At 32.7% G+C, this 144,179-nt stretch overlaps 12 protein-coding genes and 1 long non-coding RNA gene across 32 annotated transcripts; 6 read left to right on the plus strand and 7 right to left on the minus strand.

The window, feature by feature from the left end:
• Positions 1–36,956: 36,956 nt before the first annotated feature.
• LOC112801267 (cysteine synthase) lies at positions 36,957–39,896 on the plus strand. Of its 3 annotated transcripts, none has more exons than XM_025843907.2 (11): positions 36,957–37,014; positions 37,568–37,626; positions 37,727–37,836; positions 37,920–37,977; positions 38,136–38,399; positions 38,480–38,617; positions 38,714–38,765; positions 38,917–38,996; positions 39,150–39,209; positions 39,367–39,447; positions 39,561–39,896. In XM_025843907.2, exons 2-11 carry the CDS (start codon positions 37,585–37,587, stop codon positions 39,651–39,653), a joined length of 978 nt encoding a protein of 325 aa, XP_025699692.1. In that variant the 5' UTR covers positions 36,957–37,014; positions 37,568–37,584; the 3' UTR covers positions 39,654–39,896. The 3 variants fall into 3 exon arrangements, 2 of the variants coding, with proteins under 2 accessions (XP_025699692.1, XP_072093235.1); XR_011882070.1 differs by lacking the exon at positions 36,957–37,014 and adding an exon at positions 37,039–37,179 and having other exon boundaries at positions 39,143–39,209; positions 39,561–39,815; XM_072237134.1 differs by lacking the exon at positions 36,957–37,014 and adding an exon at positions 37,039–37,179.
• A 3,455-nt stretch (positions 39,897–43,351) lies between these two features.
• On the plus strand, positions 43,352–47,931 carry LOC112801269 (uncharacterized). Of its 4 annotated transcripts, none has more exons than XR_003201861.3 (8): positions 43,352–43,455; positions 44,365–44,638; positions 44,975–45,017; positions 45,478–45,508; positions 45,850–46,051; positions 46,378–46,571; positions 47,478–47,566; positions 47,672–47,931. It is a non-coding gene; the product is annotated as an uncharacterized lncRNA (long non-coding RNA). The 4 variants fall into 4 exon arrangements; XR_003201862.2 differs by having other exon boundaries at positions 43,360–43,455; positions 44,292–44,638; positions 47,648–47,931; XR_003201857.3 differs by having other exon boundaries at positions 43,360–43,455; positions 44,292–44,638.
• Positions 47,932–48,114: 183 nt separating this feature from the next.
• Positions 48,115–48,961, minus strand: LOC112801268 (glyoxylase I 4). The gene is made up of 3 exons (XM_025843908.3): positions 48,730–48,961; positions 48,428–48,661; positions 48,115–48,355 (listed from the first exon to the last, which is right to left on the minus strand). Exons 1-3 carry the CDS (start codon positions 48,811–48,813, stop codon positions 48,239–48,241), a joined length of 435 nt encoding a protein of 144 aa, XP_025699693.1. The 5' UTR covers positions 48,814–48,961; the 3' UTR covers positions 48,115–48,238.
• Positions 48,962–51,835: 2,874 nt separating this feature from the next.
• LOC112801270 (uncharacterized) lies at positions 51,836–54,141 on the plus strand. Of its 3 annotated transcripts, none has more exons than XR_011881651.1 (5): positions 51,836–52,171; positions 52,240–52,331; positions 52,425–52,536; positions 53,235–53,313; positions 53,457–54,141. XR_011881651.1 is itself a non-coding variant. In XM_072236521.1 (4 exons), exons 1-3 carry the CDS (start codon positions 51,949–51,951, stop codon positions 52,488–52,490), a joined length of 381 nt encoding a protein of 126 aa, XP_072092622.1. In that variant the 5' UTR covers positions 51,836–51,948; the 3' UTR covers positions 52,491–52,536; positions 53,606–54,141. The 3 variants fall into 3 exon arrangements, 1 of the variants encoding a protein (XP_072092622.1); XR_011881652.1 differs by having other exon boundaries at positions 53,606–54,141; XM_072236521.1 differs by lacking the exon at positions 53,235–53,313 and having other exon boundaries at positions 53,606–54,141.
• Positions 54,142–54,980: 839 nt separating this feature from the next.
• LOC112801271 (uncharacterized) lies at positions 54,981–57,615 on the plus strand. 2 transcript variants are annotated; one of them, XM_072237135.1, is made up of 4 exons: positions 54,981–55,687; positions 56,187–56,746; positions 56,832–56,907; positions 57,026–57,615. In XM_072237135.1, exons 1-4 carry the CDS (start codon positions 55,336–55,338, stop codon positions 57,448–57,450), a joined length of 1,413 nt encoding a protein of 470 aa, XP_072093236.1. In that variant the 5' UTR covers positions 54,981–55,335; the 3' UTR covers positions 57,451–57,615. The 2 variants fall into 2 exon arrangements, with proteins under 2 accessions (XP_072093236.1, XP_025699699.3); XM_025843914.3 differs by having other exon boundaries at positions 55,070–55,687; positions 56,841–56,907.
• A 1,085-nt stretch (positions 57,616–58,700) lies between these two features.
• On the minus strand, positions 58,701–60,724 carry LOC112801272 (uncharacterized). Its single transcript, XM_025843915.3, has one exon. It carries the CDS (start codon positions 59,308–59,310, stop codon positions 58,810–58,812), a length of 501 nt encoding a protein of 166 aa, XP_025699700.1. The 5' UTR covers positions 59,311–60,724; the 3' UTR covers positions 58,701–58,809.
• Positions 60,725–61,091: 367 nt separating this feature from the next.
• On the minus strand, positions 61,092–65,577 carry LOC112801273 (uncharacterized). Of its 6 annotated transcripts, none has more exons than XM_025843916.3 (9): positions 64,984–65,577; positions 63,689–63,780; positions 63,367–63,470; positions 62,950–63,125; positions 62,703–62,805; positions 62,585–62,629; positions 62,394–62,502; positions 61,927–62,218; positions 61,092–61,488 (listed from the first exon to the last, which is right to left on the minus strand). In XM_025843916.3, exons 4-9 carry the CDS (start codon positions 62,995–62,997, stop codon positions 61,288–61,290), a joined length of 798 nt encoding a protein of 265 aa, XP_025699701.1. In that variant the 5' UTR covers positions 62,998–63,125; positions 63,367–63,470; positions 63,689–63,780; positions 64,984–65,577; the 3' UTR covers positions 61,092–61,287. The 6 variants fall into 6 exon arrangements, with proteins under 6 accessions (XP_025699701.1, XP_072093237.1, XP_025699703.1 ...); XM_072237136.1 differs by having other exon boundaries at positions 62,950–63,091; positions 63,689–63,798; positions 64,984–65,516; XM_025843918.3 differs by having other exon boundaries at positions 62,950–63,091; positions 64,984–65,371.
• Positions 65,578–83,344: 17,767 nt separating this feature from the next.
• LOC112799660 (uncharacterized) lies at positions 83,345–84,041 on the minus strand. The gene has a single exon (XM_025841727.3). The coding sequence runs from the start codon at positions 84,010–84,012 to the stop codon at positions 83,500–83,502; it is 513 nt and encodes a 170-aa protein (XP_025697512.1). The 5' UTR covers positions 84,013–84,041; the 3' UTR covers positions 83,345–83,499.
• Positions 84,042–115,735: 31,694 nt separating this feature from the next.
• Positions 115,736–116,550, plus strand: LOC140184895 (uncharacterized). The gene is made up of 4 exons (XM_072238091.1): positions 115,736–115,885; positions 116,060–116,204; positions 116,325–116,413; positions 116,527–116,550. Exons 1-4 carry the CDS (start codon positions 115,736–115,738, stop codon positions 116,548–116,550), a joined length of 408 nt encoding a protein of 135 aa, XP_072094192.1.
• A 1,421-nt stretch (positions 116,551–117,971) lies between these two features.
• On the minus strand, positions 117,972–121,900 carry LOC112801277 (uncharacterized). Of its 5 annotated transcripts, none has more exons than XM_072237140.1 (4): positions 121,668–121,772; positions 121,482–121,534; positions 121,055–121,112; positions 117,972–118,812 (listed from the first exon to the last, which is right to left on the minus strand). In XM_072237140.1, exon 4 carries the CDS (start codon positions 118,561–118,563, stop codon positions 118,048–118,050), a length of 516 nt encoding a protein of 171 aa, XP_072093241.1. In that variant the 5' UTR covers positions 118,564–118,812; positions 121,055–121,112; positions 121,482–121,534; positions 121,668–121,772; the 3' UTR covers positions 117,972–118,047. The 5 variants fall into 5 exon arrangements, with proteins under 5 accessions (XP_072093241.1, XP_025699706.1, XP_029154167.1 ...); XM_025843921.3 differs by having other exon boundaries at positions 121,469–121,534; XM_029298334.2 differs by having other exon boundaries at positions 121,055–121,534; positions 121,668–121,900.
• A 2,002-nt stretch (positions 121,901–123,902) lies between these two features.
• On the plus strand, positions 123,903–124,910 carry LOC112803461 (leucine-rich repeat extensin-like protein 6). Its single transcript, XM_025846956.1, has one exon. It carries the CDS (start codon positions 123,903–123,905, stop codon positions 124,908–124,910), a length of 1,008 nt encoding a protein of 335 aa, XP_025702741.1.
• Positions 124,911–129,659: 4,749 nt separating this feature from the next.
• On the minus strand, positions 129,660–133,186 carry LOC112801278 (uncharacterized). Of its 3 annotated transcripts, none has more exons than XM_025843924.2 (4): positions 132,786–133,186; positions 132,044–132,220; positions 130,323–130,713; positions 129,660–130,234 (listed from the first exon to the last, which is right to left on the minus strand). In XM_025843924.2, the coding sequence occupies exons 2-4, from the start codon at positions 132,210–132,212 to the stop codon at positions 129,895–129,897; spliced, it is 900 nt and encodes a 299-aa protein (XP_025699709.1). In that variant the 5' UTR covers positions 132,213–132,220; positions 132,786–133,186; the 3' UTR covers positions 129,660–129,894. The 3 variants fall into 3 exon arrangements, with proteins under 3 accessions (XP_025699709.1, XP_025699707.1, XP_072093242.1); XM_025843922.2 differs by having other exon boundaries at positions 132,547–133,176; XM_072237141.1 differs by having other exon boundaries at positions 132,044–132,454; positions 132,496–133,133.
• A 4,138-nt stretch (positions 133,187–137,324) lies between these two features.
• LOC140184896 (uncharacterized mitochondrial protein AtMg00860-like) lies at positions 137,325–138,026 on the minus strand. Its single transcript, XM_072238092.1, has 2 exons — positions 137,836–138,026; positions 137,325–137,685 (listed from the first exon to the last, which is right to left on the minus strand). Exons 1-2 carry the CDS (start codon positions 138,024–138,026, stop codon positions 137,325–137,327), a joined length of 552 nt encoding a protein of 183 aa, XP_072094193.1.
• Positions 138,027–144,179: the final 6,153 nt, after the last annotated feature.

Here is a 144,179-nt window from a genome sequence, read left to right on the forward strand (position 1 = left end):
GCGTGATGGAAAGTATTATGTTTTGAACTTCGCTAGAAAGACAATAATGAATATAATAAATTATTATTTTATGGTATATTTTGGATTGAATTAAGTGGATTTTGTCAACTATTTCTACACTTATTCGTGTAAATAGCATATTTTTGAGATTTCTTCCTAATTTGTGCTTAAGAATGAAAACATGCTTCCGAGGCTTTAAAAATGTTAATTCTTAATCCTCTCTTATTACCATTCGATGCCGTGATTTGTTGAGTGATCTCAGATTTATAGGGCAGGAATGACTTAGAGGATGAAAAGGAAGCATGCAAAAGTGGAAGGAATGCAAAGAATTAAAGATTTGAGAAGCTAGTGACGACGCGTACACGTGGCTGACGCGGGCGCGTGACTAAGTACAGCGTCCACCCGACGCGTATGCGTGACTGGCGCGTACGCGTGGCCAGTGCATTATCCAAGCGACGCGCGACAAGCGTCACGTACCTCATTAAAGAGAAAACGCTTGGGGCGATTTTTGAACTGATTTTTTGCCCAGTTTCGAGCCCAATTTGAGGATAAGAGGCTGTGAGTGAAAGAGAATGGCATAAATCACCACACACTTTAGTTTTAGTTTTAGTTTGAATTCTAGAGAGAAAAACTCTCACTACTCTCTAGGTTTTAGTGTTCTCAATTCAATTTCACTTGAATCCTTTGGTTAGATCTGTGTTAATTCCAATTTTAGATTGCTTTAATTTGTAGTTTCCATCCTCTAATTTCATTTAGTATTCTTGTTATTCTAGTTATTTTGGATCTTGAATTTGGATCTTCTTGAGATTAATTTCTATTAATGCATTAAGGAATTTTATGTTCATTGTTATTAATTGCTTTGTTATTGTGAGTTGTCTGTAGTGGATAGCTTTAATTTGAATTGTTTTCTCAATTTTATAATGTTTTTTATTCTTGCTCACCAAGTGTTTGAGAAAATATTACTTATGGCTATGGAGTAGATTTTCACTCTTGGCTTGGGGGTTGAGCAATTGGAGACTTTTGAATTGTCAAAGTCTTTTGTTAATTGATAATTGGAAGTTGCTAGTTAACTTAAATTCTAGCAAAGCTAGTCTTTCACTGGGATTTGACTAGGATGTGTGGATTAGAGTCAATTACACCACTTTGAAGGATTACCATGTGTTCATATCAGGCAGCGGAAGAAAAGAAAATAATCCTTAAAGATCTATTTTGTGCTTAAACTTTATTCCAATAATAAATATATATTAGATCAAATCTAAATACCTGAGTACGCTAGTAAGAATCTTTTTCTCCTTCGATGGTACGAAGACGCTATGCGTATCCACACCGAGACCAACCTTTTGCTGTCAACTCTTTGACCAATGGATATCTGATCTAAATTGAGAACCTCTCTGCAACTCTTTGCACACCATAAAATTCTTCTCCAAGAATTAGGCTCACATATATTTATGTGTATAGAGGTAAAGGAATAAAACTCTTGTTATTCTCTCTTTATTCTAGTTACTTTCCTGTACTCTTGACGTACATATATATAGTATGAGATTTGTTATTGATTTTAAATTTGATTCTCAATTCAAATTTAAATCATATCTTGAAATTCCAAATCTGAATCTTTCAATTTTATGAATCATATCATAACTCAATTTAAAACAAAATCAATAAGGATCTCATCCAAATTTAGAATTCAAATTTAGAAATAGAATAACTAATTACTCTCAAATCTAATTTAATATTCTCAATTATCATACTATTATTATATTTTGGTGTTAGCAAAAAATATAATAATATTCTATTTGAATTAATATAATTATTTATTTGATCAAATCAAAATAATAATTAAATAATTCTACAGCAAAGATTAGAACACTCATTAGTGTGTGACCCCATAGGTTCAATACTAAGCGGGTAGTAAATTAGTCATACTAAATTTACTAATCAAGGTTGGCGTCTAGCAACACTCCTCAACGACCCGATAGTATGAAGTAATATATTTTTACTAAGAACCTCAGAAGAACAAAGTATAATTCCTTCCATCTTTCCAGCTCTTGGTTAACCCTTAGAGTATGGTTTAATTGTCAAACTCTAACTTGTTACCATTATTATAATGAACTGTGAATGACCTAAGAAACTCATTTCTTCATTCATTCAATCTCCTTGGCCAAGGTTTATTCATCTCATTCATTATAATCATAGAGCTCAAACTCTTTACCGAGAGTTGACGGCTTCCTTATTGACTGTTCATTAATTCTACAAGTATTTAAATCATACCCAATATCAATTCAACTAGCACCCTAGGATATTAGGTGTCTGGAATCAAAGTATAATAAATACATTGTTAATTACTATGACAGTCGCAGGTCAAAGGAAACTCTATTACTATGTTCATCTTGAGAATATCCTATTGACAAATATACGGTAATTATAACCATTAGGAATTCTCAAAGTGAGTCAGTTCAATGGCCATATCTCTATATGCACTATCTATATATATAATTTAATAATGAGATCTATTAATCTTCATCCAATGAAGACCATTATATATATATTTGATCTTTCCGGATTATGAATGTCCTTATTAATAATCATATGACCAAGAACAATTTAGATTAAATTATAAAAGATTTATCTCTCAATATTATGACCACTATCACAATGATAAATCTCTAAATTTAATCAAGGACCTTATTATATTAATATTTTAATATAATAACAATAACAAATTATTTGACACATGATTGATTGGATTATGGTCATACTACTTATTCCCAAACACACTTGACTTTTCTTCATTGTTAGAGGTTAATTAAGTGGGAGCAATAGACAATTCTTGTCACCATTGATGATGATAATGAGGATAGAAATTCCAATTCTCACTCCTAACCAAGATTTTTACATTGTTTAATTGTTAATTTAATTGCTTTGATTTCTAGTTGTTCACTTCTCTTGCCTTCAACTCCAAACATTCCCAAAGAATCCCTAACCAATGTTGTGCATACTATGCTAACTCCCAAGGAAAACGACCCGGGATTTCACTCCCAGTTATTGATTTTATTGTTGTGACACACTTTCTAACTTTGACTAGAGGATAGATTGTTAGTTTAGACTATGCTTACAACGAAATTCTTTTAGTAAATTCTATACCGACATTTATCCTCGCGTCAGAATCTAAACAATGTGAACAATATGATGCAAATTTAGCCCAAATACATATAAAAAATAAAAAACACTCTACAAATGACCTAAATAATAAAAAAAACTCACTCAATTATTCTAAAAAATAACAATCTCAAATCTTAATTTATCAAAGCATTTCACTCCAATACCCTCTTCTCTCCCAACCGGCTACCATTCCCACATTCATCAATAATCATCCCACTTCACCGTCGCTGCTTGGCTTGCCACATGCCACCATTGGTGTCGCTCACCCATAGTAAAAATAACCATCTACTTAAGGATAAAAATAATCATTCGCATACCTAATAAATTGAACTTCCAACATATTTTAGTTATATATAACTAAACCCAATCCAATCAAAATAATCATTCACATAACAATTAAAATAATTCTCTGCATACCTACTGAAATGACCATTCTATAATATGCTCAGTTGTGACTATGGCCGTTTAAGTATCCCAAAGTCCAAATATCATCCATGCAATGATAATGAAGGAAGTATGCAAATTCAATCTCTACCGTAAATATATATACACGAAAGAATTTAGGTAAAGGGTCCTACATTTTTCAGAAAATTTTTCACGCCCTTGTCAACGACGACAGATGGGGGGCGTGGCGTAGCAGTGCGGGGGCCGATGAATTCAGCGGTGAGGAGTACGACTGTATAAAGAGAGAGATGGCGGTGGTTGAAAACGACTCCGAGATTGACTTCCAACGCAGGAGAGAGAGACAAGCTTGGCACAACAGACGCGCGACGGGAAGGACTTGTCGTCCGCGATGATGGCTGTCGGGAGAGTGGCACAAAAATAGCGGCAGCAGCATTGGGCTAAGCACCAAAGGGCGAGGCGTGTCGGGTTGATCGGCGGAGGTGGAGGCGGTGTCAGTGGGAGGTTACATCGGTATTGGTATGGCCGACAGGGAGTGCAGCGGCGCGATGTGAGGACTAGAGAAGATGACGACGAGTTTTAGACGTATATTGGAGGTTATGGTGAGATTATGAATAACCGTACGTAATATGAATAAGTTTAAATGCTAATCCTAATTTTTCGAATTTTAAAAATTGAAATTAAATAATAATTAATTATTTAATTTTTAATTTTTAATTTTAATTTTACCTTTCTTTTTTAATCCATTGTTTATATTATTCACAATTAGCATTGTTTTCCTATACTTTCTCGTATTTAGTGTTAATTTTAATGACCCGTGAAGTGTAAATATTTGAAATCAGGATAAAAAAAATATATATTTTAAAAAATATTTAAAAATAGTACGAAATATAACTCTACCAAAAGATAATGATCACGTAAATTAGTCGTGTATGTAGCGGTTTATGTGAAGGAGAAGATCCTTGATAGGTTATAGCCGTCTATAAAAAAATAACTTTCACACGTAAATTTTATGAAAATATTTAAATTTTTATCCAGATTTAAATACAAATCTAAATTAAGAAAATAATTTTAAATATTAAAATCTAAATATTAGAAAAAATAATTTTAAATTTTAAAAAGAGAAAAGAACAAATAGGTTTTTGACCTTGTGATCCGCAGACATTTAAATACTCAATGATTTGAAAATACATTTAAGTCTTTGACCTTTTCAAAATCTAGACATATTGATTCCTGACCTTATGTTCACTTGGGTCTGCCAGACTCAACAAAAAAATCAAACATAACTCCCATTGTACTGACCTTGTTGATACGGATGCACACGTGAGAGAGTTTTTAAAATTGGTCAAATTAGACTCAGGAATATGTCCAGATTTTGAATAAGTCAGAAATTTAAATGTATTTTTAAATCGTCAAAAACTTAAATGTTTACGAACCAAAAAGTTGGGGATCGATTTGTCTTTTCTCTTTTAAAAATATAAAATTTTATATTAAAGGATAAAAAATATGTAATTTTGTTATCCTAGATTATTCAATTGAATGATATTACTTGAAAAAAAATATTTTTTTTTATCTCACATTAAGTTAATTGAACTTTATTTTATAGTTAATATTCGTTAATAAACAATATAGTATATAAACTATATATATATATATATATTTCAACTACTATATTCATACAAATTTATAGTAGTTGGAATATATGTATAACATGATGTATTTGTAGTGTTTATTGATGATATTAACTATAAAATTATTTTTTAACACAATTTAATAATAACATCAAAATAAATCTTAAGAAGAGATTATTATATTATGACATAGATAATATTTATAACAATATAACTTTTTATAATTATGGATAAATAATATTAATAAATCAAGTGAGATTCAATATTATATGAAAGTCTCAAATAAAAAAATATTACGTACATATTTCTATGCATAAATTTATGCAAATCGAATTAAATTCAATTTAGCTTCTTTGGTACTAAATCAAATCAATATGATTCGAATTAGTAGAAATAAAGCCAAATCGAAACGGATAGTTTCGATCTATGAATGAATGAAATTCGATACAATGTAAATCGAATTAGATTGTTTCGATTTAGCTTGGTTACCTGGTAAATCGAATTAATCTGAATTGATTTAGTATTATACAATGTACACAAGTTGATTCGATTAATTTAATTAGTATATAATTTTAATTATTTCATAAATTATATATTATATAAATATAGTTGGTCATTTTATATTGTATAACTATCTGTTATTTTTAACTCTGAAAAAATTCAAGTTTTAGCTTCTATGCCACCATAGAGGGTTATATTTTTTAATAATTTCTTCAACATTAAAAGTCTCGGTAATAATTTTTTAGATGTTAATGAATCCAAAGATGAATTTTAACGAATTTTTAGAAATTGTTTATGGTTCTATTTTAAATTTATAAGTTTGTAAAAATGTAAATTTTCTGAAATTTGAACTAAAATACAAAATTTGAATTTCTATTCTTTTTTGTTTTAATTTTTTTGATATTTTATTTAAATTCAAATGATTCGATTTACTATATTTATGCTGTATAGTACTAAATCGAATTAGATTAATTTAATTTACTAAGTGATCAAGCTAAATTGAAACAACTTAATTCGATTTTTATTGTATCAAATTTCATTCATTTATAAATCGAAGTTACCCATTTTGATTTGACTTTATTCCTACTAATTCGAATTAGTATGATTTATTTTAGTATCAGAGAAACTAAATCAACTTTGGTCAATTCAATTTATATAAATTGGTACATAAAGACATGCACGTAATGTTTTTTGATTTGGAGTTTTCATGTAATATTAAATCCCACTTAGTTTATTAATGTTATTTATCCTATAATTTTTATAAATTTAAGAATTATTTTTTGATATATTTTAATGTTATTATTTTTGTTGTATATAATTAATATTGAATATAATTAATTTTTATCGTTATAATTTAATTATTAATTTACTTATAATCATTTATTTGTTTGTTGTATATGTATTTATTTGTGTGTTATGATCTTTATTAAATGTATATTTTATTATTATACGTTGTTATATATAGTTACATAGCTAAATATATTAATATTAAATATAATATTAAGAATTGGATATATATATATATAGAGGCTATGTCTATGGTAATTAGTGGTGGCTAAAACTACACTTTTAATTTAAAAGTGTAATTCTTCACAAAGAAAAGCATCACCTAATGGAAAAAAGTAAATTAGAAGATTTAAGAGAAGAAATAATTAAGTTATCAAAATTAATAGATAAAAAATTAGTGATTTTAACTGTTAACTGTAATGACACCGAATTCTTAAAATCAATACAAAATAATTTTTCTCAAAATCTTTATTTTACTATAAGTTTTATTGAAGGACTTCAAAAACATGAAAAAACTTATTTTTCACACAGAATTTCTAAAACATGTTACCATGGAAATGATTCTCCACATCTATATCATACTTTTAACCCACAATTAAATTCTATAGTAGATATGCTTGAAGAAATATTAACATCCATAAAATTTCAAAGAAATAAGGAAAAAGAGAATCCAAAGGAAGAAAAATTTCAAAACATAATTAACATAACAGATTTAAAAGTAAAACCACCACTAAAATTATGAATATTGCAGAAAAATTAGAAGAAGTTACAATGCTTTTTAAACAATTAAAAATGGCTCAAGAAATAATATTATGGAACAGGAATTTCAAATAGAAGAAGAATTAGTAAATTTTGAAAATATAGAAAATGAAGAACATATCTTAGATTATTCAAGTGACGAAGAACCAGCAATTCCAATACAAGTTAAAAATGAAGTTGGAACATCTAAGGATAATCAATCTCAATTTAAATGGGAAACAGGTTTTGATAATTATGCTTTTAAAAAAGGGTTTATAAATAAAGATTCAAAATATACAAAAATACCATCAAAATACGTCCCTAAAATCCAGGAAATGGAAGGAGAAAGAATGCTTGACTTAGACTGTAAAAAGAATGAAAAAGAAATTTTCGAAAATTGGTTGAATTCCTTTTTATTAGAAGATTTTACTAATCCAAAGCTTAGTGAATTGTCTGGAAGAGATATTTGGAACTACATAGGGTTTCATACTAAAGGAACTATAAGAGATTATATGACATCAATAGAAAACCAAATAATAGAAGAATTAGCAACAAGAGCAACAGCTTATGATAAGATATTATATATAATGATGATTCTATATAAAGAATTTTTTGGAAAAAATATTATAGATCATAAACAAGAAGTCTATAATAAAGAATATCAAGAAGCAAAAAACCATTTAGCTAATATTCAGATATATGATCTATGTAATGTGGAATCTTATATATGCGAATATAGAATACATTATTACAAATTAAAAGAAGAAGATAAAAATCATTATCTTAGTATATATATAACAAAACTTCCATATCCTGCTAATGAATTTATAATGGGAAGATTTATAAGAGAGATAAATAGAGGGACAATTGAAAATAATTTTGGTGGAGCAACCTCTGCAATAAGAGAGGAAATAAAATAACGTTGTATGCAAGAAGCAACTCAAAAAAGATTTGCGAATATAATTAGAATTTGTTGTCAGGATAATGAAGAGATACCCCAAAAATATGGTCTTAATAAAAATTTTCAAAGAAAAAGAAAACATCAATTTAGAAAAAGAAAATACTATCCAAACTGGAGAAAAAAGAGGTATTTTAGAAAAAGAAATAACGATAAAAGCAAAAAACAAAAAATGACTATTGCCCGAATAAAAAAGAAAATTGTAAGTGTTTGTATTGCCAAGAAGAAGGACACTATGCAAATGAATGCCCGAAAAAGAAGGATAAAAAGGATCTTGCTAAACAAATAGAAATTGCTAAGTCCTGTTTAATGGAACCATTAGAGGAATCTGATGATAACTTAGACTATATTTTTGAGTATGTCTCGAAAACAGACTCAGAGACTGAGTAATAATGCCACATTTATTACTATAAAAATAACAGAAAAGTTTATAAATGCTTTCATAGATTCTGGAGCAACACAATGCTTTGCTAGTTCAAATATAAAACTTGATTGAAAAAAATTAAAGAAACCATTAAGAGTTAGAATAGCTGACAAATCAATACATAAAATTGACCAAAAAGCAGAGATGGTTGAAATTTTTATTCAAAATTATAGGTTCATTGTCCCATCAATATATATGTTAGATTCTGGAATGGATTTTATCATAGGAAATAACTTTTTAAAGTTATATCATCCATTCATTCAAGAATTAACATATATAGTTCTAAAAGCTCCACACGATTCTTCAATAAATCAAAAATCAAAACGTATAAAAATACCAACTACTACTATAGATAAGATCTTAAAATTTAAAATACTTTCTATATTAGAGACATGTTATTTAAATTTATACTTTCAGATAAATATCCCAAAAATAATCTTGAAATAAAGATAGAAGAACTTTTGGATGAAGTTTGTGCTGAAAATCTTTTAGATATTAAAAATACAAATAACGAATTAGTAAGTATTAAATTAAAAGATCCTACAAAAAAGATAAATGTTCCAAATAAAATCCCTTATTCCGCAAGAGATAGAGAAGAGTTTTCATTAGAATGTAGAGATCTTTTGAAAAAAGGAATTATAAGATTAAGTAAAAGTCCTTATGCGGCTCCAGCCTTTTATGTCGAAAACAATAATGAAATTAAAAGAGGAAAACCAAGAATGGTTATTAACTATAAGAAGATGAATGAAGCAACTATTGGTAATGCTCATAAACTTCCAAGAAAAGATTCTATTTTAGAAAAAATCAAAGGAGCAACTTGGTTTTCATCTCTTGATGCAAAATCAGGATATTGGCAACTTCGTTTAGACGAAGAAACAAAGAAATTAACTGCTTTTACTTGCCCAACAAAAGAATCAACAAGTGTGTTGCTCTATGAATGGAATGTATTGCCATTCGGATTAAAACAAGCCCCAGGTATTTATCAAAGATTTATGGAAGAAAATCTAAAAGAGTTAAATGAATTTGTTTTAGTGTACATTGATGATATACTAATTTTTACAAAACAGGATAAAGAAGATCATCTTCAAAAATTATTAATAGTTTTAGAAAGATGTAAAGAAAAAGGATTAGTTCTTAGCAAAAAGAAGGCAAGAATAGCAAAACAAGAAATAGTGTTTCTTGGATTAATTTTATCCACTCAAGGAAAGCTAAAACTTCAGCCAAACGTTCTAGAAAAGGTAAATTTATTTCCTAATAAAATAGAAGATAGAAAACAATTACAAAGATTTTTAGGGTGTATAAATTATATTTCTGATCAAGGATTTTTAAAGAATATAACAGAATACACTAAAAGCTTATTTCAAAAAATAAGTACTAAAAAAGAATGGAAATGGGATGAAAAAGACAGTATGCAAATTCAAAGAATTAAAGAGTTATGTGAAAAGCTTCCAGAACTCTATATTCCAGAAGAAAATGACTACTTAATAGTAGAAACAGATGCTTCAGACATAACCTGGTCAGGATGTCTAAAGGCTAAGAAAGCTATACAAAGTTTGGAACAAGAAAAAGAATCACTAGATTCTAAATATTCCCAAAAGGAATTACTTTGCAGGTATATTTCAGGGACTTTTACTCCAACAGAACAGAGATATACCACTCATGAAAAGGAAACTCTAGCAGCAATTAAATCTCTTAAGAAATGGAAAATTGATTTACTACCCAGAGAATTTACATTAAGGACAGATTCAAGTTACCTAACAGGTTTCATATGATATAATTTAAAAGTTGATTATAATCATGGGCGATTGGTAAGATGGCAATTATTTTTGTTACAATATCCAATAAAAATTGAATATATTAAGGGTGACAAAAATGTTATTGCAGATACATTAACAAGAGAATGGAGTTCGTCTACAACGCATTAGATCAAGAAATTCAAAAGTATGAGTAAGAACTCGAAAAATGCAAGCATTGCCAGCAAATAAGGACACAAATCCAATCCCTCAAGAAGGCCATTGAAGCAATGAAATCAACACAACAAGCAAAACCATCAGAGTTCAGCCAGCTAAGTATGGTGGACAAACCAGGTGAAGAAAAAATTTCAGAAAATAAAACAATTGCTGAAATTATTAAAAAATCCACACAAGACAAAAAATATTATGTGATTTATAATGGCCCCATGAAAGGAGTATATGATGCGTGGGAAAAAGCAGCACCATTTACACATCAATCAAGGATAATTCATAAAGGAGGGTTTTTAACACTGGAAGAAGCAAAGGAATCCTTCAGGGAATATGAAGCTCTTCATTCAGAGCAAATCATAAAAAGAGCATATAAAGCTCCAATTCGAACCCAGAGAACAGGGATAATAAGAAACATTCCTACAAGGGCTGAAATCAAGGAAAAGAAAAGGGTCTGTAGATCAAATCTCAGAGAAACCCTTAACATAGTCCTGAATTGGACTGAAGAAAAAAGGGCAATCTTGGGATATTATCCTATTGCCAAAGAACAGCTAACAAAGCTGGTTATATTTCCAGATGCTTCCCCATCTGACACCTATCAGTTTTTCCAGTATGGATTAATTGATACAAATGGATTAATTGATACAATTTTAATTTTTAATGATTTGAAAATTATTAGTGAGTTTCCTGCAGGATTCATTGATGCAGTAAAGAGATTTAAAAATATGATTGACAACGTAAATCCAACGAATATATCCCTAAAATTTACGAATAGTCAACCTATTTTTAATGAAGAAGAAGAATGCTTGGTTCCAGCACATCAAGTAATCTTCATGTCCGTCTTCCCAGAAAATTTTCAACCAATTGATCAAGTTCAGGATTTAACAATCTACAGTCATGAAGGAAGACTAGCCAGCACACTAGCAAGGGTCTTCGAAAGAACTCAAAAGATAACAAGGGAATCTCGCACAAGAATCAATTATAAAAGCAGAAATACTTTGCTTGTGTTCAGTAAAAAGAATGAAATTGAAGAAAGAGAGATGAGACTCTTAGTAGAATTTGAATCAGCATTCTACAACTTATTTGGACTCTTAGAAAATCTCCTCGAAGGGATAAAGAGGAATCTCTGCTATTTGATAAAAGACAGAGAAGACCACAAGTGCCAGCTATGTGTCTCAGAGTTATCTGAAGAAAGCAATAATGAAACAGAATCAACCCACATGATAAAGGAAGAAGACAACGCATCTGAAGGTCACATGATGAAAGAGGAGGACAACACATCTGAAGCATCTCTCAACATTATTGCATAGTAACGTAAGCGCTTAAGTCATAGAGCACCAACAATGTAGCTGGTGCAAGATAATAAACAATGACGTAAGCAATGACGTCATAAGAAGGGTAAGGATGGAAATTGTCCATCAGACCAAACCATTATAAATAGATTGCTTAGGCAATTGTAGAAGGCATCAGACAATAGAAAGCAGGAGGCTAAGAGTACTCATATGCTAGGAGAGCAAGGAGGAAGCTGCCGAGACGATTCTATAGTCTGAAGAAGAATTCCCTTAGGAAAAACCAATTCTAAACTCCCCTCTGGAGTTAGTATCTATAATCTCCCCTCTGGAGATAAAAATATCTTATGTAAAATATTCTAAATAAAGGAAGTTCTTCTCCAGAAAGGTACGCCTTTATCCTAATCTCTTAGTTATGAATTATTTAGAAAGTTTAGAATTAACGGAAGAATCTGATTATTATAGATTATCTGCTTTATTAGATAATGAAAAACAGGCTGTTCTAAAAACAGAATTAAATCTCAAATCAAATGAAAATTTTAATAAACAAAATCTTTTAAAAGAAGTTTTTAATAGAAAAAATATAATATACTATGGAAAAATTCAACTTGAAGCCCCTATAAAAATAAAATCCGCCAATGGAGAACTTGAAATAGCTTTGATAAATGATGAAGAATTGAGTAAACAGATTGAGAAAATTAAGAATCAACAAAAAAGATCTAAAATTGGATGGATCCATATTAGTACTATACAAGTCTTAATCAAATCTACATATATGAAAGGAATTAATTCACCAATAAGCTTAGCAATCTGTGATAAAAGAATTACTGATGACCCAATAGATCAAATAATTGGAATTGTTCATGGAAACTTGGCAAACGTAAATGTTAAATTCAATGCCCATCTTGGATACGCTATACCTTTATCAACTGAAAATCTTGGAAGATCTATAAGCTTAGCTTATAAATTTCACAGAAAGAATCTAATAGAACAAGATGATGAACCATTTTCAATTACATATGCAATAAATTATGCTTTAACAAATAGCCATCATAGTATAATATTTAAAAATAGAGAAAGAATTTATGTTGATGAATTATTTCAGAAAATTGTAAAAACAGAAATACCAAAATATAAATCTATTGAAAACCCAGTTCTATTATTAAAAGAACCATCAGTAAAATTAGTTTCATCGAATTTTCAAATAAGAGAATCTAAAATTAATAGCCCTTTAAGTTTATCTAAGTTAAAAATCAAAGAAGAAAATTCTGAAATAAAAGAACTAACAAAAAAGGTCGAAAAATTAAATGAAACCCTAAATACTAAATTATGACAGTAAATAAAGAAGAAATATATGTAACTTATCAAGACAAGAAACAAGAGCTATTTGAAAGAAAAAATCGGTTGAATTATTTACAGTTTTCTGAAATAAATCAAAGAGCATTTAAAGCCCTAAAAATAATCTATGACAAGTTGAAAAGAGAAGTTGAAGAGCTAGAGAAATTAATAGAATCTCTAGAAAATAGTGATGAATCAATGATAGAGTTTGCAGAAATTTTAAAATAAATAATGAAGCATAAAAAGATTGAAAAACCAGAAAATAAAATTAAAAGAAATAGGACGAGAAAATTAAAAGGTAAAATAAAGGAGTATAAAAGGGAATTAAACAATCTTCAGATTAAAATTAATGATCTTATAATAAAAAGGATAGAAATAAGAATAAATATAAACAAGTTAGAATTAAACTTAAAAAAGTTATAAATGCCTGAAAAACCATATTATGACCTAAAAGAATTAAAGCTGTTAAAAGAAAAAATGGAGAATGAAATTGAAAAATTAAACAGATATTTAGAAACAGGAGAAGGTGTAGAAATAAAAGAAGTTATTGAGGATTTGAGAAGTTATATTAAAGAAAAAGACAAACAGATAAAAGATTTCATATACAATAATCCATGCAAAAAAGAATATTATAAACTAAAACAAGATTGAAAAGTTATAAATCAAAACTGGTAGAAATGGTCAATACTTTTTATAAAGCACCTATAAAAATTATAAACTTATTCAAAGAAAAATATGAAGAGCTAATAGAAATTTCGAAAAAAAAAATTAAAAGAGAAATCGAAATTAAAAATTTGGTATCAGAGCCAAGTTAACGATTAAGGGTAACACTTTTAGTGATACGCTTTAAAGAAAAATCAGTTACCAGATGTCCACAATTAATTGATAAAAAATCGAAAAAATTATTCTCGCTATAAGTCAGTTACTTTTAGAATAATTTAAAAGAAAAAATAAAAAAGGTCTCTTGTACATTGCGAGAAGGGTAAGTTCACTATCCTAAAGTTCAACTCCATATATCTTTATCTTAAAAAATAACACTAAAATAAGGATAATTTACCATTTTAAAATAATTAAGAGAAATTTTTATTAGATTACAACAATTGAAAAGTTCGTACCTTTATGTCTTGTTTCATTTTATATAGAAATCGTGGGAGCTTAGTACGGTTTCTAAATGAACATAAACCGTGTCTGCTAGCCAGGTTTTATGTTGAAGAGCATTTGAATGTAAATTGTGGCAGGCAGCTATGGTTTACCCTTGGTGAACGCAACACATAAACTGTTTATGAGGAAGATTTTGTGTGCATGAAATTTTGGAAGCCGCCACGGTTTATGCATGAGCGGCTATGTGAAGTAGGGGGCTGAGAGAGAATCCGAGGAGTTTTATGGTTTATGGAGTCAACAAACTTATTTACGTTTTAATACGATTTGAATTGTATTAGTATATTTTTATTTTTTAATCAATTTAATTTTATATAAATAATTAGAATTTTAAATTATAAAATTTGTATTAGTTTGTAATTTAAAATTTAAATAGACATAATTTAAATTAATAATTTATAAAATTGTATGTATTCGTATTATTGTACTCATACGATTTATTTTTACTATTGTATTCATATGATTAATTATATTTATTCGATTTAAAAAAAAACAGTTGCTAATTTTTAACTAATAAATAAATACACTTATATTATTTTTAAATTAAATTTTTTTCAATAAATGTACTCTTATTATTTTAAATTTTTAATTTAAATAAATATGTTCGTATTATTTTAAATAAAATTTAAAATTAATATAAGTAGGTTTATTTAAAATTTAACATTTTAATATTTTAAATAAATATATTCTTATTAAAATTTTTTAAATTTAAATAAACGTAATCATATTGATGGTTTCAGTGGCTAAGAGAAGGGGGTTGAATCTTAGCCCCCTTTTTCTGTGCTAACACTTGCTGACCTTTAGAAGAGACTTTTCTGTTTTTGCTCGTCACTGGACACGAGCAACTTTGTTTTGTCTCGTCCCTTGCCACGAGACTTTTTGTTTTGTCTCATCACTTGGCACGAGATAATTCTGGCTTTTGCTCCTGTGTAGTAGAAAACAGAAATGGAGTAGAAAGAGAAGAAGATTGCACCCAGATATATCCTGGTTCGGCTGCTAAGTGCAGTGCAGCCTACATCCAGTCTCCATCACAAACATGATGGAATTTCACTATAATCAATCTGATTACAACTTGTAAAGTGCTAACCCAACTTACAAGGGGATTCCCACAGAATCATGATACACAACATAGATGAACAAAGGAACTCTAAGACATCTATGGCTTTTTTCTTTTAATTTTGCACTCTCTGCCTTTTTCCGCTCTATGGCTTTTTCATACAAACCTCACTTGTTTGCCTTTTTCCATGAGACTCAAGACATGACAAAATTAAACAGAAAAATTACAAAACAGAATACATTGAAGGAGAAGAGAAATCTGTTAGCTCAGGTAGCTCTGAGAACTCTGTGCCTTGCACTCTCAAATTTTCTCCTTGCTTCAAACAGTGGTTGTTCCCCCTTTTTAAAGAAAAGGAAAGCCTCCACACTTGAAGCCAAAACCGAACCAACTTCTTCCTCCTTCAACAAACACAGAACCGGTTCGGCCACTCAGAGAGAGAAGAGATAACCATGCATTAACCAACATGCAATTACCTCTAGTCCTTTCTTGATCATCACCCTTCATCAATCCGGGCTCTCCATCCTTGGCTTCCTCTCCAAGATGGATTTCTGGCCATTGATGCCTCATGATGATAATGACTTCATCTGCTTCAATCTCTGCCTTCAACCATCACTTCGCCACTCTAGCTACTCCCTGTGGTGGTTGAGCAGAATCAAAGACAAGCCATGCTTCAAGAATCTCCTCTAGCTGGCCGAATCTTCTTCTTCCATTTTTGAGCATGTGAGGCTCAAGATAGTCTCACCAAATCTATCCACATTTGGTGAATATCTTAGCCACAGCTCACTTTTATTTTGGTGTGTTTTCTTGCCATCATTTTGATGGTCTTTAGGCTTGCTTTCTCTCCTCTTGGTAGCTCCTTTTTTGCTTCCATGGCTGCCAATATTTCCTGTGTAATAACCGAAGAGAGAAAGAGATGAGAGAGAAATAAAGAATCTGAAGAAAAGCAATGTAGAGTGGTTAAACACATTAAGAACTTGCTTTTACTTCCCTTAGAGTGGCGTGCATAGTCATAATAGCCATCAAATCAATCTTCTCTCTCTTTCTTATGTTTCCAATGCATTAAATCAAATTTGAATTCCATCCAAAGTGAGGAATGGAATCCGTTGGAGGCAATGAACCAATTTTCTTTGCTTCTTGGGTTCGGTCATGCATGGAAACATTCATCAGAATTGAATTTGGGCTATGTTGCAATAAAGCTTAATCTGACCCAATAAAATTCTGATTCAATCAAATTAATTTGGGCTTTGTAACAATATAATCAAAGCTGGCCCATTTAGATAACATTTGCTTTCCTAATAAAATTGATTTCGGATCAAGCATGGAAAGCACACAAGAAAGCATTTGTTTGGGCTTGCAACAATAATATTTATTCTGGCCCAATTATAACTAGCTTTAATTGCAACAGTTGGGCTTTGTTAATTTTCTTTTGTTTCGGCCCAGCATAAAATATGCACAACAAAATTATTAATTAAGCATATATGAATTAGGATTAAATTAATAATTTTGTATTTAAATATTTTAATAATGTTTGTTCATCATCAAAATTAAATGAGAGTTTTCCAAACTCATCAATCTCCCCCTTGATGACAAACATTATTAAAATTGAAATGGAAAGAAATTTAAAGATTGAGTAAGGAATACTCCCTTTGATTTTGAATTTCTCCCCCTTTCAAAATGTCACATGGCTCCCCCTTAATATATGCTATTTTACCAAGGGAAGCACTAACCTGTAACATTTAAAATCAAGCTTCAAGTAACAATGTTATTTAGCAAATTTTATGATGCTAAATGCTTGATTTATGAGCAGTTTTAATTGATAATCAAAACTCATTTGATATCATAAACTGATTTACTGCTCAAACTTTTCATACAACAAAAAGCTATCCAAATATTTTTCAAACATTTTCCTGTTTAGGATATCAGAGCAAAATAATATGATGAAAAATTATTTGAAAAACAAAAACAAGGCAGTTTTGATATTTTACACAGTTTAAAGGAACTTCCAAAAATAAATTTTCAATCCAACAAGTTTATCAATGATGAAACAAACAGCCAGGCATCAAAATAAATTAATCATTATAAACTAAAAATGCAGTTCAATCAGTAATGATCAATGTAATAACAACATGCATTCTTTGAACAAGGGTGATCATGAATTTTCAAATGAAAATTTCATCCCCTGTTCCCCTGTTTTTCCAGCCCCTGTTTCGTTCCAATTTCAATTTTGGAACCTAAAATTTCCTCCCCCTTTTGTCATCAAAGGGGCACCTGCACAAACCATGATTAATATAACAAAAAGTTCAAGATATAATAGCAAAAGTGTATCACAGTATTGATACAACCGAGTAGAAGTTCAAACATGAACCAAATAATACCAGAATTTACATAAAACATCAGATAGATTGTACTCCTGATTCAGAATCAGCATTCTTGTTACCATCTCCTTCTCTCTTTATGAATGAAACCTTATTCTCAACATCTTCATTTGTTAGATCAACTCTAAAATATTCAAAGATGCAGGTGAGAAACATCCCATATGGGAGATTAGGCCTTTTTGAACTCTTGACAGATTTCCACATGTGCCTTATCATAAGGTATGCAAATGATATTTGAGATGAAGTAACGAGAGCAAACAGGACAAGAAAGTCAGACATTGTTACCCGATGGCGTGGACCACTTTGTGGTATGAGAACATGAGATATGATCTTATAAAGAAGAATTGTCTTATCTGGACCAAGTTCTCTGAGAGTTGATGCCGTACCATCCATTTTGGAGAGACTTTCGCAGGTGTGATTTAAAGCCATCTGGTAGGTGATTCCAACCTGTAAATCCCATTCCTTAGACATGTATGTTCTTGGTCCTTCTTCTTTGTAACCTAGGGCCATCCCTATGGTTCCAGTATCAAGAGTGATATGACTCTTCTTCACATATGAGTGGATTGTGCCATCAATAAGTCTCATGTTGGCGTAGAACTCACGGACTAAACATGGGTAAACTGGCTTCCGGATGTGAAGCAGAGGGGTCCATTGAAGATTATCAAACAGACAGGAGACATTGATCCCTTTGTTGGAGAGTGAGTCTAGGCTGACTAGATAAGTAGCACAGAGATCGCGTTCTTTCAGAACTTCATTGTGAAGTTCATGGGAAGCACATGAGTCGAACCTAGATGGATCATAGTGAGAATGTGGCTTATGAAACCTTTTCTTGAAATCCCATGACTCCAAATTTGCTGGCTCCTTGGTGTCATTCAAAGCAATCCTTTTAAACTTATGAGTGCTCTTTTCGGGTGTGTCCTTTTTGTTCATGATAATGAGAGTGAAAGGGTAGAAGATGAGAGAGTGAATAGAACCGAATTGTATGAGAGAAGATGGATGGAATAAATGTAGAATGAAAGGAGAATATGAGATAGTTAATGCACAAGGTGGGTAATTAATGACCAGGGTGGTTTCCAAAAGTTTGAAAAAATGGTTTCCTTATATCAAGGGATTAGTTGAAAAAGAGGGATTTGATTTGACCTATGCTTCTTCCAAAAGATATGATAAGACAATCAAGAGATTTTGTGGATATATTTTTCAAACAAAATGGGAAACTAACAAAACTGTTATGGTGGGGCCCATAAAATTTTGAATTCTGCGTTGCCTCCCCCTTGACCACAGCTCTTCCATTGTGCCATTTATTTTCATCTCGTCCAATCCTACGAGCAAAAACTGAACAGAGTCAACTATTCACAGATTTTCAATGAAACTTAAATCAAACATTCCCAAACTTTTTCTTAATGTACAGAATCTGTCTTCACAGAGAGGTTTTTTAAAAATATCAGCAATTTGGTCTTCAGATTTTACAAATTGAATATCAATAATACCCCTTTGCACATGTTCTCTAATAAAGTGATATTTTATCTCAATGTGCTTAGTTCTTGAGTGCAGAACAGGGTTTTTTGAAATGTTTATAGCACTCATATTATCACAAAATAAGGGTATACTATTGATTTTTAATTTGTAATCTTCCAATTGTGTTTTTAACCAAATTAATTGTGAGCAACAAGCAGATGAGGAAACATATTCGGCTTCAGCAGTGGATAGAGCCACTGTGGCTTGTTTCTTGCTTGACCACATGTTGAGTGTGCTTCCAAGGAAGCAACACATGCCTGAGGTGCTCCTCCTATCTACTCGATCTCCCGCATAATCTACATCACAAAAACCTACTGCACAAAAGTCATCAGATTTAGGGTACCATAATCCATAATTACAAGTTCCCTTAATGTATCTAATGATGCGTTTAACAGCCGTGAGGTGGGATTCTTTTGGATGAGATTGAAACCTTGAACATACACCCACACTTTGGACTATATCCGGTCTAGAGGAGGTAAGGTACATGAGTGAACCTATCATTCCTCTATACCTTGTTTTGTCCACATCTTGGCCATCATCGTCTTTTTCAAGTTTAGTATTGGGATGCATAGGAGTGCCCATTGATTTGGAATTTTCTAGGCCAAACTTTTTGATAAGTTCTTTTGCATACTTTCCTTGGTGAATAAAAGTACCACTAGGAGTTTGCTTAATTTGGAGGCCAAGAAAGAAAGTAAGCTCTCCCATTAAACTCATCTCAAACTCACTAGTCATGAGTTTTCCAAACTCTTCACACAAGGAAACATTGGCCGAACCAAATACAATGTCATCAACATAAACTTGAACAAGAAGAATATCATCATTAGATGCTTTAATGAATAAGGTAGTGTCGGTGGTTCCCCTTTGAAAATTATTTTCCAACAAGAAGGCACTAAGCCTTTCATACCAAGCTCTTGGAGCTTGTCTAAGACCATAAAGAGCCTTAGTTAATTTAAAAACATGATTTGGAAATTCTTTATGTTCAAAACCGGGGGGTTGAGCCACATACACTTCCCTATCAATAAAACCATTAAGGAAGGCACACTTAACATCCATTTGAAACATTTTGAAACCCTTATGGGCAGCATAGGCAAGAAGCAACCTAATTGCTTCCATTCTAGCTACCGGAGCAAAAGACTCATCAAAATCAATACCCTCTTCTTGATCGTAACCTTGGGCCACTAATCTAGCCTTGTTACGAACAACTTGTCCATCCTCACCAAGTTTATTTTTTAAAAACCCACTTAGTACCCGTTACCTTCTTACCATCCGAATGAGGTACTAGTGTCCAAACTTATTCTTGTCAAATTGAGCAAGCTCCTCTTGCATTGCTTTGACCCATGATGGATCCTCAAGAGCTTGTTTGACATTGTTAGGCTCTATTTGTGACAAGAGAGCAAGATTGCTAGGTTCGGTTTGCCTTTTGGTGGATGATCTTGTTGTTACTCCTTGAGAGGGATCACCAATGATGAAGTCATGAGGATAGCCCCTCATGGACTTCCATTCTCTAGGCTTTCGGACAGGTGTTGAGCTTTGATGAACTTCTGGTGGTCTCACTGTTTCAGTTTCTCGTCCCTGCTCAGGAGACAAATCGGAAGTTTCTCCTTCAATCTGACGAGACAACACTGGACTGGCAGATTCTTCATTCTGGACAGATTTGGGATTTTCTTTGCTTGTTCCAGCTCCTTCTCCATCTGAATCATTATCTATCACAATACTGGGAATTAAGTTAGAATCACAAAAAGTAACATGTATGGATTCCTCTATTGTCCTATGCTCTTTGAGATAAACTCTATAAGCTTTGCTTGTGGTGGAATATTCAACAAACATTCCTTCATAAGATTTTGGATCAAATTTTCCAAGGTTTTCCTTAATGTTAAGTACAAAGCATTTGCATCCAAAAACATGAAAATACTTAAGATTTGGAGGGGTTCCTTTCCATAGCTCATAAGGAGTTTTCTTTAACCCTTTCCTAATGATTGTTCTATTCAAAATATAACATGTTGTGTTCACAGCTTCAGCCCATAAAAATTTAGGAATTTCATTCTCACATAGCATGGCCCTAGTCATTTCTTGAAGGCTTCGATTCCTTCTTTCAACCACCCCATTTTGTTGGGGTGTTCTAGGGCATGGGAAATTATGAGAAATCCCTAAGTCATCACAGAATTTTTCAAAATCTTGATTTTCAAATTCTCTTCCATGATCACTTCTCAAATGGGCAATTTTCAAATCCTTTTCATTTTGAATTTTCTTGCAAAGGGTGGAAAAAGCATAAAACGCATCATTCTTATGAGCAAGGAAAAGTACCCAACCAAATCTAGAGTAATCATCAACCACAACAAGACCATAATGTTTACCTCCCAAACTTTGAGTTCTAGTAGGACCAAAAAGATCAATATGTAACATTTCCAATGGCTTTTTGGTTGAGATTCCATCTTTTAATTTAAAAGAGGATTTTACTTGTTTGCCTAATTGGCAAGCATCACAAGTAAGATCCTTATCAAACTTGATGTTTGGAATTCCTCTAACCAAATTCCTTTTGACTAGCTTAGAAATTTGGTACATGCTAGCATGTCCCAACTTTCTATGCCAAAGCCATTTTTCAGATTCGAAAGATGTAAAGCATGTTACATTTTGTTCCTTTAAATCCTCAAGAGTTAATCCATACACATTGTTGCATCTCTTGGCTTCAAATAAAATGTCCCCAGTTTTCTCACAAACAACCAAACAAACAAACTTCTTAAAAATAACTTCAAAGCCCAAATCACACAATTGACTAACACTAAGTAAGTTATGTTTCAAACCATTTACAAGAAGCACATCATTTATACAAGAAGAAAAGTTTTTACCAACTTTCCCAACAGCCACTATTTTTCCTTTTGCATCATCACCAAAGGTAACAAGTCCTCCATCATATTCATCAAGCTTTATGAAGAAGGTTGTCTTTCCGGTCATATGCCTAGAGCATCCACTATCCATGTACCACATATTTTCCTTTTTCTTAGATGCTAGGCAGACCTGATCTATCTCATTTGCCATGAGACAGGGCTATGATTTAGTCTCAGACTCTTCATCATCATTATCTGAGTCATTTTCCAAATCTTCCCATGTGGCCATCAGTCCCTTCTTCTTCACTCTTTTCGGCTTCTCTTCCTTTTTCAACTTGGGACAATCAGATTTGAAATGACCCATTTCCTTGCAATTGTAACAAGTTACTTTGCTAAGGTCTTTCTTCATCCTCCTTGAGCTGCTGCCTTTGCCTTTGAGCTTTGCCATTTTCCTGAATTTTTTTGCAAACAACACAAACTCATTTTCAGAAGAGTTATCACTGGATTCATCATCCAGAGGGTTAGTCACAGAAGAAAAAGCAATTCCTTTCTTTTTTGAATCTTTTTCAAATAAGAGTTTTCAAAAGCAAGAAGATTTCCTCTCAAATCATCAAGTGTCATGGAATCTAAGTTACTACTCTCAGAAATAATTAAAGCTTTTGTTTTCCACTCTTTTGTGAGACATCTCAACACTCTTCTCACTAGCACAGATTCTGAATGTGTGATTCCAAGAGCATATAAGCCAACAGTGATGATATTGAACCGTTCGAATAGTTCATCAATGGACACTCCTTCCTTCATTGCAAACATCTCATATTCCCTGTTTAACATGTCTATCCGAGTCTTCTTTACAATGGTAGTTCCTTCATGAGTGATTTGCAACTTGTCCCAGATTTCCTTTGCCGTTGTGCATCGTGATACTCGTCGGTATTCCTCAAAGCTGATAGCACAGTTGAGCAGATTGGTTGCCTTGGCATTTAACTCCACCGTCTTCCTATCTTCCTCGGTCCAGCTTGCTTCTGGTTTAAGAGAGATTACTCCTTGAGCATTTGTGGTAGTTGGAAATTTAGGACCTTCCAAAATGATCTTCCAAAGTCTGTAATCCACGGCTTGTACAAATATCTTCATCCTCTCTTTCCAAAAGGTATAATTTTTCCCATTGAAGAGGGGATGTCTGTTGCTTGATTGACCTTCAGCCAGATTGTAGGACAACACACTTGCGCCACTGTTTTCTGCCATGAGGATCTTTACTCCAAGCTGCAAAGCTTGATCTCTTTGAGACCAAGCTCTGATACCAACTGATGGTTTCAGTGGCTAAGAGAAGGGGGGGTGAATCTTAGCCCCCTTTTTCTGTGCTAACACTTGCTGACCTTTAGAAGAGTCTTTTCTGTTTTTGCTCGTCACTGGACACAAGCAACTTTGTTTTGTCTCGTCCCTTGCCACGAGACTTTTTGTTTTGTCTCGTCACTTGGCACGAGATAATTCTGGCTTTTGCTCCTGTGTAGTAGAAAACAGAAATGGAGTAGAAAGAGAAGAAGATTGCACCCAGATATATCCTGGTTCGGCTGCTAAGTGCAGTGCAGCCTACATCCAGTCTCCATCACAAACATGATGGAATTTCACTATAATCAATCTGATTACAACTTGTAAAGTGCTAACCCAACTTACAAGGGGATTCCCACAGAATCATGATACACAACATAGATGAACAAAGGAACTCTAAGACATCTATGGCTTTTTTCTTTTAATTTTGCACTCTCTGCCTTTTTCCGCTCTATGGCTTTTTCATACAAACCTCACTTGTTTGCCTTTTTCCATGAGACTCAAGACATGACAAAATTAAACAGAAAAATTACAAAACAGAATACATTGAAGGAGAAGAGAAATCTGTTAGCTCAGGTAGCTCTGAGAACTCTGTGCCTTGCACTCTCAAATTTTCTCCTTGCTTCAAACAGTGGTTGTTCCCCCTTTTTAAAGAAAAGGAAAGCCTCCACACTTGAAGCCAAAACCGAACCAACTTCTTCCTCCTTCAACAAACACAGAACCGGTTCGGCCACTCAGAGAGAGAAGAGATAACCATGCATTAACCAACATGCAATTACCTCTAGTCCTTTCTTGATCATCACCCTTCATCAATCCGGGCTCTCCATCCTTGGCTTCCTCTCCAAGATGGATTTCTGGCCATTGATGCCTCATGATGATAATGACTTCATCTGCTTCAATCTCTGCCTTCAACCATCACTTCGCCACTCTAGCTACTCCCTGTGGTGGTTGAGCAGAATCAAAGACAAGCCATGCTTCAAGAATCTCCTCTAGCTGGCCGAATCTTCTTCTTCCATTTTTGAGCATGTGAGGCTCAAGATAGTCTCACCAAATCTATCCACATTTGGTGAATATCTTAGCCACAGCTCACTTTTATTTTGGTGTATTTTCTTGCCATCATTTTGATGGTCTTTAGGCTTGCTTTCTCTCCTCTTGGTAGCTCCTTTTTTGCTTCCATGGCTGCCAATATTTCCTGTGTAATAACCGAAGAGAGAAAGAGATGAGAGAGAAATAAAGAATCTGAAGAAAAGCAATGTAGAGTGGTTAAACACATTAAGAACTTGCTTTTACTTCCCTTAGAGTGGCGTGCATAGTCATAATAGCCATCAAATCAATCTTCTCTCTCTTTCTTATGTTTCCAATGCATTAAATCAAATTTGAATTCCATCCAAAGTGAGGAATGGAATCCATTGGAGGCAATGAACCAATTTTCTTTGCTTCTTGGGTTCGGTCATGCATGGAAACATTCATCAGAATTGAATTTGGGCTATGTTGCAATAAAGCTTAATCTGACCCAATAAAATTCTGATTCAATCAAATTAATTTGGGCTTTGTAACAATATAATCAAAGCTGGCCCATTTAGATAACATTTGCTTTCCTGATAAAATTGATTTCGGATCAAGCATGGAAAGCACACAAGAAAGCATTTGTTTGGGCTTGCAACAATAATATTTATTCTGGCCCAATTATAACTAGCTTTAATTGCAACAGTTGGGGGACAAACCCCATTTTGAGGGTTTATCTTGTGCTAATTTCAAAGGGGTTTATCAATGATTTCACACACTTTCTGCATGAAAATACGAGGAATTGCATTCTTCTCCTAGTTTTGCTTCATGAATGAAAACATGCTTATTCTGCACTAAAATAGATACATTTCTATTTTTCTCTTGATGCCATTCGATGCCGTGACTCGTGTGCTAAGTGGATTCAGGATACAGAGTAAGAATGGACAGGAAAAGAGAAGGAAGACGGGTGCAAAGGAAGGAAGCATGAGAATTGAGCTTTGAAGGTTTCCGCATGGGCGCGTGCGCGCACCTGACGCGCCCGCGCGGATGAGAGCAACGTGGAGCCGAGACTAAGAGCCAAGCCACGAGCCGGCTTGAGTAGCGGCTAAGCCAGGATCCTCATGGACGCGCACGCGTACCTTGCGCGTACGCGCCGATGTTTGAATATGATTTTTTTAGAAGTCACGTGACTCAGGCGTGGAGTTGGTTAGAGATCCTAACTTTTGAGGAGTGCTTTGGCGGGAAAAGGCTTAAGAGGACCAAGGGGGCAAGGGTAGAAGACACTTAGTTCATTTTCTAGTTTTTGAGATATTTTTGGGGGAGAGAAGAGAGAGAACTCAAGTTCTTACTAGGGTTCTTCTTCATCAAAATTCTGGATTTTTACCCATTCCTTGGTGAGATCCATTGCAACTTTCATTTCACTTTGTTCATGTAATAGGTTTTCTCTTCCAATTTCAAGTTGTAGTTGTAATTGCTAAAATTCCTTGGATCTAGGATTCAACTCTATGATTTTTGGATTCCATTGATATTTTGAGGTTTTGATCCTCATTGTTGCTCCTTGATACTTGTTGCTAATTCCTTGTGTTGCAATATCTTTAATTCTACTTTTCTCTTCATTTTACTATGACCTTCCTTTTTGCTCATTACATGTTTGATAAAATGTCAATGCTAGCTATGGAGTAGAATTTTTACACTTGGCATAGGGTTTGGTCATTGGAATAAGTTGAATAGTTGTATCAATGGTTGATTTGGAGTTAGGGATTGCTAATTGACTTGGAGTGCACTAAAGCTAGATTCCCATGAGGTGAAGCTAGAACTTGTGACTCAAGTTGATTGTTTCCATTTAACTTTCCTCTATACTTAGGGGATAACTAAATGAAGCAAGGCCTAATTGTTGTCAACATTGCATGGACTATAATGATAAGATTTCCAATGCCAACCCTAAGTCAAGTCCTTTTGATAATTGATTGTTTGTTTCTCATTACTTTGCTAAGACCTTCAAGAATTCCAACAAGGCTTACTAAATCAATAAGATGCACACTTTGGCAATTCCACGGGAGAACGACTCGGGAGACTAGTACTCTCGGATATAGATTGTAGATTTGTTTGATGATGGATTTTTCGTTGGTTTAGAACTGTACTACGATTGATCACTTGATAAATTCTATACCGACAAAAATCCATTTGTCAAAATGGCGCCGTTGATGTTTTAGAGAAGGACAACCCTCCTAAGGATTCAAACAAGTTTCCCAACCGTTACTGCGAACTTGTTTACTCAAGAATGATCGAAAGGAATTATCATCCGGAACCCCTCCTAGTCCTACCGGCTCACCTCCGTCCGTTTGTGATGCCACACATTGACCGGAGGCAATGGAGGTTCCTCTTGAGGCAACCAAAGGAGGCCAATCTCTCATGGGTAGTGGAATTCTACTCCAACTACCACTCTCCCCTTCTCACATCAATATTTGTGCGCCGAAAGCAAGTCTCGGTCACAGTGGAAACCATCCAAGAAGTCCTTGGGATTGAACCATCAACGGATGTATATGACGCCTACGAAGAAGTCTTGGCTACATGCGATGACCGTGCATTCGATTGGAGCGCGATCCTCCGCGTCATTGCTTTACCCGACGCTTACTGGATTCGGGGGACCATAAAGCAAAGACCCAAGGGTTTAGATGTCCGCCACCTCACTCAAGAAGCCACGGCTTGGGCCCAAATTCTAGCTCACTATGTGCTCCCAAGTACACATGGGTCATCCATCACCACCGAGTTGGCCTTATTGATATGGTGCATCTTAACAGAGAAACCAGTCAACATTTCGCATGTCATCCGCCGATCCATGGGGCGCATTCATGCCAAAGGCAATCTTCCATTCCCCGCTTTGGTGACAGAATTGGTTGCAAAAGCCGGCGTCAACCGAGAGGCTAAAGATAGGAGAACCTCAATTCCGGTCGATGGTGATATAATTCCGACCAAGAGATGCCTCAAGCCTCCGGAAGCCGCCAAGGACATCGGACTACCCACACCAACTCACAACACCACCACTTCATCTACATCGCAAAAGTCGGCCGCCCAACGCCTTGAAGACCTTCACAAGAAATTGGACCGTTATGAGAGGCGCAACCAACGCCGTTATGCTCATGTGAAGAGACTTCTAAGCATAGTCACCCCACCTATGGAGGAACCCGATATCTCCACATCTACCGCAACTTCAAGCGGAGAAAGCGATGACATCGGAGATGTGGGACACTCGGAGCTCAACCAACCACTGCGCCTAACCTATAGCACGGAGGACCGTGCTAAGTTTTAAGTGTGGGGAGGTCGACCGACCGATCTCCATAGGTAACATCTGAATAAATCTGAATACATTAGGATAGGTTGCATGATTAGGTCTTAGTTAGCACCATTCGCATGATAAGTCTACTTGGTTGGAACAATGAAATTCTTTCTTAGGAAACCAATACTTTGGGGCAACCATGGGGCATTGCAAATTTTAAATGCTTTAATGCCAAAAATTGCATGAAGAATTATATTTTGGAACATGGTTTTGAGCTAAGAACACAAGCAAGTGAGTTTTGAGCCTAATGGTGTGGTTACATCGTATAAGTATATTCTTTTAATTTGAAAATAATATGAATGTATTTAATTATCATTTAATTTCATCTTTTATTTTTATTTATCCTCAACATTTTAAATTATCATATGATAATACCATTGAGTGGTATAATTTAATTTTTGAATTATACGTAATAACTTCAGTGACAATCGTTAAATATGCCTATTGATCTTTGACTGAGTTTTTGAGATATTAGTACATATATGTGTAAAGTTCACAATGTAATTGTGTTGGATGTCCTATATCATATATTTTGACTTTGGAATAATTCAAATTACATTATAATCATTGAATTATAAATATAGTGGCTGAATGATGTGCAATTGTAACACCCTACCACACAGAGCCTTACGCTTAAGTCGTAAAGCAGAGGTGGCGAGGTATTACGACTTCTAAAAAAATAAAATACATACTTATAGTAGTAGAAAGAAGATAATAGACTAGGAGCCTTGAAAAATGGGTAAAACAAAACCGCAAAATGAAAAGCGCCACGCTCCGGAAGCGGAATAACTTGCGTGTGAGTCAAACTATAACTTTCAAACGTAAGATAATACAAGTATGAATAGAAAGCCAAAGGTACAAAATAACAAGCCAAAGGTACAAAATAACAAGCTCCTCACTCAGTCCGCGAAGTCAAGGCTGGCTGGAGAATATTTACATATATATATATATATATATATATATATATATATATATATATATATATATATATATATATATATATATATCCAAAACCCAAAATGTACATAAACAAAACCCTGTCTCTCCATAAACCTCTAGGAGGATCAAAAAGAATAAGTTATGGAGAGAAAGCTAAGTACGTGTATATACATCACTACACACCAAAATAACCCAGTAACCACTTCGCTTCAGGTGTCCAGACGCCTAATGAGATACCTTTCGACCTGCATCTGAAAAACAACAACATAGTATGGAATGAGAACCGGAGGTTCTCAGTATGGTAAAGGTGCCCGCATAGTTAATATAAAAGGTCCCGGGAGAGCTAGAGGCATTCCTAGAACTCCGACACTCAGAATTATTCTTAAGGAAAATAAACTAAACCAAAAGTTAGGTATTCTAGTTCTGAATCTAACTTTAACTTAATACTTCACTTTCTGACTCTTCCAATCCCCCGAGACATTGGTGGAACAACCCTCTCTCCTCACACCTTCGTCAAGAGGAATTTCTAAGAAAACATACACATACAGTTCAAACAAGGAAAACACAGATACAGAAGCATTTACAGCAAGTAGAACAAGTAGCGGATAGGCAGAATTAAACAGTTAAGCAAACCAAAACAATGCACACTCAAGCAAACAAACAAATGCATATGATGTATGCATGTCCTATGGCTGATGAGTCTCATCTGTCGGTTATACAGCCAACCCGACAAATTCTGGTAGTTAACCATTGGACAGTCCTTCTGTGCGTGCATCCCCAAGCTCAATAATATTCCATGAAGTCAAACTCTAAACTCAAATATAATATTCCATGGAGTCACACTCTAAACTCAATAGTATAGTATTCCATGGAGTTGAACTCCAAGCTCAATAATATAGTATTCCATGGAGTTAAACTCCAAGCTCAATAATATTCAATATTCATATTTATATGCATGCCCATGGGAGAATCCGGGGAGTTAAAGTGCCCGGTCACATCTTGCGACAGAGGGTCAACAAATAGTCTCAAATACACAAGCCACATAATAATCTCTTTCCCTTTTAAAAATGTTACCTTAAATCAAGACTCCAATTCTTAAAGAAACTTTGGCAATATCTCCTCTAAGACTCAAATTTCTGCCACCCTTCAAAGGTCCCAACTATCAAACCAAACACCTCTCAGTCACTCAAATCATTTCCAGTAACAAATTGTTTCATAATCGAACAAATACCAATATTAAATTTTTTTCCAAACCGACCAACTTCAACAGCAAATTATTGACAACAGCTAAACCTCACATTTTATACCATATACACAATCCATCAATTATTCATTCATTTCATTCATATCTTAAGGTCTTCTAGCCTAAGTTTTCACGTGACACTAAACATTAACTACGAGAAACCAAAACCATACCTTCGTACGGAATCAAAATATTTAAAGCTCTGGAGAAGCTTTCTGACCAAGCTATCGAAGAAGAAAACGTCCAGAATCGTCTGTGCCTCCTAAATCTTTCGTTGGCCAAACTCAAAGAGTAGAGGAATTACGTCACCGTCAACTTCTACCGATCAAAAGTGGTGCCAACGTGTAGAAGAAGAGGATACGAATACTTTTATCGGATTAGATTTTTGATTGGAGTTACGGATTGCAAGAAATCGAAGCTAGAAATTTGGTAGGGTTTAGGTTCCTTTTTTTATTCTCTCTCGACTACGCTCTTCCTTTTTTTTTCTTTTATCGTTTTCTTACGATATTCACACAAAATATATATATATATATATATATATATATATATATATGTGTGTGTGTGGCTTAAGGAAGCCTATAAGCCATGTGTGTGTGGGGCTTAAGGAAGCCTATAAGCCACCGCCTTGGCTTTTTTTATTATTATATAAACCTTATGATATATATATATATATATATATATATATATATATATATATATATATATATATATATATATATATATATATATATATATATATAATCCAATATATAATGATAATAATAATATATATGTAACTTAATGCAAAATATAAACCACCTTTCATGCTTTATAATTAATAATAGTAATAATAATACTGGTAATAGTAGTGATAATCAAGTAATAATAATAATAATAATAATAATAATAATAATAATAATAATAATAATAATAATAATAATAATAAACAACGTAATAATAGTAATAATAATAGTAACGTAGTAAATATAATAATAACAGTAAATTTATAATACTAGAGAGTAAAATCATATAAACTTATAATACATATAATACTCATAAAAATTATATCCAATGTTTATAATAATAATAATAATAATAATAATAATAATAATAATAATAATAATAATAATATAGATTTGATTAAATTCAAATTATTATAAAATTAGTTCAATTACTAATAATAAAAATAATTTTCTAAAAATAAGGAATTATAATTTTATAAAATAAATTATAACTTATTTATATTTATATTTTTAAAATTGAGGGTCGCTACATTCTATCCACTTTACAAAAATTTTCGTCCTCGAAAATTGATATAAAATAGAAAAGATTCATACTAATGTAACTTTCCTTCTTAAACATGTCAAAGAAAAATAAAAAGATTTAACATGTTTAGTTTACATATCCAGGATATTCTTATGGCTTAAAAGTCTACGCAAAGCGGAAGATATAAGACAGGCTCGATGCAGAAGGGTTATAAAGCAGGCTGGTATTAGAATGACGGATTTATCGCTTCTAATACTCATTTCATCTAGCTCTTAAATTTTGCCGATTCTAATGGTGTCACCTTACGTAATACAATCGAAACTGGTTCAGCCTCTGACACTAAATCTATCACAACTTACTTTTTCTCTCGACACCTAACTGGTTATCAAAGAGATATTTCTATCAGCCTAAATTCCTAGTCCGTATCCAAGTCCAAAACTACGTCCAGTCTTTCTAGTCCTAAACTTCCATATCCGGTTATTTAACCTAATCGGAAACGAGGTCCTAGCTCTACATAGAACAAATCTGTCCTACACATTCTGTATCATACTTACCTCGATCCTGTCATGGCCAACCCGCATTTGCGGCTCTTCCACGCGGACAATCCCTAGACATGTGTCCTGGTGCTCTATATCGAAAGCACATTCTCAGTCCAGCCCTGTGCGGCTCCTCTAGAGCAGTCTCACTAAAGTCTTCCTGTAGCAGTGTCCACTTCAAGCAGCGATCCTCTGCGAGCTGGCTCTTCTTAGCTAACTCAGTGAAATTTGTTAGCTTTTGTGGATACACGTAATTAAAATATCTCTCCTTAGTCCTTTCTCATATTGAGCACACTTCCATTCCTTATAATCGGCTGGATTTCCTTGACAAGTTTTTGAGAAACGGCACTGGTTGTCGAATTCACGGGTATAGTCAGCAACGGACATATCCTTTTGCTTCAGCTGCATTAACTCCAATTCCTTTGCAATGCGAAACGCATGCAAGAAATATCTCCCATAAAACTCTGTCTTGAATCTATGCCAAGGGACATCCGTTAACTCCACCTGCAAGGTATGACACAATTCTTGCCACTAATTCTGAGCATCTCCCTCCAACATATGAGTCACTATCTCTACTGACTGTACTGCAGGAATGTGCTGAGTGTACAAAAACCTCTCTACTTCTCGAAACCACTGATCAGCCTCCAGGGCATTGGCGTTTCCGTTAAACCGAGGTGGACCATTCTTAAGGAAATCAGTAAGGGTCATTGACCTATAGTATCGACTTACGTTACTCGTACTAGCACTAGAGTTTCCACCTCGACGTCCTTGCTTTGGTTCAACCACGGGATTTCCTCTCCGTATACCTTGTTCGGATCCACGAGACGACATTTGGTCCCTGTTCACACCAAACAAGTGATATTAAGTTGATTAGTCTCAATATCGCAAGTTTAATGCTTCAAGTTCCAAATGCATGCTCATGAACATTTATGCCACATATATCAATCAGATATCCTAATAGCACACACACACCCAGAGTATGCCCAGAAGCATAATCAGTCCATCCCTCAGGCTCTATAGGAACGAACTCCTCTGATACCATATTGTAACACCCTACCACACAGAGCCTTACGCTTAAGTCGTAAAGCAGAGGTGGTGAGGTATTACGACTTCTAAAAAAATAAAATACATACTTATAGTAGTAGAAAGACGATAATAGACTAGGAGCCTTGAAAAATGGGTAAAACAAAACTGCAAAATGAAAAGCGCCACGCTCCGGAAGCGGAATAACTTGCGTGTGAGTCAAACTATAACTATCAAATGTAAGATAATACAAGTATGAATAGAAAGCCAAAGGTACAAAATAACAAGCTCCTCACTCAATCCGCGAAGTCAAGGCTGGCTGGAGAATATATATATATATATATATATATATATATATATATATATATATATATATATATATATGTATATATCCAAAATCCAAAATGTACATAAACAAAACCCTGCCTCTCCATAAACCTCTAGGAGGATCAAAAAGAATAAGTTATGGAGAGAAAGCTAAGTACGTGTATATACATCACTACACACCAAAATAACCCAGTAACCACTTCGCTTCAGGTGTCCAGACGCCTCATGAGATACCTTTCGACCTGCATCTGAAAAATAACAACATAGTATGGAATGAGAACTGAAGGTTCTCAGTATGGTAAAGGTGCCCGCATAGTTAATATAAAAGGTCCTGGGAGAGCCAGAGGCATTCATAGAACTCCGACACTCAGAATTATTCTTAAGGAAAATAAACTAAACCAAAAGTTAGGTAAGCTATCTAAGGTATTCTAGTTCTGAATCTAACTTTAACTTAATACTTCACTTTCTGACTCCTCCAATCCTCCGAGACATTGGTGGAACAACCCTCTCTCCTCACACCTTCGTCAAGAGGAATTTCTAAGAAAACATACACATACAGTTCAAACAAGGAAAACACAGATAGAGAAGCATTTACAGCAAGTAGAACAAGTAGCGGATAGGCAGAATTAAACAGTTAAGCAAACTAAAACAATGCACACTCAAGCAAACAAACAAATGCATATGATGTATGCCTGTCCTATGGATGATGAGTCTCATCTATCGGTTATACAGCTAACCCGACAAGTCCTGGTAGTTAACCATTGGACAGTCCTTTTGTGCGCGCATCCCCAAGCTCAATAATATTCCATGGAGTCAAACTCTAAGCTCAAATATAATATTCCATGAAGTCACACTCCAAGCTCAATAGTATAGTATTCCATGGAGTTGAACTCCAAGCTCAATAATATAGTATTCCATGGAGTTAAACTCCAAGCTCAATAATATTCAATATTCATATTTATATGCATGCCCATGGGGGAATCCGGGGAGTTAAAGTGCCCGGTCACATCTTGCGACAGATGGTCAACAAATAGTCTCAAATACACAAGCCACATAATAATCTCTTTCGCTTTTAAAAATATTACCTCAAATCAAGACTCCAATTCTTAAAGAAACTTTGGCAATATCTCCTCTAAGACTTAAATTTCTGCCACCCTTCAAGGGTCCCAACTATCAAACCAAACACCTCTCAGTCACTCAAACCATTTCCAGTAACAAATTGTTTCATAATCGAACAAATACCAATATTAAATCTTTTTCCAAACCGACCAACGTCAACAGCAAATTATTGACAACAGCTAAACCTCACATTTTATACCATATACACAATCCATCAATTATTCGTTCATTTTATTCCTATCTTAAGGTTTTCTAACCTAAGTTTTCACGTGACATTAAACATTAACTACGAGAAACCAAAACCATACCTTCGTACGGAATCAAAATATTCAAAGCTCTGGAGAAGCTTTCTGACCGAGCTATCGAAGAAGAAAACGTCCAGAATCGTCTGTGCCTCCTAAATCTTTTGTTGGCCAAACTCAAAGAGTAGAGGAGTTACGTCACCGTCAACCAACATATAGAAGAAGAGGATACGAATACTTTTATCGGATTAGATTTTTTATTGGAGTTACGGATTGCAAGAAATCGAAGTCAGAAGTTTAGTAGGGTTTAGGTTCCTCTTTTTATTCTCTCTCAGCTACGCTCTTCCTTTTTTTTCTTTTATCGTTCTCTTTCGATATTCACACAATATGTGTGTGTGTGACTTAAGGAAGCCTATAAGCCATCGCCTTGGCTTTCTTTATTATTATATAAGCCTTATGATATATATATATATATATATATATATATATATATATATATATATATATATATATATATAATCCAATATATAATGATAATAATAATATATATGTAATTTAATGCAAAATATAAACCGCTTTTTATTTTCATGTTTTATAATTAATAATAGTAATAATAATACTAGTAATAGTAATGATAATCAAGTAGTAATAATAATAATAATAATAAACGTAATAATAGTAATAATAATTGTAACGTAGTAAATATAATAACAACAGTAAATTTATAATACTAGGGAGTAAAATTATATAAACTTATAATACATATAATACTCATAAAAATTATATCCGATGTTTATAATAATAATAATAATAATAATAATAATAATAATATAGATTTAATTAAATTCAAATTATTATAAAATTAGTTCAATTATTAATAATAAAAATAATTTTCTAAAAATAAGGAATTCTAATTTTATAAAATAAATTATAACTTATTTATATTTTTAAAATTGAGGGTCGCTACAGCAATAATATTAATAGTGGTTAATTATAATAAGTCATGATAATTTTAATAGTTTTTTTTATCTTAATGCGAAATTATAGTGTCCAGATTAAGTATATAAATAATTAACATATTAGTTTTAATAAATATCTTTGTAAACTACTTTATTTTACATAATTACAATAATTAACTATAAATTTACACATATCATTGATTTATATAGTATCATATTTGTAAATTTATAGTTAGTTATAGTTAGTTACAAATATTCATATTTTTTTTGGTGACTAGTTACAAATATTCATATGAGTACAATAATACCAATACATACAATTTTATAAATTATTAATTTAAATTATGTCTATTTAAATTTTAAATTACAAACTAATACAAATTTTATAATTTAAAATTCTAATTATTTATATAAAATTAAATTGATTAAAAAATAAAAATATACTAATACAATTCAAATTGTATTAAAACGTAAATAAGTTTGCTGACTCCATAAAGCACAAAGCTCATTGGATTCTCTCTCAGCCACCCTACTTCATATAGCCGCTCATCGGCTCATGTATAAACCGTGGCTGCCTCCAAAGTTTTATGCACACAAAATCTTTCTCATAAACCGTGGCTGCCTCCCACAGTTTATGTGTTGCATTCATCTAGGGTAAACCGTGGCTGCCTCCCACGGTTTACATTCAAATGCTCTTCAACATAAAATCTGGCTAGCAGGCATGATTTATGTTCATTTAAAAACCGTACTAAGCTCCCACGATTTCTATATAAAATGAAACACGACATAAATGTATGAACTTTCCAATTGTTGTAATTTGGTAAAGGTTTCTCCTAATTATTTTAAAATGGTAAATTGCCCTTAAAATAATTTTTTTGGCCACAAAATTGATGTGTTTGTTTTTAAATTCACATTGTTAATTTTCTATTTTCCTTTTTTACCTATATTTAAAAAAAATTAACAATTTTATGTATTATATATAATATTTTAAAACATTATTAATCTCAAAGGATAACTGTATGCACATTAAAAAATATATTATTATATAATAATTAATTTTCTTAAATAATATAATATATAATATTTTGAATAAAATGCATGCTTATACATATTTGAAAAAAATATATTATATAACAATATATTTTAACAAAATTAACTATTACAATATTTTTTATTTTTTTAACGAATAATTTAATTATTTTTAATTAATATAAAATAATTAAATTATTTAATATTTTTTAATTAAAAATAATACTATATAATAATAAATCTTAATAAATAAAAGTTATTTTTGTATGTATTTACACATTTTATATTTATTTATTTTAAAACAAAAGGTCACATTTATTAATTTTAAAATATTATATATTAAAATATATTTATGTATGTATGCATTGATAAATTCTATATTTATAAAATTTATCAATACTCTTTTTTTTGTAATATTTTTTATTTTTATTTAATAAAATTTAATAATTCATAAAAAAAGAGACATCCAATATATATAAAAAATTTGTTATTTTATATATATACATTAATGTGTAAGAAGTGCGAGTGTTTCAGATACGTCCTTTGTACTTGGCTTCCCTTGTGTGATGCGTAAGTTTGACACTGACAGATTTTATTTATAAAGATCACATTCTATGTTTCCTCTCTAATCAATTTTCCAAATCACGATACATTGTTAATCAGCCACTTCATTGCGCATTATTACCGATCTGACTCTGTCCCTGGCCACTGCATCCGTATCAGTTGCTACTATTTGTTAAGTTCCTTCTTATCATGTTTTTTTTTTTTTTTTTATCGGAGTTTTATAATGTTGAAATCTGTTATCCTTGCTTTGGTGTTCATGCTAAAAGTCTCTAGATTTCTTTTCATTCTTGTGATCCTCATCGTGATGTTTGGTTCCAATACAAGTGGTGATGACAAAACTTTGAGAATGAGATATATCACTTTTCCATAGCTGAACTTTCGGTTTTGGTGTTTTGCTGATCTGAGTTTTCAATGCAAAAGTTTTCTTTAAATATTATTCTTCTCTGTTATTATCTCCCACGAAAGACAGATACGTATTTGGCTTTTTCTTTGTTAAGAAAAATTTGTGGTTAATGGATTTTGTTGTCGATGTGCTCATAGTTGTATCTTTGATTCTCAGTGTTATAAGCTGATATCATGGCTGTTGAAAAGGCTGGAATCGCCAATGATGTTACACAAGTGAGTTTGATGTCCATTTTCGTTTATGTTTCTAAGTTCTTAAAGGTTTTGCTTTGCCCCACTTGGTAGTTTTTCTCATTAGATTCTAACTTTTGTATAGTTGATTGGCAAAACCCCACTTGTATATCTTAATAAAGTTACCGATGGTTGTGTTGCCCGCATTGCTGCCAAACTAGAATTGATGGAGCCATGTTCTAGTGTCAAAGACAGGTACATACTCATTTCCTTTTCTTTTCTTTGTTTTTTCTAATTGTCACGAGTCTCAGTTCTTAATATATGTGTGTGGCATGCAGGATTGGCTACAGTATGATTGCTGATGCAGAAGAGAAGGGGCTTATATCACCTGGAAAGGTTGGTTTACTCTTGGAAGTGATTTTAGCTACTTTCTGTTAAAACTGAGATGCAGAACTAGGTAGGATGTGGATTGATGGAAGATAGTGTTAGTTATTTAGATGTATGATCTGATTTGTTTCTTATCTGCATGTGGCTCTTCTCATATTTTGATGAAGAGTGTTCTGATTGAACCAACAAGTGGAAATACTGGCATCGGATTAGCTTTCATGGCCGCAGCCAAGGGTTACAAGCTCATAATTACAATGCCTGCTTCCATGAGTCTCGAAAGAAGAATCACTCTGTTGGCTTTCGGGGCTGAGTTGGTTCTGACAGACCCTGCAAAGGGAATGAAAGGAGCCCTTCAGAAGGCTGAAGAGATTGTGGCTAAGACTCCCAATTCCTACATGCTTCAGCAATTTGAAAACCCAGCCAACCCCAAGGTACCAGAAACACATCTATTCTATAATTAGTACAACTGATTCTTGCCAACTTTGTGTGATCAATTTTGTTCTTGTGGCAGATACATTATGAAACCACTGGCCCAGAGATATGGAAAGGCTCGGAAGGAAAAGTCGACATGCTTGTATGCGGGATAGGTACTGGTGGTACCATCACTGGTGCAGGGAAATATCTGAAAGAGCAGAATTCCAACTTAAAGGTTAGCTGCTCTTTAGATACATTTGCAGAAGATAATTTCTGCTATAATCATGGTGTTATTTTCTTATGTTATCATTTTTCTTTTGACTTTTTGTAGTTGATTGGTGTGGAACCAACAGAAAGTCCAGTGCTCTCAGGAGGAAAACCTGGTGAGTTACAACCTCTTCTGTGACAATGACTTTCTTGTTTTTTTTTTTTTTTTCAAAAAGGTTATTTATTTATTAGAAGTCCTCAGGGTTAAGGTTCACAACTTCATTTGTAGTACCCAGTGAGTTGCAATTTGTCATTATTAATGTGTAGGTCCACACAAGATTCAGGGGATTGGTGCAGGCTTTGTCCCCGGTGTATTGGAAGTCAATCTTCTTGATGAAATCATTCAAGTAAGCTTTACTCAAGAGTTGATAAAATGTTGTGATTCATGAATACCTTTTAGAAAGTTACACGAGCATTCAATATGTTCAAATTGGGAATAAGACTAAAAAAACGATGCATTTTATGGTTTGTTAACTCTTGAGATATGTTTAAGTTGGCAGATATCAAGTGAAGAAGCTATAGAAACTGCAAAGCAACTTATGCTTAAAGAAGGCCTGTTTGTAAGTTCCCCAAATCTGTAGAAACTGAGAAGATCGAGCTTGAAAATATCTATTGTACTAGAATCAATCTGAGCGAATTTCGGAAGTTAAAGTGGAAGCAGGTTATAAATTTGTTCTTTTTCTCAATTTTACAGTCTTCCTCTGGATGTTGTTGCAGGTGGGAATATCTTCTGGAGCAGCAGCAGCTGCTGCCATGAAGATAGCAAAAAGGCCAGAATATGCTGGAAAGCTTATTGTGGTGAGTTGATTGTACCCTAAAGTTTTGGTGAAAGTATTTAGAAATCTCTGTTTGAAAGACTGAGATTATGGGACATGTTTGTGGCATTTCTGAATTGGGGTTGTATGGTGCAGGTTATTTTCCCTAGCTTTGGAGAGAGGTACCTGTCCTCTGTTCTATTTGAATCGGTTAAACGGCAAGCTGAAAGCATGACTTTTGAGCCCTGAATTCCATCCACCCTAAGCTCTTAAGTTGCTTCAGATGGAGATTGATCAAATAGACGCAGCTAGTGATCCTAGAAAACTATTTTCTGTGACTCTGCAATAAATTTTGCTTCAAAATACTTGAAAAAGGAAATTTGAATCTTGAACTATTATTTTAAGCTGTCATTTTTCATTTTTCATTAAATAAGTAAAAATAAGAAGGAACAAGCAAAGCTAAGAAGTAAAAAGTAATATTGTATTGATGAAGCATGCATGCATATTGCATAGACAGTAGAACAGCAGCGTCCCTCTCTTATGCGTGCCCGTCTTTCTTGATTTTGTGATCACCAACACCTACCTTTTGTCAGCATTTCTAAATCCCAATCTTCATTTCCTTCATGGAACTCCCACTCCTCCCTCAATTATTGGGACCACAGAGTGGTAGTAGGAGGTCATGTGCTGAAGAGAAGAAGAAGGGCTTTGTGGAGATCACGGATGGTAAGTGAGGTGGTAACTCATCATCACACGTGTCAGAGTCTGCTAAAGACGAATAAGAACAAGTCATCGTCGTCTACCTCCATGCTTGATTGGTGGTGTTGTGATGGGCATTGAGGAATGTTGGTGAAGCAGAGGTGAAAGCGTTTAGAGAAAGAGAAAAGCTTCCACATTTCTGATTTGTAGAGGGAATAAGGCAATAAGCATCTTCCTGGAGTTGCTTTAAAAGTAGTAGTACATTTTAGGCATGTTCAAGACCGGCCCACCCGGACTCCAAGTATATTTTATCTGTTTTGGTTTGTCATTTTTATTCGATAGTCGATACTATTTTTGAATTGGATTTAAGTTATATTTTGGGTCAACTTATCCAGAAATTATTTTTTAAAATAAAATTAGTAATATTATATTATTTTTATATTTTAATTAATATTTTTTTATATTATATAATATTATTTTTATTTTAAAATAATTTATTTTGGTATAAATATGATATAATATTTGTTAAATTTAATTTTTAAAAATATATTTTTTTACTTTAGCATTTAAAATTTAGGGTAATTTACTATAATAAGCTAAGGGGAGAAAATTTACACCAATTAGCCAAAAGCAAAACTGGTTCATGAATCAATCTATGTAGTTCAAATTAATCTAATTCGAACTTCAAATTCTATGTTCTGATTCGAATTACACACACCCACAAATTCGAATCAACCTGATTCGAATTACACACATAGTAATTCGAATCAGGATGATTCCAATTATACACACACATTTCAAAGTAATTCAAATTGAGGTGATTCGAATTATTCAATTTTTGGTGCTAGTAATAATTCGTATTTAAGCTAAATTGATGTAGCAGTGGAAGGGTGAGTAGATCGCTAGGGGAATGAGAGAACTAGTGAATAAGTAATCAAACTCAATGGAAAAATATAGCGCTGAACATGACTATAATCAAACTCAATAAACATTTATAATCAAACTCAGTAGTGAAATATAGTACCAACATGACTATAATCAAACTCAATAAAAATTTATAATCAAACTCAGTAGTGAAATATGGCAACAAACGTGACTATAATCAAACTCAATAAATATGTATAATCAAACTCAGTAGTCAAGCACTGAACCTGAGTTTGTACCGAACCTGACTATAATCAAACTCAATAAACATTTATAATCAAACTCAAAAAATATTTATAATCAAACTCAATAATCAAGCACTGAACCTTACTATAATCAAACTCAATAGACATATATTAATCAAACTCATTAGTCAAATTTAGCACTAAATTTGAGTATAATCAAACTCGATAAACATGATAATCAAACTATGGTTTATGGTTTAAGGTTTATGGTTTAGGATTTTTGGGTTTATGGGTTTAAGGATTTAGGGTTTAGGATTTAGGATTCATGGATTTAGGGGTTAAGGGTTTAGGGTTAGGGTTAGGGTTTATATTTTCAATAAAAACTATTATAATCAAACTTAGTAGTCAAATATAGCATTGAACTTGAATATAATCAAACGCAATAAACATCTATAATCAAACTCAGCTACAAGCACTGAACCTGAGTATAATCAAACCCAATAAACACTTATAATCAAACTCAGTAGTCAAATATAGTACCGAACTTGACTATAATCAAACTCAGCAACGATCATTATTTGGTGATAACTCTATTTTTTTATAAATAATTGTGGTTTATTTGGAGATATTTTTTATCAGTTTCATTATGTATTTACGTATTTTTATTCTTGCTTAGCTATGATTATGGAATATTCGAATTATTTTAGATTGCATGTGTGTAATTCGAATCAGGTTGATTCGAATTAGTGGGTGTGCGCGTGTATGTAATTCGAATAAGACTGATTCGAATTACATTGAGTGTGGAGTTCGATAGAAATGTATCTTGATTGATTCATGAACCACTTTTGCATTTATTAGCTGATTGGTGTAATTTTTTACACTCATTGGCTTATCAGGGTGAATTACCCTAAAATTTACAAATTTGTATATATTAATTTTGCATCGAGTTGACCTGTTATAATTAAGAGTGATAAATAGACTAAAATTCGCTGGATCGGCTTGCGTAACTCGCCAAAAAAGATGGAGTCGGGCTAAAAATTTGAGACAGCCATAATAAAAAAAGTCCACCTAATCCATACCACCTAATCCAGGGGTCTTGTGTTTAAGATGATAATTGAATTTGAAACGTTATTGCAGCCGAGGCCTGGGTCAGATGGCAACTTTGTTTGCCTCACATAAAACTACACGGGTGTAATGCCTAGGATTGGGGGCTGTCCAATCCACTTGACCAAAAAAAAATTTGAAACGTTATTTTTGTGCCTGTATTTGGAATATTTGTTCACTTTACTTTAAGTTATAATTTGGATTATACTTGATTGATTAGAGACTTGGATAATATTTAATTATATGCTATAAAAAATGATTGTTTTTCTTTAGACAATTTTTGTTTATTATTTTGTTTAAAAAAACTTAGTTGATAATTATGTTTATTAGATATTTAGAATTATAAAAACTTTAACGTTTGTGAATTTAAAAATTATAATTTATTTTATGTCTTTAGAAATTAAAAATTTATTTAAATCTCGGTGAAATTAGATATTCTTTACTTCCGTTTACAAGTGTGCTTCATATTCAGAGTTTTTAGTCAAAAGCAATCAGAAACTACCAACTTTAGATGCAAATGTCATCTATTTATACTTTTTTTTTCTTTCTTCTCCAACCCACTCTATATCTTACCAAGTTTATCATTCTTGATATATCTAATCTTCTATTTAATAAAACATGTTCTCTAATAGTATCTTTAATTTGAGTGAGTAACTTGAACTCCAACTCCAATGGTGAGAATATTCGTTTTTTTAAATAAAATATTCTGTTATCTCAAACGTTTTTGTCAAAATAAAAACTAAATTAAAAATAATTATATGGTATAAGAACTCAATTAAAAAAATATAGAAACTTAATTAAAAATTCGATAAAATTATAAATATCTACAGAACAATTAAATCTAAATTTTATTAATCATGGAATATTGTTCGTTTTGTCAAGTAAAAAAATAAACCACTTTTTATAGTTTGTTTTGAATTTTTTTTTTTAAAATCCAAAATTAACTGGATAAAAAACAGGATCCATGATTTTTGGGCCGGTACACAGAATTGGTTAGCATTGGCCCGAAAAGAAAAAGGAGTTAAAAGGTGAGCTAGAGCTGAAATTGGAAGAGAAGGCCAACGATGAAACTAATTAGGGTTGAAAGGTGCCCTGCGTCCTGCGACTTATGGAGCCGTGGCGAGTGAGTAAAGGCAAAGCAGGTATACATCTCCTCTTGATTTGATTGTGATCTGATGATATGTTGTGATAGAATGAGGCAGTGATGATGATTGTTGTGCATTTGAGCATTGAGTGGTGAGTGAGGACGAGCATGGTGGCGAGGCGTTGTTTTTGTTGACGCAGCCATCTTGTTCGTCAGTGTGAATGCCAACCTGAGCCTCCTTTGACTCCTGTGATTAGTTTAAGTATGAGGCTTGACTTCTCAATGCCTATGATTACTTCCCCTCTCCCCGTTTCCCAGCCTACAAGCATCAACAAACAACAAGAACAAGAACAAAATTCACATGCAATAATTTCCTCGCTCTTTCTCTCTTTCTCTCTCTCTTTCCGTTCAACGTTAGTGTTATTGCATGTGCTTCTGCTTCTGCTTCTTCTACTTGGAATCATATCATATATATATATATGGAACTACTTCTTTTTCTTCTTCTTCTTCTTATTATGACGGGGCAGTGATGATGATCTCTTCAATTGGAACAGACATATGAGTTGGGGGGTTGAGAGGTGTGTGTGGTGGCAAGGTGACTCAGTGTAGTGTCTGCCTGCCTGTTGATGCAGCCATGCATGCATGCCTTCCCCCATTTCTTGTCTGACACAAGGCGAATCTGAGCCTCCTCCTTCAATTCCAACACTAGTTCATTCTTCAGTGTTTTTCCTTTTCCTTTTTCCCTTTCATTCTTATTAATCATGGACACCCACCTAAAAACATTTCTATATTTATTTATTTATTTCACACTACTTTTCTCGTGAATGGTTACCCTGTCTTTTTTATTATTCTTCAACCATTACTCTTTGATCAAGTTCTCAACTTTCTTTTCAGATTGCAGTGCAGTTCCAGGATTTTGACTTTTCCGTTTTCCTCTAAATACTTTTTTTGTGTGGCTTGTTTGCAGTTGTGGAATGGGAATAAATATCCGATCCTGAGACTAATTAGTTTTTGAATTTGTTTAGTGCGAGAACCCGTATGGTTGGATTGCACAAAAAGACAATTTTATAGTTAATATTCATCAATATACACCACAAAGACATCATGCTATATATATTTTTTAACTACCATAGTTAGAAAATATGTATAGCATGACGAGTTTATAAAATTTATTAATGAATTTAACTATAAAATAAAGTTCAACTAATTTAATGTTCAAGACCGGCCCACCCAGACTCAAGGTATATTTGGCCTGTTTTTGGTTTGTCATTTTTATTTCATATTATTTTTAAATTAAGTTTAGGTTATGTCTTGAGTTAACTTGTCTGAATCAAATAATTTTTTAAAGTGAAATTAGTAATATTATATTATATTTTTATATTTTAATTAATATTTTTTTATATTACATAGTATTATTTTTATTTTAAAATAATTTATTTTAATATAAATATAATATAATATTTGTTAAATTTAATTTTTGAAAATAAAATGTTATTACTTTAGTATATAATATTTACAAATTTGTATATATTAATTTTGCATTAAGTTGACCTGTTATAACTAGAAATGACAAACAGAACTGAAATTCGTTGGATCCACTGGCGTAACTCACCAAAAAAGGTGAGACTGAGCTAAAAATTTGAGCTATTATCATCTTTGATTTAATGAGCTATTAACCCTCCTCTCCCTCACTCCCAAGAATTTGCTCTACTATCATTTTCATCTTCAACTTCAAAATCAAAATGGTCTTCATGATCTCCATCATTAATACTATCATCAAATTTATCCTCACCTTTAACCTCTACTTTTATTAAATTATTGTCATTGTTCTCATCTTCAAGTTGGCACATAATTCTTATGATTTGAAGTTATCTCAACACCATTACTTTCTCGATATCTATCAACAACATACACCAAGCAATGCTTAACCGTTTGTGTCACTAATAACTTATCCATTCTAATTGTATTTTCATTACTCATCAACTCTCTACGACCTGAATTCAATTGGCAACCTGGTTTACTGTACTATATTTTACCATAACCACCCTAACTTCTTTAACTCAATAACTATTTCTTGCAGATTCCATTCATCGATTCATCGAACTCAAACTGTAAGTCTTCCAACACCATTCCCCCAAATACTATAGACAGTGGCCTGTATCATAACAATTTTCACCGTGATATAGGTTTATGGTTAAATCCAAATTTCTATTACTACATCAAAAGAGAGAAAAAAAAACCCTAGTAAACCAGCATTATTATAACATCAACAATCAACAAAATTCATAATTTACCAAATAATTTGCCAAACTAATTCATATGCCAATTCAATATTTCAATTTAACTACTATCATATTTATTTATAATCAGCTCATAACATAATCAACAATAAAATTCACACCAATAACATTAAAGAATCAACCTTAAAAAAAATTATCACCTATTGTTACAGAGGCAAAGTGTGGACCACGAGCAACAGTTCAGAAAACAAGGAGAAACGGATGAGCGGCGCAGGGAGACGCGAGCAGTGGAGCACACCCGGGTTACACGGACGAGGCAAAGGCCGATGAGCCCGCGAGGGACAACAAGAACGCGACGGAGACCGACTGGGGGAGACGCATTGAACGGGAGCTCATTGAAGAACTTAGGACAAGGTGTGAGTGTGGGACAAAATGTCAAGGGTTATTTTAAAATTTTCGAAATACAGAGATGTCTTTAATTAGGTTTTCAATTTTAATAGTGAGAATATTTATTTTTTAAAAGAATATTCTGTTATCTCAAATTTTTTATTAAGATAGGAATTAAATTGAAAAAAATTTACATAATATAAGAATTCAATTGAAAAAAAAATATAGAGATTTAATTAAAAATTCGATAAAACTATAAAGATCTATGTAGAATAATTAAATCTAAATTTTATTAATAATGTAACATAAAAAACCACTTTTTATGGTTTGCTTTGAATTTTTTTTTTTTTCAGAAAACCCAAAATTAGCTGGATAGAAAACAGGGTCCATGATTTTTGGGCCAGTACACAGAATTAGTTAGTATTGACCCGAAAAGAGAAAAAGGATTAAAAGGTGAGCTGCTGAAGGAAGAGAAGGGGAACGGTGAAGCTAATTAGGGTTGAAAGGTGCCCTGCGAGGCGGTGGCAAGTGAGTAAACGCAACCCAGGTATACATCTCCTTTTGATTTGATTGTGATCTGATGATATGTTGTGATAGAATGAGGCAGTGATGATGATTGTTGAGCATTTAAGCATTGAGTGGTGAGTGAGGACGAGTATGGTGGCGAGGCGTTGTTTTTGTTGACGCAGCCATCTTGTTCGTCGGATTGCCCCTCTTAGTGTGAATGCCAACCTGAGCCTCCTTTGACTCCTATCATTAGTTTAAGTATGAGGCTTGACTTCTCAATGCCTATGATTACTTCCCCTCTTTCCGTTTCCCAACCTACAAGCAGCAACAACAAACAACAACAACAAGAAGAACAAAATTCACACGCAATGATTTCCTCGCTCTTTCTCTCTCTCTCTCTCTTTCCGTTCAACGTTATGTTATTGCATGTGCTTCTGCTTCTGCTTGGAATCATATCATATATATATATATAGTACTACTTTTTCTTCTTCTTCTTCTTATTATGACGGGGCAGTGATGATGATCTCTTCAATTGGAACAGACATATGAGTTGGGGAGTTGAGAGGTGTGTGTGGTGGCAAGGTGACTCAGTGTAGTGTCTGTCTGCCTGTTGATGCAGCCATGCATGCATGCCTTCCCCCATTTCTTGTCTGACAAAAGGCGAATCTGAGCCTCCTCCTTCAATTCCAACACTAGTTCATTCTTCGCTTTTCTTTTACCTTTTTCCCTTTCATTCTTATTAATCATGGACCCCCTCTCAGAAACATTCCTATATTTATTTATTTATTTATTTCACACTACTTGTTTCGTGAATGGTTACCCTGTCTTTCTTATCATTCTTCAACTTTCTTATTACTCAAGTTCTCAACTTTCTTTTCAGATTGCAGTTCCATGATTTTGACTTTTCCGTTTTCCTCTAAATACTGTTTTTGTGGCTTGTTTGCAGTTATGGAATGGGAATAAATATCCGATCCTGAGACTAATTAGTTTTTGAATCTGTTTAGTGCGAGAACCAGTATGGTTGGATTGCTCAAGGTAGAAATGAATCAATGATGTCTTTAACGAGCAGAGATGATTTTATCATATCATTGTGCTGAGTTTCTTATAACTTTTTAGTTTCATTACCCCTCTCCCGCCCAGGTGCTGCGAAGCGAAGCTATTAAGATGTTATGATACCACTCTTCAAGTATTGGAGGACCTGCATTTGTTGTTGTATAAAGTATTCAACAGAAGCCACTAGTCCAAGTGACCAGCAGTCCAGCAGTAACTGCTGCAACCTGTTTGTTATGTTCATTCTCGAGAAAGTTGTACTATATCTATAAATTCTTTGTAAATCACCCGAGACAGTGACGAATTCTTTCAATATTCGATTTATTTTGATAATCACCAATTCACCATCACACTCGTAAAAATTCACTTGCTAATTCGCTTGTCCAGGTTTAAGTAAGGTTTGTAACAATTCTTACTAGAGTGTAAAATTTACATCGATTGAATTACTGTGCAATCCAAAAGTTATGACAAAAGCGATAGAAGAACTCAAGCTAGCAATTGGCAGAGGATGTATTAGGGTGTTGATCAATGCCTTTGATTGGAAACTCGCATGCATAATATAAATTGGTCATGATTACAAGTGTTGTTAAACGATAAGGCACAAACACAATACGTCATATCATAGATTCATAGTTATACATAGAAACATACTAGTAATTAGGAATCTTGTTCCTGGCTTGCAACCTCCAAACCGTTACCATCTGGATCGAAAAAGAAAACTTGCTTGATCTTGCCATTTGGTAGGGATTTCTGAAAGGTCTCGATACCCTTGTCCTGCACATATCAAAACGATAAGTTTCAATAAAATGAAACAAAAGGCATAACATAAATAAGTAAAAAGGAAACCTTGAGGGTGTTGAGAAAGGAATCGAAGTTGGAGACGGAGAAGCAGATATGGTGGCCTCTGGGGAGATTCTTGGGATCAGCGACAGGAGAGCTGGCGCTCCATGGACCCTCGGGGAGGGAGGTGGTTGGGTCGCGCTCGATGAGATGGATGTATATAGAAGATGATGGGAGGCGGAGCCATATAACCTCGAAGTCTCCGAAGTTGGGGGTCTCCACTTGCTCGAACCCAAGTATCTGCACCGTAAAGTTAATTACAGATTGCTAATGACTTGGTAATTGAAGAGACGAAGGAAGCGGCTAACCTGTTGGTAGAAATTGGCGAGGCGCCTAACGTCAGAGGACTCTCGAGAGATATGATTTAGGCTCACTCCTTCAGCTGCCGCCATTTCTTCTTCTGCTGCTTCTGCTTCGGATTATACTTGCTAAAATACGTGTACCGTTTTCTTTCTTAGCTCCCACACAATTACAATTGCTAACAAATGCACCGCATGGACAATTCGCTCGCCTTCTAGATCCAAAAGATTAGGTTAGATTAAAACTTTATTTTAATATAAAAAAATTGTATTTCATAAAAGTAAAAAATATTAAGCCCAAAGACTTTTTAGTAAAAAAATAAAAATTAAGTTAAATAAAAAATAAATATAAAAAAAATAAAAAATATTATTTGTATATTAAAATCAGTTATTATGTATTTTATTTGTATAAAAATATATGTGTAATTTAACTCATTTTTTATGTATATTTTATTTGATAACTAATTTTTATAACTGATTTTAATGTATACTTAGTATGATTGAGTAAAAAAAATATTATTCATTTTTTTGTATGTAAATTTAATTAGAAGCGCTATGAATAGACTTGGTTTGATAAAATTTTTATCAAAGTTGTGAGAATAAAATCGGTGTGATTGAACTTATTTTAATTAAATATAAAATAAAATTATTAAAAATTTAATATATAATTTTAAATATTTTAATTAAATAATTTTTAAACTAATAAAATTCAAAAGTTTTATAATTTTACACAATAACTTATTTATAGTTTATTATTAGAAATTTATAAACAAATTCAAAAACATCAAAATTTATGAACGAAGAAGTTTTGAACTAAATAATATACTTTTTTATTGTTCGAATTTCAAAATTTAAAAAAAAAATTCTAATTAATTTTTAATCAACAACAACTAAGTATTGAACACAAACTCAATATTTCTAATCACATCAACAACAAACCAACAATACATTCAGGATTAGAAGTTAGAAGTATTTGTTGGATCACAGATTCTGTTAAATTTTTGCATGAGGTGGTTCATTTCATTTCATTAATAATGAGCATTATAACATGATATGTAATGAGCATTATAACGGGCAACATAAAATTGTATCTCAAATTTGCAGGAATACATCAGAGAATATTCTGCTACAGTGAAACTTATAACATGAGGTGTAAGAGACTAAGAGCTTATAAATAAGGCAAACAATTAAGTTAATACTTAATTTGATTCTTGAATTTGGACACGAGTTTTAATTTAATTTTTAAAATTTTAATTATCTTTTTTAGTTTTCTTTTATAAATGTGACTCGTATTAGTTCTTAGAATAATTTTTGACACAAAAATATTAATGGTGACTAAACAATCAAATGTCACACTAGAATTTGTAAAATATTGTTTTAGTTTTGACGCTTAAATAACTCAAAAATGACACCAAATCATTTATTTTAGAAAAAAAAGTTTCAATAAATACATTTAAAATTTTTTTTGTGCTATTTGAGTGTCAAAACAAGAACGATGTCATCTTACAGAGTTTAAAGTGGCATCTGGCTGTTTACGTGAGTATTTTATTAATGTTTGTGTCTCAAAAATTATCCCAAAAATTAACATAAGTTACATTCGTAAAGTTTGAAGATTAAATAAAGACAATTAAAAATTTAGAGACTAAATTAAGACTTTGGATACAAATTAAAAAACCAAATTAAGTATTTTTTCATACTAATGTAATACTGATCTTATCACGCATGCATGTGTCAAACAAAGGTTAAATTCTTGTTTAACTCCATCCTATGCGTGAACATTATTTGTATTTGCCAAAGACTGGGGACAACTTAACAAATTCAATCAAGCATATACCACAATTTTCGTGGATTATTTAAGCAGTTAAGTTATGAAACTAATAATCGACATTTGGAGATGGTTGAAGGCCTGAAGCTTTTAGCACAACCTAAAACAGAAACATAGGACTATAGGAGTGAGATGTGAACCATATATAGGTGGAAATTCAGGTGTCGACTTAACGTAAAGTTGATACCTGAGAGCTGTTAAATGATTTGAGTGATTTAACTAAATTTTTATCTAACGGCTCTTAGATATCAACTTCAAAGTCGACTTCACCTGAGTTTTCACCTATATGAAAGGGAACAAAGGCAACTTCATATGATCATATCTACATCCAAGCATTCATTCATAAGTCTATTGGCGGAAGCATGATGGAATAAATATACCACTGCCATCAATAAAATTAATTTAGACAAAATTAACTCAGTAGAAACATTTAATAGAATAATTTAAATTAACCATCAATATTGAATTATTATTTCAGAAAATCAACAATAATATTATTTTAAAAATCTGCTATAATATTGTTTCAAAAAACTAACAACTCAGAATAATAAATTATTTTAGAAAATTCAACAAATATCATTAACCTTCATCCATCAAAATTTAATAAAAAAAAGCACAAATCATATTTAAAAAGTTCCACTTTATTTATCCTTAAAAATATTTTTATCTTTTAAAAGCTATAAATATAAGCACGTAATTTTTTTGATTTACCAAATACAATATAAAAAAATACAAACATCTTTTTTAAAAAAAATTAACAAACCAAACTTTAGTATAGCATCTTACATCTATCAATTACCTTTGTGTATTCATGAAATAGTTTAGTGGAGTAAGTTTAAATATATAATTAAAATTTCAGGGTATATATTATTTGAACGATTATTCCATTTAGAAAAGTACATCACCAATATTTGATGATTTTTTATGCCTTATATAACTAAAAAATATTTAAAAGTTAAAAGCACTGAGTTAGAGAAAAGGAATAATGATTTACTATATATGTGAGTAATAATTAAGGAGAAAAAAATATGCTTTTAATGTTAATAAGTAAATGATAATATAATGATCTTTACCTTCATTCATCTCTAAATTTTCATCCTTAAAGTTCGTGGCATTATACGCATATGTTTATCGGAGTAACGAAGCTTTCCTTAGTGTTCGATTCACGAAGAAAACGGCAATACAAATATTATAACAGAAGAAACAAAATAAAAATATATGAATTGTTTTTTTCCCTTCCACATATAGCTAACAAGGAAGAAACAATGGCATTCCTTCATCATACATTTATACAAGACTTTCTCTGTCTTTTGAATTTGTTCTCCCACGCACCTTTCTCTTTCTTCTGTGTGTGTTGTTTGAATGATCTTTCCTTCTTCCAACACACATTAGAGGAGCTTGTTATGATGGATTCCATGAAACGGGGAACAGAAACAAGAACAGAGGCAAAGCAACAGCAGAAACAAGAATGTGCGACTACTTTCCTGAATGAGGGTATCCTTATGCTTCTCTCTGGCTGGCATGCCCTTCAAATGGCCGTCAACAACCAATGGGGTGGCTCTGACTCCCTCCAGAAATCCCACCACCTTGCTTCTCATCTTTTCTCTTCCTTATCCAAATCCTATGGTATCATTTCTTCATTCATCCATTCAATTTTCGATTTACTATATGCCTTTAATAATTTTTTTCTGCAGCACCCGCTCCTGTTGAAGATTTGGAAAATCTGCTCCATGAATGCATGTTGCTTACATTTAACACAGAGATAGAAGATGGCAGTATTGAAGAGGTATGGATATTTATTTCTTCTATTTGCAGCTTTAATTTCCCTGCTGCATGTTTGTGATTGGAACTGTGTTGTTGTTTTCATTGATGGAAGCAGGTAGCAGAACAGTTGGTGGGTATCCATGAAGAATACTTGTTACGACAGTCATCTCTTCATATCTGAAACAGCATTATACTCAGTCATAGGTGGCTATTCTGTGCTATAAACGGTAAATCCTAAGTCTTATTGCTCAATTAGTCTCTTTTTCTGGTAAACAAGGGAAAAGTTTAATATTTTGCACAAGTTTCTTCATTTATTTCCATGTCTTGGTGTTTGATCTATTGCCATGTTCACTAAAACGGGAAAATTGACTTTCAAGGTGACATATATATTACTTTCGTTCAATTTTGCAAGAGAACAGGTCATATGATTTCTGCACATTGCAGGATATGCTTCTCTGTTGATAGATAGCAATTGTGTCTAGTCATAGGATTCTATCGTGGAATAGATATCAAAGTTCTCGTATGAGAGAGCAGTGTTTAACCTTACTGGAAAAAGAACCATGCAGTATTTAAGGAAATTGAATGGAATTACTAGATAATTTTACTATGTCATGCTGCCCAATTAAGAGGCAATCATAGTTATCTTGGTTTGTGGAATGGAATCCAGATTGTGCAAACTGCCAATCTTTTCTTGCAAAATTGCGTGTGGTTGTTTTTGTTTTAATACTTTAGAGAACTAGAAAGAGAGCAGCTTCAAAGAACTTGTGCAAAGAAGCACAATTGATGCTTTAAGATTGTCAGCGAATTGAAACCTTTACCATTATTTAATTGGTTACAAATTCTCTCTCTCCTTTTTTATTCTTTCATCTCATCCATTTCTCCACCTTTGCCTGTTTCATTTCATCCCTTTCCTTGTCGTGTGAAGTCCAACCAAGCAATACACTCACTTGTGCTTTGCTGTTAACATCCATGGCTTCCAAGACCACCTCCAACATTCCCACCAGGTAAAGCTTTCACCTTATCCATTCTTCATTCTTCAGTTTCAGATATAATATTCAGTCGCAAACCATTCTTCACTTTTTCTCACTTTAGTGAAAACAACAGGAAAGTCTCAAACATACTACTTTTTCTTTTATGCACATGTAAGATTTTGTTACTTGAATGGGAAGAAATGGATGGTCACTCTCATTTGACTATTCTATTGCTGAAGTGTTTCTACAACAAGGAGTGTCTTAAAAGGGGAATGAATCTCACATGGTTGATTTAGACCTTTGATGCTGAATTAGTGAATTGCAGGGACTTAACCCTGCATTCAGTGTTGATCACCTGATAAAGTTGAAGTTGGCGAAGGAAATTTCATTAGTGAGTGAGGCTTTCAAGGAGGCCATAGTCAACATTGAAGTGGAAGAGAAATTCTTAGCAGAACTTGAGGCAAAGAAGCTTAAGGTTTCTTGTCTCAAAAAAGATTCAGAGAACAAGAGGAGGACAAAGTAGCTCAGACACACAATCAATGGATGATCAAATCATGCAACTTCAGTTAAAAAGAAGAGAGATTTGTCGTGCCCTTGAAACCATCCATCATTAGAAAAGTGGAGCTGAAATCTGCTAAAGCAATGATTGCAAACTCAATTCCAGCAATTGTTCAACATGGGAGAGGTTGAAACCAAGCACAAGAAAGGTTCATCAGTTTATAAAGGGGTTAACATTTTATCATACTCTTCTAGAGGTTCCCATCCCGATGACTACTATATTTGATATATGTAAAAGAATATGCAAGAGTGATTACTTTGTTATCTATATCTTTTATGTAAGAAGTTCTTTCCCTGCATAAATTACAGCTACAAAATACTAAAAGTAACACAGATAATCTTCCAAATTCAATGTAAGAATGACTCTACAGTCACTCAAAAAATTCTGGAATCATTTGTTCAAATAAACATATATCATATTGACGTCATAAAACGAAAGAATATATTACATAATATAAGTAAGTTAAATTTAAATTTTTCTTAATTTCTTCTGTTGCTTTTGTGCATTTTCTAATTGTCTACCCTGACACACAAATGAATAGAGAGCATAAGATATGTATTTAATAAAGCAGTACTTGTGTTGTGACTAGTGATTGAGTTTTTTTCTCTTATTGGTAATTTTTGTCCTGTCAATGGTAACAAACTCTGCATGAGTGGCAAACAAATTTTGCATTGAATTTTTAGAAAACTTTTAATCGTGTATTGCGGGTGAGGAAAAAATAGCACTAATATGTTCATATTTTTTATATTTAGATTATTAGTTAAAAGATATAAAATAAATGGAATACCCGTTTTTATCCGTAATAAAACTCTCAAATCCACTTTGTTCGAATTTTTTGAGAATTAGAATTAGAACTCTCATTAGAATTAATTTTTTTTTCTTGCTTTAAAACATAAAAATAAATTGATTTAAACTCTTTTGAGAATTTTAATTCTCATCTTCAAGTCAAAAATAAATCAAACCAAAATATGTCTGATTTGCAAATCCAATCTAATGCAATTTGAACTTAAAGTTAAAAGATCTAAATTAACCTTGACATAATTGAATTTTTTAAATATACTCATTTCTCTTTTTTATCAAGGATAACATAGTAATAAATATTACATATACTTTAACTATTTGTTTTCATTTAATTCTTTATGTTCCAAATTTAAGAATTAGTTCGATTCGTTTTGGAATTTAATTAAATTTCATCCCATTAAGAACTTTCCAAACACACTTACTACTTTTGTTTGCCTTGGGTTTTGCAATTTGTTGAGTTTTGACCTTGGCAGCACCATTTTTCGCATGTTACTGTTAAGATTTGGAAAGAAAACCCTATTTTAATTTTGTACTTTGCACTCTCACTCATCTCATTCTCAACTAACAAGTAACAAACGCTTTTATTAATCAATACTCCAAATTACTCATTTTATCCGTTTACTGAATCATATTCCTTTAATAGAATTCTCAGCTGACTGAAACCATAAACCCTAACGAGCAAGAAAGAGGGTAAGATGAATGAGAATGGAAAAGCAGAAAATGGTTCTTTCAACAATCGGCCGGTGGCGCCAGAAGAATCCGGTGAAGGCTCGCCATATGCGCCAGAGAACTGGCCACAGAAAGGGGACAACTGGGGATGGAGGACGGGGAGGAGGATCACGCCCGCCGGATACTTTCAGGATCGCTACCTGTACTTGCCGGAACGTCTCAACAACCATTCAGGATCCGCTCGCAAGCAGCACATCTTCGCCAGCAAGCTTGCCGTTGAGCGATACCTCAAAGCTAATTTCCCCGAAGCTGATCTCGGTGCCTTCTTCTCTTCCTTCACCTGGAGAATCCCTGCCGTTCCTTATCCTTCAACAAACGGTCTCTTCTTCCTTTTTCCTGCTCTCTTTCTCTCGTTTTTTATATATTGCTTTGCATTTTATTGAGTTCATCCACGAGCACTCTAGTGGATCAAGTTTTGTGATTCTGCAATATTAACATGTGTAAAGGTGAACGGGATTCAGATATTTGCTGAATTATCTTCCTCACATTTAACTGATGATTCTTAATTTGAACGAAGAAAGGACGTAAGATTGCAAAAAACTAAATAATAAAGATGGACTTCTTCATCGTTATTAGGTGGATTATTTTTTCATGTGATGAATGATGTTCTATTTTTGCTACATCATTGGAACATTGTGTGTGATAAACTGATTGGTAATCCGCACAATTATACAAAATCTATTGGATTCCATTTCCTCTTAGTTATGAAATGATGCTTTTCTTCTTTCTTTTCTTTCTCTTACCTTTGGCACTGGCGCCAGTTGAAAAGTTTATACTGTAAATTACTATGTTTTTCTCCTGATGTTCTACACTGTAGGCAATATGTTGCCTATAGCTGCTGTGCCTCTTAAGCAGATCCCAGCTGAACAGTCAGATTCTGATACTGAAGCTGTTAGATGTAAGGCTGGGAATAAGAAGTGTACTAGCCTAATATTGGAAGAAGTAGAAAAATATTTGCCAGCCATGTCGTGCGATATTTGCTGTTCTGAGCCTGGTTTTTGCCGTGATTGTTGCTGCATTCTTTGTAGCAAAATGGTTAGTTCGGCTTATGGTGGATATAGTTTCATCAAGTGCCAAGTAAAGAACGACGAGGGTGTCTGTGGTCATGTTGCTCACATGGAATGTGCTCTTCGAGCACGCTTGGCTGGCACTGTTGGAAGAAGTATTGGGTTAGATTCAGAGTACCATTGCCGAAGGTGTGACGTGAGGACTGATCTAATTTCTTATGTTAATAAGCTTCTCCAAACGTGTGACACTATTGATTCGGACGATGAAATTCGGAGAAAGATTTTGAATCTTGGTGCTTGTATCTTACGTGGTTCACAAAAGGCCGATGCAAAGGAGTTGCTAAGACATATTGAATTAGCCATCTCAAAGGTAATGACTCTTTGGTGAAAGAGATACTAATTATCTTCCTTGTCATCCTTTAACACTTTGTAAAAGCTCGTGACCAATTGAATAGTTGCATCAGCTCAAGTGTGGGACTAATCGTGAAGATACGTGGATGCCTGATGACTCTCTTACTGCTTATTCTACCGGTAAGAATCTTTTCCCATTAATTCATTGTCAAAGCACTGGCTGGCAGCTTCTTTCATTTCCCTGCCACCGTAGCAGTAGTTGTGTCATCTATGTTTTCTTTTGGTAATCTATAAACAGGCTTATCAGATCATGACGGTGATGTAATGGAAGCTACCGTTCATGGAAGCCCATCAAATGTTAGAACAGGGGAGGAATCCTATGATTGTCTATCTCAGTCTTTAAAATTTGAGGCGGAAGTTGATCAAGTTCTCTATGCTCTCAAAAAGTCTCAGGAGTTTGAGTACAAATTAGCAGAAGAGAAACTCCAATCACACAAGACTTATTTACAAAATTTATATCAGCAATTAGACCTCGAAAAGTCTGAATACGAAGGTAAGAATTCATCTAATTCGTATCTCTTGTCCCATGCTATCAGAAAAAGAAAGGAGCAAATTGGAGAGGAAGTGGCTAAATTTGAAGTTCTGAAGAAGATAGCCAATGGTTTTGGTAAGACATCCAAAGATATTTTAAAGGAACACTTTGATGTAGAAATTACAGATTAAACTTGTAAATTTTCTAATTTGAATTTTTCTATTAGTCTTTGTATCATTGAGCCACCAATCTGGCCTTTTTCCGAGTAAAATCAGGTGGCATTTGGATGCTTTGTTAGATTAGATCTGTAATTCAAGTGATGTTGAAATAAAACGATATACTCTTTTCCTCCATAATGTAGCAATATCATTTTCGGTTGAGATTGTTGAAGCCTAAGATTAAAAGATCACATCCTCTCGTATTGCGGGAAACAAATTTTCACAAGCAATACCTTATATTTTTTCTTTTTTTTTTTTCATCAAAACAATAACTAATATAACCGATATACTATGAATTCATTTTTTTAATATTTTGATTATTAATAGTTTATGAGAAATGCTATGAGATCATTAGAATTTATTGTTTTTGACCCTTATTAGTTATTAATTTAATTTTTTAGTCTAGTAATCTAATCACATATTTTATCCCATATTTTTAAATATTGATGGCTAACTCATAACCAATAAATTCTGATGACCCTTTTAGCATTCCTCATAGTTTAATAATGTTATTTGTATATTAAAATTAGCTACCAATGTATTTATGTATAAATATATGTATAGTTTAATTTATTTTTAATATGAATTTATATTTCAATGTGTATTTTATAATAGTAGCTGACTTTGGTGGTTGATTTGGGTATGGAAAAGTATATGGAACCAACTAATAATCAGCCAAAAATGGAATAACATAATTAATTATAATTAATTTTATTAATTTATAATTTAATTTGTTTTTTAAATTATTGTTGACCACGTTTAAAATATGAGGGAAGATACGCTAGTGATAGGAGAGAATCACGGAACAGATCCTTTGATCATTAATTAGTTAGTTCCATATAATTAATTATGTTTTATTAATGCGTAACACATGAAACATAGAAATCATATCCATGTGCCTATTAATAACAACATCTGGTTAAAGTCACCGATGCCTCTGATTTACATTCTTGGCTTATATAGAGTTGGTTCCTAGCATCGTTGTTTTGGTATATATGTAGCATAGTGGAAGTTTATTACTATCCCCAATAATGAACATTGGGTTCTTTTAGCTCTAGCACAACTCCAAAGGAGTAATGCTAATGTGATAACCACAGCAACTAACAAATAGGTGTAGTAGGCAGTGCTAATTTCAATAAAAATATGAAACCACATAATTCCCACGTACCAGCCATCTCCATAAAATCACAATCGTTAACTAATCAACATCACATAAGTAAAAGTAATGGAGAAAGATATGGTTCTTATTTTTACCAGCATGCGAAAATGAAAAAAAAAAAAAACAGGTGTTGATTCTTAAAGCAACAAAAGCAAACTAATAAGTACCAATAATCAGTTTACAAGCACAAATGTTCCAGCATCCACCATGGCTCTATTGTCATCAACACCACGTTGATGTTTGGGCACCGTAACGATGAGCTGTCCATCAAGCAAGATAGCAGTGGCCATCTCCGGACACGTGGATTCTGGTAGTCGAAACCGCCACACGTCAAGGTGGAGGTCGAACTCATCAAAGGACAATTCCGTGAAATCAGTTTGAGAATCCCTGACGACAAGCTTGGTAATCCCAGGGTGCAGGTGGAAGGTGGAAGCTTCAACAGTAGCGATGCCTGCCGGTGCGTCGGCCACGAATCGGAAGCAGTGTGGCCATTCCTCAACGGACACGTCAGCATCGGAGCTGAGTGGGAGCTGGAGCACCTTGCTGAACACGTGAGGGAGCCTCCTGAGCTTCTTGGAATCGGAGGGAGTGAGAGCGAGGAGCAACTCTGCCTCCGAGAGAGGGTTCGTGTTCATGATTTCGTATTGGATGCTGATGCTGCGTTTCCTTGTCATCGTATTCGTCTGATGAAGAAGAAGCTGCTTCTTATTTACCTTTTTTATTTGTTTGTATGTAGATATGGAGAATCTCTGCTTTATTTTGTGTTTTTGCTGCCAAGAATAAGATAAACATTCCCACCATTTTCCATATTGCCCTTCTACTTCTTCTTATTTACTCCCATGCTTTTCTGTTATTTCTAGTTCTCTTCTTTTCTTTCTCCTGTTATATAGATGGGTTCAAATTCACACACACAAAGATGATGCCTTCTTTTTGTTCTAGTTAATTTTTTTTTTCGTGATTTAATTTTAGTTTTTTTGTTTCTGTTTGGGTTCATCTTTTTCCTATTATTAAAAATTTAAAATGTTGGTTTTCATTTTCTTGTCTAGTGTTAAATAATGAGGCCACGTGTCTATAAATACTGAAAAAATAAAAAAAAAGTAATTAAGGAGAAAAGCAAATTCATAGCCAATTAAATTTAAAACAATACAGGCCATGAAATGCACTAGTGGTGAGACATTCTTTTCGATTTATGTTTTTAGAAATTAAAATAGAAAAATACGATTTTGTTGAAGTGATTACTCAGTAGAATAAAACCCAACTTGTCTATATCAACCATTACATATTTATATGGTAGAAGAAATAGATTACACAAACAAGTAAAAAAAATTAATCATGATTTATGAGGACGAACAATGCATGAATGATTATTTAATATTTATGATGAGATTAGTTCATGCATGCGTCGAACCCCCTGCAGGCCTGCACCTTAACTGCATGGCTTTACTAGTTATGTTCAAGTGATGTTTAAAAGTGAAAACGATGGTTTTTGACTTCTTAACCCATGCAAATTCAATAAGACGAAGACAGAGGGGGAAGGTGTCATGATCCTTCCTCCAAAAGATTATTAAGAAGGTAATTTTATCTTTCATTTTCGCTTAGTGTGGTACGCTGATTGTAGGGCATCCCTTCATCAATGGGAAATGGACAGAAGTTACTACCTTCCGTGTCATATCCAGCCTAACTCTGGTGTCCGTGTAACACTCTCTTTACCAACACCAACAATGTCTTTTTACATATAATGATAATGAAACTATATTTTACCAAATTTATTTAAAATTCAATTAAATCTGTTGAGGACATTAAACTTATATCTAGTACAAAGATATTATAACATACTATTATACGAAACAAAAATCTAGTTAAAACTTATCATAGAATTTATCTGTACGAGTATGCCATATAAATTGTTGCTCATATGAGTAAGCAGATTATATTAACATCATAAAAATTCTGAGGATTTATTTTTAACATATAAAAAGTAATAACATTGTGATAATTTGCCAACGAACTATAGCTCAAATAGCATAGTCTCTCCATACTCACTTAGAAGTTGTAAGTTCAAATTTTTCTATCTTTAGTAAAAAAAAAAAAAAACATTCTGATAATTTATTAACACCTACTCCAATAAAGATGTCCAAAACATCTCATAAATATATTTGTTTAACCACACTTTAAAATGTGACTTGCATCAAAATCAAATTCTACAATTCATTATCCAATAGTCTTTTTCATATAAAGAAAATTACACGTGATAACATCCTAGCCAACACGTGAGGGACGTGTTAAATAATTTTCACAATACTGTAATACATTCCAAATGTCAATATTCAACCAAAATATCATCTCTATTTTCATATTAAAAATAATTTCTGTTATGTAATATCATAGAAAACAATAAGTAAATATGCTCAAACTCTGATAATTTGTTATCGAGTCTCCTCAGACAGACACAGCATTGAAGACTTAAATTTTATTTTTATATAAGAAACAGCTATGAAGAGTTAAATTTTATTTTTATATAGAAAACAGTTATGTCCCAAAAGGTGACAAGAACAACCAGCAAAATTAGAGGCTTAGTTCCATGAAAGAGACAATCCATCTTTGTTGTCTTTAGCCCTACGCAATATTCTAGAGGCAAAGGAAAATATCGATCAATCCATCTTTGAAAGGTCTTCATGATTACGCATACGACGCCTACGGCGAGATCTTCTGTGGCTTCGATTATGTGTTCCTGATGGTTTGTCGGGGGAGTTGGGATGGTGAATCTCCTCCTGGGGCGAACCATCATCAAAAAGACTATCAAGAGGGTCTAGCTCTGTCATGGTATCAAGAACAGCTTTTGCCTGCAATATCTGAAAATAATAATTGATCTTAAACCCAAAAGATTCATCCTAATCTGGTTTTGATAATTGCCTAGATGATATGTTGATATAGCAACTATTGTTTACACTAATTTCTGAACTCTATATTTGCAATAGGCACTAATCAAGTTTGAAAGATTACTAAAGCTCAAAGGTTTTTCCATGGACCACATTACTAATGCAAAAAGGAAGTTGGTCTCCATTGGCTTCTTTCTCGAGCTTTTGAAGCAGAGTTAAAGCGAATTCGGCCTCACCAACATATTTATTACTATGCTTGGGGATATGATGCACATTTGATAGTAAAGACCACCATTCCAAAGCTATGGCATCATCTTTATTATTCAACTCTTGTCCTTAATCTTTAGTTGTTAAGTTGTATCTCTAGTATTTAATTAGAGAACAGGGGCAAGGAAGTCTAGTAATACTTACAAAAATACGTCTTGCCTCAAGATTTGGACTTTTGCTGCCATTGACAGTTTTGGAATCTCCTCGTGAATCATTATGTGAACCATTGGGAGAGTCGCCTTCGGTTTTAGCATTAGAATCATTATCGTGTGCCCTGTGACCATGGACTGCATTATCACTATAGAAATTCCGGTATCGCCATCTTAACTTGGCTGTATTGGGGGTTGAATCATCAAAAATCCTCTCTACATAGAAGTGCTTTGACATAATTGGCTTTAGAAGTGGATAAGTATCAGTCGGGTACTTTGTTAGCAATCTGTCATTAAGCAACAAACACAACTTATGAATGGGAAAACGCACAGGATGCCTTTTCTCTACAGAATAGGAATGCAAAACAATAATGTCAACTAAGGAATACCAGAGAATGTAATACAAATAGAAGCTTATAGCAGAAACAAAAATAGTTCATTAAATGAGATGAGAAGACCGACATATTTGCTAACTCCTTCTGTAATATACTGCCATCCATGGAAAGAATCTGATCTATAGAAGAATACCAGGATCTCCAAAACATCCACATCCCTGAGAAAGCTCCTGCTCCTGCAAAGTTTACAAGACATGAAACAAGCAGAAGGTACAAAGGCCTTATTAGATAAAATTACAACGAGATGGTTTCTTGTACCTGCTGAAAGGTAGACTCGAAATGGTTTCCAGAGCTTCCAAGTTGCTGCAATAAAGGAATAGACAAAGTGAGGAAGAATGCATCTTCGAGAAAGAACAAATTCCCATGTGTGACTGACCTGCCCAGGTAGCAGCACCCCCAGCAAATGCAGTAGCGAATTCATTCAGAGCTTTGTATCTATATGATACAAGAAAATTTGCCTCCTCAGCTGTCAATTTTTCCTAGTGGAAACAAGGCATTAATGCAGATATCATCAACAACAAAGAATTCTGAATACCCCCTGCGATCTGCCTAAGAGAAAAAAACCTAATTTAACTAACATTTTTCACAACCAAAGCCAAAACGGGATATAGAGAAAGAGGTACCCTTTTGAGGTGAAGAGCCTGTTCGAGATCTACTAAGGGGTCCGGCATTAGCCACAGATTGGTTGATAACTCTAGGCAAATGGCTAAGTATAGCAGCAGAGCAGCGTCTCAGCAGCAAAGCAGCAGAATAAAAGAGGATCAGCTGGTGCGGAAGTGAACAGAGAACTGTCAATAAGCTGATATTAAAGAAAAATAAAAAATTAGTAACAATTTTGTGATCTAAATTTTTAGAAAAAAATAATTAGTGGTTTGATCAACTTGTTAAGAAAAGTTAAAAAAGAACATTTTGTATTGTCAGAATATTTTAAGCCAGAAAGCCCAATAATATTTGATGTAACATTATTTCCTTTAATTTACGTACAAGGCTCAATCTAAACAAGGACAAAAATAAAAATAAGCAGCTGATGAGTCATTAACCTGCTGGGAAAATAAGTGAATGCAGCAGATGGCTAGGCAGAATAGCAGCGGAGCAGTACCACAGCAGCAGAATGAGAGGTGTGGTGGCAGCAGCGAACAAAGAACTATCAAAATAAGTGAATGCAATTCCGTTTAAACAATTACCGAATTTCCAGAGACACTCACATTAGACACAAAATCAACAACAAAGAAATTTTTTGGGTATCCTTTGACTTAGCATGAATAGCAAACTTTTTGGGTTCAACAAACTTCATCTAGATAGAATAGCAAACTTTGAGTTCAAAAAATCTCCATTAAAACAAAAATAACAATAAAATCTTACATAGCAGGATGATTTGGAGGAACCGCAAGATCACCAAATCTACTAATCTAGTACCAGTCTCGTGTATCTCTTGCCTTTTACTTGTTTCTGAGCTGTAAGTAAACAAAGAACTATCAAAAGATGAAATAAAATAATTGTTAGTTTATATTATGGGTAGAATGATGTATGCTTATCAAAAGCTGAAATGAAAATAAGCTTTACTGTGATCTATGCTTATCAAAAGCATGGCTTGTGTTTTCAATTTCAATCTTATCTGTTTTTAGAATTTTCATGTATTTTATTTTTACTTTTTCTTTCACATAATTTTAAAATTAGAGATCTATGAAAATGAAAACATGGAAAAATTTCACAAACCAAACAAAAACTATAGGTGTTCAATTTCATCCAGTTTTACCAAACAGAAACTATAGGTATTCAACTTCATCCAGCTCTAAACTGCAATATTCCAAAAGAATGTCCAAGGTATGTACAGCACACACTTGGAAATCAAAATTCAGCAATTCAAAAGTAAACTTTAGTACAAGTTACTAACCAACATTGCAATAGAAGCTATTCAAAATTAAAGTTCATGTGCTCAATATAATTACAATTGTAACTTTTAACATTTATCCATCAGTTCATTCAAGAATCAAGATACCAAATATCATCAACATATGTCATAAGTTAATAGCATTTGTAGGGACAAAAAGTATAAGGTAATCAACAACCAGATCATCATAAATTCTAGATGCACAAGCCTTGCAGTGATCATGGCATTAAAATGACATGATTCAACAAAACCATCACACCAAAATTCTAAAAGACATCACTCATTATCCCGCTGACATATTGTAAAAGCAATCTATCAGCAATTTCTAAAAGCAATCCACAATTGTAAACATTTTAATAACTTCACAGCTATTGTATTTGTATCCATGCTCCATTAATGCCAATGACACACAATATACACTCAAGAGCAGGAAACGCAGTTTTCAACAAATAACAAAATTCACAGCATTTAACTTAGAAAAAAAAAAGACGAAACAAAAGAAAAAAACGAAAAAAAAAAAACACAACACAAAAATTCAACCCGAAGCAAAGGACCATCCAGAATCTAATTCAACCGACCCACTAAAATGGACTAATCTCACCAATCCATAACAAGTTAACAACAGACAACTACTATCTACCAACAATTGAACCCTAAAAAACAATGAAATCGTGAAACCACGCATGAATTTGAACAAGAAAACCACAGTTATTATTAATATAAAAAAAATGCTGAAACAATTGAAAAACCGTGAAAAGAGCTTAACCTTTTTTTCCAGGGAGGGAGCTGAACGCGATTGAGGTGAGGGATGCGGCAGAGAGGGTTGAGAGAGGGAGAGGCAGCGATGAGTGAGGGTTTGGGAGAGTGGGGATTGAGAGAGTGCTAGATCACAGAGTGAGGCTTCAATTACGGCGGAGAGGGAGAGAGGCAGAGCCAGCGACGAGTGATGAAGAGTGAGAGGAAGGGGTTGCGTGGGACAGTGAGGGGTCAGAGAAGGAGAGCTAGCGAAGAGTGGTAGTGGGAAGAATGGGTTCGGGTAGTCATCGTAGAGAGGAAGGGGTTACGGCGGGTTACAGTGCTTCTGGGAAAATTTCGTGCAAAGTTTGGCGAGGTTGATTAATTCGTTGTTGAGTATTTTTAAGTGACAATTAAGTATCTAGAAATTTTGATTACAGATTAATTAATTAGTCTTAAAAAATAATTTGATTTTTTAAAATTGCAAACAATATACACCTTATGTATTTTTTGTTACAATATGAATGTCTATTAAGTATCTATTCCACATAATTTTGTCCCTCCAATCAAATGCTTTTTGTACGGTATAAACATTGAATAGAAGACGACGCAAGTTTTTTCAAAATTTAAAAAGTTAATATTACACATGTATAAATAGAGTATAAGTTGAGGCAAGTTTTTGAGTTGCAATATATATATATATATATATATATATATATATATATATATAATAATATTGGTGAACTTTAATATTAAAGTTTTTTATTTATATATTTTTATTTTATATTTAGTGTATTTTTTTATTTATTTTACAACACGTTTTCAGTACGGGACTTTGATCAAATCAGAAAGAATCACGTAACAAATTTTTATTTTGTCGAAACTTTTTTATTTTGAATTTAATGCCCTTGATATATTTGGAAACAACTATTTATCATGGATACTAGATACTCAAATCCATCCTGATTCAATGGATATTGGAGATACCATTAAGACTGAAAATAATGCATCTTAGAAGGATAAAATCAAAGTCATGATCTTCCTTTATCGTCATCTTGACGAAGGATTGAAAAATGAATATTTCACATTAAAAGATCTTGCAGATATATGGAAAGATTTTGAAAAAAGGTATAATCATCAAAAAACGGTGATACTTCTTCAATCCCGATATGAATGGACTCGCGTCTACAGGATTTTAAATCCATAAAATTTAGTAATGTTTCAAATCACCTCACGAATAAAATTATGTGGGGAAAAGATAACTGATAATTACATGTTAGAGAAAACTCTTCGACTTTCCATACCTCGAATGTGCTCTGCAGTATCGAGAAAAATGATTTAAAAAATATTTTGAGTTAATTTCTTGCCTTCTTGTTGCTGACTGAATGCAACAATGAGTTGCTCTTAAAAAATCATGAAGCACGCCCAACTGGCGTCGCCCTATTTCCTGAAACAAATACGGCAAATCATTACCTCAGAATAGGTAAATGACAAAATTTTAGTAACAAGAAAAATTATGGAAGGAAAAAGAATTATGTTCACAAGAAAGTATCTCATCAGAATTGGGATAAAGAAAGAAACACTAGGCAAAATAAATCAACAGAGGATAAATATTTCCATTGTGGTCGTACCCCAAGGCACTTAGTCGATCTTTATCAAGCATCTTTGAAAAATGACGACAAAGGAAATGAGACAAATTTCGTTTCAAATAATACTAAAAATTTTACCACTCATTATGATATATCTAATTTCTTTGAGGATCCGAAAGGAAATATTGATCATTTGATCAATGATGGAGTAGTTTAATATGTGGGATTGTTAAGTATTCATGTAAATAAATAATGTAAGAAACTTATTGTTAAGTTTTATTTTCTATGCATCTGAATTTCAAGTATGATGTATATAAATAATGTTTAACAAAATATTTATGAATTTTAAATTACTAAATATGCCAAGTTCTAAAATAATAATAAAATTTTTAGTATATGATATTATGTACAGTATTTCTGCGCATATACTTCTACTCATTTTATTATTATTATTATTATTATTATTATTATTATTATTATTATTATTATTATTATTATTATTATTATTATTATTATTATTATTATTATTATTATTATTATTATTATTATTATTATTTGTCTTTGAAAAAAATGGCAAAGACATATAAAGAAAATATTTGTCTTGCGGATAGTGCAAGTTCGCATACTATTCTCAAAAGTAATATATATTTTACTCATCTTGTACCAAAAGAAGAATATGTTAATACTATTATTGGCTTAGAGCTATAATTTTGTTTTTTGGAGGAACAAAATTCATAATAAATAATGCATTATTGTCTAGTAAGTCTTTAAGAAACTTATTGAGTTTCAAAGATATTCGTCGAAATGGATATCATATTAAAACAATGAATGAGAAAAATCATGAGTACTTATGTATCACAACTCATGATTTAAATAAAAATGTCATATTAGAGACGTTACCCTCACTCTTATGCGGGTTGTATTATACTAGAATTAGTGCAATTGAATCACATACCATTGTAAACCAGAAGTTTACTAGCCCAAATGAATTCATAACTTGGCATGATCAATCGGGTCATCCGGGAATAACCATGATGCGAAGAATTATTGAAAACTCCCATGGACATTCACTAAAGAATAAGAAGATTCTTAAATTTAGTGAATTTTATTGTGCTGCAAGTTCTCAAGGAAAGCTAATTTTAAGGTCACCACTAGTAAAGATTGGATTTGAGTTCCCTGAATTCCTAGAAAGGATTCAAGGCGATATATGTGGACCTATTTATCCACCATGTGGATCTTTTAGATATATTATAGTCATAATAGACACATCTTCGAGATGGTCACATATGTGCTTATTGTCTTCTCGCAACCTGGAATTTGCGAGATTACTTGCTCAAATTATTTGATTAAAAGCACAGTTTCTAAAAAATCCAATCAAAGCAATTCGTCTTGATAATGCTGATGAATTTACTTCCCAAGCTTTTGATGCTTATTGTATGGCTAACGGAATAAGCGTTGAACATCCAGTAACTCATGTTCACACACAAAATGGGTAAGTAGAATCACTTATTAAACTCCTCCAATTAATTGCTAGACCCTTATTTATAAGAACAAATCTCTCAACCTCGGCTTGGGGGCATGCTATTTTACATGGCGCAACACTTATTCGACCAATAAGTTACCATCAGTTTTCTCCTATGCAATTAGCTTTTGCCTAGCAGTCAAATGTTTCCTATTTAAGAATATTCAGATATGCGATATATATTCCAATTGCACCACCTTCTTGCACCAAAATGGGATCCCAAAGAAGATTGGGGATATATGTTGGATATGATTCTCCCTATATAGTGAGGTATCTTGAAATACAAAATGGAGATGTATTTAAAGTCCGATTTGCAAATTGTCATTTTGATGAATCAAAATTTCTAACATTAGGGGGAGAGAATAAGCTTCCTAAAAAGGAACTTAATTGGAATGCATCATCATTGATGTATTTAGATCCTCGATTAGGCAATGTGAACTAGAAGTTCAAAAGATTATACATTTGCAAAGAATAGCAAATGAATTGCCTGATGCATTTTCTGATACAAAGAGGATAACCAAATCTTATATACCAACGAAAAATTTCCCAATTCGAATTGATGTCCCAGTAGGACAAGTGCCCACTGAAACAAATTCACGCCAGAAGCGTGGTAAACCGGTTGGTTCTAAAGACAAAAATCCTCAAAAAATGAAAGAGGTAAATACTATTCCTATTAAAAAAGATATAGTAAAGACACATGCAGTTGTCTAAAATCCTAATATAATTTTGACGTCAGAAGACGTTCAAGTACCTGAAAATTGTAAAAATGACGAAATCTTGATAAATTATGCTTTACAGGAGTAAAATGGGACCGAAATAAGACAATTTTTAATGAAATATTTGTATATAACGTGGCATTAAATATCATGCATGAAAGTAAGGATCTTGAGACAAGAACAATAAAAAATGGCCAAAATGGGAAGAAGCTGTAAAGGCTGAGTTAGACTCACTTGCAAAACGTGAAGTCTTTGGACCTGTAGTCCATATACCAGAAGATGTAAAATCTGTTGGGATATTTGTGAGAAAATAAAATGAGAAAAATGAAGTTGTACGCTACAAAGCTTGACTTGTGGCACAAGGTTTTTTACAAAGGTCCGGTATAGATTATGAAGAAACATATTTTCCTGCAGTGGATGTAATAACATTGCATTATTTGGTCAGTTTATCCGCATATCATAAACTATATATGCATCTAATGGATGTGGCAACAGCCTACTTATATAGATCATTAGATCGTGATATCAATATGAAAGTCCATGAAGAATTAAAGATATCTAAATTATCCAATGAATATTAATAGGAGGTTATACTCAGTCAAATTGCAAAGATCTTTATATGGTCTAAAGCAATCTGGATGAATGTGGTATAATCGTCTTACTGAGTATCTAGATAAAAACGGATTTAAGAATGATGATATTTGCCCATGTGTTTTCATAAAGAAATCTGCATCTGAATTTATTATAATTGTTGTGTACGTTGATGATTTAAATATCATTGAAACTCCTGAAGAGATTCCAACAATTATAAAAACTCTAAAAGAAGAGTTTGAGATGAAAGATCTTAGAAAGACTAAATTTTGTCACGGCCTGCAGATCGAGCATACAAAAAATGGGATCTTTATTCATCAAACAACATACACAAAAAAGATCTTGAAGAGATTTTATATGGATAAGTCACATCCATTAAGTACCCCAATGATCGTAAGATCTTTGGATGTGGAAAAAGATCAATTCCGTCCTAAGGAAGAAAATGAAGATATCATTGGTTCTGAAGTACCATATCTTAGTGTCATTGAGCGTTAATGTATCTTGCTAATAATACATGACCTGATATATCATTTGCTGTGAATTTATTAGCAAGGTATAATTTTTCTCCAACCAGAAGATATTGGAATGGAATAAAACAAATCTTTCGATATCTTCATGGAACGGTTGATATGGGATTGTTCTATCCATATGGATCTAAATCATAACTAGCTAATTGGCTATGTAGATGCAGGATATTTGTTTGATCCACACAAAGGGAGATCTCAAACAGGATACCTGTTCACATATGGTGGTACTGCTATATCATGAAAGTCCATGAAACAGACGATAGCATCAACTTCCTTTAATCATGCTGAAATACTAGCGATACATGAAGCAAGTCGCAAGTGTTTTTGGCTCAAGAGTTTAATCTAATATACTCTGTCATCATGTGGACTAATTGACATAAGATAGTTCCAACTGTCCTATTTGAAGATAATACAGCATGCATTGCTCAACTTAAGGGTGGTTACATCAAAAGTGATAGAATAAAGTATATTTCTCCCAAGTTCCTCTTCACTGACCTTCAAAATCAAGGAATAATTGATATCCAACAGATCCGCTCAAGCGATAATCTAGCAGACTTATTTACAAAGTCACTTCCAAAATCCTCATTTGAAAAATTGGTACATCAGATTGGGATGCGCGATTTTGAGATATTAAATGACGTCGACAAGAGGGGGAGACTGTACTCTTTTTTTCTTGGTTAGGTTTTTTTTCATTGGATTTTTCTTGACAAGGTTTTTAATGAAGCAGTCCCCGTCACAAAGAATATTGTACTCTTTTTCCTTCATTTAAGTTTTTTTTTTCCACTAGCTTTTTCTTTAGTAAGGTTTTAATGAGGCATATTCCTAATAGACATCCAAGGGGGAATGTTACAATATGGATGTCTATTAAGTATCTACTCAGCATGACTTTGTCCCTCCAATCAAATGGTTTTTGGGCGGTATAAACATTGAATAGAAGACGGTGCAAGTTTTCCAAAATTTGAAAAGTTAATATTACACATGTATAAATAAGGGTATAAGTTGAGGACACAACAATTCTCTTATTCTAATAACTTCATTTTCTGAATGGTTGGTAAAATACCAATCTCTTAGTGGTTTATTATAATCAGCATTAAAATCTTGTCTTATCCATTCTTTATCAATTTCAAATGATTATTCCTTAATAATTACTGATAAAATTTGTGATTCCATTGGATTAAATTATGAAGGTGATTTGTATACAGCAGTGGCTATATGTGGCCTTCTGTTGTCAATTCCTATAATATTATCCATATTTCCTATTGATGAGTTATCTATAGAATTTCTATGACTAATAGTTTTAACATTATCAGGAATTCTTAATGATTGGGATGTTAATTATTACTCTAAAAATGATAAGAAATTATATCATTTAACAAAATCAACTGTTGTTTGGAAAACAAGCTCAGGATCAGTAATAGAATCTGAATATCCTCCTAAGGAAACTACCAAAATACCAATTGGAAAAGACCTAGAAGTTGAAGCAACACCCTATAAAGATAGCAATGCAGAAGGAAATATAGAAAAAAGAGATATTAAGAAACTACATCAACAATTAAACTTTACTAATACCATGTTAGATATAATGAAAAATCAATTAGGAAGAATGAAAAATATGGAAAAGGTCATTAAGATAGAAAAATCCATAGAAAAACCTATATATAAGTTACAAAGTTTAGATAATGTTAGCTTAAAATCTAAAGTAGAAGCAGAAGTTGAAGAACTAAAAGAAAAACTTAGAAGTATTAGTCTAGGAAAATTAACAATTAATACATTGCAAAAGAAAGAAGAATTAGAACTAAATAAAATATCCCATAAAAGAGATTATCCTAAAACAAGAAATTATTATTCTAGACCATCACCAGTAAATGTAGGCTTAGAAGAGCGAACACAATTAGTACAAAATAGTTTCTCAGGATCAGACTTAGTAGAATGGAATATAGATGGATTAAGTGAACATGCCATTTTAGATCAAATGTGTAATATGACTATAGCTGCAACTGCCTATAAGATGAGAAAAGCTTCTGACAAAGAAGCGGCAATTATGATAACCCAAGGATTTACAGGACAATTAAAAGGTTGGTGGGATAATTTTCTCAGCATCCAAGAAAAAGAATTAATTATTAATAGTATTAAACAAGAAGATTAGTCACCAGACGCTGCATCCACATTAATATATACCATTATTAAAAATTTTGTAGGAGATCCAAGTACCTTTAAGGATAGAATAGGAACTCAATTAATGAATTTAAGATGTCCAACCATGTCTGATTATAGATGGTATAAAGATGTCTTTATGTCAAAAGTTATGATAAGAGATGATGCACATGCCCCTTTCTGGAAATAAAGATTCGTGGCAGCTTTACTAAAATTATTCTCTGAAAAAGTATTACAGAAACTACAAACACAGTTTGGGACCCAGGTTCCCTATAACTCATTAACTTTTGGACAATTACATAATATAATAGTACAAACTGGAATAGAAGTATGCACAGATACCAAGATACAACAGAAAATAAAACAAGAGAGTATCACGGAAAAAAGAGAACTTGGTACGTTCTGCTATCAATATGGAATAACTCCTGAAAAAGCACACAGTGGTCAGCATAAAATTAAAAAGAAAAAATTCTATAAAAAACCTAAATATAATATAGACAAACCCCTTTATTATGAACAGAAACATTATAGAAAAGCCTATAAGAATCCTAAAAGAAAGCCCAAATCTTCTAATAAAAAATAACAAGTAACATGTTAGAAATGTAAAAAACAAGGACATTATGCTAATAAGTGTACAACAGAACAAAAGATAAATAAAATAGAAAATAAAGAAATTAAACACGCTCTAACAGCTATACTAATCAACTCAGAATCAGAAGAAGAATCAATCTATGAGGACTCTTCTGAAATTGAAGATTATTTTATATAACAATTAGACCTTATGTCAGAAGAAGAAAGCTCAGAAGAAAATAGTAAAAAAGATGAAAAGAATAATTGTTTAGGAATAGGATTATGTAACTGTAGAAATTGTGAAAAAACTGTAAATGTTTTGACTAAAGAACAAACTTCTACACTAGTCAAAATAATTGACAAGTTAGAAGATACGCCTTTAAGAGACGAGTTCATAAGACAATTAGCTGAATTAGTTAAAAAAGAAGAAGAAAGAAAGCAAGAAATAAGACTAATAGAAATAAAAGAAATTTATAATCGTTTTAAAAACCCATAAGAAGAAGTTTCCCTTAATTCTCTCAAAGAAGAGATAAAAAAGTTAAAAAGAGAAGTTTCAGAATTAAAGCAACAAAATATCAATATGGACTATAGATTACTAAAAATAGAAGGAGAAAATATAATAAAAATCCAAGAACAAACTTTGAAAAATAATGTTAGAAAAACAGAGGAGATTAGTAACATAACAATTCGCGAGAATTATATTAACTTGGATACAGAAAATTACATAAATATACTAACTTTATTAGTAAGTCAAAAGTGGTTCACTACGATAACCTTAATAGTGGGAGAAGAAAAATTTGATTTTATAGCTATGGTAGATTTAGGAGCTGATGTCAATTGTATACAAGAAGGATTAATACCTACAAGATATTATAAAAAAACTACAGAAAGAGTCATAATGGTAGAAAATGATAAAATAACTATAGACTATAAGTTATCTAAAGTAAAAATTTGTAAAAATAAAGTATGCTTTGCCACTACATTCTTTTTGGCAAGAAATATATCTCATCAAGTTATATTAGGAAATCCTTTTACTTTATTATTATATCCCTTTAATGTAGACATCGATGAAATAACTTGTACATGAATTCCTAATCATCCTGTTTATTTTGAATTTCTCACTAGACCAGAGCAACATGAGCTCAATATGTTACAACACCTATCTACACAAGTTAGTGTTATGGAAACAGAAGTAAAACAAATTAATTGTTTAAGCCAAAGAAAAATTTTACAACACCTACCACTCCAAATTAATATTATAGAAAGAAAGACAAGACAAATTAACTATTTGAACCAGGAAGTTACACATAAAAGAATAGAAGAACAATTACAAACTCTAGAAATACAAGATAAAATAAAAGCAATTGAAGAAAAAATTAAGAAAGAATTATGTAGTCTAAACCTCACAGCTTTTCAGTATCGGAAATTGCATGAAATATCTTTACCATATGAAGATGGGTTTAATGAAAAAAATATACCAACAAAGGCAAAACCAATACATATGAACAAAGAGTATCTAGAATATTGTAAAAAAGAAATACAAGAATATCTGGATAAGAGACTAATAAGGCCTTCAAAATCACCCTGGAGCTGTACAGGCTTCTATGTGATGAAAACATCTGAAATAGAAAGAGGTGCTCTAAGATTAGTTATTAATTATAAACCTCTAAACAAGGTATTAAAATGGATTAGGTATCCCTTACCAAATAAAAGTGATTTAATTAAAACATTAAATAAAGCAAATATCTTTTCAAAATTTGATTTAAAATCAGAATATTATCAAATTACAGTAATAGAGGAAGATAGATATAAAACAGCTTTTATAGTACCTTTTGGACATTATGAATGGAATGTAATGTCTCAAGGATTAAAAAATGCTCCAAACGAATTCCAAGAAATAATGAATAATATATTTTACCCGCATATAGAATTTACTATAGTATATCTTGATGACGTATTAGTATACTCAAAAGGAATAAAGCAGCATATATATCATCTAGAAAAATTTATAGATATTATAAAAAAACAAGGATTAGTTTTATCAGAAAAGAAAATAAAAATTTTTACAACTAAAGTAAGGTTTTTAGGATATGAAATTCATCAAGAAACTATAGTACCTATTAAAAGAGCCATTAAATTTGCAGATAAATTTTCAAATGAAATAACTGACAAAAAATAACTACAAAGATTTTTGGGATGTTTAAATTATGTAGCAGAATTCTTACCTGGAATCAGAGTTACATGCGAACCTCTTTATAAGAGATTAAGAAAAAATCCACCTCCATGGACAAAAGAAATGACTTTTATAATAATAAAGATAAAAAATACAATAAAAGAAATACCTTGTATAAGTATACTAGACCCATCAGCTAAATTAATTGTAGAAACAGATGCATCAGAATTAGGATATGCAGGAATTCTTAAACAAATACCTTCTAATAGCTCAAAAGAACAAATAGTAAAATATCATTCAGGAATTTGGAATCAAGCTCAAAAGAATTATCCAACAGTTAAAGAAGAAATACTTGCCATAGTATTATGTGTTTCAAAATTTCAAGAAGATTTATTTAATAAAACCTTTTTAGTAAGAACTGATTGTAAAGCAGCCCCAAATGTTTTAGAAAATGATGTAAAAAATTTTGTTTCAAAACAAATATTTGCAAGATGGCAAGCTATTCTATCATGTTTCGATTTTACTATTGAACATATAAAAGGAGAACTAAATTCACTTCCTGACTTTCTTACTAGAGAATTTTTACAGGGAAAGAATGGATCAAAAATCAGCCTCCACTGAAGATTATGGTCAACTTTTTGACCAAATAAAAGAAACAAAATTACCTATTACTCCTGTACTAGCAAAACCATTATCATTAAAACCTATGACTATGTCACAGGTTGTAAAAACATCATCATCATCATCACCTTCTAAGAGCTCTTTAATTACTACTAATAATAAATTCACATTATTGCAACCATCAGATCTCTATAACACTCAACCCTTGAAAAAACAGTTTTCTTACTATGAAAAACCCAATCCTATTAAAATATTAACCATTGAAAAAGAGTGGTTCAAAAAAGATAGAAAAATCATATACAAGACTATTTTTCCAAATACTTTTCATTACATTCCTATTAACCCACAAAAAATCCAAAAATTCTATGAATTAATATTAGTAGACACCGGATCTATTGAATTAACACACTATAGAGACTCCAATACCAAACAGCTCGTTTATTCAAAAATAAAAATCATGAAAATATTATCTCTACAAGAGTGGGAATTACCCCCATATCAGTCTAAAAGCTTCTCTTTGAAATTTGAACCTCAAAACTATACCTATTATGATTACCAAGAAGCATGGAACCATATTTTATTCCTATCACCAAGTCCCCATTCTTGGTTCATATGGTTCAGGAAGGGGATATCATTACAATTTCCCAAATGGTTCCAATCATGGTTCCAGAATTTTGGACCAATAAAAACCTTCTTCCCGAAAGAAGCCAGCATGGCATATGAATATTTTAAAAACAAATCATCATTTTTGCAAGAGTATAAATTCATTTCATTTATAGCAGCTATGGAAATAAGCTGGATTATGACTTGGAAATATGATTCAGCAGCATATGAAGAATGTTCAAGCATACAATACTTGGTAAGAATAATAAAAATAAAGGGGTGGAACAATATGACATAAATCTTCTGAGTAAAAGAGCTATTGATCAATGGTTAACAACATCACAAAAGTGTCCAACAATAATAGCCTCAAGCACTACCAATGAACAAATAGCTTATAAAAAAGAGACCCAATTCTTAGCACAGAAACGACAAATTATGGCAGCCCTAGCGGCAACAACCTCAGAGGAAGACATCCAAAGCTCTCTACAAGCAATACAAACAGTACTTCTTGGAGAAGACGAAGAAGTCCAGTCCAGCCCAGCTCATTACTATCAAGACTCTCAAGATCCATTTGAAATGTAGTAAGAACTGTATGTGAAATCAATGTAAAAGCCCAATCATAAAGAAAAATGATCTTTGTAAAAAAAAAGGGGGTAAAAAGTAAATAGTAAATGTCGGCAAACAGTAAATGTCGACAAAACAGTAAATGTCGACAAACAGTAAAAGCAAATAGTACTGTCGGCAAATAGTACCCAAATAATAACTATTTGGGGTCTATAAATACCAAATGCCTCACTCCTTCAAGGGCATCAAATACTTGAAAGTTCAAGAAACCTCTCTACTCTTATATCTTCTTACTTCATATATTCTCCAAATACTTGTAATCATCTTCAAGAATTGTATCAACTTTGCAAGCAATAATAGTACAAGTCCATTTCTATAAACATTATTCATCCTTTAAATCTCTTTATTATTATAATATTTTATTTTCTTTATATATAATGTCAATATTTCATAAAAGGCTTAAATCTTCAAAGTTACTTAGAAGAAATATGAAAATTAGAGTATTAGCATTAGCAAGAAGATACATAGAAATAATAGCTGAATCTTCTGAATTAAATCAAGAAATAGAAAAATCAAATAAAAAAATAATCAAGATTAGAATATTGTCAAAAAATATTAAAGCAGTAAGATCCGTAAAAAGCCTAAAAGAAAACATTAAGAATAAAAGGATTCATCATGTTCGAAGATAGCATTATCTTCATAGACAAAACATGATAACTTTACAACAAATGGGTCAACCTTTACCCATACAAACTCCTATACAAGCTCAGCCTATACAAGTGATACAAAATATTAAAGCAGTAAGATTCGTAAAAAGCCTAAAAGAAAACATTAAGAATAAAAGGATTCATCATGTTCGAAGATTGCATTATCTTCATAGACAAAATATGATAACTTTACAACAAATGAGTCAACCTTTACCCATACAAACTCCTATACAAGTGATACAAGTGGTATATATATATATATTACTTATAGTGAGTCAGTGAGATAATGATATTGGGAAATTTTAATATTAGGGCCTTCTATTTATACATTTTTATTTTATATTTAGTGCATCTTTCTTATTTATTTTACAACATTTTTATCAATTCATCGTATATAATTTAAAGATGATATTTATGTATAGTATTAAATATGATATTTATGTATAACATTAATTATGGTGACGTATCTATTTAATAGTTTTTGAAATGAAATTCTATCTGTTTTGGTTAAGGTTCTAAAAATCGGTTCGAGTTGGTCGGTCGAACCGGTTGAACCGTGAACCGTGAAGAAAGACGGTTCGAACAAACAGCAAAACCACAAATTTAAAAAACCGGAGTTGGGCTGTTGAACCGATCGGTCAAACCGAATTGTGACCCGGCCGATTTTTTGAATGCACGTCCAAACGCTGTCATTTCAATCTCTCTCGGTAACTCCATATGCCCAGAATCCCAGATCTAGCCTCCAGTTTGCCCTAACCCCTAACTCCATCCTCCCAATCTCATGGTCCCTCACCTCCGTCCCTCACCTCCATTCAGCACTTCAGCCACCGTCTTGTGCCGGCGCCGTCGCGACAGAGCTCGCTCCCTTTCCCTCCATCGCGCAGCAGCCATTGCAAGCTTCCTCCCCTTCCATCGCGCAGCCATCCTGGGAAATGTCAAAGCATCCGTCGTGCAGCGACGCCGCCGTTGTCCCTAGCTCAGTTGGTCACTCGGTTCAAAAGTGCTCCACCACTGCTTCTTGTCTTGGTCACTCGGTGTCTCTGTCAATCTGTCTCCCTCTTGCATGCTCTATTGAAGGTGTCTTCGAGCTTTCAGGTAATTTTTTGAAGTGTGAACTGAAGGCGTCTTGGTCACTCTGCTCCTTGTCTCTGTCCCTCGTTACAATGATTGTTTGATTGAATAACTGTTGCTTGTCTCTGTCTCCCTAATGAGTATGATTTAATAATTGTTTGAATCTATGAAGCTCTGTGAGCTGAAGTCACTGAAGTCTGATATACTGATAATCTGATATAGTGATACTGAACTATGAAGTGTGAAGGCTATGAAGCTCTGTAAAGTGTGAAGGCCGAGCTTCCACTGCTGTCTCGCCGAGGTTCTACCGCTTTTCAAGCTCTGTTTCCTCGCGCTCCAGCCCCTGTCTTTCTGTTCGAGCTGCTTAGCCCTCTGTTTCGACCTCTCCTCGCGTGTTAGAGCCACCGTTCAACCACCGTTCTGTTTCTGTTCAACCATCTCCATTGCATTTCAAAGCTCCAGCTCCCTCTCCCTATTCTGTTCGAATTTCAGAACATGCTCCAACCTAAGGTAATTTATTTTCCTTTACTTGTTCTTTCTTGTATTAATTATTCAGTTATTATTTTATTTTATTTTTGTTTTTTAATGATTAGTATTTTGTTCAAGTTCTTGTTTTCTTGTTAGTTTGCTGTATTTTAAAGCTTTAGTTATTCTTGTTATTTTGATTTTCAATTCTAATTGATCTTACTAACTTGTTAATTTGATAAATTAATGTTTTAGTGCTGTTCTTAACTTTTAAATTTTAGATTGTTAAGTTGTTATGTTGCTCTTGACCTTTTGATAATTTGTTAATTTTATAAATTGTTAAGTATATAAATTGTTCATGATGTTGATCTTAATTAATTATTTTTGTTACTTCATTAAATGTTTTTCTGGGTTTCTGATGCAATACCTATGATTAAGAATTGAATGGAAGATGAGCAATATTGACTTTCTTTTCGTTTGTTTGTTTGAATATGAATTCAAGATTCTGTAAAACTGACTTTTACTAGGAATCTTACAGCTTGCTCAATATGTTTCAGTTTCTCCCAGGCTGAACAGCCAATATACTGTGCATGACAGATTCAGGTTGTGATATAAATATGGAATAGAAGGAATGATCTCAAATGGTTGATTGGTGCTCACCTCATTAGTGGCCTCAATACACCATCTCTCTAATTCACCCAATCCTGCCTTTACATACTCTCTATTGCTGAATGAACAACACTAATGACGCAACAGAAGACTAGCAGTAATCAAATTAAATACATCAAAATGTTAGTATTCTCTATACAACAATTTGACATGTAATATGAAGATGGTGAATAATTGAATGGTTTGTGATTGATTATTTATTTTTTTCCTTAATTGACTTTTGTGTTTGTATTTGGATGAGATTATAATATTGTGGTTGATGTAATACTTTTAATTTGGATAATATTTTAAAGATTATTAGTCTATAATTATATTTTTGTGTTTATTTATATTTCATTTATTATTTTTTTATAAAACGGTTTTTTCGGTTCAACCACGATCGAACCGGTTGAACCTATGAACTAGTAGCTAGAGCGGTTCGATAACCGATTCGGTTTTCAGAACCTTGGTTTTGGTAGGATTCCTGATAAATAAAGAACAATTGATAAAAATTATATAAAAATCTGAAAGACAATGAATATTTTACTATATAAAACTATATCATTTCTATGTTTACGTGGCAACAACAGAATATATAAATGTAGATAAATACATGAACAATTTTATTTTGTTTCGCATTATCTATTAATAAAAGGATATATATTTTCGCTATTTACTATCATAAAAAAAGTAATTGATGTTTTTTTCTTTCAAAGATTAATTGTCACTTTATTTTTTTTTAAGTTTTGAGTGTGTTAATAAAAAAATAGTGAGAAACACTGCCTAGCTTTGGTTTGTGTTTATATTTGTTTTTATTTTTAGTATTTTTTATTTTTAAATTAATACAACTTTATATAGTTATTTTTATATAAAGTTACTTGTTGAAAATTATTAAATAATTTGATATTTTTAATTAAATTATTATTTAAAATGGATCTCAACTCTTAACTTTATATGAAGACAAACTACATATGATTTTATTTTTATGAAAAAAATATAGAAACAATAAAAGTCTAATAATAAAAATACTTAAAATAAAAATAAAAAATAAAAATACAAACCAAATTCAAAAGGGCTGATTAATTTGTAAAAATATTTTTATTTTTTTTATTTTTAAGAGTAATTTTTTTAACGTTTTACATCTTAAAAAATGCAATTAATTTGTGAAATAAAATTCATTTTCAAACATTGAAAATAATAAAAATATGTTTGATTAGTCTATTTTTAAAACGTATTAATATATATATTCATATTTTGTATAGGATAATATATAAAAATATATAAAAAAAATTTTAAAATTTTTAAATGAAAATATTGTAATAATTTTTGTTATAAAAATTTTATAAATTAATTAAATTTAAATTTTAACTATTTCAATATTAAAAATAATAAAATCAATGATTAATAATTTTACTTGTTTTCAAAATATAACAATTACTCATTAATAGTAATATATAGTTTGTGATTAAATTGTAATAATACATTAGAATCTTTTATTTTCAAAAGTTTTTCTTTAAATAATATTAGTAGTTAAATTTATAGATATTTTCTGGTGATTTACGAGTAAAATTTTCAAACACTTTTACTCTTATGTTAAAACTGATTTGTACAAGTATAATTTAATAGGAGATAAATTTTATTCTTAAATTACTTTTTTTATTATCATAGAAAAAGAAACTATTATAGAGATTTGCTTTTATTAAAATCTATCTAAATTATTTCATATTTTAGTGTCATATTTTTTCTTGGAATTAAAGTAATATGACTACTGTAACATGTTAAAATTTATCAATATATTTTGTCCATTTTTAATTTTAAGTAACTGTATTTATACCTAAAAATAATTTTTTTTTTTTAGTTTCAACACCTACCAAAACTGTTAAAGATAAAATAAATACATAATTAAATACACAATATATAATCTTAACACTTGTAGAATGATAAAAAGAATTTGTTTAAAGACTTGAATTATCCATAAGCAAAATAATAATTATTGATATAATTCCTTTCCACAAAAAGAAAATCGTTTTATTACAATAGAGACAAAAGTGATATTGATTATTCAATAATTAAAGTCGATTTGCTCATCTAATACAACTATTTCTTTTTCCAAAAAACAAATCTTCGTTATGTGACAATAATAATATTTTATAATTTTTATAAAAATAAAGTGTAAAAATAATGCATCATATGAGAAAAAAAAAAGTATTACCGAATGAAAGAATAATTAGTAAAAAAAATGAGATTTTCTTTTAACATGTATAATTTTTTTACCATGAATAAATTATGAAATACATAAACAAGTAAAATAGAAAATGAATGAATAAAATAGTATTTTTTTTAATAAATTGAAAAAGTATTAACGACTATATAATTAATGGTGGACATATAATTATTAGACAAAAAATTACAAGAAAATATTAATAAAAATATTAGATTTAATATTAAAATAAAAATATAAATAATGAATAAAAATTTAAAATTTAAAATCAAAATATTTAAGATTAAAAAAGAAAATAAGGAAAAACTTTTGATAAACAATGACTCAAACATTAACGTGACAATAAATTAAATCAAATAACATATATTTGAGTTAATGAAAAAAAATATTTTTCTAACAACTTAATAATATCCAAACAAATTTTGAATTTCATAACTAGTTTTTATGAGCTTATAACACGTAAAGCGTGACCAAAATTATTTTAAAATGCCACTAATGCGTTATCTTATTTTTTATAAGAAAATATTGTTAAAATATTTTTTATTCTTTATAAATATGATGCTTTAAATATTGGTCATTTTGAATTATTTATCTTAATTGCTGCCCCTGTTTTTTTCCCTCTAAATTTTGCTAAATTAAGAAACTGATATTTTTAAAACTTTTAATGTAATCATTGTGCCTCCAGCGATATACTTCCGCTCTATTTTGGTGAAGAGAATGTCTTTGTAAAATATTAAGTTTTAAAAATTTTCAACAATAGTAGTATTCCTAACGGAAAAGTTTAGGGCCAGCAGTTTTATTGAATTTTGGCCAGCATGTAACCAGCAGGGAAGGTGAGCCATTGGATAAAATCTCATACCAATCTCACACCATCAAATCATCATTGATGGCTAACAATCACAAAAATTGCTGCCCCTAGCATTGCTCATTCCTAATTCCTAAAGGGCATTTTAAAGAGAACAAATTAAATGCTTTATTAACATGTGCTAACTTGGATTATGCATAAAATTATATTTTGATCATGCCAAAATTTTTAGATGGGAGTATTTGATGGAAGCGGAGGATATAATTCAGCATGACACCTAAAAAGTATTAGCAGAGGCAAACCAAAGTCAAACAAATCTCAATTTTAATCATTCCCCACCTTCAAGGAAACGATCATTAGCCACATTGTTTTAGGATCGAAAGGAAGAGAAATTGGAATCATCATCATTACCCCATAGGCAAGTTGTGCTTGAAGATTGGGAGTTAAGGCATAAGCCTGACTAGTTATGATGATGTCAGAAGTTGACCAAATGTATTCAGTATTACAACTTAGTTGAGAATAGCTCTAAAACCGCACCATAAATCGAATAGTTAACTTTCTTCTAATGCAAAAATGTCATCTTCATTTAGATCTTAATCACGAGTAGAACAAGGGATGCATAATTTCCTGTTTGCATGTGATCCATTTCAAAGAAGATTCCGTTTCTTTGAAGGGTTTCAAAGATATGGTTTCTATAATGCTTGTTGGTGTAGTTATGCCTACTGAATCTAGAGCATTAAAACTCACTCTTCTATCATTATGCAAAACAGGTTTTAGTCCCTTTGGAAGATAATGGCTAATTCTATGCTGCCAACTGCCAAGGAAGGAAAACGAAGAGAGTGGAGAAAAATATGGATACCAAAAGAATAAGACGACATAGACAAGACACTTGTTCATCTAAGACAAAGATAAAATGTGACACAAAAGAAGCTATCTATAAAATTTTATTACAAGCAAAGCAGAGAGAGTGAGTGTGCTATGAGCCCTGTTTCCTCTGTTGTCATGAACCATCCACTTGAGATGTGCTGCTTGACCTTACCACCGGCAATGAAGTAGTTGACCTTCTTCTCAGCATCTGCCTCATGCCATCGGCAACGCAAACTGCCGGATTGGCTTTGATCTTACCACAGAATGACATGTGAGCTTTCACAGCTTCTTCCATGGCTGACGGGGAGGGCTTTTTCCCTCTGCTCACTTCATCTCTTACTGCTTCTGAGCACAATCCACACAGCCATTTTCCATCAAATTTGGCTTTAACTTGGTTGATATAATACTGGGTGCAATCCTCTTTCAGGCCACAGCACTCGCACTTGACTGATTCAATCTCCATATCTTTTGTAGCTTCCCCGGAAAGAAGTGTTATAAGGATGAGAATGCAAAACTTTGAGGTAACAGGACTGAGAGAGAGTGTAAGGCTTTTTTTTTTTTTTGGGTTTGATGATGGTTCATAGAAGAGGTTTGACATATGATTTTGCCTGCTATCTGCTATAAATGTAATGGCCACATGATGCATGGTTCACGAGCATATAATTAGCCATGTAAGACATTAATCATGACTATATATGCGAATGTAAATGTTTCAGTGACATTAATTTATATATGTATGTACGAATGTGTGCTCTTTATTATCTCAATTTTACTACACTGATCTTAGTATTACATATGCCAATCAAGTTTGCAATGCAAGAATCACAAAGAAGATGGATTATTATTACATTATTCACGGATGGGTCATTTTTTGTAATATGAAAACATTATTGGTGTTTTTAATGGAAATTGGTGCATTTGGTGTATTTGTAAATTGATGGACGTGTCAGTAGGACAACTTCAACATGTGTAGGGCGTGCTGCCAACACGGGAGGCATGCTGAGTCAGCACGTGGGGGGCATTATGACACGTGTCATACTCTGATTCGTTAGTGATGTAACACGTGGTCTGTGTGTCGAGTGCTTTCTTTATATAAGGCAAAATTCAGTGTCATTTTATTGCGAAGAGGAGAGTTATTTTTAGTGTGTTTTTGGTGTGACTGAGGGTACCGCAAATTTGGTGGTGTATAACAACTGTGAAATTATACGGAATATTCATGAGAGAGTGAGCTTTAATTTGTGTGTGAGAATCTGGTTTTGTTTGTGGCTCCATGCACCATGACATTCATAGAGCTCGGTCTCTGTCAAAGCATGGAGAATGATATGTTCAAGAGAGTGAGCAATATTTTGTACCGAAATTTCGTTATAGTTTTTGGTAGTCTAATATAGTTTGATATTATGCCAGTCATTGACGAAGCAAGTAAACAGAATATGTTCCATATTCATCGACAGACTCAAGTTTGACAGCCAAAAATTGAGCTGTATGTTGAGTTTAAAAATGTAAAAGAATATGGGATTCAACATGATTCAGATATAGAGGATAATAGAGTTGAAGTGTACGAAGGAATGAACAGTGATAGCGAAGAGGACTTCGAAACTACTTTTGAAGCTGACAATGAAGACGAGGATAGTGGTGTGCGAGGTGAGGCAGCAGTGGAGAATATAGTGGTTTCTCCCGCAGTTAGTCAATCGATGAACGTTCCACTTTTTATGCGTAACTTGAATCTTGATGTCATGCATGTACCGAAATTATCCGAATATGCAAACATAGGTATGTGATGAGTACGCTTTTCTTAATTTATATTTTAGATAGATCAATGAGTACAATTTTTGTTTTGTGTAGGTGTTGCTGATCCCGGAATATAGTTCTAGAAAGTTTGTTATCGCAGCAAATAGAAGTTACACTATCTCTAGAGGAGTCGACTACAATGTTTATAAGTCCGAGCCACAGACGTTCTATGCAAAAGGCAAGATGTATGAAAGTGGGTACGACTGGTTTAGCCGAGCCAGCTTGATACGGAAAAAGGTTGTTGGGAGATATAGAGATACAACGGTAAGCACACGTGCACCATGGGAACGATTTCACAAGATCATTTCAAGTTGGACTTAGACACAGTTGCTGAGGCTATAAGGTAGGCCTGGCAGCATGGACCCTACCTGCGGGTACCCAACCCTACCCGCACTTCCCATATATATGTGTTATGTGCATGTTTAAAAATGTTACGTACGAGAGTTGAACCAAGGACCTTTGACATGTGCAAAAAGTTCTTAGCAACTGAACCAAGTTTACTAATTTGTAATATTAACACTTTTATTTCTATAAAACTCATTTCTTATTTAATGAGATATAAATACAACTTTAACAACTCTACTTGAACTCAATCCATTCATATTGCAAACCCTATTTCACCCCCTCAAGAACCCTAATCATCTTTTCTCAAGTCTAAATCTCTCTGCACTTTGACAGCGTCTACCCCCATTCCCATCGCTGACGCTACTCACCTTACCCGCGTTTGCCTCAACTCGCGTCACCGGCAGCGTTGCAGTCTCCCCTCACTCTCCTCGCCAGCTCTGGTGACCCGCGTTGCCAGCTTGTTCGTGTCTTTTGTTTCTCCAATCAACTTGCCCCTGTCGCGTCGCCGACTCTACTACACCCTACCATGTGCTTCGTTCCTCCATTCAGCGCCTGCTCCTCGTGTTGAAACTCTGAAAGTATGTTTATCTGCCTTTAAAACTGAAACTCGATTATTATTTAGTTTGATTTTAATTAGATATTTGATAATGTAATTTGATTTTTATTTGTGTTCATGGCGGCATGATTTTAGACGATCTTGTGATTGGGAATTTTTATTTGGATGGGTTGGAACAAATGCTGAGAATTTTTTTTAAGTTTATATGAAGATGAATGAAGTGAATGAATCAGGGATGACGCATGAAAATGCTCAATAAACAGAGATAAATGAACATATTAGTGTTAAATTCTGTTAAGTTCATATCCAAATTTTAATTTGATTTTAACTTTAATTTGAGTTCATGGCTTTATGGTGTTTAAGTACATATGCAGATTTTAATTTGATTTTAATTTTAGTTCATGGCTTTATGATGTTTCTGTTATATACATATAAATTATTTGTCATAAATTTTTATTTCTCTAAAAAAATTTATTTAAACATTAAGAAATTAGAGAGAGGAGTTTATTGGTAAGTGTTGTTTCTATTTCTGTTACATTAATATATTTGTATATCTATACAAAGTATATTTGAACATGTTACATTTGTATATATTTGTAGGAAATTCACTTCGAAATGTCAAGTACTAACATGGATGTAATGGCATAAGATATGGTTACAGAAGAACACAACAAGAACCTCCGGTGGAAGCAACCGCTAATTTTATTCCAGATGAATCCACTTCAATTGAAAATAGTAACAAATCGAGCTTGAAGAGTGTTTATTGGTAATACTTTAGTCGATTTCAAGAGAAAAAAGAATGAAAGGCAATATGCAACCATTGCAAATCTGTTCTTGGAACCAATCAAAGAAATGGAACTACAAATTTGTAGAATCATGTGCTCCACTATTGTAAAAGGATCAAATTAGCAAACTCTAGGCAATCAACAATTATTGATTCATTGTCCAAACATGCAAGGAGTGGTGCAGATACTTTTGTATTTGATCCATCTTATACAAAAAGGTGTATTGCCAAGGCCATTTATATGCATGAGTACCCTTTATCTTTTGTAGAACATGTTAGAATTAAAGAAGTATATGCATCAATGCAACCAACCTTTAAGGTGCATAGCCGAAACACAATAAAAGAGGACATTTTTAAAATGTATGAGTTGGAAAAGCTTAACATGACTAAGCTAATGGATGGAATAGTCAAGTAGCAGTTACAACCGACATGTGGACTTCCAGCCAAGAAAAAGAATACATGGTTGCGAGAGATATATTTGCTATCCCTATGTCTACTTTTGTTTCTGAGTCTTTTTTTACCACAAGTGGTCGAGTAATTGCTCCTTATCGTGGTAGTTTTCATGAAGATACTGTGGAAGCTCTTATGTGTAACCAAAACTGGTTGTGAGCAGCATATCGTCAAAGAGGTTATTTATGATTTAACTTTTCTATTTGTTTATGGTAAGGTTAAATTTATATATAGATTGATTAATAAATAAATTTATTATCTTTGATTTTTAGGTGAAAAACCTTATTATCAAACTGCAAATAATGATGATGATGATGATGCTGTATCTGAAGTCATAAACTAGTGACAATATTGTTGCAACAAATGAAATGCTCATAAAGATATGGAATTAAATAATTTTATTTATGTTTGTGTTATTTACTTAAGCAAAGACTTTTATGTGTAATTAAATATTTGATGGTTATGTTGTGTATGAGATAGTTGTGTTATTTGTGGGATAAATTGTGTTGTTTGAATGTTTGAGTTGAATTTTTAATTTGTATGCTTTTTAGATTACATAATAATGATGTTTCTTTTCGCCAACCTGCAGGTAGGGTCAGATACCCGGGGGTTGAGTACGGGTAGGATTAGAGTTGGCTATTTCTCAACCCGCGGGTAAGGTAGGATTAGGGTTGGGTTCAAACCCTATCCTACCCTACCTATTTCATCAAGGAGAAATCTATAATTGCGGAAATTCAATCAAGGTTCAACTACACTATCAGTCACCAAAAGGATTAGTTGGCAAAACAGAAGTTTATAGCCAAAATTTTTGGTAGTTGGAAAGATTCTTACCAACTTTACTATGGTGGTTCTCAGTCATAGTTTAGAAGATGCATGACTCAATTGGCTAAATAGAAACACGACCCTGTACAACGGGAGTAAGGAGGCAGACAGTATTAGGATACTTTACCGTGTATTTTGGAATTTCAATCCATGCATTAGGACGTTTAAGCATTGCAAGCCTTTAGTTCAGGTTGACGGGATACACTTTTACGGAAAATATAAAGGTACACTTTTGGTTGCTGTTGCACAAGATGGGAACCAGAATGTTATGCCTATTGCTTTTGCCCTCGTGGAGGGGGAGACGACTGATGCGTGACACTTTTTTCTCAGTAATTTACGAAGATATGTTATTTAAAAAAATAGTGTAGGCATAATCTCAGACCGACATGAGTTAATCCGAGTAGCAGTAAATCATTCTAGAGATAATTGGCAACCTCCAAGAGCATGGTGGATATTTTGTATCAGGCACATCGACAGTAACTTCTTAAGCATATTCAAAGTCCCACACTTGAAAAAAACTTGTTGTCAACATAGGTATTCAAGGACAGTAGAGGAGTACAACATCAACTATAAGAGGTTGCAAGAGCTAAGCGAGGCATATACTCGGTGGAGCAATGCCATTGGACTTAGAAACTAAGTATTGCCATTTTACGATGGACATCGATGGGCCACGTGACGGTTGAGTACATTAATTCAGTGTTGAAGGGTGCCCGAAACCTCCCTGTGTTGGCGCTTGTCCCAGCAACATATTATAGGTTGTGCCATTCTCCTATCCATCCCACATGTAAAACTCTTCAGTAATGAAATTGCACTTCGTAAATAGTGATGCAATGCTCTTCCAGTAGAATGACTCTTGCTAGATTTGGGGCGGGTTGTGCATACTCGAACTGATACATCACTCAGTTCGCAGGGTGCCATTCGGCACAATCGAATGCCAATAACTTAGCAATGCTGTCATACACCTCAATGTGTTCATATAACTCGCCGGGTATGATCAATCTTTTGTACGGCCGCTAGACAAACTGCAACATATTATTAGAAAATTAGAACCCTAATATTAATGTGGGATATTAACATACATAAAGCAAAAATATTTACCTCGTCCATGTAGTCTATTTTTTGCCTAAATGTTGATGTGATCTTCGATAACCACATTGTGGATTGTGTAGAATGACTCCAGGTGAAACACGTAACATTGAAAAAAAGTTAAAAAAATATGTCGTCAATCAAATATGCATCGTCAATAGAATACACAGTTAAAATAGGAATTGTTACCTCCGAGCAACTGGTACGTCAACCGTTCGAAGGTACGGTATCGGTATGGGCGCAATACACGGCATTTGCTTCAATGCCCAAACAAACAAAATATTAAGATGGTCATCCATCTCCTTAGTATCATACCGTGATGCACGACACAGAGTCCTGTAAAGATGCGTGAGACATGCTGACCCCCAAGTGTAAGTATGGATCCGCTTAAAATCGTAGAGCAACGGGTAGATTTTTCGTGTGGGCATATGTCGTCGACTTATCCGTGAATAGAGTCGAATCCAGCAAACAGAAAATCTGGCATCTGACGTATCTCTGAAACGACTCCAAAGTGTTTAGTGGCTATGCATCTTTGATACGGCGAACCCATGCCAACTTTATATAAGATTTGGAGGAACTACTCACAATGGATTTGCGGCCGAAAATCGCGATGCTCTGGCTCTACAAGAATTCGCCACTGCTATCTGTCTAGCCGTTCACAACCTCTCCATTAATGGGTAGGCCAAATATATGAGTGACATCTTCTAGTATTACAGTAGATTCCCCCACCGGTGATACAAAGTTGTGAGTCTCTGACCTCCACCTTTCCACCAGAGCAGATAGTAAAAGGTAAAATTCGTTGATCACCCTAATTCTAGAAACTTAGTAGAATTCCGTTGCGCGTAAGGCGTCTTTTACCATCGAATTCCATGTCTCCAGCAGATCCAGTTTACGAACCAAAAAATTCCTGTTAGATTGGTAAAACAAAAATATATTTATTCATTAAATATATTTAATAGTTTAAATGAATAAAGATTATAACAAATAATTATTTATTATAGTAATTTACATTAATATAAATATTTTTATTACTAATCATAAATAAAAAAGCATTTATTTATTTAAATATTAAAATAAATAAATAAAAATATTTATTAAATTACAGCAAAAAATATTTATTAATAATATTTATTATTAAAGTATCTACTTTCAAAAAATAATAATGTTTATTTATTTATTAATATTTAAATTATTTATTAAATGAACAAAAAAATCATATTATAACAAAAAAATTTAAAAAAATTATATATTCACATTTATATAAAATAAAATAATATTATACTAGACAAATAAAAGTATTATCCGAAAATAGTTTAATATTTATATTATTTATTAAACTTAATAAATAATACTAAATACAAATAAAAATAATAATATTAAAATACCAATGCTATATCATTATATGATACTATCAATAACAAAAATAATATTAATTAAAATTAAAAAATTTAAATAAATAAATTTTTTTATCAACTTACATAAACTGGATGATCCAAATATTTGTTAATATATTCTTCAAGTACTGTATAATTGCGAACCATTTTTAATTGATATAAACTTACAATATTTTTTTATGTACGAAATTACTCTCTTTTTTTTAACACTAGTTCTCTTCCTCTTCCTCTTCTTCTTCTTCTTCTTCCTCCCCAAAATCCCTTTCTTCTTCTAAGTTGCCTTCGCTGAATGAATACCGGGGGAGGGTTGATCTCAATTTAAAGAATTTCAACCCTGCGTTGCTTGTTCTCGAAGGAAGGAGGTGTCCCTTGCATGCAGACACTGCTCCAACATGCCCTTCCCACATTGGATAAGGCTCTGCAACTCCTTGAAAACGTGCGAAAATCTCTACGAAAGCTGCATAAAATCTCTGAGTAGCACGCCCACCCCGTGTTGACATGGAGCCTCCATGTCTACGACGTAGTCTGCGAAAGCTGGTTGGCACCTTTGCTTAGCACGCCCCCCTCCCCCCCGTGTTGCCCAGGAACCTCCACGTTGGCGATGAACTCTGACTTGCTCTGATGGCGCTCTACTAACACCTCTCCTGCGTATTGATCTGACTCACGAATCAGCAAAACACCCCAATTGTCAATATTAGACCAAAACACCATTACGCTTTCCATAAGAAAAATAATTTCCATTCACGAATCACAATTGTATTAATTAAAGCCCCATCATGCCACACTAAGAATATGTTAAGATCATTGAAAAAAAGCCATCAATTATTAGAGCATTGTACAGTTACAATCTCCCCCTACCCCTATCCTTTTCATCATTTCCCAAATGTTGCTAGCACCGAAGATGTATCTAATAATTTCAGGAGGTAATAGATATGTGTGCGTGGCCTTTGACTGTCCACCAAGAAACTCAAAAAGACAGAGCAATCAAAGAAAACATAAACATCTTTAGCTTATTTCAAAACAATGCATACAAAAATATGTTTATCTAGTTTTTACCACGAGTATGTCTTTAGTGGAAAAAGAATAATCTGGTCCTTTGTAGAAATATTCCTTATGAATGGTGGAGATGACTGGCGTACTGAATATGTTAGTAATGTTATATTTGACCTAATATTGAATCTAATTGCAAATCGGTACAACATGGTCTGGTTGGACCAACTCTTTGATGATCGGTTTTTTTTTTTTTGGATTTTGACTTGGCCACATGGCCTACCCACAACCTACCCAAACATAACTCTGATACAAACTCATACCCCCGAAAGACCATCCTCAATTATTACCCACTATCTAATGACATTACCTATACCCTCTATAATTTCATCTTCTACCTTTCCATATGTATAAATTCTGGGAAAACTTGAAAGACATAAAAAAAATTAATAATAAAGGAGATTGATTTCACGAATGATATTATTTCGGAATTTGTTGTATGCAAAATATTACTGGGTCTTTGTTAAATTATTGTAAATAATTACAAAAGACAAGTAATAAGTTTTTCTTTTTTTTTGGGTGAAAGATAATAAAGTTAATTTTTTATAAGTTTAGTAGTTCTTCGTACATATTAGTGTATTTTTTAAAACTGCAGTTACCGAATGACTTGAATTTTCAATTTGAATTTACCTCTAAGTTAATAATATTTTAAGTAAAGGTCTCATGTTACAGAATATTATTAATGAAAAATTTTATTCAACTAAACAAATATTAATTAGTGTAATCGAAGAAGAAGGTTGAAGATAGACTCGAGTATGAGTAGAAAAGTTGTATGTACTTTAGCTTTTAGTAGCAGCCATGAAAATTAGCAAACAAAGCACCTGCATAGGTGAAATAATAGAAATATTGTACCAAAATACAAAATATATTAGAATGAGTAGGTTAAACAATAGGATAAACTACATCCATATTGCAATTCTTATAAAGTTAAATACCAACATAATCTACATAAAGCACATCTGATTAATAACAAAAGGATAGATGTTTGTGAGCTTGCAGCTTCCTAGTGGCATCAGATCTGAAGGATTGTGATCGGTTCAACTGAGAGGACCTCGAAAACCCCAACACTTCTGAGTATGAAGTTGCACAAGCTAGAAATTTTTGTCCACCCTTCAGAAATGACTCCGAAGCTACTAATTCTTTTGCCACTATATCTGGTGTAGATTGCTTCAACCTCAATGTGGCCGTGTGCAAGAAAGAGTGGGTGCCTCTGGCCAGTGAAATGGCTCAGATGAGGGACACTTAGCTGATTGTAGTATAGGAAAAGATCATTAAGAGATCGATAGAATTGATGAAGTCACAAAGAACCGGCGTGACAAGTTCTCGGGGATTGGCACTCCTTGGCCAATCTTGTTTTCATGTCGAAGTAGTCCTCAAAAAATTGACAGGACAAATTCACCAATTTCCTATAGTCATCCAACACTGCCGCATGTATGCTCATGTATGCTGCGCCTGGAATCTCCCCAACACATATTCTACTGCTGGTAGGACCCAGCTACTTAGCCCTCTTTGTCCACCGATCATACCTCTGGAGATCATAGTTATGTTCAAATATACCAACACCCCAACCATGTGTACACATATTCTGCAAACCCATTCACTTGACCCAGTTACATATCACACTAACTGATACTTGGCATTATCAATCAAAATACCAATACACAGGTATATCACATAAAAAAATCTCAAACATATGCCACATCCAACCAATTCTTAAATAACAACACACACCAATATCAAAGCAAATTTTAATGACTTCCAATTCCAATTCGTCTATGTACCTCTCTAAACAGCAACGTCCAACATGAGAAATTTAAAACTGTTGTCAATAGATGCAGAAAATATATACACATCGTACCGTGTGGAACAGGATTAGAAATGGGTCAAAATCTACTCTTTTCTTATTTCATCACTTTATTCATATCAGATAAAGGTTTTAAAGTTGAACACATATTATTAACGAGGACTAAATTTTTTGTAAGATTAATTCTTTTCCACTTTAATTTTAATTTCCACAACTTAATAACAACAATTAACCACATTAAATGCATAACCGAAAAAAAACTAATTCTGTGTATTCGTACCCACATCGCACACCATAAACATTGCAACATCAAATTTGACGTCTATTCAGAGCCACGGTCAAGCACTACAAGAAAAAGCATTTTTTTTACGACGCTAAAAATCGACGATTATTTTTGCCATCGATATTTTTTGACAGCTTGTTGTCGATATTGTTAAAAAAAGATAATTAAAAATAAAATATTAAAATTGATAGCCGTTATCTTTTTTATGATGCATTAACCTTTTTCCTATTATCGTTAGATTGTCAATGAACCAGGGGTGGAAAATACTTTGATTTTAAAATCGACAAACATGGCGTCTATTTTATTATTTAAAATATCGACAATGATTTACCGTCGATAAATTTAAACGGTCTATATCGCTTTCTAAAATCAAATAAATGGTGTAGATTTAATGTATAAAATAGACGCTTAGGGTATTGCTTTTTTTAAATTAAAATCGACAAATATGCCGTCAATTTTTATCACTAAAAACGCATATCCGCGTTCACTTCCCGCTCCAAAGTTCAGAAACACAATTCTCCCAAATTTTCCATTTCATCACCAACCCTCGTTTTACCCCAAATTCATACCATTTTCAATCGTCATTCTTCATTGTTGTTGTCACTCCGTCATGGTTGCTCCGCCGTCGCTCCTCTTGCTCGCACTACCGTCGAGCTCTATTGTTGCTCTGCCGCTATCGCTCCTCATGTTCGCGCCACTATTGCTCCTCTTGCTCGCGCCGCCATCATTCCGCTGCTGCCGTACCGTCATCACTCCTTCTCTCTGTTGTCGCCATCGCTCCTCCTACTTTGGTCCTTGTCCGCTCTCTCTTACGCGTCTTCTCTCTCTCACTCTCTCTCTCAATTGAGCTCACAAAAACCAGATATCTTTTTCTGTTACTGTTACTAAACTCTTTTCAAAGCCAGCTTCAACTATCATTAGTATTTCAGTTTCATTTGAAAATTCCCTATTTCAAGTATTATTATTGTTATGTTGTTGAGTTTGAGTGTAAAGTATCATTCCCTAAATCTAGAAATCCAAAGTATGACCTGATCGTAAACCCACTTCATTTAATTATATCAAGTGTCATAAAGTAGTAAAGTCACAATAATGGTACCTTCTTAAATGATTTTTTAATATTCATTTCAATGATTTTTATGTGTCTTAGCTGATTGTGGCAGCGTTAGTTTGCAATGATAGAAAAAAGAGTAAAGTATCATTTTTGTCCCCAACGTTTGGGATAAATCCTATTTGTGTTCCTAACGTTTAAATCGTCCTATTTGTATCCCTAACATTTGTAAAAGTGATTCAATGTTATCCTGCCGTCAATTACACACCATGAATGCTTTAGTTTGAGTTTTAAAAATCTCTTCTTGACATTAGAATACAAATGTCTGGGATAGAATCGAGGATCCACTCCGAAAAATAGCTCATCAAAAGTTGAAACTAATTCCTACAACATTTACATAATTCACTTTTCTAGGGACATAATTGAATCTAAACACAAATAGTGGGTATAATATTAAAATCGAACTCATCCATGTGAGACCTAATTGAAAATGAATACATTCAAGTGAGAATAATTGAAAAATATAATCTGATTTGTTAGTATAATTGATAGTAGGATAACATTGAATCACTTTTATAAACGTTAGAGATACAAATAGGACGATTTAAATGTTAGGGACACAAATAGGATTTACCCCAAATGTTGGGGACAAAAACGATACTTTACTCTAGAAAAAAAAGTGTATATTGTAATTATTTTTCTAACCCTTGACAATAATATCAATTTCTTTCTTTTAATTATTACTTATATTATGTAAAATCAATCGCTTGGAAGACCATCGCGTATGGATGAATTCTTTGGTTATACCCATATCCGCAAAGAGGATAGGACTCAACGAGTTGATGAATACTCTTGAATGGCAAAGGTAACTTACCTTTTTGCATTGTAATTGCTTTTTTTGTAAATTGAAATGTGCAAAAAGAAATTACTTGATACCTTTCTTCATTGTAATTTTGGATTTATTTTGGTCACATATCCTCTTAGCTTTTGCATGGTTGATACTTAAAGTAGTTTATCAATCATTTTTTCTCATTGTAGGAGACATTTCAAGAGCGCATGTTTTAGGCTGAGCAAGAGCGACATACTGCTACAGAGGCTAGTGTAACTGATCCACTGCCTGTCTCTGAGAAAAGCATATGGATTGGAGACAGTGAGTGAAAAATGAAGAGGTAGAGTATATGGCATGGGTGAGGTAAGAAACTCTTTCTGGTGCGATCCTGAGTTGATGGACCAACCACGACCACCAGCACTGATATTTTTTATCTTAGAGAACAAATCACAATACTCAATAGGGTAGTTGAACAACATGTTGCTAAATATGGAGAGCTTGAAGATTGCTATGAAAAGGGGAAAAAGAGAGTGGCAATAGACTGTTGAATCCTTGTGTAAGGATTTCAACATCAGTAACTCACAGATGGATCAGTTTAGTCATCAACTCAGCAGCTTGACTGAGTATGTGAGGACAATGGGTCCTAGTAGTTTTGGATCACGTGTCCCTCCACCTCCTCTTTTTACTTTTCCAAGCTCCTTGAAAAGTGACCCCCCAGGTAGAAAATTCTCATTTATCTTGCAGGCACCCGGACAACCACAAGGTGCTCTTATAGAGGATAATTCTGACGATCTGGATGACTCAGATGAAGACTATTTAGACGAGTACGATTAGGATTATTTACTTTGTTTTGAATATTTTGTATTATCAGTGGAGTTTAGTTATTTATCTTGTCTTAAATCTTTAAGTTAGAGGATTATTTATAATTATTTTGATAAGTATGTAAACTCATTATCTAATATTTATTATAAATTTTATTTTTGTATTTAAAAGTTTATTTGTTTCATTATCTAATATTTAATTGTCTATTATTTTTCAAATGAAAAAAAATTATAGCTATTAAAATCAACGGCAACATTATCACTTTTTAAATTCAAAATAGACAAAAGAAAATAAAAAATAGACAGAAAAACTTGTCAATATTTTAATCATATTATCGACGGCATTCTTGTCAAGTTTTAATAAATCCAAAATTAACAGTTGATATGTCAACTTTATTTAATATTATCGACGACAAGTTTGTCGCTTTTACTAAATATGTAAAAATCTTAAACTAATATTATCGACCAAAAGATTGTCAATTTTGTTTAAAATTTATCAACGGCTTGACAAGCCGTCGATTTTATTAGATTTTTGTAAAATTGACAAGCTTAAAAGCGACATGTTACGCCATCGATTTTGCTGTCGATTTTCAATATTGACTGTTGATTTTAACGGTATTTCTTGTAATGAAGGCATAATCCCGCAATTGAAACCAATTTCGGGAGCATACCTACACCAACCTCCTGTGACATTATGGAACCGTAAATAACTCAAGTTGATCGATAGAACGTACCTGCGTCGCTGGTTGTCCCATGTCGTCCATTGCCTCCTTTATGGTAAATCTCAACTCGGCCAGATCTCGATTTCTGCTTCGACGCCGTTCAACCAGTCCCTCTCTTCTGTGCGTGAAACGCGGCTGTCTGCTTCTAGGTGGTCCAAACTAGGCTACCCAGTGACCCCAACCCAATTTAATTCTATCTATTAATGACCTTCTATCTAAAATGTTGATGGACTTTGATCACTTTAATAAATAAATTAGTGTACTTTTTCTAAATTTGCCTTAATTGGTATTGTACTTTATTTGTGAATTGATCCCTATATTTTTTTTATTAATTTTATTTATTACCTGATCCTTCGAAGGTCTAAAAAATATTTTTTCACCAAAAAAAACTCCTCCTTGCCACAATCAAACATAAGCATAAAAACAAAAGAACAAAAACAGTGTTGAGGAGTCATGCTGAAGAAGGAATTGAAGGAAGCAATTGTCATTCATTTCCCAAAGATGGGAGAGGCAGGCATGTATGTCTGGTAGGTGTCCGGCAATTCCAGTACTGGCCACAAAAAACCAGTGTCCTCAGAAGCTAATTCACATTACAGCTAGCTATTAGTGCCTACTGTAAACAACATTTATGTGATTTGACAGCAACATCACATTTCTGCTTCTCACTTTCAAGCAATTGGATATCTTTCTACCCTCCTCCATGGACTCTATCTATCTATCTATCTATCTATGCATCCATCTCCATTTTTTGTACGAGCGGATTTCAAGCTCATCAGTGCTTTCCTTTATTCAGGACATGCTTCTCTTATTAGTTACTTGTCTCTTGTCATATACGACCAAACTTGAACCCAATCCTGCATGCAAAAAAACAAAGAAAAGGGACTTTAACACTTCATCAAGTCTTTCTTGCCGACACTCTATCGCTTTCTACTTCACTTTTTTTTTTCTGGTACATTAAAAAAATGGAGAATTAATTAAAAATATAAAGTGTATTTTTAATGGAAAGTTCTATGGTATCTAAAGAATTGGTACCTAACTTATCTAAAAGATGAAAAAAAAGGTGTGAACTTCACTTTTTATATTTGTATCACGTAGTGTAAAAATTAAATATAGTAGATAATACTACTTTTAATGGTAAATTCTATTGTACTCTTCTTATAATAACATATAAATTATCATTTGTGACATGTCATTTTTTAATTGGTTGTTATGTTAACTATGTTTAAGCTATTTTAAAATTAAATTATAACCTAAAATGGATAATTATATAATTTACTAAAATATTAAAAACTGAATATTTGCTTCTTCTCCAAATCATGCTTCTAGAAAACCTTAATTCAGGAAAGGCATTAGTTAATGTAGTGAAAACAGTACAACCAACTCTAGGACCTACTCTACTTTCAATGAGTGAATATTTGATGTCTAGCTTTAATGAATCCTACCAATCTAGGTTCGTAAACTTTAACTTTCTGGTCTATTCTTGGTTTGTCATATTTCAGAACTATAAGCATTTGTGATAAGAAATTATATCAGACTTGGGGAGAATGACACAAGATGAGAGGAACATGCCTGTCTTACAAAAAAAACAAAGAGAAAAGAAAAAGTAACCAATGAATCATAACCTTTCGATCTCACAATATATCTAAGCAGGAAAGTCTTCTAAAAAGATGCGAGTCTTTGCACTGTACAGAGGCCAAATACCTAATTCTGTCCCATAAAACTTATTTAACCGAAAATCTACCATTGAAGGTGCATAAATTATATTCCAGTTAAATACATGTATAAATTTTCTAAAATAACTAAAATAAAAAAAAATTAAAAAGGCGAAGGTGAAGCTTAGCAGGGGCCAATTTGAGTAGGAAGCAACAGTAGAAGAGAAGAAATGTTCTTCACTCATCAAGGGAGGTGTTCTTCAATGGAAGGGTGGAACAAATCAAATTAATGCTGATTTGGTAAAAAACATATAAATTTACTTTTTAATATTTACAAAAATTATATAATCATCCATCTTAAAAAAATATTTAATTACAAAATAATTCTAATTTAGTTAAGATGTTAATTTTTATTGAGTTAAATTAACTCAAATTAAAACTAAAAATCTAATTAAAATGTGTCATATCACAGAAAATAATTTACATGTTAATTTAGAAGGAATTGGATAGAACTCACCATTTATAATATATGGATATTTGCACAAACATAAATGTATACATTATCTGTGGTGGAATTTAAAATCCACAAGAACGAAAATTCTAACTACTTAACTAGTACCTTCAACAAAGAATCCATGAAGTTAAATTCTTAGTTATCACATCATAAGTATCACCTTAGTTCATCTTGGATAAGCTTTAATTTACATACATTAATAGGTCAACCATAAAACTCCAAACCGCTCCTCGCTTATGCCAAATTTCCGGTTTAATACACTAACCAGAATAACATGACAATAGAAGAAAAAGTGAATAAAAATATATTTAGAATAGTCAGTTCAAATTAAACATACATATACTTAAGAGCTGAAGCTACAAGCAGAAAGCAGCACTATATTTGTCATCAAAGTACATGAAGGCCAGATAGAACTAATTAAGTATGCCACCTTTGATAACAAAAAATGGGATAATAATTAACAATATAATAGAAAAGATAGGCCAATCTAATATACTCATGGTAATTGCTACCGTGCCTGAAATTTAGTGTTTAATTTGCAAAAAAGAAAATTAGAAATTAATATTTAATTTTAAAAAACATAAAAACAAATAATTTAAAAATATTTGATACTTATCTTAAAAAGATAAATTGAACAATTTCCACACTAAAATAAAAAAGCACTAAAGAATCGGCCTAAAACCAAATAGAGGTTTGATAAGCCAAGACAATGCAAATCCACAAACGAGAGTAGTTTGGTCAATTAGATGTTACTTAGCAGTGAGTCCAAGAACACCTTGAACAACTTTCGGAGGACCAATTGTCTTTGCCCTCAAATCCACTTTTCCTAGCTCAATCATCATGCACAAAATCATTCAACGCTACAATTGATGTCCGTAAATAATATTCTGAAGTTTGCATGAGGAATCGCAAGGCATTATTCACGTACGAAATTCTAACGCCTCTCAACATTATTTTATGTAATGGAAGCAAAACGCCCTCTCACTGATCACTAATAATACTCTCTCATGTATATAAAACACTTAATCCCTTTTATCTTTCAGATAGATCAAGTTGTCAGAAATAGAGCATACAGAAGAATTTGAAGATTTCCCCAACCTTCATTTTCTCACTTTCACTTTGAATGTGAACAAATGAAGAAATAAGGTGATATAATGAGTTAATGCATTTTTACGACTCCGCTAAGGAGAAAATAGAAATCTAAATAATGTAAACAATGGGAGATTTAACCCAACACATGTAAAAAATAAAAAATATTCCACAAATTACCTAAATAAAAAAAATCTATTTAGTTATTCCAAAAAAATAACTATTTCAAATTTTAATTTACCAAAGTATTTTACTCTAATACCTTCACAACTAGAAAATGGATTAATACAGACAGATTTACAGACAGATTTAGTCTTTATTACAGACGGATTTTTGGTTACCGACAAAATTACCGACAGATTTTGTCCCTCTGTAAAAGCTCCGTCGGAAATTATTTACCGACGGATTATTTTTCCGTCGGAAAATTACCGACGGATTTTTACTAGTTACCGACGGATTTTCCGTCTGTAATTACAGACGGATTTTCAAACAGATTTTTCGTCTGTAATTACAGACAGATTTTCAGACGGATTTTTCGTCTGTAATTACAGACAGATTTTCAGACGGATTTTCCGTCTGTAATTTACAGACGGATTTTCCGTCTGTAATTTACAGACGGATTTTCCGTCTGTAATTTGAACTTTGAAAAATCATCTCATACTCTAATTACAGACAGAAAATCTGTCTGTAAATCCGTCAGTAAGATAAAATAGAATTTTTTTATTTTTCTAATTACAAAATAAACTTGTTTTCATATAAAATAAATATAAATTTAATACAAATTTTTATCTAATTTATATTCGAATATTTATAATATTTTAAAAAATAAACAAATTCATCCTATTATCAAAATATAAACAAAGTGTTGATACATCAATTATAATAACAAGTAACAACTATACATCAACATAGTATATTGATACATCAACTATTGTCCTCTAATTAAGTCAAAATATACAATAAGGTTGCTTAATTAGGTTCTAAAATTGAAACTTCATCTGTACAAAAACCATTCATCATTATTGTGTCTATTGATTCAAACAGTGTGCATTGTGCTTAAAGGACCTTCTTCCTTTATAATGTGAAGGATTTGTTCATTGAATGTTCTCCTGGAGAAAACCATATACGAGAGAATCAAACCCCAATCATAAACAATATAGCTTAATTCATGTTTGTAAAATGTAAACTTACCTATTCAGTTTTACCAACTCAGATAAAAAATTATCTATCTTGAAAAGTTCTCCCTCAGTTGCACCAACAAGGCTTTCCAAAAAGGTAGATAATTGTGCCTTATCAGCAATGATATTCCTGCAAGTACTATCTTCTTGCATGCATTTTAACAAGATCTCAACCGCAGCAACCCTCTCCTCTGCCCATTCTGCTCCCAAACTGCCAACTATAGCTTCAATTTCCCTTTCGGATAACACAGCCTGTGCAACTGAAGATGCAATGCTCTCTTCACTGCTTCCAACAACCTGCGCAAGTAAAAGCACTGCAGCTAAGTTTATTAAATAGGGTGGTGGTTTCAAACATTTTATTAAATAGCGCAACATGACCACCAGAAACAAGAATAAGAAAGTATCAGATGAACATTACAGGGGAAATGGGGATTCCACATATAGAAAAAGAAAATCATTCAGTATGGTAGGGATTAGAAAGCTTTGCTCTTTCGATATTTTTTGTTTCTTGTCCTCAATGGTCTTAGTATTATCCTTCTCTTTTAATAATAATAATAATCCCTTTTATCAAGAAACAAAAGACTTCAAAAAATATAACTATGGAACAAGTATATATCTTTTTGACCATGACTTTAAAGGAATGTCAAGAAAGACACTCACGTCCCCTCTTCAATATTGAGCTTTTTGTAATATTTTACAACAAACATGCCAACAAGACGTCCATAAGTTGATCCTATCATTATACCAGGGACAAATTGACCGGCTGCCACATACAGAGAAAATAATTGGTATGTAATCAAGTGCACCAAGTGGCAACTCTATTCAACATTGGTGCATGAAGATAAATCAACAAGAATTCCTATCAACCATATAGGGCCACATACATGTATCCAAGAACTCTATTGAATCAAAAAATAGAAAATATCTCAATATAAAGGCTAATGCATTTAAAGTCCAACCCAGTAAGCAAGAGTGAAATACCAAAAAGGTTAACAGACTTTGGGAACTATACACATGTATTGTTTTCACACTGAACAAATTCCTGATGGCATCATCCTGAAGCAATAGAGAAGTAACTTACCATAATATAACAATAAATGAAAAAGCAAATTATGATTCCCAGTTCATTCAAAACCTGTGTATTGAAGAAAATAGTCGCAAGATCATTATACTCCTTGTCACTGCTACAAAAGAACTGCCAAAAAGGGCATAAATTAAATGGAATCTCCAAAAGTAATTAAATCCAGAAACAAACTTTAGAAAAAGAGCTATGAGATTAGCATTAGAAACACATGGGGCATGACTCAAAGTAAATGGATTTGGTTAAACAGAAAATTTAGCCTTGAATCTGTATCAAAGTAAACAATTGCAACTGAATAAAATGAACAAGAGACAGGGGAACTAGCACCATTAAATAATTTGAGCAAGGATAGAATCGTATTGAAAGTAGAATTAAAAAAAAATTAATTAAGAAACTAAAAATTGGGAATCACTGTCAATTGGATCTTTGCCTAAGATATTACCATGGAATAGAATAACGTTATACATTAACCACGATCCTCAACACTTTAGCTAACATGTGGTGATCATTACCCCAAGTGGTGCCAATACAGAAGGCCTTCTAAAACATTTTAGATACTAAAAAAATCTTGTATTTTGCAGCCAAAATATTTTTCACAATGACAAAGTTCAAATCCAGTGATGCTTTAGCATGTAGAAGACCACCCATTTCAGTCACAATCTCTTCTATCTTAAGCTGCGTGTTCACATACATCAAACAAACAAATTTAGAGCATAAATGAGAGCAGAGAGAATGATAAGACATCAGACAAAATAATTCCTTTTGTGTGCATAAATAAAACAAGATAAAGAATTTTGGACCTTTTTCTTGCTTCAGCAGCAGCCTTGGAAACCTCTTCTGCATTTAATCGCGCCAATGTCCAAGGACTAATTTTGACTGCTCCAGGATTCTTTCTCTTAGATGGTTCTTCTCTAATACTCTTCTGTAATTTTGACCATCATTGGCTTCCTCCTCGATATCAGGTTTACTAAGCTTCAATTCCGCAGTTTTTACTTCATGGATTTTTTCAATCATAGCAGGAATATCCTGAGTCCCATGCTCGTTGATGGAGTATTGCCAATACCTGCGCATTATATCAATTTTAGTACAATATTGCCAATTGAGTAATGGCATAATCAATATATTATAAAGCTAGATTGTATCAGGCATTAATAACAATTTAAGTTAAGGATTTGCTTGAGAACTTACTAACGTGAGGAGATATTCTTGTTGCGATGCTCCCTAGAAACCAAACCGCGGAAATTTCCCAGAAATACATCATAACCTGAAATGTTATTTATTTTAAAAGAATTATATCTCTATTAATTCTAAAACCAGATATGTTCTTTAAGAGCCCAAATTATGAGGACAAACAAAGGGGCCAAAAGATAAATTATTGAAAAGATATTGTAACTAAGGTCCTAAAATCATGGCCAAAACAGGACTATTCTGACATCCAAGCACTTGAACAACAATCTTATAAATAAAAGAAATCTGGGTCCTAACATCATGGGCCAAAACAGGACTATTCTGCCATCAAGCAACTAAATAATAAAAGGCTTTTTTTTTGGAAAAAAAAGTGAGATATGAATGAAGGTGTAAAGAGGAACATAAAACAGTAAAGCTTGCCAATCCTTATGGCACAGAATGGAATGAAATTGAAAATTACAGACATAAGCACATACATAGTTTAGAGATGATATGTCAACTAAACAAAAGAAACACAACTTGCAAAAGGAAGGAGATGATATTTGCAGCTCCCATGTACATAACAAAGGGCATGTTATGGTAGAACTAAATATTTAAAATTATTTTCCAAAATAACTCAGCATAAATAGCTTACAACTTACATCATATGCAATGCATGCATATTACCTTAGTATGCTTTCAGGTTTAGCCCGTTTATACTGTGTCAATATTGATCTGAACCATCTTCTAAACCTACACAAAATTCAGGTGAAGAAATGATTAGCAGCATATTACTGATATTTAGAAGTAGTGAAGTACTTCATATATAACTCTGCCATTCAGCTTACTCATTATTGTCAAATTCAGGTCCTGCATCACCAACAACAATTATTCTCCTTCCCATATGCAGAAGAGACTCCTATCTTTTCTAATAGAGAAACTATAAATATCAATGAAACAGAACAAGATAAACACTAAAACATAGAAAATTCTCGGCTCTTCAAAACAAAGAAACAGAGGAAACAAAAGTGAGTACAAACATTGATATTAACATATCCAAATTTTTGAAAACTAAATACAGTTTCCTAAGAATAATTTACAAGCCAGCATACACCAAAAATGTTAGTAAATTAGTACTGATTTGTACAAGTTTGAAAAGTAGACTTTGGGTTGCTATTCCCATTGGCAAAGCAGGCAACTACTGCAGCACCATGAATATCAGAAGCTGATTTTAAACCTTCTTTATCAGAAATGTCAAGAAGGTCCAGTTTACAACACCTTGTAGGCAGATGGCATAGCAACTGTTCAACTCTTTACCAGATAGTGAGAGATAGCCAACAAGGTTCCTTTCCCATAGAAATGTTCAATAAAAGAATTTTAGCAAGCCTCGGAAAGAACTAGCAAAAATGGCAAAGAACTACAAACAAGACTCATTAGATTATAAATTGTGAATCTAACAAATTGAGCACAACTACAGGGACAACTATTAACACTGAGTAACCTATCAGATCAAAATAATGTTAGGCAACGTCCTATAATAAAAAATGACTACCTTATCAAACTACAGTTAGGGAAGATGTGCAGAATCCTTTTGAGGTAGGCAATTCCACTCTGAACTGCAAGGAAGCCATCATGCCCATTTTTCACCTATCAAAACCAATTGATATCAAGAAATCACAAGTTGATATCAATTCTGAAGGAAGAAAATGGAATCGAGAAAAAGAAAAGGCTTACCTAATTGATAAACCTACAACAAGCTCAATCAGCATCAACAGCAACAAGAAGATAGAAACTGCGAAGAAAAATTGATAAACCTAAAATTGGCACAGAAAAATTGAGCCCTAAGCATCAAAATCACAAAATCAGATTATACCTGAAATTGACTAAGGGAGCAAACGCGACAAGAGCGGCGACGGAGAGAGCTCTGTGACGACGGCGATGAAGGGAGCAGATGCGACAAGAGAAGCGGAGGGAGCTCTGCAACAATGGCGACCAAGGGAGCAGACGCGACGAGAACAGTGGCGAAAGGAGCTCGTGCGACGCAAGAGATGACAGAGAGATCGTGCGATACGAACGGCGGCAACGGCGGAAGAAGCTCGTACGACCAGAGAAGAAGCAGCTCGTGAGGAAGAAGCTCGTGTGTGAAGTGTGAATAAACGTGTGTGAAGTATGAATGAAGCTCGAGACACTAGGGTTAAATTAGCTTTCCATTAATATTTTTCGACGGAAAATTTTAAATTACAGACGGATTTTTCGTCTGTAATAATTTAATAAAAGAAAGCGTTTTTGTTTATTTAATTACAGACGGATTTTCCGTCTGTAACTATTTTTCACGGAAAAAAATTAATTTTTCCGACAGAATTATTGACGGATTCTTTTTTCGTCTGTAATTTATGCTAATTTATTTTTTTTTTTGTTTTTCGACAAAAAATTCCTCTGAAATTTCGTCTGTATTTCCGTGGGATAAAATCCGTCGGAAATATCCGTCTGTAATAACTAGTTTTCTAGTAGTGCTTCTTCTTTTTCATTTGGCTATCACTTCTACCTTTATCAATAATTATCTCACTTCAGCTTGCAATTGGCTTGCCACACGCCGCTATCGGCGTCGTTCACCCTTAGTAAAAATAATCATCTACTTAAAAATAAAAATAATCATTCGCATATCTAATGAATTGAACATCTAACATATTTTAATTATATATAACCAAACATAATCCAATCAAAATATTCATCCACATAATAATTAAAATAACCATCCGCATACCTACTAAAATGATCATCTGGCCATTTTCATAAGAGTGATGATCATATTTCATCAAGAACATAGAATGATGATGCCAAATAACTCTAAAACGTGTTCATCACCTTCTAATAATAATAAAGAAATAATGGGAAAACGTATGAGGTACGAAGAGAATGCAGGATTTCAGAAGTTGAAAGGCGTTGTTCCTTTAATTTGCAAAACGGCCATTACGGAGCACAAATATATGCAAACCACCAGAGAATATGGTTAGAAACATTCAAGCTGGAAAGAGAAGCCGCTATGGCTTACGACAGCGCCACCATCAAGCTAAGAAGCGGCAATGATCATAATGGGTCTGCACGGCCGGCGGCAGGGGAAGTGGGAAGGAAGATGCATGGGGCTGCTACGACGTTGCTACAGAGCACAAGCGGGACGAGGAGATGCTAGGCAACGTCGAAATGGACGGCGGGGAAGTGCCGGCAGGGGTGCAGCGGCGCGAGGTGAGGACCAGAGAATAATGACGGCGAGTTTTGGACATGTATTGGAGGTTATGGTGAGATTAGGAATAACCGTACATAGTATTAATGCATTTAAATGCTAGTCCTAATTTTAAAATTTTAAAATTTAAAATTAAATAATTAATTAATGATCTAATTTTTTATTTTTTTTTATTTTTTTAATCTATTGTTCACATTGTTCATAATTATTATTATTTTCCCATACTTTCTCTTTGTCATATTATTACTTACTAGACTTTGCTAGGTAGACAATGGTTTTTATGAACAATGTGAACAATGAGTTCTAAAATGAGGCCAATAAAATAAACACACACTACACCCCCAAATTACCATCTAAATCTTAATATTAGAATAATCATCCGTACACCTAGTAAATTAAACATCCGATATATCCATTATTCATATTGTTTAATAATTTCATTGTCTACTTATACTTTTCCTTACTTCAATTAACTATTTGCTGCCTATACTAACAATACAATTAATTATACAAAGGGCAAAACCCACAATGCTGGTCCTTCATTTCATTTCGTCACCAACAAAAGGCTGAATAAGAAGAAAGAAAAGGTGCTATTTTCTTTTATTTCACTATAGATTTATAGTATAATTATGATCAATTAACATCATTTATATTTATTTAACATATCTGTATATTTATTGTAAGTTATTACATTTTTATTATTTTGATTCTTCGAACACCTATATATATCCTTGTACATTGTATCTTTTGATCCCACCGAATAATACAAAAACACCTTCTTTACACTACTTTCTTCTTTCTAACATGATATCAAGAATATAGATTTTCTTTTTTTTCTATGAAAATAGTTCATAGTCATTTTTTTTGCAGTGTTCTTTGTCCTTGATTTTTTATCCTTTTCCGATGCTTTGGTTCGTCATCGCCCTTCCTTCATCTTCGTCTCGTCGTCACGAATCCAACGAACCTAATCCCATCATCGTAAACCTCCAGACACGCCTCCATAAACAACTTCCGTTGCCTTTTTTCTTCTCCTTTATAGACACATCCAGCGTCGTTGGATTCGATGCAAGATTAACGACGTAGAAGCCTCCACGTGTCGCAACCCGCGCATTCCATAGATTCTCATCTAACCCGCGTCTGGATCCACGTGTTGCCCTGAACTGGCCATTTGTTGACTTGTGTGTACTGAGTTAGCACTGCCATGTTTTTCCTCCTCTATTTAGAGGCTGCCATGTGTCCTTCATTGTTGACGTGTCTCATGACGTGGTAGTTGATGTGGCACATAGTGAGATCTTCCTTAAGATTTTTTGGTGAGCTCTTTTCAATTCTATCCTCCATTTTCTTGATTTCACTACAAGAAAATAGACATTTGTAACAAAAAATTTATATCAAATTTAAAATTGTTACAAAAAATAATTTTTATAATAATAATTAGTGATTGTTACAAAAGAATAATGTTTTGTAACAATATTACAAATTGTTACAACACATGATAATATTTTGTAACAACCTGTTTTATTTTGTTACAAATTATGTTAGTTTTTGTAAGGAGATGGTGTTTTTGTAACAAGAAAAAAGAAGTTGCAAAAATTCGAAATATTTTGTAACAAATTTTTCTTTTATTTTGTTTCAAAAACTCCAATTGTTTTGTAACAAAAAATTAATTTATCACAAAATTCAACATTATTTGTAACAAGTTAATTAGTTGTCACAAAATATAAGTATATTTCGTATCAATTTTTTTTTCAAAATGTTAAACACTTTAAGAATAAAAAAATTAGGTGATTCGAATTACACACACGCACACACCCACTAATTCGAATTAGGGTGATTCGAATTACACACATGCTTCACATAGTAATTTGAATTGGCCAGATTCGAATTAGTCATGATTTAATTCTGCCCATTCTTTTATTAAAAAAAAATATTAAAAAATTAATAATTTAAAAATTAAAAAAATATATATTTTAGTTCATGCGTTAAAAAAAACTAACAAAATATTTAATTACGAGACTTCTTTAAAATATTAATGAGCTATCAATTCGAATTTCATACAATACTCTTTTGCCCATTTTTAATATTTTCTTTAATTTCTAAATTTCATGAGCTATTAAAAATGAGCAAAAGAGTATTGTATAAAATTCGAGTTGATAGCTCATTAATATTTTAAAAAAATCTCGTAATTAAATATTTTGTTAGCTTTTTTTAATGTATGAAATAAAATATATATTTTTTAATTTTTAAATTATTAATTTTTTTAATAAATTATTAATTTTTTAATAAAAGAATGGGCAGAATTAAATCATGAGTAATTCGAATCAGGCCAATTCGAATTACTATGTGCAGCGTCGAATCACCCCTGATTCGAATTAGTGCTTGTGTGCGTGTGTGTAATTCGAATTAGACTAATTCGAATTACATAGAAATGTCCTCTTGGTTGAACCCTATAACGATTATTGATTTAGTTGAATCACGTAAATTTTTCTCCAGCTTGATTTATATGGGTGATTTGCCCTAATTTTTTACATACTATTTGTATTCATTAATTTTTAAAAATTATAAATATTATTTTATATTCTTCTAAAAAATTAATATATAATTTTTGTTAATAATAAGATTTTTAAAATTTACTAAAAATTAATTCATGTAACTTAAAGAAATTTTATTAAATTATAAATATAAATAATAGTAACTAAATATAAAAGAAAAAAAACCAAGATACTAAACTTAGCCGCCAGCTATAACATCCCACATTTTTTAAAATCTAAATATGAATAAATTGTCATTTTATCTTATTAAGTTTAAACTTTATAATTTTAAAATTATTTTATTCGAAATAATTAAATAGATTCGGAGATAACTTCATTTTAAATCAAATAAGATTCTTACGTAATTTTATCATAATGGAATATTTTACATAATTTTAGTAATTGAAAAAAAAATTGTATAATTTAATTTAAGTAACTTTTATTATGAAAAGTTATGAGTTATTATTAATTTGAACTCTTTATTTTATAAACTAATCTGTTAAGATTAATTAAATTAGTTTTATTAATATTTGGAGTTAAGTTAATTAATATTCTTATATAATTTTTATAATTGGTTATTTTATATAAAATTAAATTAAAGTTTTGGTAATAGAAAAATAATGAAAATTATATCATATAATCTAAATAATTGATATTTTCGGGTTTAAACTATATTTTACAAAATGGAGGGCTGAATCTTAAAATGTTGAATTGATTGCTGAAAATCTGAGTTTTAAAATTAAACGGCAACTTTGAAAGTGAATAAATAATTTATAATAGTGATTAAAATGATAAGAGAGTAAGAGTTAAGTAAATTACACTGAGTGTAATTGTTAAGATTCAATTTTGAAGGTTTCGTATTAACTGGAACACTAGTTATGATCTTTCAAAGTTAATATCGTTGGATATAATTTTCTGCATTATTTTAAATGAAGTTAGAAACTTTGAAAATCTATAACTAATTCTGTGATGATCGGAATTGCATGGTGGGACCAAGTCTGGATTAAGCTTGGGAATATAGGGAGCTGGACTGGTGAATTGAGTCTTTTTCGTTAAGTTTATGATTTATGGTGAATTTTTGAATTATGGATGTCAAATCTGATTTTTCTGCAGAATGCTTAACACAACAGCAGCTTGTTTCTGCTACTGAAAATTCTCCAGTTTGAAAAATATTATCGGAGTTTGCATTATGTTATTTTTTACGTTTGATATTGTGTTCATGGTGTCATGGAGCAGAGTTTCTATAATGCTATGATTGGGTTTATCTGTTTTTTTTTTTTTTGGGAAAATGTTGGATTGAGTTTTTTGAAGGGTAAATTAATGCAATATGCGGTATATGGGAGTTTATGGGGAGGGGAGGTTAAAAAATAAAATATAAGCTTGACAGTGTATTGGATTTTCTGTTGGTGCAGCATAGATTGAGATTAGGAAAGTACAAGAGAGATTTGTATTCTTTGCAAAAGGAAGGGAAAAACTTGCAGGCCATGTGGAGTCCTAATGGCAAATTAATCGCCATTCTTGTAAGTTCTTCTGAATGCTGATATGTGCATAGTAAATTAGTGAGCATTTTGAAAACATTTTGATTATATATGTTTGATTAAGAGGTAATAAGTATTTATTGATGATTATGAAATGTGGCTTACAACTTTTGGAAGATGTATGCAAATGAAAAATAAAGCTGCCAGTTGGGATTTATATTATCTGATTGTTAATATGCTATATTGTGAAATGAAAAATGTTGCTTGCTCAGTCTATTCTAGATTTAGAAAATTTGTTGGATTAGCCTTTGTATCCAAAATAAGAACAGTTAAAACCTTTATGGTTACTTGTTTTTACTAGTGAGATATCATATGTTTAATTTCATCTAGGGTCTTTGTTTTGTTCCCAAATTTACAATCCTAGTAATTTGTACCTTGAAATTACTATATTGTGTATTGGATGAGAAATAAGTAATGAATCAGCTGTTTTTGATGGAACCATAGATGGTGGAAATATCCAAGTTTTAGATGAGGTTTTGCCAAAATTTTTATAAAAATTTTGGATAAAAGTTAATGGAAAAAAGTTATAATTGGTGTTATATCTTGTTTCTAATTTTTTGTTTCGGTTTCTCTCATTTACAAGAGTGCTAAAATGGTGACAACATGATACCTAAAGGACTCAAGAATATTTTGATTCATAGAGATACTAATCTATGTTACACTTTTAACTTTTGGTTGAACTAGTGTAAGAAATATAACTTGTAGAACTAATCAATATAAACACTAATGTTATTTTGTTTTAAAATAATTTTAGTTAAATGAAGCATGTTTGAATTATCTATGTTTTTACATATTATATAAATGTCGATTTGCTCAGTAAAGTAGTTAATATGCCAGCTAATTAAAAAAATAATTTGATAAATTATGCATGCAATTTGTATTAAAAAATAAAAATTATTATAAAATAAATATTGTGCTTTTGTAACTAAAGAAAAAAAATGTTACAAAATCAAGTTACATTTTGTAACAAAATTTTATGATAGAAAAAAATATTTTGTTACCAAAAATATTTTAAAGATCAAAATTTGTTATCACTTTTGTAACGAATTTCGATTTTTTGTATCAAAAAAATTTGTTACAAAATATTACTTTGAATTGTAACAGTTCCATTTTTTGTTACAAAAACTTTTTGTAACGGGACATATTGAAACGACCCTTTTTTTGTTACAAATTCTTTTTGTTTCAAAATTCCAATTTTTTGTAACAATTTTTTTTGTTATAAATATTGCTTTTTCTTGTAGTGTTTCTATCCCGATTTTACAGTTTCTTCTCTTGTTTTTTCCTTTTTGTTTATGCTATTATGGAAAAACCAGATATTTTTCAGCTTATTACTATTATTCTTAATGACTCCAACTATGCTCATTGGGTTGAAGTTAAGAGAGAATTTCTTAAAGAGCGCAAGTTATGACGCTATATGACTGGTAATGATGTTTGTCCTGTTAAGCCAACTGTGACTGAAAAATCAAAAGATGGGACCTCCAAATCCAAGGAGGATATTAAGAAAGACTTTGTAGAAAAATTAAAAGATTGGAATAGTAAAAATCATCAGATTATCACTTGGTTTTGCAATACCTTTACTCTAGGCAGTCATTTATATTTTGGGTGTTTTGAAACTGTTAAAGAGATATTGGATCATTTGGCAAAATGTTATACTATTTCTGACATTTCCTATTAATTAGTACCAACTGCTAAAGGAGCTTCATATCTTTAAGCAAGAATGTGGACACGCGATTTTTAAATTTCTGCTCAAATGAAAATTATTTGTGATCAATTGACCTCTTGGGAGCCTATTCTTAAAGATTCTACTAACGCTAAGGCATATGAGGATTATCACAACCGAACACGTCTCATACAGTTTCTTATGGCACTTACTGATGATTACGAGCCGATTAAAACTTCTCTTCTTCATCAGAATCCTTTGCCTAGCCTTGAAGATGCACTTTCTCGTCTTAAGTCTAAAAAAATATGCCTGGGTTGACTCGCTCTAAAGGTGAAACTGTCTTTTCTTCCACCGACAGAAAGGGTAAATTTTGTCGAAACTGTAATCGTTACGGGCACCCGTTCTTAGACTGTCCTTCTATTAAATATCGTAAATGCAAACAGAATGGTCACATTGGCTCCAATTATTCAAAATTGGTCTGCCATTATTGTAAGCTCTTGGGACACTTGATTACTACCTGTCCTACTCGACCACCAACTCTACTTCTTTCAACCCACCGTCTGTCTTTCCATCCAACATTGAGTCTCTTCTTAAGCAACTTTTCTCCTTTTCTGGTAATACCTTTGCTGCTTTTTCCATTCCTCCAGGTAATTCCAAATGGTATTTTGATTCTGGTTGCTTTAATCACATGTCCTTTGCGTCATCTTTTCTCATCTTTGTCTACCACTACAAATACACCTTCTATTAACACTACTGATAGTTCTCTCTTGCATGTGACACATAAGGGTTTTATTTCACAATCAAATATTATTCTCCCTAATACTTATTTTATACCGAAATTAAACGTTAATCATATTTCTGTTGGTTAACTTATTGATCTCGATTTTGATGTCAATTTCTTTGTTTTTGGTTGTCGTGTGCATGATTGTCGAATGGGATAGGTTATTAGGATTGGATGTAAGCTCAGAAAATTGTTTGAACTCGAGAACCTTCATGTTCCTTCTACGTCAAATCTCTGTGCTGTTTCATCTCCTTCTACTCCTCTTTAGTGGCATCGCCGTCTTGCCCACAACTCTTTAGAAAAATTTCATCTTCTTATGTGTACGAGTGTTTTAGGTCAAATTCATCATGAGTCTTTCGATTGCATTTATTGACAAAGTGTAAAACAATCAGCTTTATCTTTTTATAATAATTCATCTCTTACTTGTTCTCCTTTTGATCTTATTCACCCTGATATTTGGGGTCTCGCTCTCACTGCTTCTATGGAAGGGGCTCGATACTTTGTAGTATTTATTGATGATTATTCACGTCTTACTTGGATTTATTTGATGACTAATTGTCATGAGCTGCCTCAACTTTATATTAACTTTGTCACTATGATTAAAACTCAATTTTCCAAGGTCATTAAAATCTTTCGATGCGATAATATGAAATATTGTGATTCCAAACTTTTAAATTTTCTTGCTGAACAGAATACTTTGTCTGGTTTTTCTTGTCCTGGTACCACTCAGCAAAATTGAAGAGTTGAATGCAAACACCGTCACATTCTTGACTTTGTTCATGCAATGCTTATTTCTTCTTCATGTCTTGAACGTACTTGGAGTGAAACTGTTCTCACTGCTATTCATGTTATCAATTGACTTCCTTCTTCTGTCCTTGGTAACACTATTCTTTTTGAGCATTTTTATCATACTTATCCAAATTATAGCTCTCTTCGTATTTTTTGTTGTGTCTGTTTTGGCCTTCTTCAGCCTCATGAACATAATAAACTTAAACCTCGGGCTCGCATGTGTTGTTTTCTTGGTTATGGAACTGAACACAAGGGTTATCATTATTGGGATCATATTTCTTGACGTATTCGTATATATCGTCATGTTGTATTTTGGAAACATCACATGTTCTCTAGTTTCTCCTCTTTTGAGTCCATTCATTCTACTTAATCACCGTTTTTTACTAATCTCAATGTTGATCTTTTTTCTAGTAATGATACTACAGATTCTATTTCAAGTCAACCTCTTGAGCCTCCTACTCTTCCGCATTCTCCATCTCCCGATGATTCCAGATCGGACAATATTCCTGCTCTTGCTGTCATGCCTTCTCCCTTTACTCGTTCTTCTAGGGTAAGAAAGCCAGCTCTTCATCTTCTTGATTACCATTGTTATTATTCATCACTATGAATCTACGTCATTTTGAGAAGTCTCCTCAAATTCAAATTGGCAACAAGCAATGCAAGAAGAAATTCAGGCACTTGAAAAAATACACACTTGGAACTTAGTTGATCCTCCTTTTGATAGTTCTATTGACCACACTATTGGTTGCTCAAGAATGTACGCAAGAGTATGGTATTGATTATGAAGAGACTTTTGTTTCTGTTGCTCGTCTCACATATGTTCACGCTCTCCTTGCCATTGTTGCAGTTAAAAAATGGTCTCTCAATAAGATGGATGTAAAGAATGCATATTTTAATAGAAAATTAAAAAAGAAGGTCTATATGAAACCACCCTTGGGATATCCTTATCCATCTAGCAAAGTCTGTCTCCTTCATAAGGCACTTTATGTTAAGCAAGCTCTTTGTGAATTGTTTGAAAAGTTTAGCACCATTATATACAATCGGTTTCACTTGTAGCCCTCATGAGAATGTTATCTTTATTCGTAAAAGTGAACGTGGGATTGTTCTTCTACTTTTGTATGTTGATGACATGATCGTTATTGGAGATGATGTTGATAGTATCTTTGATATTAAAGCATCCCTTTACCATATTTTTTAGATGAAAGATCTTGGTTCTCTCAGTTATTTTCTTGGCCTTGAAGTCATATCCATAGATGATGCTATCTATTTCTCTCAAGCTAAGTATGCTTTGGATCTTCTTGCTCGAGTCGACATTACAGATAGTCGCACTGAGTCTACTCCTCTTGAGCCTATTGTTTAGTTTACTCCTATGGATGACACTATTTTGGATAATCTTACTCTTTATCAACAGTTAGTTAGAGGTCTTGTCTACTTGACTGTCCCACGACCAGAGATCTCCTATCCAGTTCATGTTCTCAGTCAGTTCTTGTCGACTCCTCGTATTACTCACTATGTGACAGTTCTTCGCATTCTTTGCTACATCAAAGGAATTCTGTTTTATGGCCTTCATTTTTCTTTCCATTCATCTTTAACCCTTCAAGCGTACTTAGATGCTGATTGAGCTAGTGATCCTACTGATCGTCGTTCTACTACTGGTTATTATTTTTTTCTTGGTGATTTTCTCATTTCATAGCGAGTCAAGAAGCAAACGTTCACTGCTCGATCAAGCACCGAAGTTGAATATCGTGCTCTCGCTGACACCATTGCTGAAGTTGTCTTGATTCATTGGCTTCTCGAAGACTTGGGTACTCTTCAATTGTCACCAACTGATGTTTTTTGTAATAATCGCAGTGCTATTCAGATTACATATAATGATGTTTTTCATGAACGCACCAAACACATTGAGATTGATTATCACTTTGTCCAGCAACATCTTATTGATGTTGTTCGTCTCATAGCTGTTGGAACTCTGGATCAGACTGCTGATATCTTTACGAAGGCTCATCATCTTACTCGTTTTCAGATTTTAGTATCCAAACTCAAGATGGTATTTTTAGCTCCCACTTGAGTTTGAAGGGAGATGTTAGAATATAATTAGAATCAATTAAAATCAGTTAGCATTGTTTATATTTATTTAGCATATATGTGTATTTATTGCAGGTTATTAAACTTTTATTACTTTAATTCTTTTAACACTTATATATATCTTTGTACATTGCATTTTTTTTATCACACCAAATAACACACAAAAACACCTTCTATAGACTATTATCTTATTTCTAACAAGAGTAAAGACCCAATTTGGTCCTTGTTCATTTTCACAAAAGACAATGCATTCTCTATAAAAAAAATGGACACTTCGGTCCTCAATTTTTTTTATTTTGGGACAATACTATCCCTCTGTTAAAATAAATGTTAAATAATAATAAAAATTAATTTTGTGAGGGTTTTATTTGTATTTTGTGGAGATTTTAAATCCCGACAAAATTTTTTTCAACAATATAATCAATTACTACCTTTTAGAATCTATTATTTTTATTGTTTTATCATCATCATTATCTCCTCTGCCGTCATCATCAATACAAATATTATCAACATTAAAATTCTCTTCTTTCATTTTTTATTCAATGTTATTTTTTTCTTTTAAAAAGTATTTGTACTACAATTATTTTTTTTGCGCATCACTTTCTTTTTAAAAACAAACTTATTAATAGTTTGTGAAGGTATTATTTAACGGATTTTTTAAAATACAAATAAAACTCTCCACAAAACTCATTTTTGTTATTATTTAACGGATTTTTTAACCGATGAATCGTATTATTCCAAAATAAAAAAGTTGAAGATCGAAGTGTCTTTTCTTTTAGACAAAATCACTTTATTTTTTGTGAAAATAGACAAAAACGGAGTTGGATGTTTACTCTTTCTAACAACTTCAATTAACTAATTGCTGCCTAACAAATACAATTATACAAAGGGCAAAACCCACAATGCTGGTACCTCGTTTCCAATTTCGTCATCAACAAAAGGCCGGATAAGAAGAAGGAAAAGGTGCTCTTCTCTTTTATTTCACTATAGATTTTCTTGCTTATATGCCCCCACTAGTTGAGCACTTGAGTGTGGCATCGTGAAAGGAGAGGGGGGTTGGTGCGTTAATATAATGACGCTCACGTGTGTGCGCATCAGAGTGAGTGGTGGGTTTGGATAAAATAAATAAAGAAAACACACACATACAGATTCTGCACTCAGCAATGGCAGCCTGACAACCCCACAAATAGAAAGTTAAATAGCATAGCTTGACTAAATGCTCCATAGCCACTCACCATGTGACCATATTTTCGAAATTGTTGAATCCCTTTCGGTGTATATCTCTTCACCTTAGCTATCATATATATTATATTTGTTTAATTTGTTGCCCTGCATTTCCTAACAAGGAATAAAGACTTTCTCTTTCCCATTATAATCTCATCAAATAATGCAGAAATTTTGTCTACTCCTTTAAATTCAATGCATTAAGAAGGAATGAAAGCAGTATATCGGCGCTCTTACTTCCTTTTTTCATTAATTTTCCATGGGAAAGTATCCATCGATTAGTAAATAAAGGTAAATAGCACTAAAGCTTAATTAACATTATAAATCAAACGGTTTGATAACATTTGGAAGGAGGAGGCACAAGTTCACTGTTCAAGTAGGAAAGAAGCTATACATAAGGAAATCCCTGATGTGCCCTTTACAGAAGGCATATTTACGTAGCAAGGCTTCTTTGTGAAAGCCAACTTTGTGGAGAACCCTTTGAGAGGCCTCATTTTCAACCTCCACCAACGCCTCCAATCTCACCACCTCCGGAAACTCCTTCAAAGCTTCCGGTATGGCCATCCTCAGAGCGGCCGTGGCTATCCCTTTCCCCCAGTGCTGCAGCGCCACCGCGTAGCTCACGTGCGCCTTGCACCGGTAATCACCCGATCCGGGCCTCACTGAAACGTATCCAATGGAGCGGTCATGGAGGCATATAGATCGGCGCCATGGATGAGGCATAGCAACCTTCTCTATGTAATCGATTGCCTCTTGTTTGGATTTGATGGAGTTCCATCTCAAGAAGCGCGTGACTGTATCATCGCGCCCCCATGTAAGCAAGTCATCTGCATCAGATACCTTAAATGGACGCACACAAATTCCTGCTGGATTGTTGTAGTTTTCCATTTATTCCGGAACAGAGTTATTGAAGAAATTCCAGTATAGACGCTAATATACAGTAGCAGTGACTGGCTACATTGAACCTGCTTGCTAGCTAGAATTCATTGAATACTACATACTACTACTGTTTGATTCGGTCAACAAAGGCGTGCGCAGATACCCTTCAATGCAAGCATGTGTGTGGGTCGTCGTGTCCCTTCTGAAAGTGGCTCCTCTGAGGACTACTCAGGGCTATATACATGTGCCAGTCATAGCCTATTTCATGAAATGATCAATAAATTAAACACGTACAATAACCTAAGGGATATCCAACTATCTACTTACTTGAAGAATGAAGATTCTTTATTTAGGGTTATTTTTCTCACATTAAATTGACTCCTACAACACCATTCTAATTCTATTCTTTATTTTAACTTCCTAAAAAATAAAGACAAAATAATAATGGAACTCTTTATAAATTAATAATAACTAAAATTTTTATTCACTTATATTCCCTTAATAATAGTTGGAAATAACTTATCACTTGAACATGCATAAAGCGGATATTAACATTGCTAATGAGTTATAATTCAAATGGCATAATTTTTTTGTACTCATATAAAAGGTCACGGTCACGAATTCTTCGAGTTTTATCATCTTTAGTAAAAATATATATATACATCATGCATTAAAACAACATATAAATATATCTTGTTCAAATTTTAAAATAATAATTTAATTAAAATTTAACATCTAACTCCAAAAAAATAAAATAACACAATATAAAAAAATAAAATAAGTCCTAACACAAATATATATAATAAATGAGATGACTAAAATACTTATAGAAATACCTAAAATATTAAAGATAATTAAATAAATTCGTATTAAGTCAAATTTAATAATATAATAAAAGTAATTATATATAATTTTTTATATATTATTTATGATACTTTTAAATTTTAGTGAACACACTTTTCTCAAAGTTATACAAGTGATTTTGTTATTGCTTGGATATGATAATTTAATGGAATAAAAATGTTATAAATTATGTGATTGAAATATATATATAATTTAAAGAAAAAAATGTTATAGTCTATCTACGCAATGCAGATCTCACTCTTAAATTTTTTAAGGTGAATATTCGAAATGAAAATTTTACAATGGTCATTATGTAAAAATATTTTATTTTAATTATTGAATAATAAATTTTAGGACTTGTTTTCATATGTTATAAAAATATTATGTTATTTAAAGTGTGATAAAATAAATAAATTATTTTTTTAAACTAAAATCATGGTGAGAATATATTTTTTATATTTTTATTGAAGTAGTTGCTGATTTTTTGAGATATGTACTCTAAATTACACAATATCATATTTGATCATTATTTTCAAATATCACAATAATGAAGTAAAATATTTGATCAGTATTCTCCTATTTTCAGATAATAGCAATAATCAAATTTTTATATTTGAATGACATACTAACAAAGTTCCGGTTGGTCCCTTAAACACACAATGCAATAGGTTTGACCCATGGCATGTGTATGGAAAGCAGTCGTGTGTGTTTTTTTTTTCCTTTGACCAAGAAGAATGAAATGAGATACAGTAGTATCATCAGTAGTATCATCTGCAATAAAGTTCTACAATGAAATTCATAAATCCCTCCATCCTTATATAATGCAAGAGTACTTTACTTTCCTTTTTTCTCATTGAATAGTAGTGATACTGTGTTTTCTCTATTTTAAAACATGATTTTTGTGAGATAGACAATCATTTTTATAAATAATATGGATAATGAACTTTAAAACTGACCCAATAAAATAAAAAACACTCCATTCCTAAATTATTTCCTAAACTTTAACATTAACTATCGACATATTCAACATATTCATTGTTCACATCGTTTAATATTCTCATTGTTTACATATAATTTTCTATTAAGAGAATCTATCTTTTTCTCCTTATCTCAACAAAAAAAAAAATACTTGTAATTTCATTTTATATTAATAATAAAATTATCTATTTTTGAAAAAAAAAAGAGTGCATATATATTTTTTTAGTTAAAAATAAAATAAAAAATCCTTTTGTTGTGCTTGTGTGTATGTGATTTGTCATTTGGTATAACAAAGAAAATTGTTTAAGAATTATCAAAATTGATTGTTTTTAGACATTAATTTTAGTTATTAACTCAATTTTTTTTATTTAATAATTCAATAACACACTTTTACTCTATGTTTTTAAATATTGATAATTTACTAGTAGAAAAAAATAAATTCGATTGGTCTTTTAGCATTGCTCGTAAATAAATATTCACTTTGGATATATATCATCATATTATTCGAAAAGAATTAATCATAAACGTCACATATATCATGCAGCTATGCAGGTTATAGCATATACACTATATAGTTAGGGAGGTCTTTTTTTCTGTGAAGATAAAAAATCATATGCAGATACAAATTAAATTCATAGAATTAAGCTGGTAATGAAACCTTAAAATGAGTCCGATTTACCTGTGCAAATAGATCATAATCACTGCTGCCATCCTTAAAGTGAAAGTTAATATACTCACTGTAAAAGCCAGTGAGATATAGTGTCAGTGATGCAAAATGAAATAATTTCCTTTTATCTTCATAAAAGCATTTACATTCATAAAAGCAAAAAAGATCATGATCTAACATGTTTATATTATTTTATACATATACAGATATACAGATATACAGGTAAACTCAAAAAGAAAGCAATGCAAAAATCTTAGATTCAGTTAGAACGAAGATCAAAGGATAGTAGACTACATTATTATAAACAATTTTTGCAAATCTTGATTCACTACTCTTTAGAGAGATTTGCGCAAAGAAACAAAAGAAAACGAAGAAAGGAAATATAGGAAATATAAATAGATACTGAGAAGTGAAAAGTTGCGGTACAGATAACAGTTACAGATCTAATTAAGAGGAAACAAGGCTGTTAGGCAGGCATGGCATCATTAGATCCTGAAAAAGAAGAACTATATATATTATTCCATCCCTTATGCAATCGATTAAAAGGGAAACTGAGAATGAGAAAACAAAGACACAAAAAATGAAGGATAAATTGGAGATTGACAGAAAAAAAGAGAGCACGCACTGCAAGAACATGTAGATACACAACAATGACTGTCTGGCAGCATGTGCTCTCTTTCTTCCGTCAATCTCACTTGTATTCTAATTCTGTGTCTTATTAACTACTACTTCCATAGATCTCTTTCCCTAATTTCTTCACCATATATAACGGTAGAAGCAGCAACATCAACAACGACACTATTACTATTATTGTAATCGTACGGTAGAAAAAGATAGTAAGCTAGTTAGGAAAGTGATGACAAGACAGATGAGAAGTGGAAGAGATAAGGTGGAGGAGGTGCACAGTACTCCACGTCAGACAAAAGGACAACTACTTAGAGTATATGTGTCGACTCTTTATTGGCCCACGTATGCAATTCTGATAGACTGTTTTACAAAACTCATTTTGGTTAGATAAAGAATTATTCACATGTTGTTTCAAAAATTAACAAAAACTGAAAATATTCATGTACTCACTCCTAAATTAATAAATATTTAAACAAAAATTGAACCGATGAAATTAGATGTTGAAATCATTTTTAAATTATTCATATAATACATAAAAATAAATATATGTAAATCTTTATCTTAAATTATTAGTTTTTCTTCTAAGTCTAGTTAAATGACGTGTGAAAAGTTGAAAGACCATACCTTCAAATTTCATCATACTTAGCTTTTGTAATGTTACAGTACCTTCAAATTTCATCTTACTTGGCATTTGTAATGTTACAGTGGGTAAAGGATCGGATTTGTACTTTAAAGTTGTTGCTAAGTGTTAATTGTATGTGTTTTTTTATTTTTTATTTAATTTAAATTTAACCTTTTAAATTTAATGTTTATCTTATCTTTCAATTGCTAATTTTAGTTTCAAGAAAATAATTATTTGAAAGTTTAAACTTATTAGAAAACTAAAAAAATTTAACAATTGAATTAAGCAATTAAAACCACAATAATTCTGTTTTTTTTTTCTAAAATCTTTAAAATAATTTTTTCTTCTCAAACTTTTATATTGTATATGAGTATATTTTACAAAATTAGATGATTTCTCAAAGATAATGTATGCCACAATTTGATTTTCGAAAGACTAAACATCACAAATTAATCTTGAATTGATCTTTCTTATTAAAAGTTAAATTACACATACATAGTCTTTTAGAAACTATGTATACTATTAACTGATATTTTATGATAATTACTGCTGCAATTCTATATGAGAAATATTAGGGTCAATAAAATTTATTTGTTTTTATTATTATTTAATTATATATTAATTTAATTTTGTAATTTAAAGATTTAACAATAACAATGTATTTTATTTTATATTTTTAAATATTAATAATTAACTGACAGTAAAAATAATAAATTTTAATGACTTCTGACTTTTCTATTTTTTATTTAGTAGAATGTTAATGGAATTAATCAATTATTGCAAGGAAGGATATTGGAAAATAAAATCCATAATGTCAATGATGAATAAAAAAAGGAATCAGCATAATGTGTCAAAATTGAGTAATTCAGCTTTGCCTTCCCAAATTGGTGTGGTAGTTTTCCTTTGGTTTGGTAATACTCTTGTCACCCAGATAAAAATAGTGACGTATGCGTTAACGTTTGTTAGTACATTTCTAAATATATGTATATTATGATATACATTTTGATATATTATTGTAAAATAATTTTTTATATATATTTAATTACATTAATAATATAAATGTTAAAAAAATAGTACTGTCAGCAAACTCTCGCTTTATATACATAAGAGGATGTGTTGTTTGATTTATGTTTTATTTTAGTGTGTGATAATTTTATGAAAGAAAAAATAAAAACAATGAAAATAATTAAATTTTTATTTATTATTTTTATAAAGTTTTAAAAATTAGAAACAGAAAATAAAAATATAAATTAACCATACCGTAATTTCTTATTTTTTCTACTTTTTATAAATTATTTTTAATATGTTAAGTAAAAATTATACATATCATGTACATAAATATATATATATATATATATATATATATATATATATATATATATATATATATATATATATATCATTATTGCTTCGTATAATGTCACTGCGATAGTACGATTGTAATTATGGAAGTACTATAAGAGTAATTCTTGTGACTCATTATTTAATGTGATTAATGACATGTGACAAATTTGGTGCCGTCCTAAACTTGTGAAATTTCTCAAGTCCCACTGTAATGTGTATATAAACATGCATAGATATGAAGTTTCCATGACCCAATTAAAACCGTTAATGGCTTCTTATTACCTTGATCTATTAATACATTGGGTTTTCATTGTTGTCATTCTTCTCATATCCCTGAAGCTTAAACCATTAGAGTCACAGAAATTAAATAATCCAAGACTGATGCAAGCTCATGCAGCACTTGAAGCATGGACACATTGCATGACCTCTGACCCAAACAAAATCACTTCCACATGGTCTGGCCCCAATGTGTGCAACTACACCGGCATCTACTGTGCACCAGCACCAGATGACTCCACCATTTTTACAGTGGCTGGAATTGACCTTAAGAATGCAAACATATCTGGTTCATTACCTGAAGATCTTGGCCTCTTAACCGACCTAGACTTCTTCCATATAAACTCCAATAGATTCACCGGTCCACTCCCTGAGAATTTTACCAAACTTGCTTATCTTTATGAGCTTGATATCAGTTTTAACCAATTCTCAGGACCCTTCCCACAAGTTGTTCTTGCCATTCCTTCCCTGAGATACTTGGATATCAGGTTCAACAACTTTGCCGGCGACGTTCCTTCGAGCCTTTTCGACCTCAAACTCGACGCTCTTTTCATCAACAATAACAAATTCCAGTTCTCCTTACCACAAAACTTTGGGAACTCACCAGTTTCTGTTATGATATTATCAAACAATGATATAAAGGGTAGTATTCCATCAAGTGTGGCCAAAATGAAGGATACCCTTAATGAGATTATAATATCGAATACGGGACTAACGGGTCCATTACCCCAAGAAATAGGGTACTTAGACAAAGTGACAGTGTTTGATGTGAGCTTCAACAGATTGGAGGGAGAACTACCTGGAACCATGCAAGGAATGAAGAGCTTGGAACAGTTAGTTTTAAAGCATAACAATTTCTCAGGTGTGGTTCCTACCAGCATTTGTATGTTGCCTAAGTTGAAGCACTTTGATTGTTCAAATAATTACTTCCATGGTCCATTCCCAAAATGTCCCTTCATTAAACGAAAGCACAATCCGGGAAAATTCATGGGTTTCTAGCTGATTCAATACGGATTGTTAATGTTTATACAAAACAAGTAAATTTTGTTATTGATGTTTATTTTTCTTTATTGCCACAGTTGAAACTGCTGTTGATACATATAGTCACATAGATAATATAGGTTGTATTTTTAAAAGGTAAAAAAACTTAAAATATAAGCAAGTTTAATTTTCTAAAATATTAAAAATTTGTTTTAGCGTTGGCAATCACACAACAACAACAATATAAAAGGAAATAATGTGATGAACTAATAATGTTTCGTAGATTTCATGAAAGAGTTATATTGTTGTTTTACTGCCTATATTTGTCAAAACAAAAGATTGCCTCTTGTTTTTTTTTAACCGAAAATAGGAAATTCGAACCGTGACCTCTTAGGTGAATATGAAGAGACTATACAATTTGAGTTATAATTCATTGCCGATTGTCTAATTTTTCAAATGGGCGGAACTAGCCTAAAATTTGAAAAGGGACTAAAATTTAATTTTCTAATATAAAGAAATTAAAATAAAAATTTTAAAGGGGCCTAATTGTTCGATAGGTGTATATGAACTGCTTGAGATAACTGATAAGTGCTCACTACAAAAAAACGTTGAGTAGTGTTGGAATTATTGTTGAAAAAATAAATAAAATCTGACTATATAATGTTTACCGTCAGATTTTATGTCAGTATTTATCCGACGAAGTTCATATTACTGTCGGATTTTTGCATTCGGAGGTAATTTAATATAGTTATTAAGAAAACGGAATTGGTTGAATGTTATCGTCGAACATTTTTCGACAGTAACGTTGGTACCATATCATTCGTCTCCGCACCATCTTACCGGCGGATAATCCGACGATAATGCCGACAGATTTAAAAAAAATTGACTGGGCTGTTACCATCGGTATATTCCGACAATAGCTTTTTTTTTTACCTTTTTAATAATCTTTTTTCGTCCATCTATAATGTACCCTGATAATTAATAATTGAAACATTACTTTAAACCTGATGTGAAATATCAAATATACAAATTAAAAATAGAAAATGATAATAACTAAAATATCTGAAAAAATGCTAATTATATTACATTCTTTTCAAAGTTCGGTAAAGAAATACATATGATAGAACTATATTTACATTAACTCTATTCAGATTCATCATCTTCTTCCTCTTGTTCACCATCCTCCTCTTCCGAGGCAGTTTCCTGATCATTGAACTCGTCTTTCTGTTTTTTGTCGCTATCGACCTTGTCTTCTTCTTAAAGATCGTCGTCCTCTGGTGGTAGCGCGTCGTCATCTATTCCAAGGTCAATGATGTCATCATCCATAACATCCAACCTAAGAGTGATCGGCTCACTGGTATCAATCACCATTTTCGAAGGAGTTGAGTTATTAATCTGGTAATGTTCTTGACCTTTTGTCCCATGATTAGACTCAATGCGGCCTCTTGTAGTCTTAACCACAACCACCCAACTCGACTTGCATGAACCCGGATAAGGCAAATAGTATACATGTCGTGCATTTTGAGGTAGAATAAAATGATCGTAATGCCTATATTTCCTGATTCCATTAACTTTAGTGATATCATAGTCCTTGTGTTTTCGTGTTCCTTATCACAACCTTCAGTGACATCATCATACTCATCATTCTAACATATGCAAACCACTCTGAATGAATGCACCCCTCGAACAAAGGTTTTGTAGCATATTCTAACAGATGATAAAATCTTTTTGCTTTCGGGTTAGGCTCTTATTCTGCCTCTTCCAACTCTATAATACCTATTGCATTAAACATCATCTCGTTGTATCTCTCTTGGTTACCCTCCTAAGTCATTTCTTTCATGTTTAGTTCTCTCACCGTCCGAGCTCTTGTTGATCGACCATCAGACCTATTCAAATTTGAGGCAGACCGATTAATTCTCTCCTTGTCCACTTTTCTGTGTTCCATCCACATCCAATACCATCCTTGAAGCAATTAAGGTAGAGGTGAAGCATTATGTCCACAGGTGCTAACCATTTAGTCAGCCGACACTTATGACACGGACACCTAGATACCCCTTTAGACTTAAATAATAAGTTATTTATGATTTATTATATTTATTTGAGATTATATATTCATATATTTTTATATATAAAAATCGGACAATTTCTTATTTATAATTTAAAACTTTAGTAATTGAAATTCTTTCTTTTCTTATACGTATCCTCTTATGACAATTCTTAAAGACCTTCTACTGAGAACCTGCAATGACGATATTCTCACCCCCTACAGATTTCTCTTCTCAAGACGGATGAAGATTTTAAGGAGTTCCTTCTGCTCATCTGATTATTTTGTGTGTGTGTGTGAGAGAGGATTGTAATTGATTTTGGTTATATATGTATGTTGGTTTTAAAAAAAGATAGCGATATGGTTTCGAGTTAAAGGCCCCTATCTTATTATTAAATATGTGAGAGTCATCTTAATATTTCTCGCTATCAGAGTAGCGAGCCCAAAACGTGACATTTTGATAATAAAGGTGTTACATTATGGTATCAGAACAGTCTTTCTTGTAGAGCCTGAGGAATGAACTGAATATACTTCAATTGCATGCTCTGATCGTTTGTCATATAGTAGGTCTTGTTCGGATGACAAGAGTTAGAGATTTATGCACATGACTGTCTACTTATTAATACTGTTAGTCTATCATTGCATCAAGCCTGCCTTGTAACTTCTGCTTTGCAATCACAATTCTACCCTAATATCTTTATGCCATATGAAAATCCAAATATTTGAAACTGTATATGTATACATATGAGCTGAGACATTTTGCTTTTTCCATAAGGTATTGTAAAAGTAAAGTGTTAAAACTGTGTAATATTTTGTGCATTCCATTAATTTTTTAGGACGAAAATTTTTATAAGTGGAGTAGAATGTAAAACCCCAAAATTTTGGAAATTAAATAATAAGTTATTTATGATTTATTATATTTATCTAAGATTATATATTCATAGATTTTTATATATAAAAATCGGTCAATTTCTTATTTATAATTTAAAGCTTTAGTAATTAAAATCCTTTCTTTTCTTATATGTATCCTCTTATGACAATTCTTAAAAACCTTCTATTGAGAACTTGCGAGGACAATGTTCTCACCCCCTACAGATTTTTCTTTTTAGGGCGGACAACGAATTTAAGGAGTTCCTTCTGTGCATTTGATTGTTGTATATTATTGTATATATATTATAGTTTTCCCTTGCCTTTATTATTATATCCTTGTAAGAGGGATAAGAATCATAATGGTATGTATGTTTATAATATTTGTAAGTTATTTGTATACGAAGTCTGATATGTTTATATATACATATATATGAGGTTGTGATTGATTTTGGTTATATATACATGTTTGATTAAAATAAAAAATATTTTCGGTTTTTTAAAAAAAATAGCGATATAATTTCGAGTGAAAGACTCTTATCTTATTATTATATATGTAAAAATTGTCGTAATATTTTTTGCTATCAGAATGGCACAACAAAAAACGTGACATTCTTATCAAAAGGTTTAAATGTTAAACTGAATGAATTTTCCGAAGTTGGAATGTCATTTTTGCATTATTAGAAAGCAATTGTCATTTAACCAAATAAATAGAGATCGAGATGAAACTTACTCAAATAAAATCCATCCAATTTTCCCACTTCGAAAAAAGTATATATTTCAGTTTAATATTGTTTTATTTTGTTTATAGAAATAATTATTTTATTTATTTAAGAAAAATTTCTAGAATGAGTTAAACATTTTTAACTAAAAGAATTAGGTGGTTTGAAACTTTGAATGGATATTACAATGTTAAATAATTAAGGTTTAGTTTGGTAAAATTTTTTGAAGATATGCTTAGCATTTGATAAATTAAAAATTCCAATTACTTGTGTTTGCGACTTTTAAAAGTTATGGGTGCTTTTAAAAACAGATAGGGAGCTTTTTAAAGTTGGCTTATGGTTATCAAAATAAAAAAATTTAATATAACCTTATATAATAATAAATATTCAAAATTAACCTCCTTAATTATTAACACCAAATTTTATTTATTTTTCTGCACATATTTTCTGCCATTATATTGCGAGTGAAATCCTTATATATTTTTAATTTCTAACCCTAATCTTTACAAATTCTAACACAATTTTCGTATATTTTTTATTTTTCACTCTAATCTTTACAAATTCCAACACAAATACATCTCTATCACATATTAGATATAAATTTTTATCTATTTATATTATTTTGTGTGCATTGTTTTGTATTTTTCTAGTAGATCTGTTATGTTTTTTTTTTGTTCTTTGCAACATGAGGTTAGAGACGTGACTTATGAGAATCCATCATAAAATTTTCGTACACTAACTAAATAAATATTAGTCAAAATTATAATAGCAACATATATATACATATGTAAATATAAATATATAATAATAAAAATGGTTTACTTGGGTCTTGGAATGTGTGTCACATTTTTTGTGATTTTTAAAAGTGAACCAATATATATATAAGTGGATAATAAACGTACTAATATTGGATTACATATAAATTTTATCATTGGCTAATAATAACTCTATTTATTATTTGTGATCTTTAAAAATTGTTTTATCGAATACAGCTGTAGTACTTGTGCTTAATAAAAGTCATTTTTAATTTAATTTTACCAAATGCAAGTACTATAATTTTTAAAAAATTATCTTTTAAAAGACAACTCTTATAAACTACTTTCAAAAAGTAAAAGTTTTATCAAGCCATAAATATGATTAGATTTCATAAGATGAAATCTCCACAAACCACCACATGAATTTCATTTGTCAATATTATGCAAACTAAAAGTTACTGTAACTTTTGTAGACATAAATCTCACCCATACTTGCCAAATTGCTACCTATTACCTTACTACTATCAACTTATATATGATAAATTTATCCACACCTGATCTTAAGCAATATATGTACAAAGTAAAAATGTCATTTTCATCAAAATATTCTGAAGTTATCCACAGTGAATATCAAATTCCACAAAAGTTCCTAGTGAGTGTTTTCTGTTTTTCTCCTTTTTCTTGTGCTTTGATTTTTCTTTGGACCTGCGCTTCTTAGAGTGCTCCTTGTCTGAGTTGCCACAGTGAGACTTTATTTGCTTTTTCGGCCTTTCATCGTGAAGCTCCTCCTTAGAAGATTCATTCGACTTCCCTGATGACAGCCTCTCAGGATCATAAATAAGACGGTGCTCCCTTGCATCCCGTGTAGGACAAACTTCCCTATCTGGATGAGGCAGAAAGTAAGGCCCAGTCTCATCCATTCTGGGACTGATGCCACCTCTGCCTCGCTTTGTCCTGTCCCAAAATAATGTTTCTTAAGCAAAATTGAAGACAAGTGTCAAGTTTAACTGACACATCAGAACACAAGAGAAAGTAATAATACCTCGTGTGAAGAAACTCTTCCAGCTCTTCATCCCTTTGACCTTCTGGTTCCAGATTATACTCTGGTTCTTGACAAACGCCATGTCTACTTGTGCTTCTTGACAGGTTACGATTACTAATATCACCGTAGGATTCGTCAACACTTCCTTTATCTCTTGATCTACCATTATCCCATTTATCCAGCTCATATGCTCTTTTACTTGAGCATGAAGCAGAGGCATTTGAGCTATTATCGAAACCAGCATGTCTTCCTGGGCTTCTAGATGAGTCATGGTCCCTGTGGCTTTGGTAACCACTGCTTTTATCTTTCCTTGTGCCTTTAGCCTGTTTATCAAGTTCCAATTCTTTCTGTCGCACTCGCCACATCTCATTCACTTCTACAGCTCGATTTGCTGATATTAAACAAAAAAATTTTCATAAACAATTGACATAAATTATCTACACAACACAGACATCAATGGTGCTCATGTAACACTGCACAGACAAGAGGAGGATGGCCATATTACTATCTAGACACTCAATAAATGAAGTTTCAACATGGTTAAATGCATAAAATAACAAAGCTGTATTGATACAACGTGATGGGGTTGGCATACTGCATAATGTTCTATAACTAAGCAATATCCATAGATAATAAGGAACATAGTAGTCAATATCATATCTCAAGGTATGACACCGAGGTTAGAGGTAGAGGGATGCAGGATGATCAGGATTTTGACAAAGGCATATAATATATAGAGAGAGAGCAAAGATCAAATAACACCGGTGTTAGTTTAAGCAAATTTAAACTGATTATTTCTATCTAAAAAAGTTATTTTTTCTTGATCTAATTCTTGACCTAAATCACCTATCGTGATTTGTGAAGATCGTTTGTACCAAGTTTTGTGAATATACATCAAGACTATATTCTAACAATCCATATTCATGTGTGTTTTAAATTTTATAGTATCGTCAATTTTTATCAATAAAAAGTATATACTATATCAAATGATTTTGAATTGACATGAAATTTCATATACGTGATCTATAATATATAGGCTTCTAATCCGACCATAGCTTTTATAAAAAAGTAGTCCAATAAAAGTTATTTAAATGTGTAACATTAAGTTAAACTTAGACCTATGTCATTTGATCTTTATATATATGGTTTGATTAAGGAAGTAATAAGGAAAATTTTAATTGAAAATCAAGTTTTTTACATTTTCAATATATCGAATGCATTAAAAACATCAACAGTTAATATTGTTCTCCTAAGTTCAGCTCCATTTTTTTCTGTTGCACTTGCCAGTCACCTGATCTCACTTTCACAGCTTGTATTGTTTGTAGAAAACAACAAAAAAAAAGTCATATTCAATAGATATAAACTATTAACACAAAAAAGGCACTGATTCTAGGAACATAGAGGGGGATGGCCATTTGACTATATCAAACACTCAACAAATGAAGTTTCAACTTCCAACATGTTTAAAGTAATCACTCATGTCGCTTCTTTAAATGCATAATAACTAACCGTATTGATACAACAACAGTTTAGCCTTGCCACACTAAACCCATAATGGTCTATAATTAAGCCTCATTGATACATAATGGGGGAAAAGAAAATCAAACACCTCAATCAATAGATAGATAAACTTTCTACTATAATCAGGAAAAAGTCACACTGTTGAGAATCTAGAACATAAATAACCAAGTTCTATCTAAAATTTGTGACTAAGAACCAACCTTGTTGCACACCACGTACAGTAGCAGTGAGGAAACGTGAATTTGGCCGACTCCTTACATTAGGCTTATGAAGATAAGCCAGAACACCTTCCTGTTCAGACTGCCGCCGCAATTCAGCTGCTTCCCTCATAAGCATAGCAGCTAATCTGTTTTCAGTCTCCAAATCCATTTGTGCAGCTGGTCATATGAATCATAAACAAAAGAGAGGAAACCATTGGTGAGACTATAATTGAACGAATAAAAATGAAGCCGAATAACTATGAATCAACTTGGGGGTACAGTTTTTTATTGCAGATGCCCACGAACCAAAATCCCGCCATATATAGAATATGGCGTTGCAGGAAATGGCGGATTACCTAAAAAAATACTTGTAGATGCAAACAAAAAAATGCATGAAAAATTGCACATATACTAAGCAATTTTCTAATCATAAGGCATGCAATTAATTCAGCAAATTCAGTAGAAAATTCAACAAATAAACATAACATCAAGTCAGAACCCACCAAAGTACGTGTATATCAGTGGTCGCCATAACGTTATGGTGTGGCGGATTTCTTCCTTGCCTCCATGCAGTGGTCGCCGCGATGAGTTTTTCGCGGAGGGCGAAATGGCGGCCGCAATTGCGGTGGCGCCATGGCGGACCTCAATAGAAATAGCGGAAATTGCAGGTTTTTTTTTGGAATTTTGAAAAAATTGAGGGTTATTTTGATAATTTAGGAAACCCTAAGATGCTACACCTCACCTTTCTCAGGCTCCTTTCTTCAGAAAACTGCCTCTTCCTCTCTGACGGTTCAAAAACTCTCTTCTATCTCTCCCTCTCTTCTATGGGCTGCGCTGCTGCCAGAAGAACCACCGGAGGCGTGCCAGGCAGCACCGTCCGGCACCAGTTACTCCTTCTCCGTCTTCCTTCTCTGCCGTTCTCTCTGCGTTCTGTCAAAGCCCCTGCTCACCACCGCTGCAAGCCGTCACTGACTCGCTGTTCGTCGCCGCCGATCGTCGCCGTCGCTGCTCGCCGCCGCTGCAAGCCACGGATTTCCTCTCTCTCTAGTTCGTAACTTAGGTTTTGTTCCAGACTTTACTTCTTACCCCTTTTTTTCCTTTCTGTTTCCCCTTATATTTATCCACGTCATCATTTGTCTTTTTATTTTTTTAAAATTATTATATCATTATATATATTAAAACACTCTCGTAAATAATTATAAAAGAATAAATATATCATTTTTCAATTATTTTTGATAAAAAATTAAATCATCCTTATTAAAATTAAATATTTTTAAACTAATAATCACAAAAGTATAATTTTCAAGGTTAAAGAATCGAAACAAAACTCTAATTCGTATGAAAAGACAACCCTAATTATTCATCTTGAAAAACCAAATCTCAATTCTTCATTCTTCTTCGCTATGGTGAAAGTACGTTTGCTGTTTTATTCTTCAATCAAACATTTTTTTCAATTCATTAACAGAAGAATAAATTGAGTGGTGTTGTGGTGTTTCTCATGAAAAGGACAAATTTATTGGAGAAATATTAGTTTCTAAATTTTGGTTTGATGTTTAAAATGATCTCCATAATTTTGTTGGCTTCTAGTAGAACTCTAAATTTATAATTGTGGTTCTGTCTTGTTTCTGTGATTATCTTTATTACCGAAATACTGATCTAGCGCAATTGCATGATGGACACTACTTAAAGGACGGCGCATTGGTTTCGCGCCCAAACCCTTTGGAAACCACGTAGTGTAAGGATTTTCTTAATGTTTTGCAACTTATGATCGTCGTAGTGAAAAGAAAGAGAGTTTTAACCCACAAAAAACTAAAACGACGTGGTTTCTAAAGGGTTTGGGCACAAAACCAATGCACTGTCATTTAAGTAGTGTCCACCATGTCATGCAATTGCGTCAAATCAGCATTTCGGTGACGGAGATAATTGCAAAAAAAAGCCAGAGCCACGATTGTAAATTTGGAAATTCTAATTGGGGTCAACAAAATTGTGGGAGTCATTCTGAGTATCGGACTAAATTTCAGGAGTCAAATTGAAATTTAACTCGAGAAATAGTGCGGTTTATGGTATTCAAAACTTATCAGGATTTGACCATGCAATTAGAGAGTTTTAGAGAATTGGGATACACAGATGTACATGAGCAGGATAAAACCGAATTCGTCTTGATTCGGATTCAATCTTAAATAATGACTGGGTCTATTTTTGAAATCATTATGATATGGTTGTTTATTCAAATTAAGCAAAACTACTAATATGTATATGTAAGTATAGAAAAATCACAAATAGAATCAATGGGAGTACATATGGGAGTACAATATTGGAGCTGAGAGGATTAAAAATTTGTAATAGTAGCCTAACTCAACCTGCACAAACCCAAGAGCAAAAGCAGGGGTGGAGCTAGATAAAATATTAGAAGGGGGCCAAAAATATTTACATAATAAAATAACACTAAAATAAAATTTTAAGGGGGGCTAATTGAAATTTACATATAATTTACATGTAAAAAATTAAAATTAGGGGGCGTTGCCCCTCTTTCTCTCCATGTAGCTCCTCCCTTGAGCAGAAGAAAGAATGAGAAATAGAAAGGGAATCACAGGAAGGCCACAGAGCAAAAGAAAGAATGAGAAACAGAAAGGGAATCACAGGAAGAGAATTCAAAGAGAGATTCAGAAAGGAAGGCTCACAATTCACACACGACCCTCTTGTCAATGTCACGCCCGCTTAATAGGCACCAATTCTGTTAGTTGCGTTTGTTGGTCATTCTTGTTACGATACACATTGTGCTCTGCGTGCGTTGCTCCCTTTGCGTGCAGCATGTTACTATGGGTCGAGCCCGTCGGGCCGATCCGCTAAACCCGCTAAAAAAAGCGGGTTGGGCTAGGATTTGGAGCCCGCCAAATTAAAAAAAACCGCCAAACTCGCATCGCCAAATTGGCGGGTTTTGGCGGGGCGGGGCGAGCCGGTCCGCCAGGCTGAAGACTTTTTATTTTTCTTTTTCTAAATTAAATAAAAGAGTGATTACTATTATAAAATTCATAATTACAGAATTTTTAAACACTTTTTTTTTTCATTTTTTGTTTTTATTCTTCTTTTAGTTATTAACTTTGTTTATTTTATTTTATAATTCCGTACATATGCTCAAATTATGTGACTTATTTTTTAAAATAAAAATGATTCTATTGACAAATATTATTTTGAATAATTTTATTAAAGTTAAAAATTTATAAAAAAATAATAAAAAAATTATATTATAATTTGACTATTTTTTATTTGTATTTGATTTTTTAATTATTTTTTTGTTAATTTTAATAAATTTTATTTTTCAAAAAAAAAAGAGTCAAGCGGGATAGCATTTTGAACCCATTTTAGTTGGTGGGGCGGGCTGGTCTGCCCCGTTTATGTGGCGGGTTTAGGCGGGGCGGGTTAGGGCGGAGCGGCCCACTTTGCCACCCCTATTATCATTACCCCCACCTTTAAAAGGGACCTTGCCCTCAAGGTCAAAGGAAGGAAATTGCTGCTTCATCTGCTCATATAGTTTTCAAGTGTCTTCTTCTGCTGCCAATGAGTTCCACTGAATTAAAACCTCCTCCTTCCATCTGTTGTCATTTTTTGATCATGCGGTGACCTAACCCTTGCTGAGGCTCTAGTATCACAAGATTGCCATCCGTGAGCCAAGGAGAAGGAAAAGTAGCCGCAACAGGATGTCCTACACACTTCTTGAGAAGAGAGATGTGAAATACCAGATGAATTCGGGTGTGGGTCGGGAGATCTAACTTATAAGCCACCTTCTCCACACGTGCTAGCACCTTGAAGGGTCCAAAATACTTCATAGACAATTTCTGATTCGCCCGTAGAGCAAAGGACTGTTCGATAGGGTTGCAATTTAACAAATACGAAATTCCCAATATGAAACTCCAAGTCCCTTCGTTTCAGATCAGCTTTGGCTTTCATTCTATTTCGAGCCCGCTCCAGGTTCAATTTGAGCTCTGCCAGAACACTTTCTCTTTGTTGCAGCTGATCCTGCAGGGTTTGAAGGTCATTAGAATAGGGAGTGTATCAAAGAATAGCAGGAGGATCACCACCAAAAAGAGCCTTATAAGGGGACATGCCGATTGAGGAGTGCCAAGACGTATTGTAATTGAATGTAGCCCAAGAAAGCAGAGAAAGCCAGTCTTGTGGGTTATGTTGGGTAAAGCACCGGAGATACAATTCCAAGCAATGATTTAACATCTTAGATTGGCCATTAGTCTTTGGGGGAAGGTTGTATTACGGGCCAGTGTGATTCCTTGTCTAGCACAAAAATGCTCCCAAAATCTATCAGTGAAGAATTTATCACGGTCAGACACAATTCAGCTTTTTGAGGACCATGTAAACTCACAATCCGATCAATGAAAACATCATCCACTTTTGTTGCAGTGTAATTCGCCGGCAGAAGTACGAAAGGAGCAAATTTAGATAAACGATCCACCACCACTATTATCACCGAATATCCTTGTACTTTAGGAAGTTCCGTGACAAAATTCATAGTGATATCTTGCCAAAATGCAGAGGGAATTAGCAGCAGAATCAGTAACCCCGCTGAAACCTGCGTCAGGTACTTGGCCTGTTGACACACTTAGCACCTAGCCATATAATCTTTAACAGCCGCACGCATAGGCCTCCAAAAAAATTGGGTCGATGCCCTCGCTAGAGTCTTCTAAAATCCCGCATGACCGCCCACCTTGGAATCATGGAATTCAGCTAAAATGGTTGGGATGAGGGATGAATTCTTTGGCACCACTAGCCTGCCATCCCAATACCACAGTTCATCCTATTGCTGCAATCTGTCAGATTCCAACCCAGCCGCCGAGAACTCAGAAGCTAGTGTAAATGATCGAAGAGAAGACTTAAGCTGTAATACAAAAGAGGATTCCATGATGGATAATGTCATAAAGGCGTGAGACATCCCATCTGCCCCATGATTGTCTTTGTCATTTTTGTATTCAATGGTGAAGTCATACCCAAGCAACTTCGGAAGCCAACCTTGTTGCTCCAGAGTTTGAATCACTTGGTCCTGCATTTCTCTCAGGCTTTGATGATCCGTTCGGATGACAAAACAATGACCCAATAAATAATGCCAGAATTTTGAAACTGCTGTGAGTATCGCCTGCATTTCTCTTACATAAGTGGACTATTTCTGCATAGTTAATGAAATTTTCTTCGAGAAGTACGCAATCAGATGTTTATCTTGACTCAAAATAGCTTCAAAACTGGAACCTGACGTGTCTGTTTCAGGACAAATGGTTTAGAGAAATATGGTAGCCAAAACAGGAGCATTCATCAGAGCATTCTTCAATGTATTAAAAGCCTCCTCTGCTGAATTAGACCAGCAAAAGCTTTCCTTCTGTAATAGGTCAGTGAGGGAAGATGCCATCATAGAAAAATTCTTGATAAATTTACGATAATAGCTTGCAAGGCCTAAAAAACCCCATAGTTGGCGCACTGATGTAGGAATAGGCCAATTCTTAATATCTGAGACCTTAGCATCATCCACCAGGACCGTTTTGCCGGAGACTATATGACCAAGATAATCGATACTCCGCTGGCCGAAAGAGCACTTAGACAACTTTGCAACCAAATAATTGTATCTTAGAACCGATAGGACCCTGCATAAGTGTGTCAGATATGAAGGCCAATCAGAACTATAAACCAAGATATCGTTAAAAAGCACCAGCACGAATTTGCGTAACATATCAGCAAACACCGAGTTCATAAGGGATAGAAATGTGGCCGGTGCATTTGTCAGCCCAAATTACATTACTAGCCATTCATAGAGACCGTGGTGAATCCTAAATGCAATCTTGTAGCAATCTTCAAGGGCGACCCAAATTTGATGATACCCTGCTTTGAGATCTAGTTTAGAGAAAAATCGAGCGCCAAACAATTCATCCAATAATTCATCCACTGTTGGCATAGGGAAAGAGTCTTTGATCGTTGCCGCATTCATATAGTTAGTGCAAAAGCACCAAGATCTGTCCTTCTTTTTTACCAAAATCACTGGTGATGAGAGAGGACTAGTACTCGGGTGAATGATTCCTTCATTTAACATTTTCGTCACTAGCTTCTCTATTTCTGTCTTCTGGCTATGAGCATACCTATACGGTCAAACCTTCATAGGAGTAGTACCAGAAATTAGAGCAATACGATGATCATGTGCTCGCTTCGATGGAAGCCCTTTGGGAGGGCGAAAAACCTCAGGAAAACCATGCAGTGATTCTGCGAGATCAGGCGCTAACTCAAGAGGAAAGACCAATGGGGAAGGATCTTCCTCCACTGGAAGTTGCCTAACCTGCAATGCAAACAAAGCAATTATACCATCTACTACTTGAAGCCGTTTAAACTGATGTAATGAAGTTGGCTCATGAATTTGTTTTTGCTCCCCTTTCAAGGTAACCAAGTGATCACCAGCCAAGAACATGATAAACTTCTCCCTATAATTGGCCAAGTGAGTATCCAAGGCTTCTAACCAACTATCGCCAAGCACCAACTCCTCCAAGATAATAGGTAAAAGATAGGTTGAAATGCACAGGCAGTGATCTTGGACAACAATCGGAACCTCTTTAATTTCTCCTTCACAACGCAGTAACTCACCATTTCCCACCTCTACCATAAACGGAGGGGCTTGGTGAATCACAAGTTTCAGTGCTGCCGCCAAACGCGGATGGATAAAATTATCTAAACTACCTCCGTCCATCAAAATACGAATAGGGTGATTCTTAATAAAACCCGAGAAACGAATGGAACGCCTTGAGGGACCCCTGACAACGCATTATATGACAAATGTGGTGTCTCAAGGGCTTCTACCCTTAATTCTTGGTCCTTACCAGGCACTGGAATAGGCTCACCACCATCATCTGGCTCAACTGGAATGTCCTTTAATGTTTGAATTATAAAATATTGTTTTGAGGTACAATGGTAAGAAGATAAAAATTTCTCATCACAAGTAAAACACAACCCATTCGCTCGACGAAATTAAATTTCTGTAGGCAAAATTTTTTGAAGCTGAGGATGCTTAGCAAGGGTAGGTAATAATGGGGTGGATGCAGAAGCTGGCGGTGGAAGGGTCGCCAATGGTTTATATCGGTGGCCGTTAAGCCAACCGGAATGAAAGGTTGTTGTGGTGGCCGATTGTGAGGCGGCACCGGGAGGAAACAGGCCTTAAACAATTTTGCTAAATTGACCGCCTGTAACAGTGAAGGTGGGGAGCGAGATTTCACATTTCAGCGGAGCTCCGAGTGCAAGCCACCTATAAAACAATCCAGGAGTAAGGCATCGTCCATGCCATAAGTTCGAGCGGCCAAATTATTGAAAGCATCAAAGTAATTAGAAACAGAGTTAACATGTTTGAGTTTCAGCAAATCCTCCCGAGGATTATCGAACTGTGAGGGACCGAATTAAAGCTGAATAGCTGTGGAAAGCGAAAACCAATCTGTCACCTGGTCCGTCTTCTCTAAGAGCTGAAACCATGCTAGTATCTTACCCTCTATGTTCACCGCCACCAAGTTAATCTTCTGATGTTCAGGCATATCATAAATCTTGAAAAAACGATCCTCACGATAAATTCATTGCATAACGTCATCCCCATTGGCGAAACGGGGAAAATCAACTTTCATTTGGCGTGGTGGAGCGAAGCCCGACCCCCCAGGAGTCACGTCGGCGGGCCGCTGCTTTTGTTCAAGACATTGGGCCAATTGAACCTGAATGTTAGCTAGCGCGCTATTGATAGTAGATATTTATTCATGGTGACTCTCCCCCTTGCTCAGTGAGTCTAGTAATGGTCGATTGCATCGTTTGTAGCTGCGTGTTGTCTGTCATGGCAGCTCAACGAAAGCACCAAAATGATAGGCTGCTTACTCAAATTAAACAAAACTACTGGTATGTATATATAAGTATAGAAAACTCATAAATGGAATTAATGGGAGTACAATATTAGGGTTGAGGGGATTGGGAGTTTGTAATAATAGCCTGACTCAACCTGTACAAAGCCACAAAGCAGAAAAAAGAATGAGAAACAGAAAGGGAATCACAGAAAGAGAATTCAGAGAGAGATTCAAAAAAGAAGGCTAACAATTCACACACGTCCCTCCTGCCAAGGTCACGCCCGCTTAATAGGCACCAATTCTGTTAGTTGCGTTTGTTGGTTATTCTTGTTACGATCCTCATTGTGCTCTACGTGCGTTGCTCTCTTTGTGTGTAGCATGTTACTACCCTTGCTATTACGTTATCCAGTTTTAAACTCGGTAAAATCATATTACTTTCAGATCATACTAAAATTAAGTTTAAATCAGTAAACTTCGAATTTTGATAAATTTTATGTCAAGAAATTATGATATACTTAATTTATATAAAAGAAAAAAATATACTTATTACTGAAAATTTATATCCATATTTAAATTTAAATTTGTCCAAGTCACTAAAAAAATTTTTAATTTGTTCAAAAATTTTAATTTTATATTTTTTGTATCTATTTTTTAATTTAACTAAGTGTGATTAAAAATAAAATAATAAATTTATAATTAATATAATATAATATTAAAATTATTTTAAAATATATATACATTTTTAGTGTTTTTAAGATGTACATAAAATTGAATAAAGCTAAGTTTGCTTTAATTTAAATTTGACTCTAAATAATAATTAGATCTATTTTTAAGATCTCTGTCCAATTTTAAATTTATAAAAATTACACCAAATTAAATTTTAAAATGTTCAAATATAAACTCTGTCTTCATATCAAATCGGACCATACATACCCCTCATACACAGCCACACTAACAACGTGTTACGCAAAGGAATACCGTGATGAACAAATAAAAATAATAAAAATGATATATTTATTTTTTATAATTATTTATAAAAATATTTTAATATATAATAATATAATAATTTTTAAAAAATAAGCAAAAAATAAATGTTAATAAAAATAAATGTAATCCATGTGATAATTTTTTATTGGTTTATTTTTATCGATATCTAAATTATATTTTGAACCTCTCTATTTTTTTTTTAAGGTTTAATTACTCTATTAGTTTCTATAGTTTAGTAAAATTTTTAATTAGCTCTTTATATATATTTTTTTAATTGAGTCTTTACACTAAATTTTTTTTTAATTAAGTCTTTCTTAGTAGTAATTGACTTAATTTTATAGAGACCCAATTAAAATGAGAATTGGTATAGGGACCTAATAAAAGGAAAAAAAGTGTAGAGACCCAATTAAAAAAAAATTGGTGCAAGAACTCAATTAAAAGGAATAAAAAGTATAGTGACCTAATTAAAAATTTCGTGAAACTATAAAAACCAACAGAATAATTAAACATTTTTTAACTTATATAAGTTTAGTTCATTATTTCGATAAAGAATTTGACGGTTCTATCACATTTAGACTATTAAATAATTTCAATAATAAAATATATATTTAATTTTTTTAATAATGACTAAATAATTTTTATTTAATTTTATTTATAAATTAATTTTTTATTTATTATTTAATTTTAAATTTTATTTTTTATTTTATAATTATTATTTTATTATTCATTATATATATTTATTAACAATTAAAAATAATAATAAAACATATCTTCCATTAATAGTAATCTCTATAAATATTTTAGTAATGTGAATCGACAAAATTTTTTTCTCTTTATCCCTTATATCCGTAAAAATTAGAAAAATGGTGGTTGTTGACTTATTGTTACGGTTGCGAACAGTGGTTGTTATGAGGATTTGGCTGACTCAGCTGCTGTGGCGGCTGACAATGGAGGAAAGGATGATGGTGGTGCGAAGGCGAGTCCGGTTGAGAAGCCAAAGATTGATGAATGAGAATGATAGGAACGGTGGTGTTGCGAAGTTGGAGACTGTGAAATCATTGGATTGGAGACGTGTCATGGCAGAAGATCCGAATTGTGAGTGAAATTATTGTTTGATCTCTCTCTTCATCCGTTTCTCCGGATGTTGAATTTAAAATGATAAAATGATAGAACTGTTAATTGACAAAATGATGGATAAAAAAAAAAAAGAAAAGTCATAAAAATAATTATTCTCTTTTTTCTGTTAATTACGAAAATGCTGATATATTTTTGCTTCAGTATTAATCTTTGATTCGGGTTTATAATATGACTAGTTGAATGTGTGAAAGTTCTGTTTAAACAGAACACATCAACGTGCATATTTGTGAGATTCTGAGAGACTTTGATGTGTGTTTTTTGTGTTTTTAACATTGTTAGTATCAGTACCGCAAGGCTTAGTTAAGTGACAATTATATTTGTCTTATTTTAAGGTGTACCGTGTTCAAATTTCAGTTGAGACTGTTGTTTAAGAATTTATAGTACTCATAATAGTGTGTGTGAGTGTGTTATGTGAGTGTGTAAAATATAAATGTAATGTCTAAAATTGAGAGTTGTCCAATCTGTTGTATGCTATTAGCTCTATTTATTTTTTATTAATCAATCATATTATTTTCCTGGTTTAGAGAAAAAAAAAACATATTTTTTTACTACTTAATGGAATTCATGAATAATAGAATCCATTGTTTTACCAATAATTATAAAATAAAAAATTTTATTCATTGACTAATTAATTTTTGGATTAAAATAATTGATTGTTTCTTGACGTAAAATAAAAAAAGATTTTTTCACGAACCAATCGATTACTACAATGTTAAAATTTATTGGATTTTTATAGATTGCGATTTTTGCAACTGCTAAAATACAATAAACGAAACGGGCCTGCTACACATACAAGCCTACAAGCAACCAAGTTGGCCCAGCCCAAACACGAATCACGCGCATGATAGAGAGATAAGATGCCGCGTCAAAATCACGCGCTCAACATTCGAACGGTTACGTATGGGAGACTCTTCCACTTCTTCCACTTCTTCCATTTCTCAAGGCACTTTCAAAACAACGAAACCCTCTCATTTTCGAGCGAAAATCAAGTTTCAAAATATAGAAATCGTAGTTCGAAAACTGCATCAAAACACCATCAACCTCTCTGTGAAGAATCTGAAGAAAAAACAAACCAAGAATACTCAACGTAAGTCCATTAAAATACTGTATATTTTACTTTTCTTCTACGTCGTTCTGCTAGGGTTTACTATTACTCTTGCTTCTTTGTTATACGTCGTTCTTCTAAGTTCTACGTCGTTCTACATTGTTATTCTAAGTTCTCCTGCTATTTTTGTTGATTTTTGGGGGTTTATTTCGTAGATTCGGGGGTGTAAACTGCTTAACCTTGTAATGTGGCTTTATATTGAAGCATGGTTGAGTGATATGTCTGATATCTATATGGATGTATCTGAATAATATCTATGGGTGTATCTCACTGTAATCAATGGGTGTATCTTGTTTGACATCTTTGGGTGTATCTGAATAATATCTATGGGTGTATCTCACTGTTATGAATGGGTGTATCTTCCGAATATCTTTGGCTGTATCTGACTCATATATATGGGTGTATCTTACTGTTATCAATGGGTGTATCTTAATTGTTATCAATGGGTGTATCTGAGTCATATATATATGGGTGTATATTACTGATATCTTTGGGTGTATTTTTAGTTTCAGAGAAAATGGCAGCAAGAAACCAAACCAAAGACCTGAAATGTGCCACACATCTCCTGAATGATAAGTTCAGAAACATGACTGAGGAGAAGAAGGCAATTGTGAGGGATCTTGGATTCGGTGGGTTGATGCACATCCCACCACTGAGGGTGGATCACCAACTCTTAAGGGAGCTGGCAAAAAACTTCAAACTTGGGGAGAACAAACTGAAGACAGGATATGGTTCTTTCCATATAACCCCAAAAAAAATAGGTGATGCGCTTGGCATCAATGCAACAGGTAATTAGCTCAAAATTATAGATGTATATTAAGTTGTTGCTTGGGTGTATATTAACCTGATGCTTGGGTGTATTTGAACCGACTTGGATGCTTTGTTGTCTTCCTTTTTGTAGGAGATCTATTTCCTGAGAAAGTTGACTATAAGAAACTTTCTGATGATGACAAAATAATTTATAGAAGATTCCAGGGTAAGACCCTCAAAAGTCTTACCGATGAAATGATGGAAATCGGCGTTGGCAACGAAGAGGAACGCCTGATGTTCA

The sequence above is a fragment of the Arachis hypogaea genome, chromosome 5, assembly GCF_003086295.3.
Source record: "Arachis hypogaea cultivar Tifrunner chromosome 5, arahy.Tifrunner.gnm2.J5K5, whole genome shotgun sequence".
In the NCBI taxonomy this organism is placed as follows: Eukaryota; Viridiplantae; Streptophyta; class Magnoliopsida; order Fabales; family Fabaceae; genus Arachis; species Arachis hypogaea.

Coding starts and splice junctions, on each gene's coding strand:
- LOC112801267 (XM_025843907.2), top strand. CDS start 37,585: ATGGCTGTTGAAAAGGCTGGAATCGCCAATGATGTTACACAA. Junction 38,400..38,479: donor AAAACCCAGCCAACCCCAAG/GTACCAGAAACA, acceptor TTCTTGTGGCAG/ATACATTATGAAACCACTGG. Junction 39,210..39,366: donor TGCTTAAAGAAGGCCTGTTT/GTAAGTTCCCCA, acceptor ATGTTGTTGCAG/GTGGGAATATCTTCTGGAGC.
- LOC112801268 (XM_025843908.3), bottom strand. CDS start 48,813: ATGGCGGCAGCTGAAGGAGTGAGCCTAAATCATATCTCTCGAGAGTCC. Junction 48,662..48,729: donor TCGCCAATTTCTACCAACAG/GTTAGCCGCTTC, acceptor TTTACGGTGCAG/ATACTTGGGTTCGAGCAAGT. Junction 48,356..48,427: donor CCTTTCTCAACACCCTCAAG/GTTTCCTTTTTA, acceptor TGATATGTGCAG/GACAAGGGTATCGAGACCTT.
- LOC112801270 (XM_072236521.1), top strand. CDS start 51,949: ATGATGGATTCCATGAAACGGGGAACAGAAACAAGAACAGAGGCAAAG. Junction 52,172..52,239: donor TTCCTTATCCAAATCCTATG/GTATCATTTCTT, acceptor TTTTTTCTGCAG/CACCCGCTCCTGTTGAAGAT. Junction 52,332..52,424: donor AAGATGGCAGTATTGAAGAG/GTATGGATATTT, acceptor TGATGGAAGCAG/GTAGCAGAACAGTTGGTGGG.
- LOC112801271 (XM_072237135.1), top strand. CDS start 55,336: ATGAATGAGAATGGAAAAGCAGAAAATGGTTCTTTCAACAATCGGCCG. Junction 56,747..56,831: donor TTGAATTAGCCATCTCAAAG/GTAATGACTCTT, acceptor CCAATTGAATAG/TTGCATCAGCTCAAGTGTGG. Junction 56,908..57,025: donor TCTTACTGCTTATTCTACCG/GTAAGAATCTTT, acceptor ATCTATAAACAG/GCTTATCAGATCATGACGGT.
- LOC112801272 (XM_025843915.3), bottom strand. CDS start 59,310: ATGACAAGGAAACGCAGCATCAGCATCCAATACGAAATCATGAACACG.
- LOC112801273 (XM_025843916.3), bottom strand. CDS start 62,997: ATGCCGGACCCCTTAGTAGATCTCGAACAGGCTCTTCACCTCAAAAGG. Junction 62,219..62,393: donor CAGAAGGAGTTAGCAAATAT/GTCGGTCTTCTC, acceptor GCTTAATGACAG/ATTGCTAACAAAGTACCCGA. Junction 61,489..61,926: donor TTGAGGCAAGACGTATTTTT/GTAAGTATTACT, acceptor TATTATTTTCAG/ATATTGCAGGCAAAAGCTGT.
- LOC112799660 (XM_025841727.3), bottom strand. CDS start 84,012: ATGCATCATGTGGCCATTACATTTATAGCAGATAGCAGGCAAAATCAT.
- LOC140184895 (XM_072238091.1), top strand. CDS start 115,736: ATGGATGACACTATTTTGGATAATCTTACTCTTTATCAACAGTTAGTT. Junction 115,886..116,059: donor GTATTACTCACTATGTGACA/GTTCTTCGCATT, acceptor CTCATTTCATAG/CGAGTCAAGAAGCAAACGTT. Junction 116,414..116,526: donor TAGTATCCAAACTCAAGATG/GTATTTTTAGCT, acceptor TATTTATTGCAG/GTTATTAAACTTTTATTACT.
- LOC112801277 (XM_029298334.2), bottom strand. CDS start 118,563: ATGGAAAACTACAACAATCCAGCAGGAATTTGTGTGCGTCCATTTAAG.
- LOC112803461 (XM_025846956.1), top strand. CDS start 123,903: ATGGCTTCTTATTACCTTGATCTATTAATACATTGGGTTTTCATTGTT.
- LOC112801278 (XM_025843924.2), bottom strand. CDS start 132,212: ATGGATTTGGAGACTGAAAACAGATTAGCTGCTATGCTTATGAGGGAA. Junction 130,714..132,043: donor TGTACGTGGTGTGCAACAAG/GTTGGTTCTTAG, acceptor GTTTAATATCAG/CAAATCGAGCTGTAGAAGTG. Junction 130,235..130,322: donor GAAGAGTTTCTTCACACGAG/GTATTATTACTT, acceptor ATTTTGGGACAG/GACAAAGCGAGGCAGAGGTG.
- LOC140184896 (XM_072238092.1), bottom strand. CDS start 138,026: ATGAATGCGGCAACGATCAAAGACTCTTTCCCTATGCCAACAGTGGAT. Junction 137,686..137,835: donor CTCTATGAATGGCTAGTAAT/GTAATTTGGGCT, acceptor ACACTTATGCAG/GGTCCTATCGGTTCTAAGAT.